The 111,038-nt window shown below is 40.8% G+C and overlaps 2 protein-coding genes and 1 pseudogene across 3 annotated transcripts; 2 read left to right on the forward strand and 1 right to left on the reverse strand.

Annotated features, from left to right (window-relative positions):
• The first annotated feature begins 50,347 nt into the window (after positions 1-50,347).
• On the forward strand, positions 50,348-81,887 carry LOC121979400 (annotated as a pseudogene).
• LOC121979398 (SKP1-like protein 1) lies at positions 50,523-51,397 on the forward strand. Its single transcript, XM_042531391.1, has 2 exons — positions 50,523-50,756; positions 51,290-51,397. The coding sequence occupies exons 1-2, from the start codon at positions 50,523-50,525 to the stop codon at positions 51,395-51,397; spliced, it is 342 nt and encodes a 113-aa protein (XP_042387325.1).
• Positions 81,888-82,896: 1,009 nt separating the features above from the next.
• On the reverse strand, positions 82,897-84,535 carry LOC121979826 (probable auxin efflux carrier component 9). 2 transcript variants are annotated; one of them, XM_042531818.1, is made up of 5 exons: positions 83,808-84,518; positions 83,654-83,739; positions 83,393-83,550; positions 83,242-83,318; positions 82,897-83,146 (listed from the first exon to the last, which is right to left on the reverse strand). In XM_042531818.1, exons 1-5 carry the CDS (start codon positions 84,455-84,457, stop codon positions 83,080-83,082), a joined length of 1,038 nt encoding a protein of 345 aa, XP_042387752.1. In that variant the 5' UTR covers positions 84,458-84,518; the 3' UTR covers positions 82,897-83,079. The 2 variants fall into 2 exon arrangements, with proteins under 2 accessions (XP_042387752.1, XP_042387751.1); XM_042531817.1 differs by having other exon boundaries at positions 82,897-83,318; positions 83,808-84,535.
• Positions 84,536-111,038: the final 26,503 nt, after the last annotated feature.

The following is a 111,038-nucleotide window of genomic DNA, read 5'->3' on the forward strand; positions in this document are numbered from 1 at the left end:
GCTTAATTTAAACCAGAAATCTTATACCGACAACAATGGATGAAAAAGTGAAGCTCCGGGTCGTCGGTGTCAAGTCACAGCACTTTCGGGTCGTTGATTTAGCAACACGCAGCAAGAGGATCACTTGGAATATGTTGTTTGGAACTGCTGCTCGAACTCCCCTTATAAAGGGTATCCAAGGTGCCTCTAAGTCCTTCGAAGGCGCCTCCATCCCTTCCGAATCACTCGTGCAGATCAGCGCTGAATAGTCGTCGCTTATCGCCTTGAAGGCGCCTTCATTCATCTTTAAGGCGCCTCCAATGGGGCATCCAAGGTGCCTTCGCGCACCATGAAGGCGCCTCCAGCGGGTCTGCGCAGCCACGTCACTTTAGCACCCGAGGCGCCTCCAAGCTCCATGGAGGCGCCTCGGACACTGTTTATCCGAGGCTTAACCTTATTCTTTCGTACCTGCAAGACATGTTAGATCCAAAACACAAACATATCCTGCAAAACAAAAGTTAGCACATATAATATCATAAATATGAAGTTTGACAGTCATCGGATTGTCCGGGTCTGACTTCGGATTTCCTACCGGAAACCCTAGGTCGACCCGACGCCTATTGTTCCCTCTACGGGGAACGCGTCCTCACCTACTCCACTTAGGAGATTTACCTGTTGCCAGCGCGATCCTCCAGATCAACTAGACTTTTGCTCGGTGCTCGATGCTTCCGGACTTTCTGCTGGACTTCCGCTTCTCGGCTGGTCCAGGTTTTCACCTGGTTCGCGACACTAGGACTTTCCACCTAGGGTTACCCCCCCCCCCTAGGACTTTTGCCTGAAGCACTCATCCCACCAAGACTTTCCGCATAGGGTTACCACCCCCTATGACCTAGGGTTACCATCCCCTAGGGTTTTTACCTTGCCTAACCACAGTTAGGTCTTTTCCTGAAACACTTAACAGACTTGTTAGATCACAACACACCTTAACTTTGAATCCTTTGCCATTATCAAAACTCAGGTTTGATCGTCGGATGCTTCCCGCACCAACAATCTCCCCCTTTTTGATTATGACAACCCAAATTCAAAGTTAAGTAAAACAAATGCATAAATATTAAAAGGTTTTAAGTGAGCAAGCTTAAGTATATAAATTCAAATAAAAGCATAACTTAAGCTAACACTTTAAACTTTGTGAGGCTCCCCCTTAATACAGGGCTTTCTTTTTAAATTAGACTTTCTTTTACTTTTGAATTTCCCTACTCTCCCCCTTTGCCATTTATCAAAAATAAGTCAATTTTAAGCAATTTTTAATTTTTCTTATTGAAAAACAGATTAGGCTTGAAAGACTGGATAAAAGCTAAATTGACTTCGGAAAAATTTTCACCTAAGTTTAAAAGGCTAATATATAGTAGACTGTGAAGGACGATTTTAGCCACTTTTGAAACTTAGTTGTTTTTAAAATATACTTAGCTAAATTTTAAAAATCTTAAAGAAAATTGAAGTCTCTTTTTACTTAGCAAAAAAATATTTTGAAAACAATGATTTTTAATACTTTTAGGTAAGTAAAAATAACTTAGCAAGAATTTATAAAAAGTTAGATTTGAAGGTTGGGCTAAGTTTGAAAATGTTTGAAGGTTTCTATATGAACTACTTAGCTTAGTCTTTTGCAAACATTGAATTTTGAAAATAGAGCTTAAGTTAAAAAGACACTTAGCTTAATTTGAATAAAGCAATACTTATTGTTGAAAACATAGGAGTAAGAACTTTTTAATTTTTAGGACGAAGAGGGAGAAACTAAATATTTAATTTAGTTTATTTAATCAAATTGGTTGGTCCTTAAGTCCAAGCATGAGTCAAGTTAGATAGTATTCAAAAATATCTAATTTGTTTTGATCAGGTATCAGAGCCCTAAAATACAAGCATGCTTAATCTTAATATTTCCTTCACCAACTGTCTAACATTTAACTACTTGCTGATTGCCTAGAGGGCAGCAGCTTTCACTTGGTTAGTCGAGTTAAGTCATTTAGTCTAGTTAGATTTGACTAGAGCTGGAAGACTTGACTTGATTATTGTTAATAAAGTATTTAACACCCAGACTCATATTGATGCACAGAAATAAGCATTCTTGAGTCCAGGCTGTACCCTATGCATCTCACACCATTTTATGTTTTTCAAACACAAGCAAGGTATACCTAAATGTTTGTGAGATGCACTGGCTTAAATATAGGGAAACAGGATTTCTAGGGTAGAGGCTAAACTAAGTCCATTTTTTGAAAATTCTAAGAAAAGGGGATTTTAAAATCATTATTTTTCCTAGATTTTTAAAAGAATAAGAGAATGAGTTTTGAAATAAGATAATGAATTTTGAAAATTAACATCTATTCTACCCAGCACATTCCTATTTGTCTTCTAAGTGCACTGAACTCAAGTTCAGGTAAGAGTTTTGTGAAAATGTCAGATAGGTTTGATTTAGACTCAACATAGTTGAGTGCAAGTTCACCTTTAGCTACGTGATCCCTTACAAAGTGGTGCTTTACCTCTATGTGTTTAGTTCTAGAGTGGTGAATTGGATTTTTTATTAGATTAATTGAGCTTATATTATCAATTAATATTTTTGTATTTTTGTATTCTAATTGATAGTTTTTTAAGGTATGCATCATCCACAAAAGTTGAGAGGCACACTCTCCTAGGGCTATGTATTCAGCTTCAGTGGTGGATAGAGCAACACAATGTTGCTTTCTGCTTGACCTAGGATTTGGCAGCTACCACTTGTACTTTTTCTGTCTAATTTGCACCCGGCATAGTCTGAGTCAGAATAGCCAATCAGGTCAAAAGTACTAGTTCTAGGGTACCAAAGTCCTATATTGAGGGTGCCTTTTATATATCTAAGTATTTTTTTGACATATATTAGATGTGATTCTTTTGCACAAGACTGGTATCTTGCGCACATACCAACTGCAAATATTATATCTGGTCGACTTGCAGTTAGGTAGAGTAGGCTTCCTATTATACTTCTATAGTACTTTAGGTCTACTGATTTTCCTTCTGAGACAGAATCAATGTTGATGTTAGTGGCCATTGGGGTATTTATAATTTTTGAGTTTTTCATGCCAAATTTTTTAATTAATTCTTTAGCATATTTAGTTTGGTAAATGTAGATTCCATCTTTCGTTTGTTTAATTTGTAAACCTAAGGAGAAATTTAGTTCTCCAACCATACTAATTTCAAACTCATTTTCCATTAATTTAACGAATTCTTTTAGAAATTTGGAGTTAGTTGAGCCGAAAATTATATCATCAACATAAATTTGGGCTATGAAGATGTCTTTTTCTATAGTTTTTACAAATAAGGTCGGATCTATGTGACCTTGGTTAAAACCTTTAGATGTTAAGTAATTGGATAATCGTTCATACCATGCTCTAGGAGCTTGTTTAAGTCCATATAAGGCCTTTGTCAGTTTAAATACATGATTAGGGTAGTCTAGGTCCTCAAATCCTGGGGGTTGGTTTACATAGACCTCTTCCTTAATGAACCCATTTAGGAACGCAGATTTTACATCCATTTGGTATAACTTAAACCCTTTATGTGCTGCATAGGCTAGCAACATCCTAATGGATTCGAGCCTAGCTAGCCTAGCTACTGGTGCATAGGTTTCGTCATAGTCTAAACCCTCAACCTGACTGAATCATTTGGCTACTAGTCTGACCTTGTTTCTAACTATTTCACCCTGATTATCCAATTTGTTCATAAATATCCATTTGGTGTCAATTATGGACTTATCTATGGGTTTAGGTACAAGTTCCTAGACTTGGTTTCTTTCGAATTGTGCTAGCTCTTCCTGCATAGCAATGATCCAGTCTGGGTCGGGTAGGGCTTCTTCTATAGTCTTAGGCTCAATCTTTGAAATAAGGGCAATCTGACTCAGGTTCCTATACGAGGATCTAGTTTTGACTCCTAGGTTTGGATCACCCAAAATTTGGTCAGGTGGGTGAGAGGTACTTGCTCTAGTTGGTCTTATATTTGGGTCAGAAATTGGTTCCTCTGGTTTATTAGTGTTGGGATGAATTTCATCGTCTTCAATATTTCTTGGATTAATGTCAACATTTTTATTTAAGTTAGGTAGATTATTTTCTTCATCAAATATTATATTAGTTGTTTCTTCAACTTTTAGGGTATTTTGGTTATAAACTCTATAGGCCCTACTGGTTGTTGAGTACCCTAAAAAGATTCCTTCGTTTGATTTGGGTGTAAATTTTTCTAAGTAATCTTTAGTATTTAAAATATGGACTTTACATCCAAAAACTTTTAAATAGTTTAGGTTTGGAATTTTATTATAATACATTTCATAAGGAGTTTTATTGTGAAGTTTGTTAAAAAAAAATTCTATTTTGAATAAATTTGCTGTATTTATGGCTTCGGCCCAAAATTGATGATTTAAGTTATATTCATTTAGCATGGTTCTAGCGGCTTCTTGTAGAGTTCGATTTTTACGTTCCACTAGACCGTTTTGTTGGGGGGGTTCTAGGACATGAAAATTCATGTTGGTATCCATTTATTTTACAGAATTGGGTAAACCTATGATTTTCAAATTCCCCCTCATGATCACTTCTTATTCTTTTAATTTTAGTATATTTTTCATTTTCTATTAACTTGCAAAAATTAATAAATTCTTCAAAGGTTTCATCTTTTGTTTTTAGAAATTGTACCCAGGAGAACCTAAAGTAGTCATCAATTATAACTAGGCAATACTGGTTCTTGCTTAGTGACTTGGCTCCATGTGGATCAAGTAGGTCAAGGTGAAGGAGCTCAAGTAAGGAGTTAGCTCTTTCTAGATTAGTTGATTTGTGGGTTGACTTGGTTTGTTTTCCTTGTTGACAAGCATTACAGATTGAGTTTTCAATAAATTTTAATTTGGGCAAACCTTTAACTAGACCATTTTGACTCATTTTTGAAATGAGTCTAGTGTGAGTGTGACCCAATCTTCTGTGCCACAACTCAGTTTCCTCTTCTTATGTTAGAAAACATTTTATTGAGGAAGTGGGTAGATTAATTGAGTACATGTTATTTTTCCTATGCCCTTTAAGTGTGATTTCCGAGTTTTCAATATTTTTAACTAAACAACTAGATTTGTCAAAGGTAACTAAGTATCCACTATCACACAATTGACTTATACTTAGAAGATTAAAATTGAAGTTTTCAACTAGTAGAACTTTTCGAATAATAAAGTCGGAACTAAGTTCGATGTTACCTCTTCCGATTACCTTAAGTTTGTCGTCGTTGTCGAATGCAACAGACCCTAAATTCTTTAGTTTGAGCTTTGTGAACTTTAATTTATCTCCAGTCATGTATCTGGAGCATCCACTATCTAACATCCACTGATCCAATTCTTTATGTTCCTACACGTAAATTATTAGAATTAGAGTCTATTTGATGAAAAGAAAGTAAAATGATTAAGTTTGAGTTTGAATTTGATTGAAACATAAGTGTAACACTAGGTTAATTTTGGATAAAAACTTTAGATTAGTTAGATTTTGAATATTTATTTTAAGTTAAAAATGATTTTTAATTTGAAAGATAATTTTAAGTTAGTTAATTTGAAAAAAAATGACTTTTTCAGATTAAGTTTTAAAACATTTTTAAAATGATTTTTAAAAGATTTTTCAAATAATTAAGTTTTAAAATATTTTTAAAATAATTTTTAAAAGATTTTTCAAAATGTTTTTTAAAAGATTTTTAAAATAATTTTTTAAAAGATTTTTCAAATAATTTTTAAAAGATTTTTCAAAATGTTTTTTAAAAGATATTTAAAATAATTTTTAAAATATTTTTCAAATAATTAAGTTTTAAAAGATTTTTCAAAATGTTTTTTAAAAGATTTTTAAAATAATTTTTTAAAAGATTTTTCAAATAATTTTTAAAAGATTTTTAAAATAATTTTTAAAAGATTTTTCAAAATGTTTTTTAAAAGATTTTTAAAATAATTTTTTAAAAGATTTTTCAAATAATTTTTAAAAGATTTTTCAAAATATTTTTTTTTAAAAAAAATTAAAATAATTTTTAAAAGATTTTTCGAATAATTTTGAAATTAAGTTTTAAAAGATTTTTAAAATGATTTTTAAAATTTTGAAATTAAGTTTTATTTGAAAAAATAATATTAATTATGAATCTAATTTTGAATTTGAATTAATTATAGTTACGAGTTTAATTTTGAATTTGAATTTTAAATTTCTTAATCATCTCACCTGATCTAAGTTTTCAATCAGGTACTCCTATAATTATTGTGAGATGATTTATGGTTCAATTTTAGGATTTGGTTTAACTTTATGTTAGATTTAGGTTTAGTTTTGGATTCAACAAGTAGGCATTCTTTGGATAAACTTCTGGGCTATGGTGAATCACAAGGACACCATTAAAGTAACCATGCCTTCGAGGTTTTCCAAATAGTCCTACCCATTGAACTTAATATAAAACCTTGGTCTAACTGGTTAGGATCCATAAAGGGTAGCTTCGGTCAGTTCCACTTAGCCAAATGCACTAGGTCGAAGGCATATCTTCCTACACATGCGATGACTAAGCTTCCCTAACGTACTATCATCCAATACTTCACCAGTATCGTAGGTCAAGTTAAACCTAACTCCTTTTAATCTAACCTTAATTACCCTGCCGGGTAGTCTACTCTTGTTTACCCATTTTGGGTAGATTAAGTTGGGTTACCCAGTCGGGTAGTTTAGTTGGGGGTGGCAACTATTCTGGATCCTCCTTCTAATTTTTATTTGATTTAAGTTGAATTTTGAATTAATTTCGAATTAAATTTTAAATTTTGAGTTTAATTTAATTCCGATTTTTTAAATTTTAATTTAATTTTGAATTTTAATTTAATTTTGAATTTTGAATTTTAATTTAATTTTGAATTTTAATTTAATTTTGAATTTTAATTTAATTTTGAATTTTAATTTAATTTTGAATTTTGAATTAATTTTGAATTTTAAATTAAGAATTTTGAATTTTAATTTTATTTTGAATTTTAATTTAATTTTGAATTTTGAATTTTGAATTATGTTCGTTTTATTAATATCGCTTTTCTTTTTGCTCCCCCTGGATCATAGCCTCGATATGGTCTATCGAAGTAGTGTATTTGATCCTTCGGGATCCAATATTGACCAAGTCCAACTTGATTAACCAATTTGGACTTGGGGACCCATGCTTGGACTGTTTTTCTATTTGTTCTTTCTACAAGAGATAAGTAGGATTTATATTTTCTTTTTGGTTTAAATCCTAGACCAGTTCTATTGTAAACGGCTCTTTGTGTTCCAAGAATTAGGTCAAGATTCTTGGGACCTAAAGAAAACTGTTCTAGTGTTTTCTCCAGATCCTTGACTTGAGTTTTCAGACTGGAGTTCTCTTCTTCAAGTTTTTGAACTTGAGTTGAGTTTCTAGTCTGAGCTGGTTCAGTCAAAGATTTGGAGTCAGTCACTTCTTTAAGAACATCTACTTCCTTTAGAAGTGACTTAATTCTAAGATTCGACTTAGCTAATTTTCGTAATAAATAATTGACTAAGTTATTGAGTCGAGAGATACTTACAGAGGGATCGGGTCTTTCGGAAACGGATACGGATCTGTGGCTTCGCTCAGACTCGGCCTCCGACTCGATCTCGCTCTCGGATTCGTCGATCTGGTCCCGGGCCATCAGCGCAAGTAAACTCGTCTGATCGAGTTCGTCGTCGTCGTCTTCTGAGGAAGATGCGTCCCATGTCGCCTTTAAGGCCTTCTTCCTTCTTTGCTTCTTTGCATCCTTTTGATTAGGGCAGTTGGCCTTGATGTGCCCCTTCTGGTTGCACCCGTAGTAGATCACTTCGAACTTTACCTTAGAACTTGGTTGGGCCTCCTTGGATTGGACTGCCTTCTTTAGGTCCTTCTTGTTGAAGCCTTTCTTCTTCTTGTAGAGTCTCTTCACAAGGTTCATGAGCTCGGTTGTTAGTTCTTCATCTTCATCATCTGAGTCGGGTTCTTCTTCTGACTCTGGTTCAGTTCTTCGTCGTGATCTCGGTTGGCGCGTTCGACTGGTACATGCAACCAAAGCAACCCTCTTCTCGGTTGGCTGTGCATTAGTCTGCTCATGTAATTCAAACTCACAGAATAATTCATCTAACTTTATTGAGGATAAATCCTTGGAGACTTTGTAGGCATCTACCATTTATGCCCATAATGTGCTCCTCGGAAACGAGTTTAGTGCGTACCTTATGACGTCCCGATTCTCTACCTTTTGCCCGATTCCGTGGAGAGAATTGAGGATGTCTTGAATTCTTGCGTGCAGCTGGCTTGCCGTCTCATTTTCCTGCATTTTTAAGTTATACAATTTATTGACTAATAAATCACGCTTACTTACTTTGGTATCAGAGGTCCCTTCGTGAAGCTCGATCAGCTTCTCCCATAGCTCCTTGGCGCTTGAGAATGGACCGACGTGGTTTAGCTCCTCCTTTGTTAGTCCACACTGGAGGGTACAAGTTGCTCTGGCATTTGCCTCCACCTTCTTGATTAATGCAGGTTCCCAGTCCTCGCAGGGTGTAGGATTGTCATTTTTATCCGTTGGCAGATCCAAACCAGTCTTGACGATCATCCACGTCTCGAACTAGATCTTCAGGAAGTTCTCCATTCTGCCCTTCCAGTAACCAAAGTCCTCTCCGGTGAAGAGCAGGGGACGAACAGTGCTATAACCCTTGTGTTGGGCCATTTTAGATCAACTATGAAGAAAATGAATGACAAGAAAATTTCAGGACTTGGTCCTGGATTAGTAGTGCAGGAAGTATTTAAAAGAAAGCAATCTCGAGTGGTGTTACACCAACTTCGAGCAAAAGACGATTCGAGAAAAGAATTAGAATATAGCTATAAAGCTAAATTCTAATTGACTCCGAAAATCTGAAACTACCACGAAAAATTATTTTGAATGGTGGTTGCACCAATTCAAAACGATCTCACTCTGATACCAATTGTTGGATCGAGAAGCGCTAGAGGGGGGGGTGAATAGCGCTCGTGGCTATTTCGTTTGATTCGTAAAACTATCGGAGTTAAAACACGCAGCGGAATAAAGAAAAACAAACAGAAAGAACACGAGGATTTACTTCGTTCGGAGCCTAGATCGACTCCTACCCGAAGGCTCGCGATCCTTGATCGCTTTCCATGGACAACAATTATAAGCTCGATAAGGTTTACAAGTATAACAATTTATAGATTAATTTAAACCAGAAATCTTATACTGATAACAATGGATGAAAAAACGAAGCTCCGGGTCGTCGGTGTCAAGTCGCAGCACTTCCGGGTCGTTGATTTAGTAGCACGCAGCAAGAGGATCACTTGGAATATGTTGTTTGGAACTGCTGCTCGAACTCCCCTTATAAAGGGTATCCAAGGCGCCTCTAAGTCCTCTGAAGGCGCCTCCATCCCTTCGGAATCGCTCGTGCAAATCAGCGCTGAACAGTCGTCGCTTATCGCCTTGAAGGCGCCTTCATTCATCTTTAAGGCGCCTCCAATGGGGCATCCAAGGCGCCTTCGCGCACCATGAAGGCGCCTCCAGCGGGTCTGCGCAGCCACGTCACTTTAGCACCCGAGGCGCCTCCAAGCTCCATGGAGGCACCTCGGACACTGTTTATCCGAGGCTTAACCTTGTTCTTTCGTACCTGCAAGACATGTTAGATCCAAAACACAAACATATCTGCAAAACAAAAGTTAGCACATATAATATCATAAATATGAAGTTTGACAGTCATCGGACTGTCCGGGTCTGACTTCGGATTTCCTACCGGAAACCCTAGGTCGACCCGACGCCTACTGTTCCCTCTACGGGGAACGCGTCCTCACCTACTCCACTTAGGAGATTTACCTGTTGCCAGCGCGATCCTCCAGATCGACTGGACTTTTGCTCGGTGCTCGATGCTTCCGGACTTTCTGCTGGACTTCCGCTTCCCAACTGGTCCAGTCTTTCACCTGGTTCGCGACACTAGGACTTTCCACCTAGGGTTACCTCCCCTAGGACTTTTGCCTGAAGCACTCGACCCACCAAGACTTTCCGCATAGGGTTACCACCCCATATGACCTAGGGTTACCACCCCCTAGGGTTTTTACCTTACCTAACCACAGTTAGTCTTTTCCTAAAACACTTAACAGACTTGTTAGATCACAACACACCTTAACTTTGAATCCTTTGCCATTATCAAAACTCAGGTTTGATCGTCGGATGCTTCTCGCACCAACACCTTGGTTTATTTTCTGGCATGTGTACCTAAATCATTGTTTTGGACTTGGTTTCTTTTTGGTACACATTATGAGGAGGTTGGTTTTTTCAGGATTTATATGCTTAGTGTCATATACCATTTTGCATGATTGCATGCTGAGCGATTGTCAACACTATTATTGTTGAGCACATCGCCAGTTACATGGATCTGCACACACAACCACTCATAGGTTAGTGGTATATCCGGCAGGGTGTGTTGCAGCAGGTTGCTCTGTCAAGGGCTCCGCTGGTCCACTCATGGGTAGTGGTGACGCAGCGTGGTAGCAGGACAGGGATCCCTCCTCTGGACTGACTCAGGGAGATGAGAGCATTGAGCTCCCCTACTCTATTTGGGGTAGAAGGATAGGTGTACTCCAACAGCATCCTGTCCACTCGGTCACTCAGGAGTAACGATGACAGAGTATACAGTTGTCATAGCCCTACCCACTCGGTCTCACCATCGCGTGTGAGATGGCTGACTGACGTCAAGGGTGACCATGTTATTTGCATCATATGCATGGATTGCATTTATTGCTTGCGATTGCTGCATTTTGGATGTTGTATTTTTGTGGATGCATATAATTGACATGCATACAGGAGACATGATGTATTTGGTGTAATGACCCTGCATCTGTCGGTGTGGTTCCCACCCTTATGTTAGGATAGAAGGCCCTAGTGAGTACAGTTCTTCTTCTGTTATTCAGTTTGGTATTCCCTCTTATTGATCAAGAGACTGTACTCCATGATTATTACTGGTAACTATATCTTACTATGCAGGTTAGTTCGATACCCGCTGGTTTGTTGAACTCACTACCCCCTTATTTTTCCTGTTGTTTTTAGGTTAGCACATAGATATGTCGTGTCGCTTGGAGTATCCTGTCTGCCGATCCCATATCACATCAGAAGACGGTTTACCTCGCTCTTGATTTCTTTTTATATATTCTTTATTAATTTAGCATTGTATTGGTGTTTAGTCATGTGACTATTTTGTTGATTTTGGTGTTGTATTTGTGTTTAATCCATGCTGACACACATTGTGTTGTTTTGGTTTGTATGAGCTTTCCTTTTATTTTTCCGTTGTGTTTTTAGTACAGCCGAGTGAGCTGTTTAATATATAACTGCATGGTTGTGATTATTTTGTTCCGGTCGAGTGGGTTGTGTATATAACTGTGTGGTTGTATATATATATATATATTCTAGCTGTGTGGGCTAATGTATTCTTGTGGTTGTATTCATGCTTCAGATTGTCACCGATACAGGGGAGATGATATCAAATTTTCCTCTAGTAGGGACTCCTCTGGGGCGTGACATTGGAGGAGCCTTTAAACTACGGATAGGATTTCCAAAAGCTATAAAATGACCCCTGGAGCTAGGAAATTAAGTAACAACTGCTGTAATAATTTCTTAGATTTTTTTTGAGCTTTTTAAAAAGTGTAAAAGGCTTCTCCGCCTTCATCAAAGGAAATATTCTTAGTGGAGCTTTGCAATATCTTTGGATTAAGAACCACCTAGGTTGTAACTAAATTAACTCATAGTCTGTTACTTATTTTCCATTTCAGTTGTTATTTATTTTGTGCTTAATTAGAACTGTGCTACTAAATCAAGTCCAAAGGATAGAAAGGTTTTATGTTTGCTTTTTATAGTTCAACCCCCTCTTACAGGCCTCGCTGGACCAACATCATCATCCATAGGAATGCTTAAAATGTCCCCACCATCTTTAGAAGATTAAGAATGAAAATATTCACTGCTTCGTGCCTCATTACTGCTCCGTGCCTCACCATCCAACTACACCTCTAGTGGCAATGGAAAAGGAATCATGGTATCATACAATGGAGATTCTACATGAGGAAGCTCAACAAAATCTTGAGATGGTAATGGAGGACCCATATTGGTGTTTTCACCTACAGTCATCTGAATAACAGATTCAGATATCAAACTTGGTACATAATTCAGTTCAATAGATCCATTAGAAAATCCAACATGAGACATTGATCCCATAAAGTCATTAAGAAGCGCAACCATGCTCGTGTGTTCGGTAGGCAATAATGCTTCCTGTTGGATCGAACTTCACGAAATTTCTTCCATCTTAACATAGATGTCAGCCCAAAAATATGTAACTGTCTGGACCAAATAAAATATAATTTGTAATGAGTTATCATTCATAATAAGGGTGAATTTGGATTTCCCATTTTGTTCATAATCCAAGATAATATTCAGCTTAAAATGTTTTTTTATCCACACCAACTTCTTGACAAATCTCATCTATCAGCTCATCATAACTCAATTTATATTCAATCACTATGGTAGCATTAGAGATAGAGTGACCATGCTTAATTGAATCATTCTCATATTCAATCTTAGCTCCCTAAAACAAGCTCACAGGAATTGGACGTTTTAAAGCCATACTTATAAGCCAAACAACCCTAATTACATGGTATATTCAATACATCAAAATATTACCTTATGAACTATTATTTTTTTTAAAAAAGGAAGGTTTTTAAAGCCATAAAACTCACTATCTGGAGTACAATTCGATGTCGACGAATTTGACGAGAATTGGGTCTTAATATTCGCAGTTGGGGCTTGCCTTGTAATCCTTCACAATAAGCCAGACTTGCCTTCTAATCCTTCGCAATGAGGTGCTCCGGCGTGGCTTGATCGGACAGCTCATGGGGCGGGCGACCATGAGATCACGAGAAGAAAAAGAAGCCGACGACGACAGTTTAGGGTTTGAGCAAGCACCGTGAGAAGAAGAAGGAGGAGGAAGTGGTGGCGACGGTTTAGAATTTAGGCACTCCAGCATGGCATGATCGGACAACTCATGGAGCGACCCGGTACGAGATCGCGAGAAGAAGAAGGTGGCGGCGACAGTTTAGGGTTTATTAGGCAAGTGCATGAGACGTGAGAGAAATAAGAATTTAGATTTTAATAAATAAAATTCATTTTCTAAAAATATAATCATTTTAAAATATAATATAATAAAATCAAAATTCATTTAAAATCTTTAAAAATATATATTCATAGAAATTTGTTTTCTTAATACATATTAATTATATTATTATTATTTTCCAAAATAACTTTAATTAAATTAAATTTTAAATAGTTGTAATTATTATCATCCAATATATATAATTTATTATTTATTCTTTTTATAATGTTGTTTAGTATTTTAGGCATATCCTTAAATAGTTATCATTAAATACTTAATGTAGGTTATTGTCATAATTCTTAAATCACTGTAAATATAAATTATAAAAAAATCATTAAATCAAAATTTAAAATATATTTTTTATTATTTTTTAATAATTATATTATGATTTTTTAATATATCTGTATCGTGATCATTTTATAAAATGATATTGGAACTGGAACGGTAGAGTCTGCAACTATTCCATCGATCCATGATTAAAGCAGAGCATTCATATTTGGGATTTTTTGAGAGATATCCTAGAACAACTTCTACGTTTTTTTAGGGATTTCCTATATTTTGACTTTGTTTTTTAGTCCAATGTGGTTTCACATTTTGTAATTACCACGATATAGCTTCTTTTTCATGCGCCTTCTCAAGCAGCCAGACTTTTCGGCCAACTGGCAGCTTAAAGTGGCGCCTCAACCTCCCTTGAAACGGTACAAAAGCCGATCGGACTACCTCAACATAACTTCAATGTTAGCCAGTTAGAAGTATGACATCCACAAGTTGCTGTTGGAGGGTGTCCTCTACATCTTCGGCTTAAGTCCGATCCGCACCCGGCTATCGACCAGCCTAGGTATGAAACTACTTCACCTTTTCCTTTGATTCCAACTGATTTCTCTTCCTCTTTTGCAGCCAAAGTCATGTTGCACGCACGTCTGTACGGCAAGGCGAAGCTCACAGATGCGTTGATCAATACGGCGCCTGTTGAATAATTGGAGAGTCGCGGCCTGCAGCTGGTAGGCTCTCAAGAAGATCTGCTCGGCGAGAGCGAGGAAACTCCCGCCGTGGTGGGAGAAGGGATGGCCAGTCGGACTCCCGGTGTTGGAGTGGCTGGAGGTTCGTAACAGTCACCCGCCCCGCTGAAGGCGGTTCAGGTTGAGGGAGCATCCGACTCAGCTTCCTCGGGATAGCCATTGCTCAGGCGCAAGAGGTGCCAGGCGGAGACTTCGTCGTGTTCCACTTCATCGGCAATCAGGACCATCGAGCGGGTCGAAACTTCGACCCCTACTCCCATTCCAGGAGTTGCGACCACTACATCATCCGATCGAACACCCTCACTGTCAGTTATGCCATAGGGGACTCTTGCCGCACCGCCTGTGGGCTTCATGTCGCCTCCATCAAGGCCCAAAAATTTTCCATCCGCCCGACGTCTTCATCTCGGCCGACCGGTCGAGCGACTTTGGCTTAGTCAGCCCCGAGGGCCAGCGCCACATAACAGTGATCCTCCATCTGCCGACCGAGGAGTGGCGCGGGTCTAGCACCAAGTCCCGAGCCCCCGAGCATCAAATTCATATTCAAGGGCCGCTCGCCAAGATATGAGCTGACGCCCGAGCCCGCGCGGCGATGATGCCTCTAGGAGCGCACGCGGACAACCACACCCAGATGCCCACTAGGGTTAGTGTTCCCTTTATTGTACTTTCTTACTTTACCTCTGATCGACACTTACCTTTTCTTGCTTGTCCGCAGTATCGGGTAGAGAGCCTGGCCATGTGCCAAAGGCTGGCATTTTTGGAGGAGGTCAAGAAGCTGAAGTCTTCGAGTGGCCAATCGCCCCCTGAGCTGCTCGAGGTGGCTAAACTGAGGGCCGATCTGGAGAAGAGTACCAAGCTGCTCGAGGCCACTCTGCAGGCTCGGCTAAACAAGCAAGTCAGTACTTTCGACTCCAAGATCGAGTTAGAGAACGCGAGGAAGCTCCGGGCCATCGAAGACCTGGACTTGAAGAATAAAGAGGCCCGAGACCTCGCCAAGAAACTCAAGGAAGTCGAACACTTCCTAGTAGCAGAACGGAAGAGCTGGTCGGCCGAAGAGACTGCCATATGAGGCCAACTCTCTACCAAGGATAATGAGCTGGCCCTCTCCAAGGCTAAGCTGGAGGCCTTCCAAGCGACTCTGAAGACTTATCAAGATGCCAAGCCCAACCGATTTGAGGCTATAAAGAAAAACTATATTTGCTCGGATGCTTTTTAACGACAACGTCACCGATCGAGCACTTCGCCTCTTTGACTTGGCCATCGAAGGGACGTTCGGCTATCTCTAGGCAGGTGACTACGTCTCTGCCTCTTTGTTAAGAAAGGTCATCAGTCGGGATAAGCTGACCGAGTGACTGCCCAATGACGCCTTAGATTATCTAGAGTGACCTTAGCTTGAGTGATTTTATTCCCCCTTTTTTGTAATCCTCCAAGTGTTAATGCATGATCGCCCGTTCAATGATAGTTTTATATTCGTTTCTCTTGATACCACTCGCCCATTCGACGATATTCTTGTAGTCATCCTTTTGTCATCACTCACCCGTTCAGCGATATTCTCGTGGTCATTCATCCTTTGGTCACTACTTGACCACTTTTGCTTTTAATTCGCACTTTAGTTCATGCTTCCATACTAACCCCTGAGGGGTATCCTTCTGATCGGTGATGAAAAGCCATAGTAGAATAGCCCCGATAGGTCAACGTATTTTGAAGACTTACTCTTTTGGGTTGTTGAAGACTTGGGTTTAACGTCGCCACTCGACGGTTTGCGAAGACTTGGAGTTTAACGTCGCCGCTCAACAGTTTGCATAGACTAGGGTTTAACATTGCCACTCGACGACTGATGTCGACTAGGGTTTAAGGTCACCACTTAACCGCTGATGACGAATAGGGTTTAAGGTCATCGCTCGACTGTGTTGGTGTAGGAAGCATCCGACGATCGAACCTGTGTTTTGTTATGTTAAAGGGTTCAAAGTTAGGTTGTATTATGATCTAATAAGATTGAATGAGTTTACAGGAAAGTCCTAAGTGTACTTAGGCAAAAGTCCTAGTGGATTCTAGGTAGGTGAAAACCTCTAGGGGGTGGTAACCCTAGGTCCTAGGGGGAGGTAACCCTAGGTGGTGGAAACCCCTAAGGGAAGGTAATCTTAGGTTCTAGGGGGTGGTAACCCTAGGTAGTAGAAAACCCTAAGGGGCGATAACCTTAGGTCATAGGAGGGTGGTGATCCTAGGTAGTGGAAAATCCTAAGGGGTGGTAACCTTAGGTCGTAGGGGGTGATAACCCTAGGTGACAGAAAATCGTAGGGGGTGGTAACCCTAGGTCATAGGGGTGGTAACCCTAAGTGGTGGAAAATCCTAGGGGGTGGTAACCCTAGGGGGTGGTAACCCTAGGTCATAGGGGGTGATAATCCTAGGTCCTACGGGATGGTAACCCTAGGCAGAAAGTCCAGTTGGTATGGAGGACCGATCTGACAACAGGTATACTCTCCTGAGTGGAGTAGGTGAGGACGCGTTCCCCAGTAAGGGAACATTAAGCGTCGGTTTGACCTAGAGTTTCGATGAAACTCAAAGTCAGAACCGGCCAGTCAGAAGCTATAGAAAAAAATCTAATATTAAATATATTATTTTTGCCTGGACTAACTTTGTTTTGCAGAAAATAAGGCTGCTGGAGAAAGCAGGTCTGGGCGCCCGGAGTCCAGGCTCCCGGAAGGCTCCGGGCGCCCCGAGCTGGTCTAGGCGCCCGGAGTCAATCTAGGCGCCCGGATCCCAAATCTTATCGCAAAGCTGATGTGGCGCGCGCAGAGTGGCCAAGCCATGTAGCTCAGGCGCCTGAAGGGGTTCCGGGCGCCCGGAACAGGTTATATAAGCAGCCTCAACCAGAAGCTTCAACACAACACAACAATCAACTCTCGCTTCTTCGAGCTGCTCAAAAAACGTCTCTACGATACCAAAAAGCTCCGAAGACGACTCTCCTAAAAGATTTTCTCATACAGAACTTTTGGTATTGTTTCATTTAAAGAATTCTTTATATTACAACTGTAATTTTTGTAATTCTGGATTGATTAGTGATTGCCCATCGAAAACACTCTTACGTGCGGGCCTTGGAGTAGAAGTAGTCACAGGCTCCGAACCAAGTAAAAATTCTTGGTGTCTCTGTTCTATTTGTCTTTGTCTTATTTCCGCTGCGTATTTGCTTTAAGATTTCTGAAATGAACGAAATAGTCACGAGCGTTATTAACTCCCCTCTAGCGCTTTTGATCCAACAGACCGTTGATGACGACCAGAGTTTAACGTCGACATTCGAGGATTTGACGTAGACCAGGGTTAAAGGTCACCGCTCGACCGTTGATGACGACCAGAGTTTAATGTCACCGCTCCACGATTTGATGTAGACTAGGGTTTAAGGTCGCTGCTCGACCGTTGATGACAACCAGGGTTTAACATCGCCGCTCGATGATTTGACGTAGACCAGGATTTAAGGTCGTTGCTTGACCGTTGATGGCGACCAGAGTTTAACATTGCCGCTCGACGATTTGACATAGACCAGGGTTTAAGGTCACCGTTCAACCACTGATGACGACCAAGGTTTAACGTCATCGCTTGATAGTTGACGACGACTAGGGTTTAAGGTCATCGTTCAACCGTTGATGACGATCAGGGTTTAACGTCGCCGCTCAACGATTTGACGTGGACTAGGATTTAATATCGCCGCTCGACCGTTGATGACGACCAGAGTTTAACGTCGCTACTAAAAGATTTGACATAGACCAGGGTTTAAGGTCGTCGCTCAACCGTTGATGACGACCAGAGTCTACCATCGTCGCTCGATGATTTGACGTAGACCAGGGTTTAAGGTCACCGCTCAATTGTTGATGACGGTCGGGGTTTAACGTCGCAGCTCGACGATTTGACGTAGATCAGGGTTTAAGGTCATCGCTCGACCGTTGATGACGACTAGGGTTTAACGTCGTCGCTCGATGATTTGACGTGTCGTTCGACTCAAAGTCTAGAAACCTTGTTTTTATTCTTTTATCCTGCATTCAAAGAGGACGTACAAATATATTGTTATTTACTCGCGCGCCTTATCCTGCATTTAAAGATGATTGGCATTCCATGGTCGTTTGAGCTACCTTCCTTCCTCATCCTCTAGGTCGGTGGCTACAGTGGTTGCCTCCGTTTAGCTGGGATGTACCTGAACTTCCTTTTTTTCTTTGTATACTAGAGTGGGAGGCTTCTCAGTGATAGCTTTTACCTCCAGACGCGGATTCTTCAAATCGACTTTTGCTTCAGACTCGACCATCTCGACGTAGCATCGTCGAGCGACCAGCTGGTCGCTTTTGACTTCTCCCACCCGGTCGTCGGCCAGGAATTTAATCTTTTGGCAGTAGGTAGATACTGTTCGATCGAGACCGCGCTAGAGGAGGGTGAATAACGCTCATGACTTTCATGCATTTCGGATTCGTAAAACGATCGAGAATTAAGCACAGCGGAATAAAACAAAATACAAAAGCACACCAAGATTTTACTTGGTTCGAAGCCTTGGGCAATTCCTACTCCAAGGTCCACGCTCGTTGAACGTTTACTCTGGGCAATCACTATAATCGCATAAAAAGATTTACAAGATGGATTACAAGAAATGTAAAAGAAATTATACCGACGACACAATATTAATGAAAATGGAGTGCCGGGTCGTTGGGAACTTGCTGTAGCTTTGTTGGAACTCTCGTTAGCAGCTGGATGCAGAAAGGTTGCTTGTGAATTCTTGAAATGAAGTGCTGCTCAAGACTGCTTAAATAAGCTGCTTAAGGTGCCTCCAATGCCTCATGGAGGCGCCTCAAACATGAGGTTTTATCCCGAATCGAGCGCTGCGATAAACCTCTGCTGCCTGCTCATTATCTGCCTTAAGGCGCCTCAATCACTCCTCCAAGGTGCCTCCAAGCCAACTTCCAGGGCGCCTCTGTTGGTTGCTACTCGGAAAACCTATAGGTTCCACTGTACAAAAATTTTGTACAAATGTCTGAACCTTTTCCTAGCTACCATGTGTTCTTTTAAATTAAATTTTGGATCGCCTGCGGAACTTAACACGTTTGATCCAAAACTTAATCTATTTGTTCTTTTAGGTTTTGACTTGGATCTCCTGCGGAACTTTACACGTTCGACCCAAATCTCCTTAAGTTATTAATTCCATTAAATATTAATTTCCATAATTGGTTCCCAGTACTGACGTGGCGAGGCACATGACCTTCTTGGATATGGGAGCAACCACCACCGACTAGACAAAACCTTTTATAGAAAGCTAATATTTAATTTCCTAAAATAACTTTAGGTTAACCAAAGAGAACAATCAAATCACAAGGAAAAGAAAAAACAAAAGAACACAGCATCGAAAAAACATATTCGAAATTCTAGAACGTAAGCCTCTTGTATTTGGTATTATTTCCATAAATAACTAGCATGATGCGGAAATAAAAATTACTAGTTATACCTTGTAGAAAAACCTCTTGATCTTCTACCGTATTCCTCTTCTAACCTCGGACGTTGTGTGGGCAACGATCTACCGAGATGAGAAATCACCAACCACCTTCAAGCTCCAAGAGATGCTAGCTTTCTCTCCTTCTTCTTCTTCTTCTCCAAGTAGTATCCGGCCACCACAAGAGCTCCAAGGAAGGGAGAGAGGTTCGGCCACCACAAGAGGAAGAGAGGGAGAGGATGGCCGACCACACCAAGGAACAAAAGAGGGAGAGAAAATAATAGAGGTTGTATATCATGAAGGCACCCTCACCCCTTCTTTTATATTCCTTGGCCTAGGCAAATTAGGAAATTTAATTACAATAAAATTTCCTTAATTTTCCTTGACATGAATTAATTGAGAAAAATAAAATAAAATTTCCCAATCAACTTGTGATGGCCGGCCACAATCAAAAGAGCAAATTAGGAGAGTTTCAATCAACAAATTAAAACTTCCTAATTTGTTTCCGGAAATTTAAAAAAAAAAAAAATTTCTCTTTAAAAATCTCTTCATGGTTAATAAAAGGAAATTTCTATAATTTTAATTTTATTATCATGTGAATAATTTTAAAGAGAAAATAAAATATCTCACCAATCTACAAATAAGGAAAGAGATCTAATCTCTTTCTTTAATCTTTTGTAGATCTTTTATAAGAGATATTTTAATTTAAATTCTCTTTAATAAATTATTTCTTCCACATAATAAAATTAAAATTAAAATTCCTTTTTAATTTAATTTGGCCCCCCACTAGCTTGGGTTCAAGCCCGACCACCCAATATTATACCTAGGCCGGCCCTAGCTTGTTCCCAAGCTAGCTTGGTCGGCCCCAATTAGGTGGGTATAGAAGGTGGGTATAGGTGGGTATAGAACTCTATAAATAAGAGGCTACGATAGGGACCGAGAGGAGGAATTGGTTTGGTCTCCCGATAAAATTAAGCATCCGTGTTCGCCCTGAACACACAACTTAATTTTATCGATAATAATTCATTCCACTAGAGAACTATTATTGAACTACCGCACCAATCCCAAATTATATTTTGGGCTCCTTCTTATTATGAGCATGTTAGTCTCCCTGTGTTTAAGATATCGAATGTCCACTAATTAAGTGAGTTACTGACAACTCATTTAATTAATATCTAAGTCCAAGAGTAGTACCACTCAACCTTATCATCATGTCGGACTAAGTCCACCTGCAGGGTTTAACATGACAATCCTTATGAGCTCCTCTTGAGGACATTATCAACCTAGTATCTCTAGGACACAGTTTCCTTCTATAATCAACAACACACACTATAAGTGATATCATTTCCCAATTTATCGGGCTTATTGATTCATCGAACTAAACCTCACCCATTGATAAATTAAAGAAATAAATATCAAATATATGTGCTTGTTATTATATTAGGATTAAGAGCACATACTTCCATAATAACCGAGGTCTTTGTTTCTTTATAAAGTCAGTACAAAAGAAACGACCTCAAATGGTCCTACTCAATACACTCTGAGTGTACTAGTGTAATTATACAGTCAAGATAAACTGATACCTAATTACACTACGACCTACTAATGGTTTGTTCCTTTCCATTTTGGTCGTGAGCTACTGTTTATAATTTATAAGGTACTGATAACATTATCTTCTGCATATGACACCACATGCTATGTTATCTACAATATAAATTAATTGAACAACTACAAACAAATGTAGACAATTTGACCAAATGTGATTCTTTATTCATAATGAATGTTTACAAAGCTTAGGCTTTCAGTATACACTCCAACAGCCTCCAAGTCCCATGGAGGCGCCTCTAGCTTCTCTGCGCAACCAACTTTGCCTTGCACCCGAGGCGCCTCCAATCTCCATGGAGGGTGCCTCGGGTACTGTTCATCTGAGGCAAACCTTATTCTTTTGACCTTGCAAGTAGGGTTGGAAAAATTCCCGAAAATCCCGACCCTTCCCGAATCCCATCCCATTTCCGACCCGAAAATATCCCGACCCGACATTTTCCCGACCCGAAGGTTCGGGATTTTTCCCGTCCCGATCCGATTATATTATAATATTATTTTTTATATTAAAAATATTATTTTTTTATATTAAAAATATTATTTTTTTTATATTTTAAGCATCTAACTATTATGTTTATTTTTTTTCTCTTCATTTTTCTCATACTTCATCATAATTTTGTTTCTAAATAATTTATTGGCAATGTGTGAAGAAGATAATCAATTAGTTTATTTTAGCATATGAAAACTGATAAAATGATATAAAGAATAATTTTTATGATTTTTTTTCTGTAAGTTGAATCCAAGCATTTCTAAGACTAAGGTCACCATATCATCAATTCATTATTGATACAATGGTTGACATGACAATTTTTATTTTTGGATTTTCTTGTATTAGGTATAAATTATAAACTAAGTAGTAGTTTTAGTTTTTTTTATTAGTTTTAATATATTTATGATGTCCTAGGAAGATATTTTAGCTTTTAATGGTTAAGTACCACGAAATCGTTTTAATTTATTTGTATTGTACTAAAAAATTGTTTGAGTCTCTATAGATTTTTTTTTAAAAAAAAATATTTTTCGGGATATTCTTACGGGTCCCTACCCGATCCCGAATATTCGGGATCCCGAACATTCGGGTCCCGACACTTTTCGGGTACGGGATCGGGAGAAAAAAAATTCCCAATTCTTATCGGGACGGGTATTGGGTAAGGGGGTTACGGGACGGGTCCCGACCCTATCCCACCCCTACTTGCAAGACATGTTTGTCCCAAAAACAGACACATATCCTGCAAAACAAAGCTAGCACATAATAATAGCATAATTACAAATATTTGACAGTCACCGAACTGTCTGGTTCTAACTTCGAATTTCCGACCGGAAATCCTAGGTCGAACCGACGCCTACTGTTCCTTCTTCCAACGAACGCGTCCTCACCTACTCCACTCAGGAGAGCATATCTAATGCCAGTCTAGTCCTCCAGATCGACTGGACTTTTCGCCTAGGGTTACCACCCACTAGGACCTAGGGTTACCACCCCTTAGGATTTTTCTCCACCTAGGGTTACCTCCCCCTAGGACCTAAGGTTACCCCTCCCCTTAGGATTTCTCTACCACCTAGGGTTACCACCCTCTAGGACCTAAGATTGCCGCCCCTTAGGGTTTTCCTCTTTCTAAGGTTACCACCCCCTAGAATCTAAGGTTATCGCCCCTTAGGATTTTTCACCTGCCTAACCGTAGTTAGGACGTTCCTGAAAACTCATTTAAGCATGTTAGATAATAACTAACCTTAACTTTGAATCCCTTTGCTATAATCAAAACTTGGGTTCGATCGTCGGATGCTTCCCGTACCAACAGATACTACTACCCGGAACTCATTGAGGGTCGGTCGACCTAGGATGACGTTGTAGGCCGACGGTGTTAGAATGTATACTAAAAGCCTAGCTTTTGGTATAAAACATTTATCTAGAAATAAGAATCACATTGGTCAAATGTCTACTGATCCGGTAGTAAGAGCGGGCCCTCCCCCCCCTCTTGCAAAGCCAACGCCAAGTGGAAGTCATCGGAGCAGCCGTCCATCCGGGTAGAGTGTGGTCCGACCGGACTGCCGGCAGGCCGATGGAATCGAATACCCGGATGGGTCCGGCCGGCTCGCACTTATGGTGGGGAGGCACCCTGTCAAATCGGGGTTCCGACGCTCAGTTAAAAAGGTCATTGACCGAGCTGACCTTTTGATCGACCACAGTCATAAAGCACCCCTGTTTATTAGTCTCCACAAAGCACAAGTAAACCACCGCGGATGTCCGGTCGGATGTTGAGGGATCTGTCCGCTCGGACGACAAGTTTGGAGCAAAGGAAAAGCCCAGAGGATTTCTTTCTCTGACAACCGGTAGGTTTCACGTGCGTGCCATGCTCCAAATCTTGTGACAGGGGATTCAACTGTCCCATCGAGGGCATGCTTTGACTGTAGCGATATGGGTCAGGTAAGCTTTCTGACAGCCGCATACCTAGGAAAGGACAGGTAAGCTTTCTGACAGTCGCATACCTAGGAAAGGACAGAGGACACGTATGCACATCGGTACGCGTGCCCAAACCCTTCACAACTCTATATAAAAAACCTCAGGTTTCGCCGGAGGTAAGAGGGGCTACGTATTCTTAGACTTTGGGGAGCCACCTTGTTCATCGTAATTTACCTGACTTGAGCGTCGGAGGGTCACCGCCGGGAACCCCCTTCCCGGCTCGACTGTGAGTTAGCCGAGCATCGCGCCACCCGTGGGAGATCTACATCAGCGGCCGGAGGCGCCACGTGCCAGTGACGGTTGGACAGGGATCAATTTGGCGCGTCTGGGAACGCCCCGCATTCGAACAAAAACAATGGGCGAGGCTGACAACAGTGGCGCTTTCAACAGAAGAACTCGATGCTCTAGTCGAGATGAGGCCACCAAACTTATGGAGCAAAACAAAAAGCATCGGCAACATCTGCATCAGGTGGCCGAGCGGAAGCACCTCAAGCCACCGTCGCATTCCATCAGGCCTTATCCCTGAAGCCGTACCAGCCCGAAGAGATAGAGGATCTTCTTGAGAAGTGCCCAGACGGGATAGCGAAGGAAAGCTCCCGAGCGGACTCATCTCCCGAGCGGATTAATCGCCAATTTTCGGAGGCTATTCTGCGAGACCCTCCGCCCAAGCACTACGTGCCTCGAGCGATCGGCGAGTACAATGGAACAAGACCGGATGATCATCCGGTAAGTTCGATAACACACTCGCTCCATCGATCTGAGATGGAGTAAAGTGCCGAGTCTTTCTTACCACTCTCTCGGGATCGGCTCAGCGGTGGTTTCGGAGGTTGGACGGATCCATCACTAGCTTCAAGGATTTCCGAACGGCCTTCCTCCCAGCACTTCGGCGTTATCAGAAGACAAGTGTCAGCTTGTTTGCCATCAAGCAAGAGCCAAGAGAATCGCTTTGAGCTAACATCCAGCGATTCAACCAAGTGGCGATGGATATCCCAACGGCCACATCGGAGACGATGATGAATGCCTTCACACAAGGCCTTGTGGATGGGGACTTCTTCCGGTCGCTCATCCGAAAGCCGCCCCGAGATTATGATCACATGCTACATCGGGCCAACGAATACATAAACGTGGAAGAAGCGCAAGCCGCCCGGAAAAAGGAAACTCCAACCGAGCGGGCACCTATTCATGCCGAACGGAAACATCACGCCGCTCAGCAGCCGCCCATAGGACCGAGGGCCGAAGCAATCCGATCCCCCCACGCCAGATCACACGTACAAGAGGTGGCGACCGCTCAGCCCAAGCCAAAGAAGAGGTGGACCCCTATGTTCTGCTCCTTCCACCAGACGGATACGCACAACACGAGGGATTGTTGAAGTCTTCCCTTCGTGGCCCATCCTGTTCCCAGGAAAGCCGAACGACGGTCTCCTCCCATCGACAGGAGACAAAGGACCCATGAAGCTGACCGGACCCGCACCGAAAGGAGACATCAACAGACACTCGATCGGCGCCGATCTCCGAGACAGGAGAATCGCCGGGCGTCCAGAGAACGGTCACGACCGTCCACTCGGGAAGAGGAAAATAGGAGCAATACTTCCCGGGGCGAGATCAACGTTATTGTTGGCGGGCCGACCGGAGGAGACTCCAACCGAGCCAGAAAGGCGGGCGTCCGGCAGCTGCAGATCCATGCAGTCGGCTGTAGCCAAGAGCGGACAAGTGGACCGGAAATCACTTTCGGGCCCGGAGACCTAGAAGGAGTAGAAGTGCCCCACGACGACGCTCTGCTCATTAAAGCGGTAATAGCAAATTATACTATTCACCGCATATTTGTTGACACAGGGAGCTCGGTTAACATCATATTCAAGAAGGCGTTCGATCAGCTGTAAATTGATCGAGTCGAGCTGCTGCCCATGACGACCCCGCTCTACGGGTTTACGGGCAACGAAGTTCAGCCGGTCGGACAGATCCGGCTGGCTACCTCGCTGGGAGGACAATAAACTTCGTGGTGGTCGACTCTCCCTCGTCCTACAACGTCATTTTGGGACGACCGGCGCTCGGGGAATTCCGAGCGGTTGTCTCAACCTTCCACCAAAAGATAAAGTTCCCCGTGGAGGACAAAGTAGGAGAAGTACGTGGAGATCAGCTAGCAGCTCGGCGGTGCTATATAGAGATGGTCCGAGCAGAAGCGTGTTCCGCTCGGAAGGCGAGGTACACGCCATAACCGAGAAACCTCCTGCTTTAATTTATGATGAAAAGGAGGAGGTTCAGATCCATCCGACCCGATCGGAGGCCACGACTTTTATCGCCTCTGATCTGGAGGAGGAGCAGAAGGAGGAGTTGATCCAATGCCTCCAACGAAATCATGATGTCTTCGTCTGGTCGACACATGAGTTGCCCGAAATTTCGCCGAGCTTAGCGCAGCATGAGTTGCATGTCCGACCGGACGCTCAACCAGTGAAGCAGAGAAAAAGGGATTTCAGTGCTGAGCAGAATGCCATCATCCGGGCTGAAGTGGAGAAACTTCTGGAGGCCGGCCACATACGCGAGGTGCAGTTCCCGAGCTGGCTGGCTAACGTAGTATTAGTCTCCAAGCCGGGCAACAGGTTTGCATTGACTTCGGGACTTGAACAAAGCATGCCCCAAAGATTTTTATCCCTTGCCCGGATAGATCAACGGTGGACTCTACTACGGTTGAATTGATTTGCATACTCGGCGATACCAAGGCTATCATCGTGTGAAGATCAAGAAAAGGTTAGCTTGGTGACGGCACATATTGCTACAAGGTGATGCTGTTCGGATTGAAGAATGCGGGGCCACCTATCAACGCTTGATGAACAAAGTGTTCGGGGAGCAGATTGGGCAATCTCGAAGTCTATGTGGGCGACATTCTTATCAAATCCGTCCGAGCGGTCGATCTCTTCAAGGACATAGAAGAAACCTTCGAACGCTACGCAAATATGGAGTCAAGTTAAATCCCCGAAATGCTTGTTCGGAGCAAAGCGTTCTTAATATATAGTGACCGGGATCTGAAGCCATATCAGAAGGTGAAAGCTCGCAAGAGGAAGTAGTGGCAGCTTCTTGAGAGTTTGATGTCTTCCCTTCATCTTCAATCCCCCACCAGATACTTAGCTCCAGTGTGATTAGAAGTATGGCCACCTTGAGATTATGTCTGATCTTGAAAGCATTCTCAACATTGACAACTTCATCAAGTAATTGTTGTGCTGCCTTGAGATATTTGTAATTTGGGATCATGTTGTAAGAACTGGGTGCTCATAGGCCAAGGAACTACCATGCATATGTTTGTTTTGAATCGTTACCGGGCTTAGAAGTTGGCCTTTGCTTTAGTTCTAGCCGCTCGGCACCTTCGACCATATTTCTTGGCTCACACCATCATCGTCCGGACGAGCAGTCCACTAGGAAGAGTCTGTTGAATCCAAAAGCGTCCGGACGGCTCATCAAGTGGACGACAGAACTAAGTGAATTTGACATCCAATATCAACCCCGCTCGGCGATCAAAGCGCAATCCTTGGCTGATTTTGTGACCGAAGTGCAGAGGCCAGAGCCGGAAGCTCTGTGGAGAATATGTGGATGGGTCTTCCACTCGGCTCGGAAGTGGGATTGGAATATTGCTGCTCTCACCTCAAGAAGAAAAGATGCACCTATCCGTCCGATTGGATTACAAAGCCACCAACAATGAAGCAGTATGAGGCTCTCATAGCCGGATTGCAGGCAGCACGGCATGTGGGAGCAGTTGGCCGCTCAGCAACTTTCTGGTACCTTTGAAATCAACAGCGTTCGGCTTAAGCTCTAGCTGAAGCCTTTGAAAACTCAAAGCCACTTTCCGAGAGGTCCTTATTCAAAAGATTCCCCGAACGGAGAACCAGGCAGCCGATGAGTTGGCCAAACTAGCAAGTTCTATAACGCCGGTCGCCATTCAGCAACCAATTGAAAAAGTACTGCTGGTGGCGCACGTCGACCGGATGGAAGGCCTCACATTTCCAAGCGACTGGAGGACACCCATCATAGAGTTCCTCCGCTCGGGAGCCACACCGACCGATCGGGATGAAGCCCAGCTGCTCAGGAGGAGGGCCGGTCGGTTCACACTAATCGGCGATCAGCTCTACAAGAAGGCTTTCTCTCGCCCGTTGTTGAAGTGTGTAAGCTCGGAAGATTCGGCTTACATCCTCTAGGAGGTACATCAAGGATCGTGCGGAGGACATCCGGGCGGACGATCACTAGCCAAGAAGATTTTCCTAACTGGATACTTTTGGCCAACCTTACAAATAGACGCCGCTCGGACAGTATCTACATGCCTTTCATGTCAGAAGTGTCACAACTTCTCGCACCGACCGGCAGAGGAGATGAAAGCATCAACCGTTTCATGTCCGTTCGATCAATGGGGAATGGATATTGTGGGTCCATTTCCGATGGCGACCGGGCAGAGGAAATTTTTGCTGGTGGCGGTCGATTATTTCTCCAAGTGGGTGGAGGCCGAGCCACTAGCCAGGATCACCGAGCAGATGGTCAAGAAATTCATCTGGCAACACATCATATGTAGGTTCGGTATACCTCGCCGATTGGTTTCCGATAACGGGCGGCAATTCACAGGGAAAGTGCTGGAAGATTGGTGCAAAAGCTACGGCATCGAGCAACACTTCACGTCCGTGGCTTACCCCCAAAGCAACGGTCAAGCCGAAGTAGCCAACCGGGAAATTCTCCGTATTCTGCGCGCTCGGCTCGACTACGTGGGAGGAAGTTGGCCGGATGAAGTGCCGGGCGTTTTATGGGCCATCCGAACAACTCCTAAGGAAGGAACGGGCGTTACACCTTTTCATCTGGTATACGGCGGTGAAGCGGTCATTCCGGTTGAAGTCGGCGTCGAGTCCGTCCGGGTCCAGTGTTATGATGAAGGCAACGCCGAGCGGAGGAATATGGAGCTGGATTTGGTTGACGAAGAGCGTGCCAAGGCATCCATTCGGCTGTTGGCGTACCGTCAACGGATGAAGCAAAACTACAACCGACGCGTCATTCCCCGATCATTCCAGGTCGGCGACCTTGTCTGGAAGAAAGTCAAGCCGGTCGGCGACGTCGGCAAGCTTGAAGCTCCGTGGGCAGGTCCCTTTAAAATCATCAGGATGAGGACGGTCGGCAGCTAGATAGGCCGTGGAGCGCGAACCACCTCCAGCCTTACCGGGCGGGATGAAAGGTGTATCACTGTAAATCATCCTGTGTATTTTTTTTCTACTGAATACTTGAAATGCAGAAATGAAAAATCAAAAGAACAAATATAAGGCATCGTCATCAAGGAACGAAGGCCCCGCGTCGCTCGGCCGGTGGTAAATGGGTCGAGCCAAGCGCTCGAGGAACGAAGGCCCCGTACCGTCCGGTCGGAGGTAAATTATCCGAGCCAAAATGCCCGACGAAGCAAACCCTGAGCCGTTCGGCCAGGAGTACGTTCTCCAAGTTGGGTGAAAGGTGCGCTAAACATAAATTTATATACTTTTTGGTCGCCTATGTACTTGCGATGCAGGAAGTAGAAAGATGAAAGCACATTGAGTATTCTCTGCTGAAAGGAAGGCCAAGGTCGCTCGACCTGGTAAGGAGTTAGCCTTAAAGGCCGTCTAGCCCAGACGTTAAACCGTAGAGCCGCGCCGACCGGCTATAAATAACCGCGCCGTCGAGCACCGACGTTAAAAATCGAGAGACGAGCCGGCGTCTATAAATCCCCGAGCGGAAGATCGACGAGCACCGTCGTTAAACATCGAGAGCCGCGCCGACCGGCTATAAATAACCGCGCCGTCGAGCTCCGACGTTAAACATCGAGAGACGAGCCGGCGTCTATAAATCCCCGAGCGGAAGATCGACGAGCACCGTCGTTAAACATCGAGAGCCGCGCCGACCATAACCGTCGCAAGCACCAGACGATTAAGGACGATCGGCCGTCCCCGTGCCAAGATCGCGAGCACCATCGTTAAACATCGAGAGCCGCGCTATAAAACCGTCGAGCACCGACGTTAAAAATCGAGAGACGAGCCGGCATCTATAAATCCCCGAGCGGAAGATCGACGAGCACCGTCGTTAAACATCGAGAGCCGCGCCGACCGGCTATAAATAACCGCGCCGTCGAGCACCGACGTTAAACATCTAGAGACGCCTCGGCGTCTATAACTAATCCGAGCGGAATATCGTCGACACTACAATTATCCGTATTCTCCGCCGATAGTTAGACCGGAGCTAAGTTCCGCTCAGATTCGAGGTACAAAAGTTCTGATCGGCTTATAACGAGCGATTCTTGGCAACATTGAATGATATTCGGCCGAACGGAAGGGCTGGGGAAAACACTTGCGAGAATGCACCTCGAAGGTCAAAGGTGTGATAGTAGACGAGCGGGCAGCACAAGTATTAGCGAGGGGACAGTGCAAAAAGAGGGGGTGCACAAAAGGAAAGCATTTCATTGAAATTAAAACCTTAGGCCGAGTGGCCTAAGTACAAAAAGATTCATGTTCAGCCGAGCGGCGAAATTACAAGAACTACTCGATGTAGTCGTAAAGGTCCCTCGGAATGTTGTTCAGGAGCTCCACCTGATCGCCGGCTGGAATATTGGTGGACTCCGGAAGAAGGCCCTTCGACTTCAGATAAGTCATAGTGGCTGTAATGGCCAAGTCGAAAGCTGAGTACATCCGCTCGCAAATTTTCTCCGAGAACTCGGGCGATCGGATATGGCTTTGTCGTGAAGCGGCAACTTGGCTCGGCTCGGCATCCTGGTATTCTTTGAAGGTTGCTTGGGAGCTTGATCTTTTCTCCTTGCTGCATCTTCCCTCCATTTAAAAAATCCACTCGGATGATTTTCCAAATACTGTGCGCCGTTATCGTCTTCGGAACATATCAGTATTCACCGGCTCAACACAGAAATAATCATTGACAAGTCGAGTGTGTCCAGCTACACGATCTTTGTTAATTGTTCTTCTTCTTTGTGTACTGCCTTGATAATCTTGCACGAATTCAGCTACTCTAAATTGATTGCGTACTACCATCATAAATAACGCCTCACCCATCTCAACAGAAGGCCGCGTTGTGTCGGCGGAAATATTATGACAAACTTGACAAGCTTACTTCACTAGAATTTTCGTCGTTACTTGGAGAGTTGATCGATCCATTTCTCTCTAAAGTATTGGTAGACAATGAGTATGAAAATAATGTAATAGATGAAAGAAAGGATCGTATATATAGAGAGAAATTGATCGTTACCCAACGTTAAATGGTCGAACGTTGAGTGGGCTGAACGTTGTGTTGTCGAACGTTACCTTTGATCAGACGGAGTCCGGTCGGACGAAATGGTCTCGGGCACAGGCGCCTTGCCTTTAGCAGCCACGGCGGCCCGGTCGGAGGGTCGGACCGCGGAGGTAGCCGATCGCAGCGGAGTCTCTACCCGACGCCTCTTTTGCAGTGGTTGTTCTTCCCGAACGGACCCTTCCTCGGGCCCCGTTGGTTCCCTGGAGGGGGTTGCTCCGCTCGCCACCTGCTGTTGAGAGGCCCGAGCGTCCGATTCGGCCTGGGTGTCGCTCTCTCCTTCGTGAGAACCAACCGGCTGAATACCCAGCGCCTCCATTTCCTTGGTCGCCGCGGCCTCCAGCGCCGCTGCTTTTCTCTTTAGAACGCCGGCCATCACCGAGTCCATAACGATGTGAAGCTGGTCGGAAGAGGAGTCCGTATAGGACTCAGCCCAAAAATGTACATCACTCCCTCGTGAAGAAGTTTGTTGATGTCGAGCCGCAGACCGGCTAGTACATTTACGGCGTGAAGATAATCCGGTCGGGTCTTGAATTTCTTTAACTCGGGAGTAGGAGGTAGACTGACCTGCCACTGGGTCGGAAAGTTTGGCTGACTGGGCATGCGGATGTAGAAATAATAGTCCTTCCAATGTTTATTGGAAGTGGGTAGTTTATTGAAGAAGACCAGACCGGGCCGAGCTTGGAACATAAAGGTGCCCGGCTCGGCTTGCTTAGGGTAATAGAAGTAAAAGAAGACCTCCGGTCGGAGGGGAATGTTATGAATCTTAAACAAAACGACAACACCGCAGAGGAGACGGAAGGTATTTGGTACTAAACTTCCGAGCGGCACGCCAAAATAATTACAAACGTCTACTATAAAAGGATGCACGGGGAACCGTAGACCGGCGGTAAATTGGTCGCGGAAGACACAGAAACCGCCGCGCGGCGGTCGGTGTGGCCGAGCGGCGGGACCAGCTAGGCGAACTTCGAAATCCTCGTGAATTTCAAAATTGTCAGCCAAAATATCAAAATTCCGTTGTTCGAAACGGGACCGCATGGTGGTATACCATGGGCCTAGGGATTGTTCTTCGGGATGAGAAGAACTGGCCATGATCCGGACAGAAGAAAGCAAAAAGGAAGTTTCAAAGACGAAGAAAAGGAGTTTTAAAGTCTGGAACTAGGGGAAGAAATGCGAATTAGATACCGAAAAGGAAGAAGGAAAGATCTAAAAGCTTACTGAGATGAGAGGGATCGAAGAAAGGCGCCGAAGAGCGCCAAAGGGCAGAAACAAGATTGTCGGAACTCCGAAGCGCAGAGGGCAACAGTAGAGGTAATGGAGGCAAGTGAAGGTGAGAAGGAAGTGTTAAGAATTTATAGGGTGAGGGCCGGGCGGCCTCCACCGTCGGATCCAGGTTACAGGAATCGAAGCATGCATCTAGCCGTTTATTTCGAATTGCTTCGATCACATCAAAACATCATGCCACCGCCTCCGTACTCTGATGGCGTTGCTCCACGTGGCAGTCAATCATTCGGAGCATTTAATGAAGGTATGATCAACCTTGATGTCGAAGATTGGCGCAGAACGTGAGGAGATCCGGTGAAGGCCATCCTTGATTCATTCAAGGATATCTCTACGGCGGAGTATTAGCATGGAGGAGCGGTTCGGCTAGACTCATAGTCCATCGGTCGGACTATTCGCCTCCTTCGACTAGACTTGAAGGGGAGGCAAGTGATCCGGTAGTAAGAGCGGGCCCCCCCTCTTGCAAAGCCAACGCCAAGTGGAAGTCATCAGAGCAGCCGTCCATCCGGGTAGAGTGTGGTCCGACCGGACGGACGACCGTAGACGGCCGGTCCGACTGGACTACCGGTCAGCCGATGGAATCGAATACCCGGATGGGTCCGCCGGCTCGCACTTATGGTGGGAGGCACCCTGTCAAATCGGGGTTCCGACGCTCGTTAAAAGGTCATGGACCGAGCTGACCTTTTTAAAGCACCCCTGTTTATTAGTCTCCACAAAGCACAAGTAAACCACCGCGGATGTCCGGTCGGATGTTGAGGGATCTGTCCGCTTGGACGACAAGTTTGGAGTAAAGGAAAAGGCCAGAGGATTTCTTTCTCTGACAACCGGTAGGTTTCACGTGCGTGCCATGCTCCAAATCTTGTGACAGGGGATTCAACTGTCCCATCGAGGGCATGCTTTGACTGTAGCGATATGAGTCAGGTAAGCTTTCTGACAGTCGCATACCTAGGAAAGGACAGAGGACACGTATGCACATCGGTACGCGTGCCCAAACCCTTCACAGCTCTATATAAAGAACCTCAGGTTTCGCCGGAGGTAAGAGGGGCTACGTATTCTGAGACTTTGGGGAGCCACCTTGTTCATCGTAATTTACCTGACTTGAGCGTCGGAGGGTCGCCGCCGGGAACCCCCTTCCCGGCTCGACTTCTGTGCAGGTTAGCCGGAGCATCGCGCCACCCGTGGGAGATCTACATCAGCGAGCCGGAGAGCGCCACGTGCCCAGCGTCTGTTGACTTCTAGTTCGGACAGGATCATCTACATTTGTGATAAATGTAGTTGTTCAATTAATTTATACTGTAGATAACATAGTATGTGGTGCCACATGCAGAAGATGATGTTATCAGTACCTTATAAATTATAAACAGTAGCTCACGACCAAAATGGAAAGGAACAAACCATTAGAAGGTCGTAGTGTAATTAGGTATCAGTTTATCTTGACTGTATAATTACACTAGTACACTTAGAGTGTATTGAGTAGGACCATTTGAGGTCGTTTCTTTTATACTGACTTTATAAAGAAACAAAGACCTCGGTTATTATGGAAGTGTGTGCTCTTAATCCTAATATAATAACAAGCACATATATTTGATATTTATTTCTTTAATTTATCAATGGGTGAGATTTAGTTCGATGAATCAATAAGCCCGATAAGTTGGGAAATGACATCACTTATAGTGTGTGTTGTTGATTATAGAAGGAAACTGTGTCCTAGAGATACTAGGTTGATAATGTCCTCAAGAGGAGCTCATAAGGATTGTCATGTTAAACCCTGCAGGTGGACCTAGTCTGACATGATGATAAGGTTGAGTGGTACTACTCTTGGACTAAGATATTAATTAAATGAGTTGTCAGTAACTCACTTAATTAGTGGACATTCGATATCTTAAACACAGGGAGACTAACACACTCATAATAAGAAGGAGCCCAAAAATGTAATTTGGGATTGGTGCGGTAGTTCAATAATAGTTCTCTAGTGGAATGAATTATTATTGATAAAATTAAGTTGTGTGTTCGGGGCAAACACGGGATGCTTAATTTTATCGGGAGACCAAAACCAATTCCTCCTCTCGGTCCCTATCGTAGACTCTTATTTATAGAGTACTATACCCACCTATACCCACCTTCTATACCCACCTAAAGGGGGTCGGCCAAGCTAGCTTGGCCTAAGCATGGTTTAAGGTGGCGGCCCTAGCTTGAACCCAAGCTAGAGGGGCCGGCCAAATTAAATTAAAAAAGAATTTTTATTTTTATTATGTGGAAGATATAATTTATTAAAGAGAATTAAAATTAAATTATCTCTCTTGTAAAAGATCTACAAAAGATTAAAGAAAGAGATTATATCTCTTTCCTTATTTGTAGATTGGTGAGATATTTTATTTTCTCTTTAAAAATTATTCACATGTTGTAAAATTAAAATTATGGAAATTTCTTTTTATCAACCATGAAGAGATTTTGAAGAGAAATTTTAATTTTAAAATTTCCGGAAACAAATTAGGAAGTTTTAATTGTTGATTGAAACTTGTCTAATTTGATTTCATGATGTGGTCGAATTTAATTGGGGAAATTTTATTTTATTTTTCTCAATTAAATCATGTCAAGGAAATTAAGGAAATTTTATTGTAATTAAATTTCCTAATTTGCTTAGGTCAAGGAATATAAAAGAAGGGGTGAGGGTGCCTTCATGAGACACAACCTCTATTATTTCTCTCCCTCTTTTGTTCCTTGGTGTGACCGGCCATCATCCTCTCCCTCTCTTCCTCTTGTGGTGGCCGAACCTCTCTCTCCCCTTGGAGCTCTTGTGGTGGCCGGATACTACTTGGAGAAGAAGAAGAAGAAGGAGAGAAAGCTAGCATCTCTTGGAGCTTGGTTGGTGTTTTGATCTTCTTCCTTGGTGAAGCTTCCTTATTGTTGGCCGAACCTAGCTAGGAGGAGAAGAAGGTGGTTGGTGGTTTCTCATCTCGGAAGATCGTTGTCCACACAACGTCCGAGGTTAGAAGAGGAATACGATAGAAGATCAAGAGGTTTTTCTAGAAGGTATAACTAGTAATTTTTTCCTTTCCGCATCATGCTAGTTATTTATGGAAATAATACCAAATACAAGAGGCTTACGTTCTAGTATTTCGAATATGTTTTTCGAAGTTGTGTTCTTTTATTTTTTTCCCCTTGTGATTTGATTATTCTTTTTGGTTAACCTAAAGTTATTTTAGGAAATTAAATATTAGATTTCTATAAAAGGTTTTGTCTAGTCGGTGGTGGTTGCTCCCATATCCAAGAAGGCCATGTGCCTTGCCACGTCAGTACTGGGAACCAATTATGGAAATTAATATTTAATGGAATTAATAACTTAAGGTGACTTGGGTCGAATGTGTTAAGTTCCGCAGGAGATCCAAGTCAAAACCTAAAAGAACAAATAGATTAAGTTTTGGATCAAACGTGTTAAGTTCCGCAGGTGATCCAAAATTTAATTTAAAAGAACACATGGTAGCTAGGAAAAGGTTCGGACCTTTGTACAAAATATTTGTACAGTGGAACCTCTAGGTTTTCCGAGTAGCAACCAACAGACGGTGCATCCACCACTATGAAGTTGGTGGTCCTGGTTCTTCTCAACGGCTCTTCTCCCAACGAGATGGCCAATCGGACCTGTCCGAGCGACAATACTTCGTTGTCCGTGAACCCGCAGAGCGAGGTTGTCATGGGCAGCAACTCCTCTCGATCAATTTACAACTGATCGAACGCCTTCTTAAAAATGATGTTCACTGAACTCCCTGTATCAACAAAAGTTCAGTGAATAGTATAGTTAGCGATTACCGCTCGAATGATCAGCATATCATCGTGAGGGATCTCCACTCTCTCCGAGTTTTTGGGGTCGAAGTTGATCTCAGGCCCTTCGACCTTCTCCATGTTGCATCCCACGGTGTGGATTTTCAGCCGTCGAGCGTGCAACTTCCTGGCTCTGTTAGAGTCGCCGTTGGTTGACCCACCGAAGATCATGCTCATTTCTCCTTGGGTGGCGTTGTTTCTGTTTTCTTCCTCCCGAACGGAAGGTCTATTTCGCTCAGCCGAGCTTCGGGAAGGATCAATGTTATCCTTCTGCCGGTGCTGATGGTGCCGCTCGGGCAGCCTTCTCTCATCTCATAGCCCGATAGATCACTGTCCCTGCCACCAATCGAGAGTTGGGGATCGGCGCCGGTATCCTCTTGGCGTCGGTCAGTTGTCGATCGACGTCAGATTATAACAGTCGTGCGTGTTATGCGTCGCCGACTAGTGAAAGGAGCAGAACATTGACGTCTATATCTTGCCCTTTGTCATCTTCTGCCGACTGAAGGCCACATTCTGCACGGCATGTGTCCTGACCTCTTAGTGTGGACGCGCTCCCTCCGCTCTCGATCCCTTGGGCGGTTGGTGGCTGTTCGATTGTCACCGCTCGGGTGTTGGCGCTGGCTCGACTGACGCTTCTTTCTTTCTTGCTACTTGGGCTTCTTTCACGTTTATGTATTCATTGGCCTTCCTGAGCAGGTGGTCGAAGTCCCTGGACCGTTTTCTGATGACCGAGAGGAAGAATTCTCCCTCGATGAGCTCCTGTGTGAAGGTGTTCATCATCGTCTCAGATGAGACCGAAGGGATGTCCATGGCCACTCGATTGAAGCGTTGGATGTAGACTCGGAGTGCTTCCTTCAAGCCTTGCTTCAAAGAGAAAAGGCTTACGCTCGTCTTCTGATAGCGTCGACTGCTGGCAAAATAATGCAGAAATGCAGCCCGAAAGTCCTTAGCTTGAAGCTGCGTATGGATCCGTTCGACAGTCTTCTGAACCATCGTTGCGTCGATCTGGAGAAGGTAGTGAGAAAGACTTGGCACTTTACCCCGTCGGTGTACTGATGCAAGGTGGCTTCGTTATTAAACTTGTTCAGATGATCATCAATCGGTCGTTCCGTAGTATTCCCTGATCGCCAATGGAATATAGTGTCTGGGTAGAGGAGCACTCAAGATCTCCTGAGAGAATTGTAGGTTGATCCGTTCAGATGAAGAGTGGCTTCTGGGTGTCTTGCATTTTTGCACCTCCCGAACGGGAGCGTCATTCGAGGATGACCCGCACTCCTAGTTCACCTGAGCTATCTCTAAGGGGGTTTGGAATAGAGTATGATGGAAGGGGATGGGCGCGGGTGGAGCTTCCCCATGCGTGCCGATCGGGCCTCTGTTCTACTCCCAGATGGAAATTTGCTCTGGTCGGTCCATATAGGTCGCTCGGCCTCCTGCTGCCGACGTCGCCAGCTACTGTGCTTGCCGGTCGGCTAAAGCCTGCTGTTGTTGCTGCTCGACCATCTTCGCCGCTCGGGCTTGCACAAGCATATCGAGCTCATCCTTAGTGAGCATCATAGTAGTGAGTCGTCCAACATCCTCCATCTCCTCAGCTCGGATGCAGGTTATGATCCCACAAATGGCGCCAAATATGATCCTGTCCGAAAGTCGAAGGACAGAATGCTGGAGATGTGACGCTCCTGCTGACAGCTTGTAGACTTCGCTTCGACCTACAACACAGATTACGTCAGTGCCGAGGCAGGGAAGGGGTCCCCGGCGTTGGCCCTCCGGCACTCAAGTTAGTCACCGGTGATGTAGAAAGTGGAGCAATAAGAAGAATGAACAGTAGCAACAACAGTGTATTGCGCATACCTTTGTCGATGCTTGGATCCCCTTTTATATAGAGCTCTTGTAGCACGCGTGCACACTTCCCAAGGAATGCACGCTTCTCAAATCTTTCCTTGAAAAGACTTGTCGGGTAAAGTGTCCCTGACATAGTACCTTAACAGGTCGAGCATATCTCTGAAGTGACAGTGGAAGCTTCCGCCTTACGATCTTCTGTTTGACCATGCCGCCTGTCAGCGACACTAACTCCCAAAAGGATGTCGAGAGATTGCACTGTGGATCCGTCATCAATCTGAGCAGGCATGCCGCTCAGCCTGTACTTAACAGACCAGGTACACCCGTCTACTCGGCTAGCACTCCACCGCACTTGTGTCTTATCCGCTCGACCGATATCCCCGTTGTGCATATCCCAAATCTTGCCGCTCGACACGGGTTCTGCATATCTCTGACGCCCCTCTTTATTGAGCGTCGGTTGTTCGGCGTATTGCCGAGTCAGAGGTGATGTCGGATCTGGCGCACTTTCTCCTAGTCGGATAACATGATGGTCCGACCGGCCTATGACATCTGAGCGTTAATTACCTTGATCTTGACCTCCACCGTTACATAATATCCTCAGCAAGGTGGGCCTCTCCTTATCACCGCATCATATACCTTTCTTTTTCTCCTTTTTTTTTTGTCTGCTCGGCTTATATACTGCTATCGTCTGTAGGACTGGGTGGAAAGCCTGGTCATGTGCCATAGGCTTGCTTATCTGGAGCATGCAATCCAGCAGCTTCGCGCTCCAAGCGGCCAGTCATATGCTTTTCAGGCACAACTGGAGCAGATGAACGCTGAGATGGCTTAGTTAAGAGTCGATCTAAATAAGAGCTCTGAGCAGCTTGAAGCGGAGAAGGGCAAGAGCACCGAGCAAGAAACACAACAAGCTCGGCTTAATAAACGAGCCACCTCCTTTAAAGCATGGATCCACTTGGCCAACATCAGGAAGCTCCGAGCTATAGAAGACGTGGAAATAAAACATAAGGAGTTTTGGGTATTGGCTTAGAACATGAAGGACGTGGAAACCTCGCTGAATGCCGAGTGAGAGGGCAGGTTGGCCGATCAGTCTACAACGAAGGCCCAACTTGATGCCAAGGATAAGGAGCTGGCTTAGTTGAAGGTGTAGCTGTAGGCATCTCGAATGACCCTCGAAACTTATCAAGACGGGGAGTCTGAGCGATTTGAGGTCATGAAACGGGCATATCTCCGATCAGACACTTTCAACGACAAGGTCACCGATCGGGAACTCCTGCGATACTGTGAAGCTTCTCCGACAACTTGCGGCTCAAGTTCTTTTCAATTGTTGTCGGTATTTCTTTTAAGAGTTCTTGTATTTACCTTTGTAATCCTTTTTGCGAACTACTAGTGAATTGCCCAACGAAAGCACTCGACGAGTGCAGGCCTTGGAGTAGGAGTCGACAAGGCTCCAAACCAAGTAAAATTGGTATTGTTAGCATTGTGCCTTTTATTTTTTTCCACTGCGTACTCAACTTGATTTTGCTATGAATTTTCGTTCGCTATTCACCCCCCCCTCTAGCGAATTCTACAATCCAACAGCTACCTCTCGCGTGGTCAAGCCAGGCCCATAATCCTCTAAGGATTTCCTAGTTTGTGACTTCCGCCTATCCGTTGCTTTGAGGGTAGGCCACAGAGGTGAAGACCTGTTGAATGTCGTAACCTTCGCACCATTCCCTAAGCCTCCGACCGGCAATCTGCCTCCCGTTGTCCGAGACGAGTCGGCGGGGGATGCCGAATCGACATAGGATATTTTGCCAGATAAATTTGATTACCATCTGTTCACTTATTTTAGCCAGCGGCTCGACCCCCACCCGCTTTGAGAAGTAATCCACCGCGACGAGTAGGAATCTTCGCTGAGCGATCGCCATGGGGAACGACCTAATGATACCCATGCCCCATTAGTCGAACGGGCAAGACACCGTGGACGCCTTCAGCTCCTCGGTCGACCAATGCAAGATGTTGTGATACTTTTGGCAAGACATACAGGTGACTACTATCCGAGCGGCATCCTCTTGGAGGGTGGGCCAAAAATATCCAGCCAGGAGAATCTTTCGAGCTAGTGAACGACAGCCCGGATGACCTCCACAGGAGCCTTGGTGCACTTCTTGAAAGATGTACTCTGAGTCCTCTGGGCTCACGCATTTGAATAGGGCCTGGAGAATGCTCTCTTATATAGCCGATTCCCGACCAAGGTGAACCGTCTGACCCTCTTTCTCAATAACCGTGTGTCTTCCTAATCAGCAGGTACAACACTCGATCAAAGGAATTCCACCAATGTCATCCTCTTGTCGCTCGGGAAAGCTATCCCTTCCATCCTGTCGATATGCACTGCTAATGAAACTTGCTCGATCGGCTGCTCTATCACGATCAGTGACAATGAACTTGCTAACTTCGCCAACTCATCTGCCGCTTGATTTTTCGATCAGGAGATCTTTTGTATAATAACCTCCTAGAAGTTTACTCTTAGCTTCTCGAAAACTTCTGTATACAATTTGAGTCGAGAGTTGGTTATCTCAAATGCCCCCAATAGCTGCTGAGCGGCCAATTGAGAGTCTAAGTGAATGAGGACTTTTGTAGTTCCAACGTGCCACATGGCTTGTAGGCTGGTTATCAAGGTTTCATATTCGGCTTCATTGTTTGTGGCCCGATAATCAAGCTAAACGAAAATTTGCATCCGATCCTCTCGCGGTGAAATTAATAATATGTCGATCCCGCTGCCTTGCCGGATGGATGAACCATTGACATATATTCTCCAAGATGCTTCCGGCTCGGCGCTCTACACCTTAGTGACAAAATCTACCAAGGCCTGAGCTTTGATCGCTGTTTGGGGCTGATATTGAATATCGAACTCGGTTAGTTCGGTTGTCTATTCGATTAGCCGTCTGAACACCTCTGGGTTGAGGAGGACTCTTCCCAGGGTGCTGTTGGTCATCACGATGATCGAATGTATGAGGAAGTATGGGCGGAGTCTCTGAGCAGCAAGTACCAAAGCGTAAGCTAACTTTTCAAGACTAGTGTAGTGGGACTCTACATCTTTTAATATATGACTTAGAAAATGTTAGGATCGTTAGCTGGTTAGAGGGAGGGGTGAATAGCCCCTGTACAAAACAATTCAAAAATACTTTCCTCGCCTTATAACCTAAACAAACACTTGCATGCATAATAATAAAAGATAAACTGAAAAGAAGAGGCTAACAGATTTACTTGGTTACAATTGGGGAGGTTGTTAATCCAAGAAAGTTAAATCGCACTAAGTATCTCCTTTAGGCGGAGAAGCCTCTTACAGCAATAAACGCTTAGAAAAATGAAGCTAAACAAAACAAAAAGTGTCTACAAGTGTTGTTGTACTATTTCTTGTTGTTGTAAATCTTCTAGACCAAGACAGCATTTATAGTCTTGGTCGGGACGCCTAGAAAGGTTCTAAGGGCTTAAAAGAGGATAAAATTTTATCCCCTTTTCAACGGATCATGGTCAAATGCGATTCGGATAAAACTCCATTCCGGGTGCCTGGACCCTTAAAGTCAATAGCGTTGACTTTTTCGGTCCGGGCCATCTACTCGCCTCGGTCTGGGTCTTCCGCTCCAGCTCTGCTTATTTAGGTGATCTCGACCATCCGGAATATGACCCACCCGAATCCAACTTCTAGCCTTCTCGAGCAGGCTTCCACTCCGACTTCTCGTCCCTAGAAATCGTCGTGTGCTTCCTTCTCGTCCGCCGACGTACTCATCAGCAGCTCTTCGTCCCTCGGACTCACCGAGCCCGTCGGCTCTCTCTTGTGTCGACCTTCTCGCTAGCTGCATCTCTTGCTCCTCAAGAAATCTTCCACTCCAGCTTCTAGTCCCTCGGAAACCCCGCACGCTCTCTTCTCGTCAGCTGGTGTACTCTTCCGCAACGCCTCGTCCCTCAGACGCACCGAGCCCGTTGTCTCTCTCCCGTGTCATCTTTCTCGCTAGCTGCGTCTTCCGCTCGACTTCCTGTGCTCCTAAGCTCCTGCACACTTAGACACAGGGTTAAACACAACAGGACTTAACTTAACTTGTTTGATCACATCAAAACAACCTTTTTGATGTGAGCAACCCAAGTTAAGTTAGGGTAAACTAACATAAAGTAATATAAAGTAAAAACATTAAATTTTACAATAAAGTGTAAAAAATATTAAAGCTACCTAAAGCTACCTCCCTCTAGACTTAATATTCCCTTCTTCCCATTTGATCACATAAAAAATGGGGTATCACAACAAGTCTAAGGGTAAAATTTATAAAAATTTGGTAAAGCGAAGTATATTCATTTGAAAGACTTAAGATAGAAACCACTTTTATAAAAAAAAAAAAATCTAGTTTTGGCAACTTTAAAAAAAAAATTCTAGACAAAGCCTTTTAGAGAAATTAAATATTTAATTTTTTCTCTGAAAGCCCTAAGTCTAAAATTTTATTAAAGAAAAATTAAGTTATGCATGATTTTGAAATCCAAAATAGATTCCTTCCTATAGGATCAACCAAGGATTTCTTAGCAATATATTTCTTTGAAATTCTTCTTATTTGTCCCTTATGGTATTTAAAATACCAATTTAATCCACAAAATTTTTTAATATATTGATTATCTGAGCATGCATGATTTTTTAAAATATTTACTTGTATTTTCAAATTATCATTTTCCAATATCAATTTGTCATTTCCTATTTTGAATTTATCAAAATCTTTTAATTGAGAGACTGTAGTTAGAGTACCTTTTAATTCCTTATTCTTTGTTAATAACTTTTTATGTTCAATTTCTAATTTGCAAAAAGCTTTCAGCAATGTTTTTATAAATTTAAACAATTAGTCAGGAGGTAGAAACCGTACCTGACTTACCTTGTCGATTTCTGATACTCCCCCTGTAGAGCTGCTTTCCTCCGACATTGCTCCCCCTTCATCGATACTCTCGATGCTCATTGAGGAAGAGCTAATTTTGTCTTCTAGTAGGTACTCGGCTACGAGAGTTGTTCCAGTAATTTTCTCATTTTTAGCTTCTGATGACGACTTGGTGTCCATCGAGGAGTTAGAATCAACTTCAATTGGTTCTTCGTAGAGCTTCAAGAACTTTTCCCAAAGTTCTTTTACACTTTTGTATTTTTTGACTCTATCAAGGTCCTGGGCAGGTAGAATGATCAAAAGGCGAAACTCAGCTTTACCATTTGCCATAAAATCATTACGTTGCTCCTCAGTCCATTGATGCTCCTCAAGTTTTTCTCCTTCTTTGTTTTTGGACATATTAAAACCATACTTAATTATTAGATAAACATTAAAATCGGTTTTAAAATAAACCTCCATTCGACGTCTCCAAAACGTGAACTCCCCCTCGAATATTGGAGGATAGATATTAGCTCTAGCCATCTCATTGCTTAAATCGACGGTTAGTCCTTTTGAGACGTCCTAGCTCTGGTACCACTTGTTGGGATTGTTGGTCGGTTAGAGGGGGGTGAATAACCCCTATATAAAACAAAGCAAAAATACCTTCCTCGCCTTATAACTTAAACAAACACTTGCATAATAATAAAAGATAAACTAAAAAGAAGAGGCTCACAGATTTACTTGGTTACAACTGAGGGAGGTTGTTAATTCAAGGAAGTTGAATTGCACTAAGTATCTTCTTCAGGCGGAGAAGTCTCTTACAATAATGAACACTCAGAAAAAGAAAGCTAAACAAAACAGAAAGTGTCTATAAGTGTTGTTGTACTATTTCTTGTTGTTGTGAAGCTTCTGAACTAAGGCTGTATTTATAGCCTTGATCGAGACGCTTGGAAGGGTTCCAGGCGCTTGGAGGGGGATAAAATTTTATTCCCTTCTAGCCGACCAACGATCCCAATAGAAAATACACGGGTTGTTGTTCGTAGTCGTTCTACTTTACTAATGCTGAGCTAACCACATATTCGATGGTCGAATAGATCCAGAGCGGCTCTCCAATGCTCGGGTTAGCTAATGCAGGCAGGAAGTTGAGGTATTCCTCGAGCTCTTCTAACGTCCGGTCACACTCTGCATCCCATTGAAATTTTGTCACTTGGCACAACACTTTGAAGAACGACATGCTCTGGTCGGATGACTTGGATATGAACATGGATAACACGATAATCTGCCCGGTCAGCTGTTGGACCTCCTTCAGACTGCACGACAGTGGCATGTCTTGTAGGGCCTTTACCTTGCTTGGATTCGTCTCGATCCCCCGCTCGGTGATGATGTACCCCAAGAATTGACCACTCTTAGCGCCGAACAGGCACTTGCTCGGGTTCAACTTTATTCCATAGGCCCTCAGGGTTTGGTACGTCTCCTTAATGTCTACACAAAGATCAATAGCTCAGAAAGATTTTATTAATATGTCATTGACATATACCTCCATGTTACAGCTGATCTACCGCTGGAACACCTTGTTTATAAGCCTCTAGTAGGTGGTGCCGATGTTCTTTAGTCCGAATGACATGACGTTGTAGCAGAACGTTCAGTCGACCATGATAAAGCTGCCCTTTTCTTGATCCTTTCAAGCGAGCGATACTTGGTGGTAGTCCTGATACACGTCGAGCATGCAGATCAGCTCGTAGTCCATCATAGAGTTCACCATCTGGTCTATCCTGGGTAGTGGATAGAAATCTTTTGGGCACGCCTTATTCAAGTCATGGAAGTTGATGAAACCCACCATTTGTTGCTTGACTTGGAGACTAACATGATGTTAGTAAGTCAGCTCGGGAATTGGACCCCCATATATGGCCGACCTCTAGCAGTTTCTCTATCTCCGCCCGAATAATTAAGTTTTACTCCACGCTAAAGTCCATTTTCTTTTGCTTTACTGGTCGAGCGTCCGGTTGGACGTGGAGCTCGTGCTGAGCCACACTCGGCGAGATACCGGGAAGCTCGTGCGTTGACCAAGTGAACACATCATAATTGTATCTAAGGAAGATGACCAGCTCTGCCTTCTTTGCTCTTTCTTGATCGACGGCTACGAAGGTGGTCGCCTCTGACAGGTTGGGGTGGATCTGAACCTCCTCCTTTTCTTCATAAACTATCATAAGAGGCTTCTCCGTGATAGCGTTCACCTCCAAGCGCGGCTTTTTTCGAGTGACCCTCGCTTTCTGATTTGGCCATCTCAACATACCATCGTCGAACGACCAACTGGTCACCTTTGACTTCACCCACTTGTCATCCATTGGGAACTTGATCTTCTAGCAATAGGTGGATACGACCGCCCGAAACTCGTTGAGGGTCGATCGACCCAATATAACATTGTAAGTCGATGGTGTATCGACCACAATGAAGTTGGTGGTCCTTGTCCTCTTCAGCGACTCCTCCCCGAGCGAGACAACTAACCTTGCTTGGCTGAGCGGCAACACTTCGTTGCCTGTGAAGCCGTAGAGCGGCGTCGTCATGGGCAACAGCTCGCTCCGGTCCATTTGCAGCTGATCGAATGTCTTCTTGAATATGATATTCACCGAGCTCCCTGTATCAACGAAGATTCGATGAATACTATAATTAGCGATTACCGCTCGGATAATCAACGCGTTGTCATGAGGGATCTCGACTCCCTCTAAGTTTCTCGGGCCGAAGCTGATTTCAGGTCCTTCGGCCCGCTCCTTGCTGCAGCCAACAACATGGATTTTAAGTCGCTGAGCGTGTGATCGACTTCCTCGCTCAGTTGGAATCATCGCCGGTCGGCCCACCGATGATCATTCTTATCTCTCCCCGAGCAGTGTTGCTCCTGTTCTCCTCTTCCCAAGACGAATGCTTGTTCCGCTCATCGGATACTCTAGCGGGGCTTTGATTATTTCTTTGTTGGGGCTGATGGTGGCGTAGCTCGATCGTCCTTCTTTCTTCCCTTTGACCAGCTAATCGGCGCTTATATAGCTGATCGGGAGATGGGAATCGGTGGCGGTATCCCCGTGGGGCTGGCCTTCTTGCTGCCAAATTGTAGCAGTCCCGAGTGTTGTGTGTTGCCGATTGGTGGAAGGAGCTGAACATCGGCGTCCATACCTTGTCTTTGACAGCATTTGGGCGAACGATCGACACATGCTGCACGACATGTGTCCTAGGCTCATGTGGCACGACTCCTCCAGACAGAGGCCCCTTGGGAGGTTGATGACTGCTCGGGTGCCGCCATTCTGACGCTCCTGTAGGCTTAGCGGTCGTCTCCTTCTTTCTCACTTACTAGGCTTCTTCTACATTGATGTATTCGTTTGCCTTCTTTTGCAGGTAGTCGAAGTCCCTTGGTGGCTTCCGAATAAATGATCAGAAGAACTCTCCTTCGATGAGCCCATGGGTAAAGGCGTTCACCAGCACGTCTGAGGAGATCGCCGGGATGTCTATCGCTACCTAATTAAAGCGCTGGATGTAGGCCCTCAAGGCCTCCCTTGGCCCTTGCTTGAGTAAGAACAAGTTCACGCTTGTCTTCTGGTGGCGGCGGCTGTTGGCGAAGTGGTGAAGGAATGCTGCCCAGAAGTCCTTGAAGCCATGGATTGACCCTTCCGACGATCTTTTGAACCAGAGTTGCGTCGATTCGATGAGAGTAGTGAGGAAAGCCCAACATTTAACTTCATCCGTGTACTGATGAAGTGTGACCACATTGTCGAATTTGGCCAAGTGATCGTCCAGGTCGGTGGTTCCGTTGTACTCTCCGATCGCCAGCGGAGTGTAATATTTTGGCAGAGGGTCATTCAGAATCCCCTTTAAAAATTACCGATTGACCCGCTCGGGCGAATCATCCTCTCTAGGAGCCTTCCCATTCCCTGCGTCTTAAACGGGTGCGTCATTTAAGGAAGACCTCTGGTTCTTGTTCGCTTAGCCCCTTTCCTCAGATGGGGTCCGGAACAACGCTCGATAGAAGGGGATAGGCGTATTGGGCTCGTCCCCGTACGTGTCGGCTGGTTTCTTGCTATTACCCCGAGTGGATACTCAGTCCGCTTGGTCACACTACTCAGCTGGGCGACCTACGGTTGAGGTCGAATGCTCCTGCGCTTGGCGTTCGACCATTGCCTGTTGGCGCTCGGCCAACGCCTGTTGTTGTTGCTCCACCATCTTTGTCGCACGGGATTGTACCAGGATGTCGAGCTCCTCTTGCGTCAGCATCACCGTCATAAATCGTCCAACATCTTCCATCTTCCCGAAACCGTGAAGCTAGAAAGCTGGGAGGTGGCGGCTTCACTGACCGAATGTGCACTTCACTTCACTCTGCAAAACAAACAACATCAGTGTTGGGCCAGGGAAGGGATCTCCGACGTTAGTCCTCCGACGCTCAAGCCAGTCACCGGAAATTGGAGAAGCAGAGTAACAGTAATAATAGTATAATTCAATAATAACGTGTGTTGGTCCCCTTCGGAGGTCGGCAAGAGGGGAGGGGTGAATTGCCTTGAAAAATTAACACAACTTTTCTTGGATTTTCAACTAATAATAAAACTTGTAGTCGAAAACAAAACGAGACTAATAAAAAGAAATTAGACACAGAGGGTTTACTTGGTTTGCAATCAGAGGATTGTTAATTCAAGGAAAAGATGACGCATTATCTGATGATCTCCTCTGGGCGGAGTAGCCTCTTACAGCATTGACAGTACAAAAGAAAAAACATAATTGAAAGAACTGGATTACAAGTTGTTGTTCTAAACTGTGGAAATCAGTGTTATATTTATAGCACTGTTCGGGGCGCCCGGAAGGGTTCGGGGCACCCTGGAGGGGATAAAATTTTATCCCTAACGTTCAGATCTTGTTTGACACGATCTTGGTGAATTATCAACTTCCGGGGGGCCCGGAATGGTTTTGGGCGCCCGGACTTCTGAGCGCCCGGAATGGATCCGGGCGCCCGGACCTCTAAGTCAACTCTGGTTGACTTTTTGTGGTATGGTTCCTCTGCTCCGGTTTAGCTCATCTCGATCCGGGTCTTCTACTCCGGCTCCACTAGCTTAGGTGATCTTGATCATCCGGAATAGAGCTCACCCGAACCCAAGTTCCGGCCTTCTCCTCGAGCAGCCTTCCTCCTCGGTTTCTCGTTGCGTACGTTCTTCTCGTCCGCTGGTGTACTCTTCCGGGACACCTCGTCCCTCAGACGCACCGAGTCTGTCAGCTTTCTCCCCGTGCCGTCCTTCTCGCTAGTCGCGTCTTCCGCTCGATTTCCTGTGCTCCTGAGCTTTTGCACACTTAGACACTAGGGTTAAACCAAATAGGACCTAGCTTAACTTGTTTGATCACATCAAAACACCTTGGGGTTCCAACAACGCGTACCTCCGCCGGTGAAGTACCCCCTTTATATAGAGCCCTCGTGGGCGGCGTGCACGCTTCTTGAGGCATAACCACGCTCTCCCAAATGTCCTATGAAAGGGTCTTGTTAGAAAAATACCTCTGACACGATATCTTAACAGGGCATGCATATCCCTGACACGATTATAGAAGCTTCGCCCATATGATCCGCCTGTCGACCATGTCTCGCGTCAGTGACACTATCTCCTAAAAGGATGTCGCGAGATATTACAATGGTCCCGCTGCTTGGTCAAGCGGAGTAGCCACTTGTTCGGAACTCTGCTCCGTCCATGACTAGGGCCCGTTGCTGGGCCAAGCAGGGTAGCCGCTCGTTCGAAACTTCGCCGCGTCCTTGGCCAGGTCCCCGTTGCTTGGTCGAGGGAGGTAGCCGCTCGGTCGGGACTCCGCTGCATCCTTGGCCAGGTCCCGTGAGACGTCCTGCCACTCCGTATCGAGCGTTGACTGTCTTGCGTATCATCCTGAGCCTGAGTGAGAGTCAGCTCGGATATATATCCTTCCGGTTAGTGCTCGACCGTCCCGATCGACCGTTGTAATTATTCTCCGTTCGACCATTTGATGCTTGAGCATTGACCATTTTAACTTTGACCTTTATCATAGCAGTTGACTCCGTGCCAGATATGCCTCCTTCCGTAGCCGCAAGAGTTGCATTTCATTTCATTTAGCCCCACGGGGTTATCCAGAGTGGTTAGTGCGTAGAAGATTGCCCAATGAGATCGTGGGTTTGAATCGCGGGGTAGTCAGGGCGTAAATCCCTGGTCCCCGTGTCCCTCTTCCCACTGTGCACTAGCTTCTCCGGTTACCGTGATTAACCTCCCTCGTGATGGCCTTGGGCAAGGTACGACGAGGGTGCTGGGGGCGAGCGTTATCGCCTTTTTTTGCCTAAAGAGTTGCATTTCATTTGTGGAATGCAAATTTAGCAGATGTGTCATTTTAATATTTTCTTAATATAGAGAAAATATAAATAATAATTTACAAATTCAAATTAAGAGTTTTAAAAGGTTCCTTAAGAAAATTTGGACTGTTAAAACAAATTTTAAGTTTATATGGTATTATAACATGAGTAAAGTAGAGAAAAATCTCCAATCAGAATTTTAATTTTATATACAATCCCTATTCATAAAAAACTTTGTTTCCACTCCCTGCATGTAAAGTTTTATTTGCTTCAACTTCCTCATGCAAATATTGTTACCTAATTGCCCTTCAAATTTTTTAGGTATAAAAGGTCCAAAAATGAGTATAATTCCTCTTAAAGTCAGCATTTTACACTAGAATCGAGTATATTTTCTATTAAATTGAGCACAATTGTTTTCCTATTTTAATATAATTCCTCCTAAATTCAATACTATTTAAAAAAAATCTAGTATATTTTCTATCTAATTAAATATCATTTAAAGAAAATCTAGTATATTTTCTATCAAATTGAGTATCATTTAAAGAAAATCTAGTATATTTGAGTATATTTTCTATTAAAATGGTCCTTCATATTTTTAGGTATAAATAGTCTAAAAATGAGTATAATTCCTATTAAATTCAGTACTTTAAACTAGAATCGAGTATATTTTCTATTAAATTGAATACGACTTTTTTCCTACTTAATATAATTCCTCATAAATTTAGCACCATTTAAAGAAAATCTAGTATATTTTCCATCCTATTGAGTATCATTTAAAAAAAATCTAGTATATTTTCCATCCAATTAAGTTGGAAAAAAATCGTGCTCTATTTGATAGAAAATATACTAGATTCTAGTTTAATGTATGTACTAAATTTAAGAGAAATTATACTCATTTTTAGATTTTTTATACTTAAAATATCAAGGATAATTAGGTAAGTATATTTGACTAGGGAGTGTAAACGAAGATTTATTCATTGGAGACTGCATGTAAAATTATATTTGTTAATGGAGGCTGTATGCAAATTTTCCCTTATAACATCAGCTATGCTTAACAAAACTAATTATTATTATTATTTTTTATTATTTCTCTAAATTTGATTCTAAATGATAAAATAATTATTTTACCAGCTCAAGCTACGAATGTAATTACGAGAGGCTTAACCATTATCGTAGTTTTGGTCGTGTCTCTTGTCGTCCCCTCATGCCTATGTAAAGCAGCTCGGCCAAGGGTTTCCGTGGATTCGTTCGAACACCCGTCGCTAGGGTTTCCGTCTCCTTCTCCAACGACGATCGCTTCCTCCTTCGATTCGAGCGTTTTCCGTTGGACATGGACAAGAAGATCATCCTTAAGCTCCGAGGGCGACGTGTTTGAGGTGGACGCCGCAGTGGCCATGGCATCGCAGACCATCAAGTTCATGATCGAGGGCAACTGCGGATACGGAGGGATCCCCATCACCAACGTCTCCTCTATGATCCTTGCCAAGGTCATCCAGTACTGCGAGAAGAACGTCAACGTCCACGCCATGTCTTCCGATGACGTCACCAAGCCCGCCATCGAAGAACTCATTCGTTGGGATGAAGAATTCGTTAAGGTCGAAGAGTCCACCCTATTACATCTTGTCTTGGTAAGATTCGACACTTCTCTGATCCCTTTCTCCTTTCAAATTTATTAGATCCCCAATTATCTTTTTGCTTGGTTAAGATTTTGTTGTGGACTAACTTTTTTTTCACATTTTTTTATAATTCTGGAAAACAATTTAACCCTTTTGATTTAGTTTTTGGGCAAAGGTTGTTGAATTTAGTTCTGGGACGAAACCTTTTCATTTACTACATCAAGAATGATATAGAAATCACCTTCATACTTAGATTATATTCTTGCTGTAATTATATTTATTTCTTGGTAACGAGGGCGAGAACTTGAGAGCAGTCTTTAAGTAGTGGAATTTCAAATTGTTGTGAAATTATGTATCATGGATTTAAGGAAAGGGGAGACAGAGTAGAACAATGGGAAGCAGAAGTAGGAAAAGTAGCGGGACTATGCTCTTTAGTTAAAATTATTCATAAAGTTTCTTGCCAAGGTCAAACGTATTTATGTAGATTTAGTTTTGATAACGTGCCATCAATCTTCTTTGATAGGTTACTCTGGTCTTATCAACAGATGCATGAAATGATTGATTTTGTTTCTATGATTGATCAACTACTTCTAATGTATTCATATGTAGAACAACATTTACCTTATTCTGCTAATCATAATTGGCACTGTTAATGTTTTTTTTTTAAAACCAGAAATCTTCCAATTAATCATTTTTCATATGAAAATTTTCTTTCATAGTACGAGTTTCTGTGCTTTTCCATCTAAGAGTTGATATAAGCATGAGTTTCTTCGGTAGCATGAAATGGATGAACTCTGTAAGCAAAGACTAGTTAGTTCATTCATCGCTCTTATTGTGGCTGTATTTCTTATGATTTCCGATGATTTGGTACATTTAGGCTCAGGGCTGGGGGTCCTTGGGCGAAAAGAGAAAAGAGATCTCTGTAGGAAAAAAAAGAAATACTAACGTACAATTTGAATATGGTTTAATAGAAAAACTTGAAAATCAATATATTTTATTTAAAATATGGTAAACTCCATACAAAATATATTTCTCAATATTCTTCAAAAAGTGCAACACCATACAAAATATGTTTCCTAAGTTTCTCCAAAAAGTGTAATACCTACAAATACAGAAAAAAAGTATAAATAATCATTGAAAAAATCTATATCTTCTAGCATTTTGAGCAGCAAAATCATCAATAAGGTCTTCAAAATTAAGTTTCTCTAACCCCTCATTTTTATACATAAAATTGTCAAGCCATTTACATTCAAATCATTATCATCATTTTCTCTCAATTCTTCTTGCTCATTTGTTATATGATTGTAATCATCATTTTCTCTCAATTCTTTCCGAGAAAATTCTTTTCGCTCATTGATTGCATGATCATTTAATTCTTCTTGATCACTCGATTGCTGTTCATTTGCTGCATGATCATTTAGTTCTTCTTAACTTTCTTCTTATAATTCATCAACTGAATCTTTAATTGAAGAGCTAGCTTTAAAAAACTTACGAAGAACACCTTTGTCAGTTTTAATAATATGTTCCACTCTTTTTTTTTTAATTTTTTTCTGACTCCAAGATTGATATTTTTTTTGGAAATATGTTTGTACTATAAATTTTAAGTGTAAAAATAAAACACACAAAACCAGCAACAAAACTGACAATGAAACAAATACAAGTAGTGAAAATAATAGTCAAAGAACAATAAAGTCTGGTTTGTGCGTGAAACAATCAATATAATCTATTCTATGATAATTAAATTGGGATAATTTATTTAAACTCTTTCAAATCTATAAGAAAAATTATAAAATATTAACTCCAATGCAATATTAAAAATCAATATTGAATATTTACAATAAGAAAAAATATAGATAAGTAGGTAACTTAAATTGTAAGTTTATATATTGATGAATGATTATATTGATGAAACTAAAATTTTAATTGGGAAATAAACTTTTTTAATTTAACTAGAAGAGATTCAAAGGAGAAGAAGGGAGGAAATTAACTTCTAGATTCATACTTTACTCTTTAAGGTCTTATGACTTATGTAAATAAATTAATGAAGAAAGAGTAGTACAAGAAATAAAATCTTGGAAAGAGAAAAAAGGATCGTTTACCTTCCTTCATTTTTTTTTCTTTTCTTTTTTAGAATTCTTCTAAATTATATATATATATATATATATACACACACACACATATGTCAAATTTGGGCTCCTAAAAATCAGGGGCCCTTGGCCGTCGCCCCGGTGACATGCCTCAGGGCCGACCCTGTTCAGGCTGCAGACTAGCACATACAGGGGCTGCTGGATCTGACATGCCAAGTTGTAGCTAACGTAATGAAGCACAAGAGTCCTGAAGAGATCCTCATGATATTCAACATCAAGAATGACTTTGCCCTTGGGGAAGAAGGGGGGGGGGGGGGTGTGGGTGGAAGAGAAAGGGGAAGAGGAAGTTGAAGAGGGATGAGGAAGGGAAGAGGAATGAGTGGGACTACTAGTAACTCTCTGTCGAAGCATCTGCTTTGCCCTTTAAACTTTGACTATCGCAGAGATCTGCTTGTGAAACATTTTGTTGATTGGATATATGTTTTTCTCAAAATGTAGATTTTACTACCTTTTGTATATCTTTTAATAGCAATAAAACTCGATATATTCTTTGCTTTAGAAGCACCAAGTATGATGAGCTTTGTGCTTGGGCTCTTTTTCGTTCACATGCTGAAAACAAATGACATCCCTACGAGCTTCTGTCAATATGGGATTTCGAAATAGAATTTGATCCCTATTGAGTCTATTATAGTTAACCGTATCATATATTATAAGTTGAATCTAATATTTAGAAGATAAAAAGGGACAATCCGGTAGATAAAGTTTAGGACAATCCGGTCCGGTAGATGAAGTTTTGGGATTTTAGGAAAAGATTTAGTATATATATTATGTTTTGGAAGATGCTATTTTCATAATTCTAATTAATTAATTCTGTGCTCTCCTTGTTAATATTTAGGAAGAGGTTTTTTGGAGCCCTTTCTTTTGTTATACGTTGACTATTAATGCCCTATACTGTTGACCTATACTCTGAGGTACATTGCTCGATTACATTACATACTATATATATATATATATATATATATATATATATATATATATATATATAATTTTGTTTCCCTATAGACCTTATATCTGATTTGTTTTTAATTTTAATTTTTTTCCAACCCTAAAGATAAAATCTTATTAACATAACTGGGAGCTAAATTTTTTTTTTTTTAAAAATGAAAAATGCTGTAGTCGTGCATGACGTCTTCAACAACGAGTCCACAGTATAAAATCTTCATGCACGAGTATATATATATATATATATATATATATATATACACACGCGTGTGCGAGTCACCCATGTGTGACTGTTTGCATGGGAGGCGTCTGCCATTATATGGAAGGTGCCTCGTGTATACAATCATCCATGGGGTGATTGTTTGCATGGGGGGCACCTCCCATTCCATGAAAGGTGCCTCATACAGACAGTCACCCATGGGCGACGCACATGCACGTTGACCAGACTAACAAATCTCATATATGAATTTGACAGGTTGCGGACTGCCTGTTTGAGACATGCATTGCCCCAACTCAAAGCACCTCCAATGCATTGAAGACACCTTTGTCAAAATTTATTTTTTTTACAGCGTTAAGGTGCTGGTTGCGTCTCAATTCAATCCAATATATATATTTTTATTTTTTATTCCGGAATTAAGCCAATTAAAATTTATCTTTAGGGTTTAAGGTTTGTGAAACATCCTTTTTTTTTTAGGATAAATCATTGAATAAATAAATATCAAGTTTTGGGACAAAATAGTCAAAACTTGAAATGAATGCTATAAATTTTGTAAGATAACTCCTCGAATCGATAAAGACCAAGTTTAGGGACGGAATAGTCAAAAACTCGAAACAAATGCTACAACCCATAAACAAAATATTTTCCATCATCCCAAACAATTGAAAGTATCTTCCTGCAACCAGAATAGGTTCGATATTATTATTATTATTATTATTATTATTATTCCTCCCTTATCACCTCTCTATAAATCATGTAGAAACGTAACGGTTGTTGGGTTGAGTGCCTTTTTCTGTAATGCAGTCCGCTCATAAATCCTGCCTCTTAGCCTCTGACTCATGCTCACTTGCACATAATAACCATAGTGAGTCTAAACACTCAACAAGTACAAAATTCGTAATTAACTAGTACTAAATATGCAAACACATGCAGTTTTAATCTGAGTGCACTTGATTAAATGTTCTTAAGCAAAGAAAAATAGAATTGGACTTGCTCAAATAATCTTCAAATGGGCGACCAAAGGTTCTAGGGTTTGCTCCTTCTCTCCTTTTGTTTTTTTTTCCAATGGAATGATTTTGTGTACTCCTTTTTTACCGCCGATCAATTAGAGGTATATAAGAGGAGACTAAGTGGTTTTAGGGTTTGCTGTTGTTTGTTTTTTTATAAAGTTGCTAAATGATAGTTATAAGAGTGCTAGTAAAAAAAAAACTAGCCATTAACCCCCTTCTAAGCACTAATTTGTGAAATTAACTAAAAAAAAATCTCTTAAATTTAACCCCTCTACTTTTAAAATTCCCCAAGGCAAGAAAAGTAAGCTCAAGAATACATTTTATAAAATAGCCTTTACCTCTGTGTTCCCGTCCTCTCTTTTCGAGTCTCATATAATCAAAACTAAACTTCTAAAAGAACTCATTATTAAACAATTTAAATAATTCAAATAATATGATAATGAAATAAAATTCGTAATACTACTACTACTAACAATAATACTAGAGCATGCGATTTAGTAGTTAAATTTTTGAACGCTACAATACTCTCCCCCTAAAAAAAATTTCGTCCTCGAAATTTGTAGACTTACCGAAAAGCTTGGGGTAGCGCTTCCTGATATCCGCCTCCACTTCCCAAGTAGCTTCCTCTTTTGAATGATTCAGCCACTTGACTTTTACCATTGGGATTGTTCGGTTCCGTAGATTCCGATCCCATCTGCCCAAAATCTGTGTAGCACTCTCCTCAAAAGTCAAATGCGGTGAGAGCTATAGAGGTTCATAGTGCAACACGTGGGAGGGGTTCGACACGTATTTCCGGAGCATTGAGATGTGGAAGACGTTGTGTACTACTGCTAGGCTCGGAGGTAGAGCTATACGATAAGCTAAAGTCCCACCTCGGTTAAGGATCTCGAAAGGTCCTATGTATCTGGGCGCTATCTTCCTCTTTTTCCTAAATTTCATCACGCCCTTCATAGGAGTACCCGACTGCAAACTCAAGTCCCTTCTTCTCAAATCTGCATAACTCTTTTGTCGACTCTGAGCAGTCCTCATTCTATCTTTGATCCTCCTCACTGTATCTGCCGTCCGCTGAACAATTTTTGAACCCAACTCCGCCCTCTCACCTACCTCATCCCAGTGAATAGGTGACCTACACTTCCTCCTATAGAGCGCTTCATACGGTGCCATTCCGATGGAGGCCTGAAAACTGTTATTATAGGTGAACTCTACTAGGGGTAGCTTGGCTTCCCAACTCCCTTGGAAATCAATAGCACAAGATCGCAGAAGATCCTCTAGTATTTGGTTCACTCTCTCTGTCTGACCATAAGTCTGGGGATGAAAAGCGGTGCTGAACTATAGCTTCATCCCCAATGAAGCGTGAAGACTCCTCCAGAAGGTGGATGTAAAGCGGGTATCTCGATCAGATATGATTGACACTGGAATCCAATGCAATCTGACAATCTCCTGAATATATAACTCTGTATACTGCGTCATGGTGAATGTAGTCTTAACTAGTAAGAAGTGTGCTGATTTGGTGAGACGATCCACAATTACCCAAATAGAATTCGAGCCTCTAGCTGTCCTTGGTAATCCTACGATGAAATCCATCGTAATATTCTCCCGCTTCCACTCAGGAATAGGGAGTGGTCTTAGAAACCCAGTTGGTCGCTGATGCTTGCCCTTGACTTGCTACCATGTCAAACATTCGGACACAAAACAATGGATATCACGCTTCATGCCCACCAATACAATTGCTGAAGATCCTTGTACATCTTTGTGCTCCCTGGGTGAACGGAATATGGTGATGTATGAGCCTCTGTCATGATCTGCTCTCTCAGTGCATCCCCTGTAGGGATCTAAAATCGACCCTTGTACTTCATAATCCCATCACTCACGGTGTATAACCCACTTCCCTTTTCCTCATCTCTCAGTCTCCACCTTGGACGGATCAACCTCCACTCCCCTACTAGAAATGATGTGCCCAAGAAAAGTAACCCTTTCTAGCCAGAACTTACACTTGTTGAACTTCGCATAGAGCCTACGCTCTCTCAGAACCCTTTGTATTGTCCTCAAGTGCTGACCATGCTCTTCTCTGCTTCGAGAATAAATGAGTATGTCATCAATGAAGACGATGACAAACTAGTCAAGATACGGCTGAAATCATGGTTCATGAGGTCCATGAAGATAGCTGGAGCATTGGTTAGCCCGAATGTAATCACCAAGAACTCATAGTGGCAATATCGAGTCTTGAACATTGTCTTATGCACATCCGATTCCCTCACCTTCAATTGATGGTAACCTGAACGAAGATCTATCTTTGAGAATATCGAAGCTCCTTGCAACTGATCAAAGAGATCCTCCACTCTGGGCAATGGATACTTATTCTTGACGGTCACCGAGTTTAGCCCCTTTAGTCGATGCATTGCCTCATGCTGCCGTCCTTCTTCACAAATAAGACAGGCGCACCCTAGGGAGAAACCCTAGGGCGAATGAACCCCTTGTCCTCCACTCTGGGCAATGGATACTTATTCTTGACGGTCACCGAGTTTAGCCCCTTTAGTCGATGCATTGCCTCATGCTGCCGTCCTTCTTCACAAATAAGACAGGCGCGCCCTAGGGAGAAACCCTAGGGCGAATGAACCCCTTGTCTAGCAACTCCTGGATCTGCTCCTTCAGCTCTTTCATCTTAGTAGGAGCAAGACGATATGGTGTCTTAGAGATTGGCAGTGTGTCTGGCAGCAACTCAATAAAAAACTCTACCTCTCGATCCGATGGATTCCCTATAACGTAAGGAAAGATGTCTGCATAATCCCTAACAACTTCCACATCAGGAATAGAAGGACCATCATATGCCGTAGTCACTGTAATGTTGGCTAAGAATGACAGGCAACCTCTGTCAATGAGCTTCCTTGCCTGTAAGAATGATATAAGCTGAGGCTTCCTCGAATTCTTCGCTGTCACGAAAGTGAAAGGTTCTCCTCCCGAAGGACGCAGTTGGATTGCCTGCACGGAAAGTCGATTACTGCCTGCTTCTCTGACAACTAGTCCATTCCTAGAATGATGTTGAATTCTGGTTTCGGAAGTACTATCAAATCGGTATACAAAGTATGGCCTTACAGCACCATCTCGAGATTCCGGACGATGCTAGCCGTACTCAGCTCCTCTCCAGAAGGAATCGTCACTAGTAGACTTTCTGTCAGACCCTCCGAAGTAATCCCCTTACGATGCACAAACGCATGCGAAATAAAAGAATAAGTAGCCCCTGAATCGAACAGAGCTTTGGTGGCTACTCCTACAACCAATATTCTGCTTGCACTCGAGTATTAAGCATACATATAGGTCGATATTCACATAAAGCGTAAAAAGAGCTAAGGTTCAAGTAATAAAGTAACATAGATTACTGTCCTGAATATTTGAAAGCCTAAAATAAAGCGCGTAAAGTTACCTGTAATCAAGGTAGTGTCTGGGTCAGCCTCCTCGGCTTGCATCACATAAACTCTCCCGGTCGTAGGCCTCCTCAGCTGTGGGCAATCAAAGGACAGGCGGCCCGGTTGCTTACACTTGTAGTAGACTCCGGCTTCTAGCAGACACTTCCCCGCATGCTGGCGTCCACAAGTCTGACAAGTAGGTTTCTCTAGCTGCATCGCAGGCGTCGAAGCCTGCTGACCTTGTGGCTTCCTTGAACCGGAAGGTTTTACTGCTGGCTTTGCTGTCCCGGTTCAGTAAACTGTCTCTTCGCCTACGACTGCTGCTGAGGCTGTGAATAAAATGACCTCTTCCTCTGTGCCTCTACCTGTAAATCCCTCATGGTCTGCTCTGACCTGAAAGCCTTCCTTAGTGCTATGGCATAATCTGCAGGATCCGACATCAACAATCTCGGCGAATAGCGGGACTCAAGCCATCTAGGAAATGTTGTAGTTTCTCCGTGGGGTTATCAGCAATGAGGGGCGTAAAGTGGCAGCCCCTATCAAACTTCTTGACGTACTTTGCCACAGACATATCCCCCTGTCGGAGGTTCCTAAACTCCCTCTTCAGTTGCGCCTGGACATCGGGTGTAAAGTATTTGCCGTAGAAAATTTTTTTAAACTCCTCCCAAGTCGGAGTCTCTATATTCACAGTCTTTTCAACCCCTTATCACCAAGGGCAGCATCATCCTTCAGCTGGAAGATGGCGCAACTAACTCTGGCTGCATCCTCCAGTCCCATGTAATGGAAAATCGTCTCCAAGGATCTGACCCATCCCTCAGCAACGAATGGATTGGTGGAATTTGTGAACTCCGGGGGTCCCATCTTAAGAAATTTCTCGTACGACATCTCAGTCCTCGCCACCTAAATTTCTCGTACGACATCTCAATCCTCGCAGCCACCTGAGAGGTGTCGACATTTTGACGTAGTAAATGAACTAGGCTAACTAACACCTGCTCGTTGGCGTTCAACGGCGGCGATGGGGGCGGTGTAATCTGGCGTCTAGGAGGTATCTGGGGATACACCACAACCACTACTTAGTCACAACATGCTCATATAAAATGAATGTGCACATATATCCTCATATCATTAACAAATATCAAATAATAAAGTAATCGACATAATCAACATCATAAAATGCTCAACATCAGGAAATCATTTAGTATAGCTCAACCATCAGATAGAAATATAAAGTGCTAAAACTCACAGACTTTGGGGTATGACTCCTTGAGCTTCTTGCAACCAGTTGTAGGCACAACTCAAACCAAGACTTTTGCTCTGATACCAACTGTGAAACACCCATTTTTTTTTTTTAGTATAAATCATCGAATCAATAAATACCAAGTTTCGGGACGAAATAGTCAAAACTTGAAATGAATGCTATAAATTTTGTAAGATAACTCCTCGAATCGATAAAGACCAAGTTTAGGGACGGAATAGTCAAAACTCGAAATAAATACTACAACCCATAAAAAAATTATTTTCCATCATTCAAAACAATTAAAAGTATCTTCCTGCAACTAGAATAGTTTCAATATTATTATTATTATTATTATTATTATTATTCTTTGTCCTCCCTTATCACCTCCCTATAAATTATGCAGAAACGTAACGGTCGTTGGGTCGAGTGCCTTTTTCTGTAATGCAGTCCGCTCACGAATCCTGCCCCTCAGCCTTTGACTCATGCTCACCTGCACATAATAACCATAGTGAGTCTAAAGACTCAACAAGTACAAAATTTGTAATTAACTTGTACTAAATATGCAAACACATGTAGTTTTAATCTGAGTGTACTTGATTAAATGTTTTTAAGCAAAGAAAAATAGAAATTGACTTGCTCAAATAATCTTTTTTTTTTCTTTTCCTTAGGAAGTTAGCTACCGAGCTGTGGCTACTCAATCTCAAGTCGTTTGATCAAGCTTCGTCCAACCATAGGCTAGTATGACATCCCAGTCCTTATCTGGAATCCATACCCGTCAAGTGTAGGGCACCCCGGTACTTTTCCGAAGTCCACTACGCATCAATTTGATATGGCCAAACGAAACGTCTCTCGACCCCATATCCGTCAAAGAGCAGTCAAGTCACCTCATTCAAAATTCCTCGCCTCAAATTTCAAAACCTTTTTCTTACTTCAAACTAAAATTTTGAAATAACTGCTGGAACATCATAAAATATGCTTAACAAAAAAAAAAAATCAAATGATCATTCCGAGTCAACCCAAAAACTTGACTTGCTCAATTCTACCCTGACAAGATGCAGTTTGAGTGGTTTCACCATAAAATTCTTAACTTATTCATTTCTAAACCAAATCGCTCCCTGTTTGAACCCACACGATCCTAACTTGAAGGGTTATCACCTGGATTTGATTCGGACGACCAAGACATAACATGTATGACTCAAACTAACTCACCGCTGGTCATGCATAGGCAGCAACCCAGCGCATGTTCTGACCATAAAATTCATAACTAATTCATTTCTAATCCAAATTGCTCCCCGTTTGAACCCACACGATCCTAACTCAAAGGGCTATCATCTAGATTTGATCCTAACCGTGCAGACCCAAGAAATAGAATGTATGACTCAAACAAACTCACTAGTTGCGTATAGGCAGCAAACCAACGCATGTTCTGACCATAAAATTCATAACTAATTCATTTCTAACCCAAATTGCTCCCCGTTTGAACCCACACGCCCCTAGACAGCCTTGACATGTAAGGAATATCATAAATCATCAACTTGAACATCATGTTATGACTGAAACGAAGAATGAAAGCATATATTATGACATGCAATACATATGGGTGAATGGTGCATCAAGAAAACTTTGTACTTGCCTTCACGTGAATAACTTACAACCACGACATCACGAAGCGGCGAAGGAGGCTAGGGAACACATGAACACCCTTGAATTCTCTAAATTCGAAGCTTGAAAATTGAAGGAGAAAGCCGAGGCAGCTAAAGGTTCTAGGGTTGGCTCCTCCTCTTCTTTTTTTTTTTTCCAATGGAATGATTTTATGTACTCCCCCTTCTATGTATAAGAGGAGACTAAGTGGTTTTAGGGTTTGTTGTTGTTTTTTTTTATGAAGTTGCTAAATGATAGTTATAAGAGTGCTAGTAAAAAAAACTAGCCATTAACCCCCTTCTGAGCACTAATTTGTGAAATTAACTCAAAAAAAAGTATCTTAAATTTACCCCCTCTACTTTTAAAATTCCGCAAGGCAAGAAAAGTAAGCTCAAGAATACATTTTATAAAATAGCCTTTACCTCGGTATTCCCGTCCTCTCCTTTCGAGTCTCGTATTATCAAAACTAAACTTCTAAAAGAACTCATTATTAAACAATTTAAATAATTCAAATAATATGATAATGGAATAAAATTCGTAATACTACTACTAACAATAATACTAGAGCATGCGATTTAGTAGTGAAATTTTCGAACGCTACAATGGTTGAGTTATAGTGTTTAAGCTAAAAAAAAAATTAAAACTAAAAAAATTTCAGGTACTCACGGGATATATGTTTAGGGTGTCTAATAATATTTTTTTATTTTTTATTTTTTTAGCTCTTGGTTTAAGCCAATTAGATTTTTCCTCTAGAGTTTAGGGGTTGAATTATAGTGTTTAAATTAAGAAAATTTTGGTACTCATAGGGTATAATATATGTATTTAGGATTTAAGTTTTAGAAAATGTTGATTTTAAAAAATAAAAAATATTGAATTAAGGCATCTATGTTTGATTCGGGCGCCTCAACACTGTAAAAAAAAAATTCTAACGAAGGTGCCTCTAATACATTGAAGGCGCCTCGCATTAGGATGTGTGCAATAGACGGTCCGCAACATATTAATTATATATATAGTTTTGATATATTAATTATATATATAATTTTGATATCTTAACCATTTTACCCTGTATATGTGCGCACTTAAAATTTTTTTATAAAAGCTTATCAACATCTAAAAAAATCAACATTTCACTAATATTTTATATATATAAAAGATGTTTTTTCTCTAAAATATACTAATTATTAGTTTTTGAATATTAGAAGTAAGTTATATAAATATTTATTTATTATATAGGAATATTCAGTTTATGAGTATATGGATAGATAATTTGATATATAAAAACACTTCCGATCCCTTGTTTCTTGCTTCTGATCGCTGTTCGCCATTCTTTCCACAGGATTGCTGTTCGCCTTTCTTTCTTGAGATTAGGGTTTCAATTCCCGTGGTATCCAATGACTGTGCAAGAGATCTGTATTAGGGTTCCGATTCTCACGGGATCTAGTGACTGCGATGAAGCGGATCCCTTTGACGAAGGGTGGAAGTTTCTCGAGGAAGGCATCACCAAGCTGAAAAGGATGATCGTGAAAGAGTTCTCCGAGTCGCCGATCACATCAACAGAATACATTCTGCTCCACACGTAAGTTTCTATGTGATTTTTGAAATTTATCCTGCTCTTTTTTTTTTCTGTAATTAATTATTGTAAGAGATAGAGCAATTTACAAAATATGTATCCAATCGACTGATCATAATCACGAGAAACAATTGTATAATAAATATAAGTGAGTGTTCATGGAATTCATAACTTTCGAGGTGAGTATGTTTTTTGTGTCATTCATTTTTACTTTTCCACCTAAGGTTCTCAGGTCTGATTCAACATATATATTAAGTGTCTTTTGAAAAGCAGTATATGATTTTTTAAATTTTGTCACGTTAGAATTTTGTTTAAAAAGTTAATAAAATTCATATAATTCTTTTGAATAATAATTAATTTTTAAAAATTATATTAATTAGATTTAGATAATTACTAACATTTCTTGTCATACAATTAATTTTTTCTCCACTCAACGGTTGTTTCAAATTGGAGGGAAATGACTATAATGCTTAAGGATCGATTGCTAAGAATTATAAAAACCTTTTATTCGTTTAGAACAGTGAGAGGTTGGTTTTAAATGACTACTAGTAGGTGGAATGTTAAAAAGAAATCCATTAAAAAGCATAAGATTATTAGAATAACTTATGTTGATAGGTTTTAAAATTTGAAAGCTCCAGTGAACTGGGGATACACTACTTTCCATATTCTAAATATTTAGGATTGACCAGATACAATTTATTTTTCAATGAACACACAACTTTTTATATTCCAAATAACTAAGATGAAACTTGAAGCAATTTGAATAATATTTTTCTAATAAAAATTAGGAAGTTATTTCATGTAAAAAATTATGAAAATATGCAAAGAAAATAGATAATACATGAGTTTGTCATGTAAATTATTCATCTAATAAAATTAGGTTACTTTTTTTCAGATTAACTTGACTTGATGAACCTAAAAAAAGTGCTTCATGTACATAGTGATTCCTAGACTTTTAATGTTCACTCCTTGTAACAATAAAATAGTTAGGGTGCCACTTGAGAAAAAAAAAAACCTTACATCGCATTCACATAATTTCATCGGACTATTAGGAAACCATCAACTGTGTAAACAGTGATAGATTACCTTATTGCTGCTCGTGGCAATATTAAATCAAATGCAAAAATTAAGTTGTGAGAATAAGTTGTGAATGTGGTATAACTGAAAAGATAGATCAGAAATAATGATCGAAAACATGAATTGTAAAACATTTGCACTGTATACTTCATTGCATGTTATCAAATTCTTTGTTATGGTATCTCTTTTACTATTTGTTTAAGATAAAATATGCTAGAAATGTAAACTATAAATATTTATGCTTTTCTTCAGAAAGAGAAGAAGATTTTAAATATAAGGAGAGACCTTCACATCTAAAGTTCATTGTCTGTATTTTTTTTTAACTCTAGATCTACAAAATAAGAAAAAGGCCATTGTATGTTGTAATTTGATAATTTTAATTGTTAATTATTCATGCATGCACAATCATGAATTTAGATAATATTCATGATAAGAAAGTAGCTAGAATATTAATTAACGACAATGCTAGATTAATTATATATAGACAATTTCGCACTTCCTTTTGTATAGTATGGAATTGAAAATATAATATTTTTTTTGTAACCTAATAGTATTATCTCCTTTTATTCAGGTGTTACCATCTTTGAAGGAGAAATACAATGAGTTTATGCTAAGAGATCTGAATAAAAAATAGTTAAATCATAAAGATATAACCAGATGACTTTAAGATATTTTTGATTATCTTAGTCGCTTCTTTATCAAGCGGAGATCTTTGTCATCACCTTATGAAATTATGCTTTCATGTTTCCAAGACTAGATGGATTGTCATCCTCCTTATTCATTTTTCTCCTCTAAATAACATGATTTAAATCTTTGTTCAAATATTTTTCTCCATGTTTTTAATTTCATGGTACAGTTGTTATTGAGATCCATGCTTTCCCTTCTGTCGTAGGTTTACTAGGAAATTAAAGGAAAAGTTAAAGATGTTGTCATTGATTTGGTAACTTGTTGTTATTTCTGTCATCAATTTTCCATATTCAATATATATTAGCTAATTGTTATTAAATTATTATTATTCTAGGTTTTTCAAATAGATTGGTCAAGAGTATCGAGGTGAACAAATTGATAGGGTTTTACTGAAGAATGTTATTGACATTTTTATTGAAATTGGGTCAGATAAGATGGATTATTATGAAATTGATTTCGAAGCGGAAATGCTTAAAGACAAAAACATATTACTCTACGTATGCTTCAAATTTGATTCTAGTTGAATCATGCAGAAAGTATATGTTAAAGGCGCTTTCTCTACATATCTTCATGAATATTATTTTTTCTAATTCAATATTTGATCCTTGTTTTTTTTTAGATTGAGCCATGCATTAAGAGGGAGAAGGATAGAGTTGATCATTACTTGCATGCTTCTAGTGAACTAAAAGTGGTAGAGGTATATTAGGTTCTATCACAAGATTTAATGAGATAAAAATGATATTAATTTCTATTATTTTTAGTTCATATTTTTTATGATTGAAAATTTTCATTACTTGTAGAAAGTGCAAGATGAGATGCTACTTGTGCAATCAAGACAACTTTTGGAAAAAGAAAATTTTGGTTGTCGTATCTTACTTCAAGATAATAATATACTTTTTCTTAGTTGATGAATTTTTTTATGTGACATCTAATCATGTTATAACATCCTTGTGTCTAATTGGCACTCACGTGAATGCTCTTTCACTAATGTATACGTTTTTTAGCAAGATAGAGAATGACCTCGATCTCGTCTCTCAATTATATAAAGAGGTCATAAAAGTAATAGTTGCAAAATCATTAATTTTCTACCGTAAAATTAACTTGAATAATTTAGTTTCTAGTTGTTAATATATTTCTCAACTATCATTTTTGCACAACATTTGATTGTTGAGGGTACAACATTAATCAACTAAGCAAATACAAGCAACAAGAAGGTAAGTATCCATTATCCCCTTAGATAATATCCCTATTCACTTGTTAGCACTCTTTGATCACTCAAGGTGTTAGGTTAGTTATATATTAACCTAACACCTTGAGTGATAAAAGAGTACTAACAAGTGAATAGGGGTATTATCTAAGGGGATAATGGATACTTACCTTCTTGTTGTTTGCATCTGCTTGGTTGACTAATGTTGTACTCTCAGCAATCACATGCTGTCCAAAAATGATACTTCAGAAATATATTAACAACTAGAAACTAAACTATTTAAGTTAATTTTGTGGTAGAAAATTAATGATGTTGCAACTATTAATTTTATGACCTCCTTTTATATTTGAGAGATGAGATCTAGGTCATTCTCTATCTTGTTAAAAAGTGTATACATTAGTGAGAGAGCATTCACCTGAGTGCCAATTAGACATAAAAATGTAATAACATGATTAGATGTTAGAAAAAAATTCATCAACTATGAAAAAGTTCATTGTTATCTTGAAGTAAGATACGACAATCAAAATCTTCCTTCTCCAAAAGTTGTCTTGAATGCACAAGTAGCATCTCATCTTGCATTTTCTACCAGTAATGAAAATGAGCAAGCATAAACAATATGAACTAAAAGTAATGAAGATTAGTATTATTTATATCTCATTGAATCTTGTGAGAGAATCTAATATACCTCTACCATTTTTATTTCACTAGAAGCATGTAAGTAATGAGCGACCTTATCCGTCTCCCTCTTAATACATGCCTTAACCTAATAAAAAAAATAAGGATCAAGTATTGAATTGGAAAAATTAATGTTCATGAAGATATGTAGAGAAAGCACCTCTAACATATAATTTATGCATGATTCAACTAGAATCAAATTTGAAACATACGTAGAGTAATATACTTTTGTCTTTAAGCATTTCCGCTTCGAAATCATTTTCATAATAATCCATCTTATCTGACCCAATTTCAATAAAATATCAATAACATTCTTCAGTAAAATCCTATCAATTTGTTCACCTCGATACTCTTGACCAATCTATTTGAAAAACCTAGAATAATAATAATTTAATAACAATTAGCTAATAAATATTGAATATGGAAAATTGATGACAGAAATGACAACAAGTTACCAAATCAATGACAACATCTTTAACTTTTCCTTTAATTTCCTAGTAAACCTACAACAGAAGGGAAAACATGGATCTCAATAACAGCTGTACCATGAAATTAAAAACATGGAGAAAAATATTTGAACAAAGATTTAAATCATGTTATTTAGAGGAGGAAAATAAATAAGGAGGATGACAATCTATCTAGTCTTGGAAACATGAAAGCGTAATTTTATAAAGTGATGACAAAGATCTCCGCTTGATAAAGAATCGTCTAAGGTAATCAAAAATATCTGAAAGCCATCTGGTTATATCTTTATGATTTAATCATTTTTTAGTCAGTTCTCTTAGCATAAACTCATTGTGTTTCTCCTTCAAAGATGGTAACATCCGAGTAAAAAAAGGTAATACTATTAGGTTACAAAAAAAATATTATATTTTCAATTTCATATTATACAAAAGGAAGTGCGAAATTGTGTATATATAATTAATCTAGCATTGTCGTTAATTAATTTTCTAATTTCTTTCTTATCATGAATATTATCTAAATTCATGATTGTGCATGCATGAATAATTAATAATTGAAACTATCAAATTGCAGCATACAATGACTTTTTTCTTATTTTGTAGATTTCGAGTTAAAAAAAAAATACAGGACAATGAACTTTAGATGTGAAGGATTCTCTTTATATTTAAAATTTTCTTCTCTTTCCGAAGAAAAGCATAAATATTTATAGTTTACATTTCTAGCGTATTTTATCTTAAACAAATAGTAAAAGGGATACCATAGCAAAGAATTGATAACATGCAATGAAGTATACAGTGCAAATGTTTTACAATCCATGTTTTCAGTCATTATTTCTGATTTATCTTTTCAGTTATACCACATTCACAACTTATTTTCACAACTTAACTTTTATATTTGATTTAATATTGCCACGAGCATCAATGAGGTAATCTATCACTGTTTAGACAGTTGATGGTTTCCTAATAGTCCGATGGAATTATGTGAATGTAGTGTGAGCTTTTTTTCCTCAAGTGACCCCCTAACTATTTTATTGTTATAAAGAGTGGATATTAAGGGTCTAGGAATCACTATGTATACGAAACACTTTTTAGGTTCATCAAGTCATGTTAACTGAAAAAAGTGACCTGGTTTTATTAGTTGAATAATTTACATGACAAACTCATGTATTGTCCATTTTCTTTGAATATTTTCATAGCTTTTTGCATGAAATAACTTCCTAATTTTTATTAGTAAAATATTATTCAGATTGCTTTAGGTTTCATCTTAGTTATTTGGAAGATAGAAAGTTGTGTCCATTGAGAAATAAGTTGTATCTGGTCAATTCTAAATATTTGGAATATAGAAAGTAGTGTGCCCCCAGTTCACTGGAGCTTTCAAATTTTAAAATTTATCAACATAAGTTATTATAATAATCCTATGCTTTTTAATGGACTTCTTTTTAACATTCCACCTACTAATAGTCATTTAAAACTAACCTCACACTGTTCTGAATGGATAAAAGATTTTTATAGTTTTTAGTAATCGATCCTTAAATATCATAGCCATTTCACTCAAATTTGGAACATCCGTTGAGTGGAGAAAAGATTAATTATGTGACAAGGAATGTTAGTAATTGTCTCAATCTAATTAATGTAATTTTTTAAAATTAATCATTATTCAAAAGGACATTATGAATTTTACTAACTTTTTTAACAAAATTCTAACGTGATAAAATTTGAAAAATCATATACTGGTTTTTTAAAAGGCATTTAATATATATGTTGAATCGGATCTGAGAACCTTAGGTGGAAAAGCAAAAATGGATGACACAAAAAAACATGCTCACCTCAAAAGTCATGAGCTCCTTGAACACTTCCTTGTATTTATTATACAATTGCTCCTTGTGATTATGATCAGCCGATTGGGTACACATTTTGTAAATTCCTCTATCTCTCACAATAGTTAATTACAAAAAAAAGAGCAGGATAAATTTCAAAAATCACATAGAAACTTACGTGTGGAGTAGAATGTATTCTGTTGATGTGACCGGCGACTCGTAGAGCCCTTCCACGATCATCCACCAGGCACAACATCACGGAGAGAAGATTCCAGGCCTCTCGGTGTATCTTCTTTTTAGGTATGCATTCTTTTGAGCTATTCTTGTGAAGACACGTTTCATTCTAATTTCTAAATATTTAGAGCATTATGAAAGTTCCTGTATGAGCATTTATAAAGGAATCATGGAATGATGAATTGATCTGTTTATGGCATGACAGTATACCTTAAGCACTACCTTTTAACACCAAGATTGTTAAATTTAACAGTGTAACCAGCTTGGCTTATGATACTTGTCCCCACCACCTCTAGTTTGGTACCTTTCAACATGTGGCTAGTAGGTGGGTTCTTCTTGGTATCACTTACACTGGATGATACTTCCAATATACTACCATATTGATTGTATTTGGAACTTGTCTTCATCACAATATACTCTCCATTTTTGTCTTGTTTGGATTTTCATTATTCTTTTGTGCCGGTATAAATCCTTGTTATCTCTCAGCTTATCACACATTTCCTTATAAATCTCTCCATTTCTCTAAGGGTTCTATTCTCTTAAACTCTGTACATCTCTCTTTTAAAAAAAAGAAAGGTAAATCCGCTACCTTAGCGGCCCCCCTAGTGCCGGCCTCACGGATATGGGGGGAGGTAAATGCAGGTATATAGGCCATAGACACATGGTAGGATAAATCATAGGGCGTCGGTTCTTAAGAATCGACCCATGACTATTACGCCAGACATACCATGCACCTACCATCTGCGCTACGCCCTGGGCGCTCTAGCCCCGTACATCTCTCTTAAACTTTTATATTCCATAGCTTCTTCTGTTCTCTTAATTCTAACGCTTGTATGATGCTGGAGCTGGTTCTTAAATCTGGTCTCAGCAACAAGTGGAAAATGTCAACATTTGCAATAGGCTGACTATTGCTATTTATTTCTGTGCAGCGCATTTGAATACACAGTGAAATTATTTTGCTGTTGCCAAATTCAATAATGTAAACAAGAAATCTTACATCTTTTAGATGAGTAGTTGGACAATTGAAAACCATGAAGCATCCAAACTACATTATGAGGCTACAGGCAGTATTGATCTACATTTTTTTAGGTCACACCAAAGTTTGTAGTTTCTATTATTTTAGAAAAAAAAGCTTGCTCACACTATAATATACCCTTATGATTCTCAGTCTTTTAAGAGGCAACTCATAAACAAGTTCATTTATTATGACTTTCAGCATGATGAGAAAGATGGAATAGTGGTCCCTATCTAACAGCATAGTTACTAATTTTCTAGGTAGACCATCCACCATGACTTTTATGTAGTTCAACTAACTCATTGAATTGATGAAGAAGCCACACCACTCACGAGGAAGAGGTTGATAGTAGAATTGGAGGGAAGATGCCAACCTGCCTTATGTATTTGCACCTCTTAGCTACTATAATAAGTTTGTTTGTACCTTATAAACCAATTCCACATGGTATGTAATCTCAATATTTGCCACCCAATCCATCAATTTATGATTTAATCCATTCTACTCGAGACAAGTGTCACATTTTAATTTGTGCATGTTGATATATAACCTTGTCGAAGCAGCTTCATTGGGTCAGAGATGAAACATTGGACTTAGATTACCAACAATCTCATGGTTGAGCTTGAATTTTCTAACAGTATCCAAATGGTAGATGAACATGTTCTTCAATAAAATTGGAAGTCCGACATGGTTAAAGGCTTCAATGAGCGAATATGCCATTTGCACCATGGTTGTGAAAATTCCAACTAAGATCTTTGGACCATGGTATGAAATATTGTGGTTTTTACCATTCCGCTTGGGGAGCGAAACCGACACAGGAAGCTTTCCAATTTCGTGTGCGTCCGTCCGTCACACGATCGCGTTGCGCGACAGAAGCATCTTGGAGGCATTGCCGGAAGCAACACGGGAAGCTTTTGGCAGCGCCTGAAGCATAGCGGGACGCTTCTGGCAGTGTCGGAAGTGTCACTGAACGTTTCTTCCGTCGCTAGATGTGTCGCCGGAAGCTGGCGGCGCTGTCAGAAACGTCGCCGGACGCTTCTGACGCTGTCGGAGGCGTCCTGCGATGCTTCCTGTGTATGCGGGTAATTGTCACGGTGATTTCACGGTGCAAAATGATTTATTTAATTTAAACAATTCCTAAGTGTGATATTTTGAAGAGGCTTCTATAGACCATAAATAAATTATTCTCATAAAATATATAAAAAATATTTAATATTTTTAAAAAATTATTAATTTTATTAATTGATAATATGAAATTATTTTTACTTTTTAAATTTAATTTAAAAATTATAGAAAAATCACATTTATATTTTGATATATTTTTTAATATTTTATATTTTTTAATAATTTATATAGTTATTATATATAAAATAGTATTTTTGTATTAATTTATATATGATTATTTAATTTGAGTTTTGGAGAACTATAGAGTTGACCTAAGCAGAATATTACGAGAATTAATACTTCCGATTCACACCACTCCTTTTGGTATTATTAAGGTAATATAGTATGATGTATCAATTTTAATTTGAGTCATTGATTCAATTTTCTTTAAAAAAACTATATTTAAATTTTTTTTTAAAACTTATATAAACTCAATATGCAATTTATTTTTAAATTATATACATTAAACAAAAAAATACTAAAATTGTATCGGCACGACACGATACTAAAACCGTATCGTTCTAGTCTGGGATTGAAACTTCGGCACGGGTCGAGATTTTAAACCTTATTTTGGACTTTGTGGTCCTACAACCTGAATTGATCTAGTTGATCCAAATTCTATGCATGATCTAAATTGGGTTGTATATTGCCTTCTTCAGTTATTTACTATATGTTAATTTTATCTTTGTTTGATGCTTGATACATTCATGATCCCAAATCTATAAAAGTTAATACAATGATAAATTTTAGATGTCAAATACCTTTTTCAAAAAGTTGTTATTTTTAAATATCTAAGATCTGACAATCCTACACCAATCCTATGCTCCGATGTTGGGTACCTTTCACTATTCCTAGTGAATTTTGATCCTGACTACATTGCTGATATAGTGTTACAACATATAGGTATGCTACATCTCATATAGATACTTCTAATTAGTCTTGAGTCGTTTAGATAAAAATTAACTAAGTTGTATGCTCTTGCCAAAAAAAATGATTCTGAACTTTAGCACTAAGATGAACTTGGTTTATTTTACTTCTGGAAACATTAGGGTTAAAATGTTAAATAAGTCAATAAGGACAAGAATAAAGTTTGCTTTGGATGAGAAAACTGAGTGTCCTTTTTGTTTGTGACGAGATGGAATTAGTATATTTTATCATAATGTTGTATGTAAATCATCAAGAAGTTTTTCTTCTATCTGATATATTTTGTTTCCATTTTGGCTTATGGAATTTTATGATGGATAATTTGTGTGCATCGAATATTGTGCATCTTCTTTCTTTATAGTGATTTATGGAAGTTGTTATTGCATCATTTCTATGACATTTATTTTGTTATGCTATTAGGAAGCTGCTATACCATATAACGTGAACAAGACTTGGGAAGCTGCTACTCCTGTGATGCAGACCCCTCTTGTTAATCAGCAGTCATATTTCAACAGTCCATTGAAACCAACCCCCTCTTCCAAATGAGAACTATGTTAATCAACAAAAGGTTATTTATTCACAAGCTCCCAACTTTCAACATTCTACTTCTAATCATGTCTCAGATATTTTTCAGACAAAACCCCAAACAACCCCGACTATGGAGGTACGCCAGTTTCCTAAAGTGCAGCTACCTACAAATCCTAGGATTGCTCCAAATGTGGGACTTAATGCGCTGAAGACGCAGAAGGATAGTTTTGGTATAAATGCATCAATAGACTTAATGTGGGACTTAATGTGCTTATGTTAGTGTCTCGATACCAAAACCTAGTACTAAATCTCCAGCCGAAGATCATGGGAAGATCAAGGTGATTGTTTCCTTTATTTCTCATACTTGCCCATGGTTTTATTTGGCACAAGGTGGCTTTCTCATGTTTCAAAAGACTTGCATTATTTCTGTTTATTTTCTATAATTTATGTTACCTATAGATTCTGGCTGGCTTTCTAGATGGCATGAAATCTTTATTGCATTATTTATTTAAACCAAACATATTTCTTCCCTATCTTTGTGTGATTTTGATGGATTTATTAGGAAACGTTCCCACCATCATTATGTGCTTATCTGGATAGGTCTTTTGCCCATTGCAAGGATGATTCTCAAAGGTCAGCAAACGAAAACATATTGAAACAGGTTAACCTTTCATCAAGACCAAGTTATTTTTACTTTTGCTTTGATATGGATACCATTATTCTATTTGAATCTTTCATATTTCTTTTTAAAAAATGAGGCAGTTAGTCTTCATTTTATTGATTTTCTGTTCTGACAGAGGTTAAGTTTTGTTTGGTGGTGAGGACAATTATGAAACAAGATTTCCATCGAAAATAATCATAGATCAGTATGTGTAGAAAAATTGGGAAATAATTTTTTTTGAATTAAAAAATTCTTAATTGAATTCCTCTGCTATATTTGATTGAGTTTTTGGTGGATTTACCATTGGTTTTTTAAAACAAATATTGAACATCTCCTAATGTTTTCTTCATATCCTTGCTATTTTCCTACCAAATAGAAGGTGGTGAAATCTGTAAGGAAACTCTTTCTGTAGGATTTTCCATGCAATAGAGATCAATTTGGTTATAGGCTTTACAATTTTAGATAACATTGCCGTGATGATAAGCAAGTGTACTCTCAACAGTTAAGAGTTTTGAATAAACACTTGATCATTTGGCATCATTCGATGATATGACAATTGTAATTTTGCAAAATTGAAATTCTACAAGTCAAATGATAAGTAGGAACATATTTAACTATAAATAATTAAAAAAATTACTGCTACTTGGTATTTTCAAATACTGCGATCTTAAATAGGACAAGTCAGAATAATAAGTAAGATAATAATTTGAAATCCACTAAAATTTTCTAGTTAACTTTGTCTTTCCAAGATTTTGATTTTATATGTTGTGATATTTTTTTAGCTAGGCAACTTTCTAATTCAGGTGTTCTAATCAATCCTGATACAAACCCAAGCCGTAAAATTTAACCATTTTTGGTGATGATTGATATAGTGATTGCACGCTAATCATTCATTTCACCTGTGGTTTGTTCAGTGACATGAATATATCATATTGTTTATAGGTGATAGCCAAAGCAACTGCCAATGGAACACTTTTTACTAAAGAATGGGACATTGAACCACTTTTCACATTGCCAATTGAGCAAAGGTATCCCACATCTAATGGAGATGAGATATTGTCACAATTCTTCAAACATTTTAAATTTAGCTTCATAATTTTTTTGCTGTAGGGCTCTATAACTCATGGAACCTAGATAACAATTTAATGGGATGATGAGTTTTAGTGTCATCTCTGTTGCTTCAATTTTCAGAGCTTTACATAATTTTGATAGCTTCTTGATGGTTTCACTTAATGCAGTGATCAACAGAGTGGCGCTCCAACACTAGTTTCACTTAATGACTAAATTTTGTAGCAACCAAATTTGCTTGTCTGATGTTGTGGAATGCTTTACATCACTGTCATGTATTATGAGATATACACTATTGGCATACTTGTTTTAGTATTTCTTTGACTATAGTTTGATTGCATCACTTCTAAATCCTGATGAAAATTGTCATTTTCATGTATATGCATACTGATTTTCATAAAGATTATACTGCTGCACCAATCCTTGCTTGTTAAACTCTCATGTCTGCACTCTCATGTGTGCACCAACTCTAAGGGGGCGTTTGGTTCTTTCCTAGGAATAAGAATCGGAATGAGAGTCATTGTATTGTGAAATGGGAATGAGTATGAGCATGGATATCACTCTTAAAAGCAATGTTTGGTTAGTTGCATATTTTCTATCAGAATAAATCAAAATTTCCTTTTTTACTCTTAAAGGAAAATAAGAGAAAAAATTAGATGTGAGAGAAAGATGAATATGAGAGAAAAATATGATGAAAGAGAATGATGAAAGAGAAAGTATGATGAGAGAGAAAGTGTGATGAGAAAGAATGAAGAGAAAGAAAGTGTTATGAGAGAAAATGAGAAAAGAGAGTATGATAGGAGAGAGCATGATGAGAGAAGATGAGAGAGAAAATATGATGTGAGAGAAAGTATGATAGGAGAGGATGAAGAGAGAGAAAATGTAATGGAAAAAAATGAGAGTGCGATGAGAGAGATTGAGGAGAGAGAAAGTATGGTGAGAGAGAAAGTATGATGAGAGAGAAAGTGTGATGAGAAAAAAAGAGAACAGTGAGTGTGATGGGAGAGATTGAGGAGAGAGAAAGTATGATGAGGGAGAAAATATAATGAGAAAGATGAAGAGAGAGAAAATATAATGGAAAAAAAGGAGGAGAGAGAATGTGATGAGAGAGATTGAGGAGAGAGAAAGTATGGTGAGAGAGAGTATGATGAGAGAGAAAGTGATGAGAAAAAAAAGAGAATAGTGAGTGTGATGGGAGAGATTGAGGAGAGAGAAAGTATGATGAGAGAAAGTGTGTTGAGGAAAAAAAGGAGGGAGTGTGACAAGAGAAATTGAGGAGAGAGAAAGTGTGCTGAGGGAGAAAGTATGATGAGAGAGAAAGTGTGTTGAGGAAAAAGGAGGGAGTGTGACAAGAGAGATTGAGGAGAGAGAAAGTGTGATTGGAAAAAAAGAAGGAAGAGAGTGTGATTGGAGAGATTGAGGAGAGAGAAAGTATGATGAGAAAGTATGATGAGAGAGAAAGTGTAAGAGAAAAAAAGAGGAAAGAGAGTGTGATAGGAGAGATTAAAGAGAGAAAAAGTGTGATAAAATGATGAGAGAGAACAAAGAAAGAAAAGTGATATGAAAGAAAAAATATATAAATATATTTTGATATTTGATATTAAAGGAGAAAATTTTAGTTTTAGGTCAAGAGTATTTTTGGAATAAGAGAATATTTTAATTGATGAAAATAGGGTAATGGCTAATTGAAGGGGAGGTACATGGGAATGATTCATTCCCTTATTTGTATTCCTATTCCTATAATCCAAACATTAACAATGACAATCAATGATTCTCATTCCCATTTCCCATTCCTATTCCCCTAAACCAAACACCCCCTTATTTGATTAGACCTCGCTTGTCAAATAAACCAAAAAAAAAAGAATATTGTATGTTTTTCAAAATCTGATGCTAAGTTTCTTTTGTCACATATTACTTTAAAATATTAACTTCATAGTTATATGTTGTATGTTTGTGCTATATGATGTGTTTTATGTTGCATGTACTGGGTCACTTCCATGGTCTTTTTGAATTCAATTGATGAGATGCTAAATCTAATTTAGGTTAAAATTAAATTTCAAATCAATACATTTTCTGTGGATTCTTTTCAGAACCTATCATCACCTATATTTTATACAGTTTTTGTAATATATGTCAGATACTATGAGTATTTATATTTCTATATTATATACTATTTTTTTTGTGTTATATGTTTCAATTTAATTGCTTTTCTTGCTTTAATTTGGGTATTTGATTGGCCATTTCACAGCTTGATACAAAAAACTCTGAGAGCAAGTCAGTTAATTGTTGGGTTGGTTTCAAGTTTCCTCCCTCTCAACAGCAATCTACTTTACCTAAATTTGTTCAGCGAGCAATGAAGGCACGTTTTTCTGACACTTCAAATGCAGCTGAAAATGTTGATCATTCAAGTGATAGTGACAAAGAACAAAACCTGACAAAATATTATGCTAGTGCAATTGCTCTATCCAATTCACCTGAGGAAATGAAAAAGCGTGAAAACCGGGTTAAGCGTTTGAAAAAGGACAAGGAAACCAAACTGACTCTAAGACATACAGGTCTAAAATTGCTGCTGGAGGAGGGATGCACACAAAAAGAGCTAACTCTTTGCTAACATCTAGAAGTTATGGAAATGGCCGAAGTAAGGCTGTGGAGGATATTGACTGGGATTCTTTCACAGTCAAGGGGACTTGACAAGAAATTGAGAAGCGTTATCTTCGGCTTACATCAGCACCTGACCCTTCCACTGTAATAATCATTCCATATGATTTGCATGTGCTTGATGTAGTAATAGTTTTCTTAATCTCACAATGTTGTTTTCAGTGTTTGTCATTTCACTCCTCTTTTTTTGCTTTAATTTGAGGTAGACATTCTTTTCCAGGTAAGGCCAGAGGAAATATTGGAAAAGGCTCTACATATGGTTCAGACATCTCAAAAGAATTATCTTTACAAATGTGATCAATTAAAATCCATCCGCCAAGACATTACTGTACAAAGGATTCGGAATACACTTGCTGTCAAGGTTTGTGTGAAGCTTTGATTGGGTGAACTGAGTGTATCTTTTGAAATTATTACATTATTATTTTGGAACGGGTAGAATAGTTAACAACTTTTATTTTGTTCATGACCAGGAGTTTACTTGTCTTACATTCTATCAGCCCAATGTCACATAATCTTCTTTTTAAAATTTTTGTTATAAGTGTATGAAACTCATGCTAGATTGGCTTTGGAAGCTGGTGATTTGCCTGAGTTCAATCAGGTTGTTTCCTTGCTATTTTGATGCCATAGCAATTATTTTTGTTCGCATCAGTTGAGTTTTAGCTCCTTGTCTTTTTATATTTTATCTTATATGAGCCAATAGCTGGCATGCCTAATTTATAGCTGGAGTGTTGAATGGCATTTTTTTTACTATAGTCAATATGGATTTTGTTGCTAATGGATTCAATTGTTAATCAATTGTATTAATTTGCAGGCCTCTCTTGCGTCTGACAAAACCTATAAAGATCTTTTTTCCCCCCTCTTCTTCTTATATACAGCGAGAAACATGTTTATTAGACAAAATTGGTACATTGTTAATATCTCCACTTCTAAGCTGTTAATAATAACCGTTAGTTCTTTTTGATGTTTCTTTGCAAATCATAGGCAGAAGCATTGTGCTTGGGTTGAATTTTTTTAGTTATTTTTCAATATTATTCAATTAAACAAATCTAAATATTACTTATTTCATATCTGTAATTATGTTAGCACATTATACATTTTAATATGTGCATAAGTCTGGCAACATGCATACACACATATTCCCCAATATGTTTTCTAGTATTGATGTTGATGTTGCTATGGTAATTGATTTTAAAAATGCGATGCATTTTGTTACCAGATAAGTATTCATGTTAATTTAAGCAATTCTGTTTAATATAATATGAATTTGTGCAACTTGCAGTGCCAATCACAGTTGAAAAGTCTTTATGCTGAAGGTATTGAGGGACGTTATATGGAATTTTCTGCTTACAATTTGCTTTCAATTATTTCACACTCCAATAACAAAAGAGAGCTATTATCGTCAATGGCAAGGTAATTATGACAAAAGAGAACTATTTTAGTTGTTTTTGCAATGTTTTGCACGACTACCATGTTTCTAAGTTGTGTACATAGTCAACCTTGTGTCGATCTACCATGATTATTAAATCTAATAGCATTCATCTTCTTAACCTAGTGAGCATGCACTCTTTTGTTTAGATTTACTTCAACTTCTTATGATGCATCAAACTCTTGTGCAAGGAAATTATGTTAAATCATATACTATTAAGTGTCCACTTGTTGGAACTCCATTCTGATGCAAGGGTCTAAATTTAGTCCAATTTGTAAGTTGTGAGTCCAATTTCAAATGCTATGTTGACTCCACTTTAGTCCTTTATTGTAAGTTGTGGGTCAATAAAGGAACTTTATAGGCTTAGACGGGCCAATTACTATTAATTAGGACGTAATCATTTTGGGTCGATGATTGAGTTATATGGACTTCACTTTAGTCCAATATTGTGAGTTGTGGATTGATAAAGAGCTTATAGGCTTAGACAATGACTCTACTTTAGTCCAATTTGTAAGTTGCGAGTTGTGGGTTAATAAAAGAGCTTTATAGGCTTAGATGTCAATTACTATTAATTTGGGCCTAAGCAATTTTATCCAGTGTGAGTTGTGATTTAATACAGAAACTTTATAAGCTTTTAGATAAGTGAGCTACTATAGGCTTGAGCTTTTCTGGCCCAGTGGTGGATGGGTCGACAAATTAATAGCCCAGTTCTTTCATATAGGTGGGATATGACGCCTTTTTCTTTAGCTCATATGTAACATAAATAAATTAAAAAATCCTAGGCGATGAATCTTTCGTGTGACCTTTTTTTTTTTTGTGGCAATTCCAATGACATGGAATAGAAGAAAGGGGAGAGACAAAGCTCTTGAGGACCTAGAGTTGATAAATCATAGTAGCACATGAAAATAAGAGTGGGAAAGGAGAAAAGAAGAAATTAAAGATTGATGTGAAGAAATTAGAAAATTGGTTTTCTTCAAAGAAGAGAAAATTAAGAAGAGTCCGTGAAACTCAAAATAGAAGAAGGCCCTAGGGTAATATGAAAATACTTTACGAAATGCAGTGTTGGGCAGCTATGAAATAATACCTATCAAAATTTATGGTAGCTATACTTTAGGGAATGTAGTCTTGTATGGATATGAAATAACACATACAAAAAAGTTAACCTGTAGAGATGAAAAATGCTAAGATGAATATATAGGGTTTCATAAAAGTTAAAGAATCAAAATATTAATATTAGAAGGTAATTAGGTGAATTATAAAAAATGATAAAATAGTAGAAAATTTTGAATTAAGCACGTTTAAAGATGATTAAGAGATTCTATAAATAAAGAAGTTGAATCAATAGAGTTGAAGGTGTGAGGGATAAAGGGGAGATCAAACAATTATCACATAAATAAAAGTGATTAAAAAAATCTGAATGTGAGAAGTGATATAGTGTTGCATAGATTTCAACGGAGAGAAAATATTCATGTAGCGGATCCATAGTTTGGAACTAGCATGTTTTAGTTGATGTAGATGATCCTACAATTTTTGATGGTGATGATGTTCATATGCTGCAAGCAATTGCCCAATTTCTTTGTTAAATATTCTACTGGACTCAGGACTATGATGCAATGGCTAGTGCATATTTATTTTTTTCATGCTTCTTTTATTCATTATTTTCTCTCTCTCTCTGATTTCCTGATCTATTTGTCCTCAGGCTATCAGCTGAAGCAAAAGGCGATGAAGCCGTGAGACATGCCCTTGCAGTTCACTCTGCTGTTTCATCTGGGAATTATATTCTTTTTTTTCAGACTCTACAAGGAAGCACCCAATTTAAACTTTCTTCATGGGTACTTGCTACTTTAAGTCCAATGTCATTGTTATTTTTTGTTTTGGCAATCAATTAAGGCAATGTATTGAATATATAAATCTCTATACGGAGAAGATGAGATTTGAGGCTCTGAAATGTTTGTGCAAGTCATACCGTCCAGTCCCTGTTTCATCTATTACTTGAGTCTTGGGCTTCTCAAAATTTACACATGGAGAAGACAGTCACAATGCGCCGATAGATGGAATTGAAGAATGTGAGGAATGGTTAAGGGCACATGGCGCAGTGCTCACTGATAATAATGCAGAGTTTCAGCTGGACACAAAGGTACTCTATTGATTTCTAGTTTTCTTTCTTTAAAACTGTTATCACGGTTGACATGCTATGGAGTAATTGAAAATGAGGTTGGATGTGATTATTCATCTAGGTTAAATAAAAAGCTCTTAGTCATTCGCAGGATATCCAAATTCTCTGGCTTGTGACCTGGAGATGGAATTTCCACTCAATATAGGATATAATCTTTGACCTAATATTTCTGGGGTTTCTTATACCATCCACTTGAAACCTTAGCAAGACTAAGTAATTTTTAGTAGATGGTAATATTGACAGTTTATTATTGACAAAAAGTAGAATTATTTTTTGTGTTTACAACTGGAATTAGATAAAGTTGTAACTCTAACTTAAACAAGAGTTGAACTATTCTTCCTTTCTGACCTGTCAGTAAGAGTTCCTTGTGTTTCCCATTCTTTTTCTCTATTATTTGAGATATGCAAATTTGTTTAAGCATCCTTTTCCCTTGAACCTCTCCTCTGACATTTGTACCCTATGGATTTTAGAACGTTTAGAAAACTAGATTACATTTCCTTGTCATATTTATGCAAATGATAGTAACTCAAAGTTGTTTCAGAATGAATTGGGAAAGAAGTGCAGACCAAATTTTAATTTGAGAACAAGTTGGAACAGAGTTTTACAATAGTCAGATTCTGGAATGGACTTTGTTGTATCCTTAGTTGAGAGTAGCCACTTCCTCAAATGCTTGACTTACCACAATGTCTTCCTCATCCACAATCTACATGCCGGAGCAAGAGGATGTTGTTGCTCATGGAGATGCAAGCCTCGCAGTTGATGATTTTCTTACTAGGACAGTATGATCGTACCTGTATACCACCATGTTCAACCATGACTTGGGAGAATTTGATTGATCATGCTCATCTCTGGTTGCTATGAATAATAAATGAAGGTGGACATGAAGCCAAGCAGTGTTTGCCTGTTTTTTATACTGTGACATTAGTTAACAAATTGGGTGGGATCTTTCGACATAATCTCGCAACGAGATGAACTGTTCATTGGGGGAATGCTGATCCGGTAGGTGACTATTCTGAGTAACGCTAGTTATGAAGTGTGATCAGCACACACAATAAAGATTTTCTTGGACTAACAGATTGATTGATGGCGATGATAAAAGATCATATCAGTGTCATTCAAGCTTTGTAAACGTGTAAGATGACTTCTATGTAAATCTAAAAATAAGTATCAAATGAAAAAAAAATCAATTCAATTCTTACACATGCTTTGTTATTAAATATTAATTTGTATATTATTTGATACATTGCAGATTCAAGTAAATTTATCATGCAAGTTAATTTTTAAATTATTTAGGGTTATACATAGTACGGTAAATTAAAGAAAAATATATAATTACAACTTTAACTTTGGATGTAATCCCCAATCATAAAAAGTTTTATTTTCACTCTCTGCATGTAAAGTTTCATTTGCTTCAATTTTCTTGTGCAAATATTGTTACCTAATTATCCCTCAAATTTTTAGGTACAAAAAATCTAAAAATACGTATAATTCTTTTTAAAGTTAGCATGAGTATGAGTTTTTTCTTGTTTTAATATAATTTATCCTAAATTCAGCATCTTTTAAAGAAAATGTAGTATATTTTTTTATCTAATTGAGTACCATTTAAAGAAAATCTAGTATATTTTTCATCCAATTGAGGTGGAAAAAGAATCGTGTTCAATTTGATAGAAAATATATTAAAATGAGTATAATTTTTTTTAAAGTCAACATTTTATACTTGAGTCGAGTATATTTTCTATCAAAATTGATCTAATATTTTTTAGGTACAAATAGTCTAAAAACGAGTATTATTCCTATTAAATTCAACATTTTAAAATATAATCGAGTATATTTTTTATTAAATTAAGCATAATTTTTTTTTTGCTTAATATGATTCTTCCTAAATTTGATATTTTTTAAAGAAAATTTATAATATTTTTAATCTAATTGAGTATTATTTAAAGAAAATTTAGTATATTTTACCTTTAATTGAGGTTGAAAAAAAATCATACTCAATTTGATATAAAGATAATAGATTCTATTTTAATGTATTAAATTTAAGAGAAATTATATTCATTTTTAGATTTTTTATATTGAAAAATATTAGATATAATTAAATAAATATATTTAAATATAGAGTGAAAATAAAATTTTTATTCTATATATAAAATTTTATTTATTAATGGTGACTGCATTAAATTTTCTCTAAAGCTATTGACTATTAATGGCATCTTGTAAAAAATTATATGTGCAAGATATTTCAATTTAACCAAATATTAATTATTATAAATGTGACTTAAAACATAACTACAGACTACTACTACAATTTATTACGCAGGCCTGGATTCCAGGCATTTATTGCGGCAATAAATGCCTCTGCTGCACGCTGAGATTTATCAGATTCAATTACCCTTCACAGGCTTAACACAACGTAGTAGAAGAGTGTAATAGGAACTGATAGCAAAATGCCCACAATGACCCTGCACTTATTAATGATTGATTCGTAGAAGTAATGCAGAATTTTATAGATATATAAAAAATTAATTGACAAGGGAAAAGGGTATTGAAGTCAAACCCCGTGCTCATGATGTCTGCATGGACATTGTATTCCTCTGCATAAACAAACGAAAGCACGGCGAGAGGAAGAGCAGCCTGCGGCGATACATGTCTTCAATTTCTTGATTTATTTATTTCTGAAAAAAAACATACATTAATCAGTTAGTTACCTGTACAATGCCTACGCGCAAAAATACCCCGCGAAGGCCGACAGCGAGCGACGTCGCGGCCATGACCGCGGGGCCTACCACGAATCTGGCGATCATGGCTAAAAGGGCGAGCTTGTAGCCACATAAAATGAATCTTTTCCGACGAGCCATGAAAGTGCCTGCGCGTAATTAATCGATCGAGCCATTTAGCCCGAATATATATTCTCGCTTTGAAAGATAGATGAGAATCTAATAAGAAAAATTCTTGACTGACTGACTGACCCACACTGAACATGGCTAGCCCAACGGCTGACACTGAAATGATCGACAGTGAATTGTCGATGATCGGAGGCAATTTGAGATGAAGTCTGCGAGAGAGAATAAAAATAAAAATTAGAAAATGATTCGGAAGTTCACTGATCGTTAATGGCCAAACCTGAAAGCGATGAGCGACCAGGAAAAGCCGAGCATGCTGCTGTAGGTGTTGGGGAGCTTAAGAATCTTCTTGGCCGCCACCGCCAGGATCCGCAAGGCCGACGGCCACCCCTCTTCTTCGTCAGCGTCGAGCTGCGCTTCGGCATCCGCTAGCTGGGAGCGCGAGGCCACGGCGCTCTTCGCCGCCATGTACTCGAGCAAGAACACGACGACGATGAACCACAATGCAAACTGGAGGACCACGGTCTGCGCCATCAGGCTGTCGGAGACGGCGCCGTACATGCCTTCGAGCACCGGCACGCCCATGATGATGGTGTTGGGCAGGGTGACGAGGGAGAAGATCGTGACGGCCCAGGCGAGGGCGTTCTCTTTCTTGGCGAGGCGGGCCCAGGCCGCGAAGCCGGCGAGCGCGGTGAGCTTCTGGAGGGAGTCGGCGGCGAGGAAACGGAGGTTCATCGCATAGGGGTCGTTGGAGGAGATCATGCGGAAGGTTAGCAGGGGGATGGCGAAGACGGCGACGAAGTGGTTGATCCCGGCGCACTGCTCGGGGCTGAAGGCTTTGGCCTTGGCGGAGGCGTAGCCGAGCGCCATGGCGGCGTACAGGGGCACCATGGCCTCCACCACGTGGTAAAGGTTGGACAAAGAAATCATGGCAACCGAATCTCTCTTGGAAAAGAATCGACTAGGTTTGGCAGTAATTTAGCGTCCATATATACATAAATAAATAAACATTAATAATGTAGATGCACTAGTAATTGCATGCGTAGAGTGAGAGGTGACGATCGAGCATATCATTGGAAAATATTGGCGTCCAGCGGAGACGTCACCTGGCCTGGAACGACGGCGACGGATGGATGGAAGCTATTGGAGTTGGCCACTTCCGGTTCCACCTGAGAAAATTCAAACATACAAATCTTCAAACCAATTAATTTCACCCGATTGGATAGCCCAACCGTTGGTGGAATATATGAATAAGCAAATTGGAATCCTAGAAAATCTGAAAACAAAGAACAATGAAGATGGAATGTATCGAAATGTTTGAGCTGAGGAGTATGTAAATATTTTCCTTTTAAGGTTTTTATTTATCTTCATTATTCAAACTTTACTAATGAGTTTTATTAGCAAACTACGCCAAGATATAATAATCCTTTCAACACGATATCTAGTAAAAATTTTGATAATACAGGGTGATCTTGATCGAAATCTGAGTTAGATGAAGGCCGGTTGGGATGACGTCGGTGTTGACGGAGAGGCGACTTGGACACACCTAGCGTATATGCACCGAAAAGACGGACCCCCACGTGGAGCTCAAGGACAGTGGTGACGAGACCGGCGGTACTGAGGCTCTGAGGTTCTGTGCACACTCAGACAAAAACACAGAACGTTAGAGACCAGAAACCAGGAAAAAAGTCCCCGGCGCATACCCTCCGATGCTCAAGTCAAGTATTTTTTCCCAGAAAACAGTATACGAAAGAAAAAAGAACTGTAGAAAACGAGTGCGAATATGCGTATACTTGCTCAAGGGAGAGGGCCTCCCTTTTTATATGACAAGGCGTACCTCTGGAGACTGATCAATGTCAGAGAATGTCGGGTGTCAGGGCCTGTCGGGTGATGGAGGACACGTGGTGCCCTTTCATTGCTTGAAAGAATGTTCCATTCGCAGATGATTGAAGACCATTGGAATATTCCCCGACGTATGACAATTATTCCCTGACAGGAGGTTACGATTCCTTGACATTGTTGTCGCCTAGTGCTTTCTGTCCCACCCAAGTTTAACTAAGGACAACTCGGGTTGACAGTTCGGGTGTGACACCTGGCTCGAGTCTTGATGAGGGAGAGGAGCTGTGGCGAGGGTCTGATCTTTCATGCTTGGATCACTGAAGGGCCGACCGGAATTTATCTTACTGAAAGTACCAGGCCTGACTATGCGGACCGGACTTAGGAAACTCTACCAGTCGAGGCAGGTCAGACATTACTCCAGGCTACATCTTATGTCTCAGATCCGGGACCCTGATCTGCTGTTCCCGACCAGGAATTATACGGCTGATGATATGAGGCGGTCTAGATCCCTCTTTCTCTTGACCGTTGACTGTCAAGTCCCCTTAAATTCTGACTGTCATGCCCCCTTGACTTCTGACTGCCACACCACCTTAACTTTGGACTGTCCTTGACTGCCATGCCCCCCGACTTTTGACTGCCTGGCCTTATCGGGCTCCACCTTTATGCACCATATCACAAGCCTCCCCTCCAAGTCTAGTCGAAGAAGGCCAAAGTCCGACTGACTAGACCCAAACTCGAGTTTCATTTACTTCGCTATTATGACTATAAATACTGCTTCTTTTCCCAGACCATCGGTATTGTAACATGTTTAATTGCTCAATCAACCTTGGGAGAAGGGCCACGTAAATCTCTGCAGAAGTTGACTTCTTCTCTCTTCCTCTTGAAAAGAGGCTGACCTCCACCCACAGAGACATATTTCCCTTAACTGACGCCTCTTAATCATGGTTTTGAACTCCGAGTTGGATAAACTGCAACACCTTCGCCAGTAACTGACTCTATGACCCAACTGCTTGCCCAGAAGGATATGACCTTAGCCGAGATGATGCAAGAGAGGGATCTTCAGTCTTCCCTTCGTAGGTAAATTGAAGAACTCTGGTTAGCTGCTAAATCTCGGGCCCGTGCTAAAGTAGCGCTGAAACAGAAAGCTTATTCATATTTGGAGGGCCAAGCTCAATTCATGATCTATTTGAAAGAGAAACATGCCTCTTCCGTTGAGCGCTCTGGAAATAAATTGTCGAGTGCGAATGATCCTGAGTAGGCGACACCCCTCATCTTCCAATCCGAGTGCTCCCGGGATGACCGCGAATAGTACTTCATCTCGTCCTATCACCCCTCCCGCGACACATCCTGGTAGCTCTATTCTTGAACCCGCTCAACAAACTTCTCGTGTTCCTCTCGCTCGTCGCCCTCTTCCTTCGGAAGAGGGGTTAGACTCAGATGATCAACCGCTTTCACGTCGGCCAAGGCGCAAGCTGGCTGAGGTTAGCCTTGGGACCAGGGCCTCCACTGTGAGCCGAGTGCCCCGGTCAGTGGCAGCCTCTGTTCCCGAACCATAATCCCAGGGCAACCCTTCCGTTCCTTCAGATGCTCGACCGAGGCTTAACCGGGGGAAAATCCCTGTCGTTAAGGAAGAGATCAATTCGGAGGGGGGGATCCATACCAACTGCATCTGTCGGGCCTTCCTCTCCTCAACCGTTCACCTCCACTCGTCCTATCCCCAGTGGGACCGCTCCCGGACTTTCCAAGTCCCAAGTGTTCCGCTTTCATGCCAATGTACCTTCCGAGTGGGGGATACGCCATGATCCTTCTTCTCATGCTGGTACCGCCCTGCTATGGGGGAAACTGGCAATAACCTAGCAAGACTCCATGGATCAGACAGATTCTATACCAATTCACGGCCTGACAGACATGTTCACTGAAGATGCTATTGCGATAAGTCCTTGACTTCTTTTATCGTTCCTCCCTTCCAATTCTGATTATCCTCTTTTATGGCTAGCTCTATGCCATGATGTTGTGTTTGAATCAGATAGTCATGGACATGTATCAGCAGAATAAGATCTTGAAGGAGCACATTAAAGACTTGGAGTCTTCTCCTTTTGACCCCCCTCCAGAGCTGCATCAAATATAGGCGGAGGTGGCGTCTTTAAGAAAGCTGAATGCTTCCTAGGAACAACTCCTCGGTGAGGCCTTACTAGAGGCCCAATAGTTAAGGGATGACAAGAAGAAGCTTGAGACCCTCCATCAATCAGCTGATGCTAAGTATCAGGAGGAGCTGACCCTTAAGGAAAAGGCCCAGTCAAAGCTGGCTCAAAAAATTGTAGCCCTAGAGAGCTTCAAGCTCATGCACAAACAAAAGATGGACCACTTGACCAAGAAACTTAACTCCAAGGACGTATTGCTCATAGACCATAGAAAGGATCTGGAATCTCAAGTTGCAGAACTAGGCTCCTTTCAGATAGAGCAGTCTCAAGCCTAATCTACCTTGTCTCACTCAACCCATGCCTTGGAAACTTATAAGGCTTGGGAGAACGAGTGCCGCTTGGCTGATCGGGAAGAGTACCTGTGCTCTCCGGAGTTTGGCTCTTAAGAAGGAGATCGTTTCGTCCGATCACTGGCCTATGGAGTAGTAGGAGCAGTCCAACAACTCCAAGAGGAAGGGTACATACCGTCCAACCTTCCTAAAGATTTCCTAGACCATCATCGGATTATTAAAGAAATGCCCGATAATATTTTTCAGAGTTTAAGTGGCTCGGTCCATGTATTGCTTCATTTTTCTATTACTTCCCTTATTTATAAGAGCTTTTCCATAGTCTTTCAGTTCCTGTGCCATTGGGATTTTCCTACTGTCCTTAGGCTAGCTTCGTGTGTGCAAGTGAGGCGGAGCTCTTTAGGCCAAGAGCCAAAAGAACTTATTATGAGAGATCGTTTAGATCTTTTCCCATCTTGGTTGGGACAACCAACCGGGGATTAGAAGAGCTTTGTTCGAGACCTGCACAAGGAGTGTAGTAGGACTTAACTAAGTCACGCGTCTATGACTTGAGGGCTTCTGAAGTGCCTCGTTGAAAGAATTAAGCTTAATCCAGGTCAGGGTTGCCCGACCGGGGTTTTTGTGCATATGCCTGTGTGCTCATTCCCTGGTGATCCGGCAGTAAACCCAGGGTAGGCTAACTAAGCGAGCCGAGCAGCTGGGGTAGGTCCGAGCGGAGCTAGAGTTAACCCATCCAAGGGCTTGGGTTTCCGACGTCAAGGCTGGGAGATCGAAGGGCCGAGCGGTAGTCCGCTCGGCAGAAGCATAAGGGCCGAGCGGGAGTTCGCTCGGCAGAAATATGGGCGAGGGTAAAAGGTAGCCGAGCGGCTCATCCGCTCGGCCCTGGATCTGGGATGTTAGCAGGAGCATGTCTGATGATTAGGCCGTACACAAAATCGCACGATGGAGGATCTCGCCGTCACATCGTGAAATGGTCGGTACAGTAGCAGTATGGTCTCATGAACATCTTCCTGATAGATCCATATTTGGGCATGGCCCTTCTGACAGACCCATACTTGAGCATGGTCAAAGGCATGTTGTTGATTTGACCGGGGCATTCGGGTCTCCTCCAAAGGTCTATATAAGGCCTCCATTTCTTCACCGGAGGTATGAGAAAAAAATCTTGATTTGGGAACCACCTTTTTGTTATTCCTCGCCTGACTTGAGCGTCGGAGGGCCGTCGCCGGGACACCCCTCCCGGCCCGGTTTTGTTGCAGGTTCACCGGAGCATTCGAGGATTCCGCAGGAAACGCCACGTGCCCAGCGTCCCTTGACTCCTGATTCGGACAGGATCACCTGGCCTTAGATCTTTTCTCTTAAACAACTACTGTTACAAAGAATAACACCCTCAGACACGGTAAGGCTAGAGGTAATTAGTACTCCATGGGCGGTCCAACCTTCTACCTCGAGCGCCCTGTAGGTAATAGGCACCAGACGCTAGTTTCTTAATGACCTTATAAGGGTTATTCCACTGAGGTGCTAACTTAGTTACTTTTCCTACTGGTCTGATCCTTTTCCAAACTAGGTCCCCTTCTCCGAAGAAGCGGGGAATCACCTTCTTATTATAGTTCTGCCACATCCTTTGTCAGTAGGCGTTTAACCAGGCGGTCGTCCTCTCACAAGTTTCACTGATAAGATCTAACTCTAGAAGCCACCACTTAGCATTTCAGGATCATACAATAAACACCGGATGGATGGAACCCCAACCTTGATCGACACGACTGCCTCATTGCCGTAGATGAGATGAAAGGGAGTGAGCCCCATACTTTCCCGAGGAGTCGTCCGATATGCCCATAGGATGTTGAGAAGCTCTTCAACCCAATTGTCGTCCACATGGTCCAGCTTGACCTTCTACCCGCGCACTATCTCCCTGTTAGTTACTTCAGTCTGCCCATTACTTTGCGGATACGCCATGGAGGTGAAGGCCTAAGTGATGCCAAACTCTCAACACTATTCTTGGATCCTGCACCCTTGGAACTGTTGACAATTATCTGAGACTAACTTGTGAGGAATTCTGAATTGGCACAAGATGTTCTTCTATAGGAACTAAATGACAGCATCTTCCGTTATTCTGGTTAGGGCTTCTGCCTCTACCCACTTAGAGAAGTAATCAACTGCCACGAGTAAAAAGTGCCTCTGCCCAGGAGCCATGGGGAAAGGTTCCACGATATCCATACCCCATTGGTCAAAGGGACAAGAGAATATTGAGGTCTTCAAAATGTTGGTCGGTTGGTGGGTCAGTTTTTAATGCTTTTGGTAAGAGAGGAAAGTGTCCACCAACCGTTGAGCATCTCTCTGTAGAGTAGGACAAAATTTCCAACCAGGAGTACTTTTCAGGCTAGCATCCTTCCTCCGACATGGCTACCACAACATCCTTGGTGAACTTCTTGCAGGGCATACTTCGCGTCGTCCAGACCTAGGCATTTGAGCAGTGGTCGAGAGAATGCCCTCTTGTTCAATTGATCCCCGATCAGTGTATATGCCTGAGCTCTCTTCCTAATTGATCTGATTTCTTCAGTATCGGTAGGTAAGATTCCTTGTTGAAGATAAATGATCATTGAGGCTCTCCAGTCGATTGATTCCTCCAAGTTGTTCTGTAGGTCAATTTGAGCTATCAGGAAGCTCTGGGCTATCGACTTATCCAACACCCAAGTGTTCAAAGAGCTGGCCATTTTAACTAGTTCATCTGCTCTCTGGTTGTCTGCTCGAGGAATCTTGGTCGCTGTAACTTCCTTGAAGCTCTCCTTCATTTTTTTCATATGCTTCTCTATATAGTTGTAGCTTCTCATTGTTGACTTCAAAGTTACCGACCACTTGCTGAGCTACCAGCTGAGAATTTAAGTAAATGATCACCCAGGTTGCCCCTACATGCTGAGTTGCCTGTAATCCAGCCAGTAGTGCCTCATATTCTACCTCATTGTTGGTAGCTCTGAAGTTCAGCCTAACGACTAGTTGCATGATGTCTTCTTGAGGGGATATAAGGGGTATCCCTACACCGCTTCCTTGCTGAGTGGACAATTCATCCACATATATCTTCCATGTTTCCTCAGCATCACATGATGGATCTCTATTAGGAAGTCAACCATAGCTTGTGCTTTGATTGCTGTTCGGGGCTGATACTGTATATCATATTCTCCCAACTCGATTACCCATTTGATGAGGCGACCGACTATCTCCATATTAGTAAGGGCCTTCCCCATGGTACTATTGGTCAGGACGATAATTGGGTATGCCAAGAAGTAAGGTTTTAAGCGACGAGCCATGGGAACCAATCCGTAAACCAACTTTTCCAGGAGCATGTATCGAGACTCGACTATTTTTAATAAGTGGATGAAGAAGTACACTGGCCACTATACATCGTCCTATTCTTTTACCAACACTACCCCCACGACCTCAGGGGTAGCTGATAGATATACCCAAAGCGGTTCTCCAGCAATAGGCTTAAACAATGAAGGCAAGGTCTCCAGGTGTTGCTTTAGTTCCTCATAGGCTCTGCCGCACTCTTCATTCCACTGAAACTTAGAGCCCTTCTGAGTATCTTGAAGAAGGGGAGCGCCCGATCTGCAGACCGAAATATGAACCTGGAGAGCATCGTAATCCTGCACATAAGCTCCTGTACTTCTTTTAGATTCCTAGGTGCTTGCATGTCTCGGAGGGCCTGAACCTTCTCCAGGTTGTCTTCAATTCCCCGCTCAGTAACGAGGTACCCCAGGAATTTTTCCCCTCGGGCTCCAAACAAGTACTTTAGTGGATTTAACTTTAGCCCATACTACTGCAGTGTGCTATAGGTCTCCTCCACATCAGAAATAATATTTGTTGCTGCAGCAGACTTGATGAGGATGTCATTCACAAAGATTTCTATTTTTCGCCCGATTTGCTTCCGGAAGATCTTGTCCATCATCCGTTGATAAGTAGCTCTGACATTCTGCAGTCCAAATGACATAACCGTATAACAGAAAGTGTTGTCGGCTGTGATGAAGCTAACTTTCTCCTGATCTTCTTGGGCGAGAGGGATCTGGTGATACCCCTGGTAAGCATCGAACATGCAGATCCTCTAGCAGCCCGAGGTTGAGTCTACTATCTAGTCGATCCTTGGTAGCGGGTAGCAATCCTTAGGGCTAGCTCGGTTGAGGTCTCGGAAGTCGATACAGACCCTTCACTTATTATTAGGTTTAGACACTAGAACTATGTTAGAGAGCCAGGGCGGAAATTGTACTTCCCTAATATGTCTTGCTTTTAAGAGCTGATCAACTTCAGCTCGGATGATCTTATTTTGTTCGTCTGAGAAGTTTCGCTTCTTCTGCTACAGACCGAGAATCATGCAGAAGGTGTAGCTTATGCTTAGCTACCTCAGACTTGACCCCTGGTAGCTTCTCAGGGGACCAAGCGAAGACGTCCTTGTTCATACAATCGTCCAAATCCGTCTTGATTTTGATCGATTCAGGTCACTGGATATGCGAGTGATGCTCTCCAGACGTTCGGAATAGAGCTGGACCTTTTCCCAAGGGATGGGCTCTTCAGCCATAGGAAGGGGTTCCTCTTGGATGACGTGGATCCTCCCATCCTAGGTTCTTTGAGCTTTGCGATCCTCGACCTTCACCATGTTAATGTAACACCTGTGAGAGACCAGTTGCTCACCCTTGACTTCCCCGACCTAGTTGCCCACAGTGGATTTCATCTTCTGATGGAAGGTAGAGATTGCCGCTCGGAACTCGTGTAGTGTGGGTCTTCCTAGGATGACGTTGTAGGAGGATGGAGAATCCACGACGATGAAAGTGCTCCTCTGGGACCTAAGGTTACCACCCCTTAGGATTTTCACCTGCCTAACCACAGTTAGGACTTTCCTGAAACACTCAATCAAGCACGTTAGATCACAACAAGACTTAACTTTGAACCCTATGCCATTATCAAAACTTGGGTCCGATCGTCGGATGTTTCCCGCTCCAACAATCTCCCCCTTTTTTATTATGACAACCTAAATTCAAAGTTAAGTAAAAATAGGCATAAAGAAAGACAATGATAGCAAAAGCTTAAATAAATTTAGCATGAAAAGCTTAAATTTAGCATTATAATAGATCCCTTTTTAAATTTCCGAATTTTTAATTTTGCTTTGAATTTCCTTACTCTCCCCCTTTGTCATTTATCAAAAAATAAGCCAGTTGAAAGCAAGTTTTAAGTTTTTAGAAAAAACATATTTAATCTTTGAAAAAAAAAAATGCTTGTGTATTACTTAGCGTATAATTAAATTTTACTGAAAAAAATTGTTAGTTAAGGGAGAAAGAGGACTTAAAAAGGAATATTTTTCTCCTAAGTTAAAAAGGCTAATATATGGATGACTTTGAAGGATGACTTTAGCCTCTTTTTAAACTTAGTTGTTCTTAGAAAAAAAATACTTAATTAAATTTTAAAAAAAATTAGCTAGATTTTAAAGAATTTTTGAAGCCAAACTATGTTTAAAGAGATTTGAAGTCTCATTATCTTTTGAAAGCCATGAGTTAAATTTTGCAAGTAAAGAAGTATGCTTTTAATACTTTTAGCTAAGTATAGAATGAATCTAAGAGGTAACTTAGAAAAGTGTTTTAGCAAAAAATTTATAAAGGTGGCTAAGTTTGAGAAAGTTAGAAAGTTGATATATGAATTACTTAGCTAAGCCTTTTGCAAACATTGAATTTTGAAAATGGAGTTTTAGTTTAAAAAGGTACTTAGCTTAATTTGAATAAAATAATACTTATTTTTGAAAAAATAGGAGTAAGAACTTGTTAATTTTTAGGATGAAGAGAGAGAGTAGCCAAAAATTTAATTTAGGTTATTTATTCAGTTGGTCCTTAAGTCCAAGCATGAGTCAAGTTAAATAGCAATCAATTTATCTAATTGGTTTTGATCAGGTATCAGAGCCCTAAAGTACAAACATGCTTAATCTTAATATTTCCATTTCCTTCACCAACTGTCTAACCTTTAGCTACTTGTTTATTGCCTAATTTTCCATCTCACCCATTCTAGGTTTTCAGGCATGTTTAGCTTATGAGTAAGTGTTAGATAAAGTTAACTTTGTTAATAAAACTATTGAAAATATAAGTTTGAATGTCAAATTAGTAAATATTAAACTTTGAGACTATAGTAAAAATTAATTGGAGTTAACATTTGCAATCATAATTTTATAATATGATTTGAGAATTAAAGATTTTTAAACCCTTTTAAATTAATTAATATTTTGAAATTAATTGAATAATATTCTGAAATTAATTGAATAATATTTTGAAATTATTTTCAAAAAACTTTTAAATCATTTTGAAATGAATTTTCAAAATATTTTTGAAATGAATTTTCAAAAGATTTTTGAAATGAATTTTAGTTTTTCAAAGGATTTTTAAATAAGTTTTTCAAATAATTTTGAAATTGATTTTGAAAAGAATTTTAAATAATTTTGAAAAGATTTTTAAATAATTTTGAAATTGATTTTGAAAAGATTTTTAAATAATTTTGAAATTGATTTTGAAAAAAAATTTAAATAATTTTGAAATTAATTTTGAAAAGATTTTTAAATAATTTTGAAATTGATTTAGAAAAGATTTTTAAATAATTTTGAAATTAAGTTTTAAAAGATTTTTAAAATAATTTTTAAAAGATTTTTCAAATAATTTTGAAATTAAGTTTTAAAAGATTTTTAAATAAGATTTTTTAAAAGATTTTGAAAATGATTTTTAAAAGATTTTTCAAATGATTTTGAAATTAAGTTTTAAAAGATTTTTCAAAATGATTTTTAAAAGATTTTTCAAATAATTTTGAAATTAAGTTTTAAAAGATTTTTAAAATAATTTTTAAAATATTTTTCAAAAAAGTTTTAAATAATTTTTAAAAGATTTTTCAAATGATTTTGAAATTAAGTTTTAAAAGATTTTTAAAATAATTTTTAAAATATTTTTCAAAAAAGTTTTAAATAATTTTTAAAAGATTTTTCAAATGATTTTGAAATTAAGTTTTAAAAGATTTTTCAAAATGATTTTTAAAAGATTTTTCAAATAATTTTGAAATTAAGTTTTAAAAGATTTTTAAATAAGATTTTTTAAAAGATTTTGAAATTAATTTCATTTAAAATAATATTAATTACGAATTTAATTTGAATTAATTATAGTTACGAATTTAATTTTGAATGTGAATTTCAAATTTGATTCTCTTTTAAATTCCTTAGTCATCTCACCCGATCTAAATTTTCAATCAGGTACTCCTATAATTGTTGTGAGATGAATTGAGGTTCAATTTAAAGGTTTGGTTTAACTTTGTGTTAGATTCAGGTTTAGCTTTGGGTTCAACAAGTAGACGTTCTTTGGATAAACTTCTGGATTATGGTGAGTCACAAGGATATCATTAAAGTAACCATGCCTTCGAGGTTTTCCAAATAGTCCTGCCCATTGAACTTAGTACAAAATCTTGGTCTAACTGGTTAGGATCCATAAAGGGTAGCTTCAGTCAGTTCCACTTAGCCAAATGCACCAGGTCGAAGCCATATCTTCCTAGACATGCGATGACTAAGTTTCCCCAACATACTATCATCCAATACTTCACCAGTACCATGGGTCAAGTTAAACCTAGCCCCTTTTAATCTAACCTTAATTACCCTGCCGGGTAGTCTACTCTTGTTTACCTATTTCGGGTAGATTAAGTTTGGTTACCCAGTCGGGTCATTTAGTTAGGGGTGCCAGCTATTCTGGATCCTCCTTCTAATTTTTATTTGACTTAAATTGAATTTTGAATTTTAATTTAATTTCAAATTTTTTAATTGAATTTTTATTTAATTTCGAATTTTTAATTTAATTTTGAATTTTGAATTTTAATTTAATTTTGAATTTTCAATTTAATTTCAAATTTTTTATTTAATTTTAAATTTTGAATTTTAATTTAATTTTGAATTTTTAATTTAATTTCGAATTTTTAATTTAATTTTGAATTTTAATTTAATTTTGAATTTTTAATTTAATTTCAAATTTTGAATTTTAATTTAATTTCGAATTTTTAATTTAATTTTAAATTTTTAATTTAATTTTAAATTTTTAATTTAATTTTGAATTTTAAATTTTTAATTAAGTTCGTTTTATTAGTATCGTTTTTCTTTTTGCTCCCCTTGGATCATAACCTCGATATGGTCTATCGAGGAAGTGTATTTGATCATTCGGGATCCAATATTGACCAAGTCCAACTTGATTAATCAATTTGGACTTGGGGACCCATGCTTGGGCTGTTTTTCTATTTGTTCTTTCTACAAGAGATAAGTAGGATTTATATTTTCTCTTTAGTTTAAATCCTAGACCATTTCTATTGTAAACGGCTCTTTGTGTCCCAAGAATTAGGTCAAGATTCTTGGAATCTAAAGAACCGTTCTAGAGTTTTCTCCAGATCCTTAACTTGAGTTTTCAGACTGGAGTTCTCTTTTTCAAGTTTTTGAACTTGAATTGAGTTTCCAGTCTGAACTGGTTCAGTAAAGGATTTGGAGTCAGTCACTTCTTTAAGGACAGCTACTTCCTTTAGAAGTGACTTAACTCTAATATTCGACTTAGCTAATTTTCACAATAAGTAATTTACTAGATTATTAAGGCGAGGGATACTTACAGAGGGATCAGGCCCTTCGGAAACGGATACGGATCCGTGGCTTCGCTCGGACTCGACCTCGGACTCGGTCTCGCTCTCGGATTCGTCGATATGGTCCCGGGCCATCAGCGCAAGTAAACTCGTCTGATCGAGTTCGTCGTCATCGTCTTCTGAGGAAGATTCGTCCCATGTTGCCTTTAAGGCCTTCTTCCTTCTCTGCTTCTTTGCATCCTTTTGATTCGGGCAGTTGGCCTTGATGTGCCCCTTCTGGTTGCACCCATAGCAAATCACTTCGAACTTTACCTTAGAACTTGGTTGGGCTTCCTTGGATTGGACTGCCTTCTTTAGGCCCTTCTTGTTGAAGTCTTTCTTCTTCTTGTAAAGTCTCTTCACAAGATTCATGAGTTCCGTTGTTAGTTCTTCATCTTCATCATCTGAGTCGGGTTCTTCTTCTGACTCTGGTTCAGTTCTTCTTCGTGATCTCGGTTCGCGCGTTCGACTGGTACCTGTAACCAAAGCAACCCCCTTCTTGGTTGGCTGTGCATTAGTCTGCTCATGTAATTCAAATTCACAGAATAATTCATCTAATTTTATTGAAGATAAATCCTTGGAGACTTTGTAGGCATCTACCATTGATGCCCACAATGTGCTCCTCGGAAACGAATTTAATGCGTACCTTATGACGTCCCGATTCTCTACCTTTTGACTTATTCCGTGGAGAGAGTTGAGGATGTCTTGAATTCTTGCGTGTAGAGAGCTTGCCGTCTCACCTTCCTGCATTTTCAGATTATATAGTTTATTAAGTAAAAGATCTCTTTTACTTACCTTGGTGTCGGAGGTGCCCTCGTGGAGTTCTATCAGTTTCTCCCACAGTTCTTTTGCGGTTGAAAATGGACCGACTCTGTTGAGCTCCTCCTTGGTAAGACCACACTGGAGGGTGCAGGTAGCTTTGGCGTCGGCTTCCACCTTCTTGATTAGGGATGGCTCCCAGTCCTCGCAGGGTGTAGGCTTGCCGTCTTTATCCGTTGGCAGATCCAGACCAGTCTTGATTATCATCCAGGTTTCGAATTGGATTTTCAGGTAGGTTTCCATTCGTCCCTTCCAGTACCTGAAATCTTCTCCGGAGAAGAGGGGGGACGAACGGTGCTGAAACCCTCTTGTTGGGCCATTGAGAGAATATGCAAAGAAAAAATAAAAAATATGTCCCAAGACTAAGTCTTGGATTAGTAGTGCGGGAGTAAAGAATTGAAAAAGAACTAACTCGAGTGGTGTTGCACCAACCTCGAGCGAGATCGATACGAACGAAAAAAAAAAACTGGAATATAGTAAGAATACTAATTTCAGTTGACTCCGAAAAATTTAAAACACCGTGAAAAAAATTTATGTGATTGGTGGTTGCACCAAATCAACGCGACCCCGCTCTGATACCAATTGTTGGATTGAGACGCGCTAGAGGGGGGGTGAATAGCGCTCGTGGCTATTTCATTCGATTCGTAAAACTATCGGAGTTAAAACACACAGCGGAATAAAGAAACAAACACAGAGACACAGGGGAATTTACTTCGTTCGAAGCCTAGATCGACTCCTACTCGAAGGCCCGCGATCCTTGATCGCTTTCCGTGGGCAACAACTATAAGCTCGAATAGAATTACAAGTGAAGTACAATAATCAATAGGAAATAATTAAATTATACTGACGACAATATGAATAACTGAAGATTCGGAGCTCCGGGTCGTCGGGGGGTCGTTGCAGCACTTCGGGATCGTGTCGTTAACAGCTAGTCACAGAAGGATTGCTTGGAGTGAGTTGTTCTGAGCTGCTAGTCGAAACCCTCATTTATACTGTGTTCAAGGCGCCTCCAGCTCGCCGAGTCGCACGAGTGGATCAGCACAGACCTGGTCAAACTCTATCTGGTTCAAGGCGTCTTTAGCCTCTCCAAGGCACCTTCAACCTTCGGTCTAAGGCGCCTTGAGCTTCATTCAAGGCGCCTCCAGTCTGCTGCGCTGGCTTTTCCTGGCTCGCACCCGAGGCGCCTCAGACACTGTTCATCCGAGGTTAACTTGTGCTCCTTTGGTCCTGCAAAAGTGTTAGTCCCAAACACATACCCTGCAAAACAAAGTTAGCACAAAACAACAGTAAATATGATAACAGAATATTATGACAATCTTCGGGCTGTCCGAGTCTGACATCGGATTTTCTATCGGAAACCCTAGGTCGACCCGACGCCTACTGTTCCCTCTACGGGGAACGCGTCCTCACCTACTCCACTCAGGAGATTTACTTGATTCCAGTGCGATCCTCCAGATCGACTGGACTTTTTCTCGGCGCTCAATGCTTCCGGACTTTCTGCTAGACTTCCGCTTCCCGGCTGGTCCAGTCTTTCACTTGGTTCGCGACACCAGGACTTTCCACCTAGAGTTACCCCCCTAGGACTTTTGCCTGAAGCACTCGACCCACCAAGACTTTCCGCATAGGGTTACCGCCCGCTATGACCTAGGGTTACCACCTCCTAGGGTTTTCATCCACCTAGGGTCACCGCCCCCTAGGACCTAAGGTTACCATCCCTTAGGATTTTCACCTGCCTAACCACAGTTAGGACTTTCCTGAAACACTCAATCAAGCACGTTAGATCACAACAAGACTTAACTTTGAACCCTTTGCCATTATCAAAACTTGGGTTCGATCGTCGAATACTTCCTGCACCAACAGAGGCTCTCATCTAACGATTGGATGAATTCAGATCTGGATCATAAGCTTCATATCCTGATCAATGGCCATGATCTACTTCCCATTGGCTTGTATGGAACGGATCTTCAACGGATGACTCAGATCTGCTATGATCTTGGATGAACGGTCCAAATCACTCCAAGGCTTGATGTCTTGTTTATCCCTAGATTTGCACCCAAATGTGGTCTGATCTGATCGGGTCCATGACCCTTTTGATGCCTACAAAGAATATATCGAATATTAGCATCTAATACCATGATTATAAGCCAATTTATAATTAAATTCAAGATTAAATGTAATTAATGAAATATGATGTAAATATAAATTCAATCTATGAGAAGATTAAAAACATGCATTATGAATCAAAAGATTGTAGCAAAATCATGGTTATCAAATCCCCCATACTTAGTCTTGGACGTCCCGTTCAAGTCAAGAAAAAACCTAAAAATCATCTCCACAAAAAATTCCCTAGCAATACCTAGAAGATAGTAAAAGGTAATTTAACTAAGACCATCTAAAAATCACAAGCAATCATGAATACAATTCAAACAATAGTCAGTAGGTATGGTGGTTTCAATCCAATTGAAAAATTAAGTAAGATGCAATCTCACAAAGTATTTACCTATTCTAACTTTCACACTCAAACATGTGTATAAGTGGAGCTCACTCAATGTCACTCACAACATTTCACTACCATAAGCTTGCTTATTTTCTACTTGTCCGCCACTATAAAACATATCATACATGAATCAAAAGGATTTTATCATCAAGAATTGAGATGAAATCAAGAAGAACAATTAAAGTGAATGAAATAGGCAAAAGAAAAGAATTCAATGAAGAAAATGAGAAGATAAGAGTATTGGAGGAATATACTTGATGAGTTGACCAATTTGATGTGAAAAGAGATGAATACCATTTGTCGTTACCAATTCAAAAGATCAAGCTAACCTCTCTTTCAATTTGATAGTCATTCACAATTCTTGATACTCTATCTTCACACTTGATACTCTTTTGATTGTCATTTTTTTTACTATTTTTACACTTCAATTCCAGCACCAACAGCAACACCAAATCAAGATTCTCTGAACACCAACAACAACCCTCCAAGCAACTCTGATTTTTGGTCTTCTCACTTATCAGAAATTTGCAGCCTAAATATTTAGTTTCCCTTAGAATTTCATTGTTACTTCAGCTCAATTCATTAAAGCTTCAACTTAGAAGAAAGAATCATTAGGCACTGTGATAATAGGACAATGAATTCATATTAGCACTGATAAGAAGCTAGAATCAACATCTTGGTTCAGACTTGATGAAATTGATACATCACTTGCAAATTCCATTTCTGCAGGTTTTTGGTTTTACTGGACTGGACTGGTTTCTGCATACAAAATACCTAGAGATGTTGCAGAATTCAATATCTAGAGAATTCAATACTGGATTGGACTGGACTGGTTTTTGCAGTCAATCTTCACCTTCACTCTTCATCTTCATACTTAGTTTCATTTCTTCAGATGTTGCAAAATTTAATACCTAGAGAATTCAGCTATAATCAGCATAACTCCAACAACTTCAAGCTATAATCAAAATTCTGTTTTCTGATTTATGCAGATTTTTCCATTCCTCATCTTTAAATTCCAACACTAGAAATTAAAATAATCTTGAATCAACCTTATGAGGAAAAGTTCCCCGTTACCAGGGACCTTTGATAACATTTTTTTTTATTGAAAATTACAAAATTAACTTTTAAACTTTTATTCCATTTAAAATTCAAATTTATTTTTTTATTATTCCCCTAGATACTTTATCATTCACCATCTCTCCGAAAGACGACCATTTATATTTAATTTGTTTGATATTTTCTCAAAAAACTCTATTTCGGTTTCAAAATTTTTAAAAATCATATCATATTTTCAATATGTTTTTTTTCAAATACATTTTTATTACAAATTATTAAATGATAAATTAAAAATAAAAATCTTCCGCCGTATTGCTTCTATAGTTGAGTGACCTGGTTGCATGGCAACTAGAGCAGGGCAACCTAGCGATGGCCTTGGCTAAGGTGGTTGTGTGATTTGATTGTTGGACTAAGGTGCTTATATAATTTGGCCACTCGGCTATGCCCTTTGGCTTCCCTGGCCAAGCGGTCAGGGATGCCACGAGAGATGGCCCCATGGTCATCCTAAGCGGTCACACAACGCATTGAGGCTGAGCGACCAAATCATCAGACTAAGGTCACAGTGCGACCAAGGCCGCCACACGGCTAGGCTAAACGACCAGGTCGCCCAATTAGAACCACCCATGATTGGGTAGCTAGGCTAAGATTCTCATCACGGAATGATTTTTTTAAAAAAAAATTTATTTTTTCAATGAAAAATGTTAATTTAGAATAGAAATACACTTTTTGATAAATATAAAAGTACAATATGTTGAATTGTAGGATTGTAAATAAAATCTTATATTAAAAATATATTGGAAAGATCACCGTGAGCATGGGCAAGTAGACAAATCTATAGAGGACTAGGAGTTAGAGGGGTTAGTGGAAATGGACAGAGAACACCGCGAGCATCAACTAAGACTAAGCTAGTTTCCGGGGAAAAAAAGTAGACCGACTGAGAAGATGAAAGAAGTGGAGATAAATCAAGGGTTAGATTATAGCTGACGGATAAATTAACTAGGAGATGGGAAAGATTTTTTTTCTAATAACATGCTTCCATAAAAATGGATCCCTTATCACATTATAATAAATCTATCATCTTCAAATTAAGTGGGTATCCCTATATAAAAGATAATAATTTTCATCCAAAAATTGAGAACCGTTTGTTTAGAATAAAAAAATAATAAATTTAATTAATCTTATTGACTAGTTTAAGAATAATTGATTTCATCTTATAAAATTTTTCTATATTAATTATCAAGGATAAATTAAAAAACGGACAAGACGGACACAAGACGGACAATCCAACTGTCTGTTTAGAAGGAAGATTAATCACAGCGATTTTACCTTTCTACCCTTTTATTTATTTATTATTATTAAAAAGCGCTATCAGAATACACGTTATCAAAGCACTTTTCAGTATATGGATCTGTAATAGGACGGCCAGTATAGGCTTATTATAGTGAAGACAAGATACGTGATGGATCTTTTTGTTTTTTAATTTTTTAATAACTTTCCTTCCAGATTAATTAGATGAAATTTAAACATATAAATTATTTTATATATATATATATTTATTTATTTATTTATTTATTTTGAGATTGTAATAATTATAAAGGATGTTTATCAAACATGAAATTAATATTATTTATTTATTTTAGTTGGTATAATATTTAACTTTTACACTGATTAATTCTAAATGTATCTGGTGTAATCTTGCAAAAAATTTTCATTATTATAGATAAATCAAAAAGCTCTCCCAATGAATGTCCATTAGCCCAACATTCATATATTAATCGTTCATTGACTTTGCGAGACGGTCTAATAGTTAACACATGAGATATTATCATCATGAGATCTAGGGTTCAAATCTCGATAAAATCGAAATAAATGTCTCATTTATGTGTTAGTTACTATTTCAAATGATAGTAATCGTTTGTGATTTATCTCTTTCGTATTGGTCCTGAAATAGATTGACACAGGGACGAATATATTCATCTTTTACCATCGTAAATTAATCGTTCATTAAAAAAAAATTATGTATTGATTCATTTAAATTAAAACTCAATCCTTATATATCCTTAGATAATTAAGAAAGTACTCTCTCCGTAGGCCACTGGTGAGTCACTAAAAACTGAAATAACTTTTCTGAAACTTAAACGTCAGTACTTTAAGTATGCTGATACTTGCTACAGTCTGTTTTTTTTTAAAATAATATTAGTGGTGCAAGAAATATGAATAAATTAGTTAATGACGAAAAAAAGACAAAGTCTAAAGCCTCATAAAAGAATAGAAATAGTGTATGCAATGAAGTGGTTCTGCCTGTCAATCAACTCCTCACTAAAGACCCACTATATGTGTTACGTTAGTGGAAGAGGCCGGCTCTTTAGACTTCAGAAGGCCGCCCAAGGTCTCGGTAACCAATCCATGTTTATGCTCGATTTGCATGTGTTACGTTAGTGGAAGAGGCCGGCTCTTTAGACTTCAGAAGGCCGCCCAAGGTCTCGGTAACCAATCCATGTTTGTGCTCGATTTGCATGTGTTACGTTAGTGGAAGAGGCCGGCTCTTTAGACTTCAGAAGGCCGCCCAAGGTCTCGGTAACCAATCCATGTTTGTGCTCGATTTGCATGTGTTACGTTAGTGGAAGAGGCCGGCTCTTTAGACTTCAGAAGGCCGCCCAAGGTCTCGGTAACCAATCCATGTTTGTGCTCGATTTGCTTTGTTTGTTCTTATCGATTCCACTATGCGTTCGGGTACTTTGTATTTCGTCAAGATCATCGGTGATGTAATCGTGATGTGGGGGCAATAGCCATGGGAGGTGGACTTCGAAAATGATCGTTGTGTGTGTGTGTGTGTGTGTGTGGGGTGTAATGTTGAGGTGGAGCAATAGCAATGAGAAGTAGACATGGACAAAGATCGCTGTAGCATGTGGTGTAATGGTCATTTGGAGCAATAGCTATGAGAGGTAGACGTTTGAAATGAGTGTGATTTCTCACATTAAACTTAGCACAGGGAAAGAAGTGTTGAGGCTGGTCCAAACACTTGAAAAAAAAGAGAGGATATTTAGGAGCTACTAGTGCTATAGAATGTTAGTTGATCCTGTCCGAACGATGAGTCAACGGACGCTGGGGACGTGACGCTCTCCTCTATCTCTAACCAGCCGTACAAATCTCCGACGAACCTGCAAGGAAGTCGGGCCGGGAGGAGTTTCCCGGCGACGACCCTCCGATGCTCAAGTCAAGCAAGAGGAAAACGATGAAGTGACTTCAAGAATCAGAGATCGCATACCTCCGGTGAAGTCTGTGGGCTCTTATATAGAGCTGTGGGGAGGCTTATGCACACCAACCGAGGTGTACACGTGTCTTTTACAATACCTTAGAATGGGCTTGCCAGAGGAACATGTCTGACGTCATACTGCTACAGTCTGAGCACCTCTCTGATGGGACAACGGAACCTTCCGTTGTAGGATTCTGCGTATGGCCTGGTCGTCGAACATGCCTGTTGTCAGAAGATGTTCCTCAATGTCCCCTTGTCCTTGTCTCCTTTTTCCCCGAGCCGAGCGTCCATCCGCTCGGCAAGCATTGGTCCGACCGGGCGTAAGTATCGGTCCGACCGGGAAGATTCCACTCCCTCGCGTGCTCGGCTGAGACTGTTCCTTCACAGCATTGCTGCTTTACGCCTAGGCCGAGCGGGCTACCCGCTCGGCCAGGCGACCTTGTTCACCATGAGCATCGGAAACCCGACTCCCCGTCGGGCTGTCTTTGATTCCGCTCGGTCCCGTTCGGCCGATCGACCCACCCCTTCTCCGATCGGCCGGAACTCATGCTGACCCTTTTGACTTTTGACCTCCACGTGGCGTTGACTCCCCTCCAGAGGGGGTCCCCCGACCTTACTGTCGGATCACTTGCCTCCCCTTCAAGTCTAGTCGAAGGAGGCGATTAGTCCGACTGACTGGACCGCCAGTCACGCCGAGCGGCGTCTCTGTGCAATTATCCTCTGCTCGGCCCCCACGGGGGTAGCTATAACGTCAGTCAACGCCTACATTCCTCGGATCTCTTCGAAATTTGCACCAATCTTCGACATTAAGGTCGGGCATGCGCTCATTAAATGCACTCTAGTGACCGAATGTCACGTGGCGTTGTTGCCGTCATCGTACAGCGGCGGTGTCGCGGGTGACGAGACCGAGGCGGTTTAAAATGGACGGCCCGATGCGTGCTCCGGTTCCCATGACCTGCATCCGACGGTGGAGGTCGCTCGAGCTCAACCCTATAAAGCCTTCGCCTTCTTCCTTCGCCGCATTTCTGCTTTCGCGTGCCCAGAAGCTTCCTTTGGCGTTTCAGTGCTCCGGCAGCTTCGGTTCTCCTTTTTCCGGCGATTCCGTGTTCCTCGTCGATCCTCATTCTTCTCTGTAAGGTTCTTCTTCTTTTCTATCTTTGGTTCTTGTGTTTTCTTTGCGTTTCTTTCCCGAGTTTTGGTCCTCTGGGCACTGTTTCGTTTGTCATCCTCTTCCTTCTATCATTTGCTTTTCTTCGCCTTTTGTGGTTTCGTCCGTTCGGACAATGACCAGTTCCTCTCAGCCTCAAGACCCAGCCCTCGGCCCGTGGTATACCACCATCGCGCTTCGATCGACGCGACGCCGATATTCTGATGGACAGTTTTGACATCCCCTCTGATTTTGAACTTATCTTACCCTCCCCCTCCGCTCGGCCACACAAACCGCCACGCGGAGCTTTCTGTGTTTTCCGCGACCAGTTCATAGCCGGTCTACGCTTTCCAATCCATCCCTTTATCATAGAAGTTTGTAATTTTTTCGGCATTCCACTTGGAAGCTTAGTCCCTGACACTTTCCGCCTTCTATGCGGCGTCGTCGTCTTGTTCAAAATCCACAACATTCCCCTCCGACCGGAGGTCTTCTATTATTTTTATTATCCTAAACAGTCCGAGCTGGGTACTTACATGTTCCAGGCTCGGCCCAGTTTAGTCTTCTTTAATAAACTGCCCTCTTCCAATAAACATTGGAAAGAGTACTACTTCTATCTTTGTCTCCCCGAGTGGGCCTCTTTCCGAACCTAGTGGCAAGTCGGACCGCCAATCTCCCCTGAGCTGAAGAGGTTCAAGACCCGACCGGACTATCTTCACGCTGCCAACATGCTAGCCGGTCTGAAGTTCGACATCAACAAGTTCTTACCCGAAGGGGTGATGTACATATTTGGCCTGAGTCCGATCCGGACTCCGCTCCCGAGCGGCTTCGGTAAGAATTTCACTTGTGCATTTGCCTTGATTGCTAACTGATTTTCTCCATTTTCCTTTGCAGCGGACATTGTCATGGAGTCCGTGATGGCCGACATTTTGAAGAGGAAAGCGGCGACGCTCGAGGCCGCAGCTGCCAAGGAGATGGAGGCGCTTGGCATTGAGCCGGTCGGCTCACACGAAGGGGAGAGCGGGACTCACGAGGAGTCGGCCGCTCAAGCATCTCCCCAGGATGTGGCGAGAGGCGCCACCCCCAGCAAGGGACCAACTGTCCAAGAGGAAGGCTCCGCTCAGGAGAAAGAGCGCCCTCTTTGACAAAAGAGACGCCGAACGGAGACACCACTTCGTTCGGCCACTTCCGCGGTCCAGCCGCCCGAACGGGCCACCGCCGATTCTCGCGGCAAAACCCCAGCGGTTGAGGCGATTTCGTCCGATCGGACCCCATCCCAGCTGGATGCGTCCGTGGACCCCCTCGAGGCCATTCCTATCAGCGCTCTTCCGCCCACTCTACGCCAAGTCCAACGTTCGGCCATTTTGTCCCAGTTTTCTGCACCGGCCTCCGATCCTTCTCCAGCTTCCGCTCAGACGATTCCCGGTCGGCACCGTACCATCAGGGTCTCCCTGCATCTCCCCACCGAAGAGTTGATGCCCGAGTCCGATCGGTCAACCGCGCCCGAGCACATTATCACAATGAAGGGGCCTCTAGCCGAAATGTGGGCCGACACTCGGGCACGCGTCGCTATGATTCCACTAAGCAATTTGGCCAACAGCCACATGCAGCAAGCCACTGGGGTAAGCGTATTTTCTCAAGTCCTTTACGCATTCTTTCTGATCGGCCATTAACAATCTTGCTTATGCCAGAGATGGGTGGAGGAGATCGTTGTCTCCAACCGCCTGGCCATGGTGGACGAGGAGCTAAAGAGGCTCAGGAGTTTGGGCGGCGCGCCTTCCCAGGGTCCATCATATGCCAAGCTGCAGAAAGAGCACAAGAAGACCCAAGACCTATTGGCGGCTGAGCAAAAGAAGACGGCCGGCCAGGCCCATACTCTGGCCGAACTTGAACGACAGGTCAAATCACTGGACCGCAAAATAAGCCTGGCAACCGAGCGGAAGAAAACGGCTATCTCCGATCTGGAGAAGAAAAACGTCGAGGCTCGGGGCCTGGAGCAACGAGTCAAAGAGCTGATGGAGCAGTTGGACGGTGAGAAGGCGAGCCGCTCGGCCGAGGCAACTAAACATAAAGATGAACTGAAGACGTTGTAGGAGTCTCTCGAAGCTTCCCAAGTCGCCTTCAAGGAATATCAAGACGCGGAACCTGGCCGAGTCGCAACCCTGAGGCTGAATCACATCCGCTCGACCGAATTTTCTGAAAAAGTGTGCGAGGGGATATATAATGCCTTTGAGCTTGCCATCACCGCCACAATGGACTACCTAAAGTCCAAGGCTCAGCTCCCCGACTCCACAACTATCCCGGCCGAAGACTATGTGGCGCTTCTCTCCTCCATCCCGAAGACCATTTATGATTTTCTCGAGTAGTGCTCCTTGTAACCCTTTCGATCGGTCATAAGGGCCTAAATTGTAATGAAGATATGTCGTATTTTTAGCAACTTAATCTCTTTATTTTTCTTCTTATTTTTTTTCAATGCTTGTGTCTTCCGATCGGCTTGCAAATTACTGCCGTTCACGTCTCCCCCTTCTTTCTTCTTCGTTAATCGTTTCACGAAGTATTCTACATAACCGAGCCGCTTGTCTGAACGCTCCCCACTTCTTTAAATGGGATTCCCGATAAATATTCACGAAGTACCTTTGGTTACTTGGCCAATCGGCCAAACGACTCACAAGCCGACCTCTTTATTGTCTTCGTCTGGCCGGAAGGTTTATAGTCGTCGGTACGACTCTAGCGCTTAACGTCGCCGCTCGACAGTCTTCTGTCCGAAGGGTTTATAGTCGTCAGTTCGACTCTCGATATTTAACGTCGGAGCTCGACGGTCTTCCGTCCGGAGGGTTTATAGTCGCCGGTTCGACTCTCGATATTTAACGTCGGAGTTCGACGGTCTTCCGGCCGGAGGGTTTATAGTCGCCGGTTCGACTCTCGATATTTAACGTCGGAGCTCGACGATCTTCCGACAGGAGGGTTTATAGTCGCCGGTTCGACTCTCGATTTTTAACGTCGGAGCTCGACGGTCTTCCGACCGTAGGGTTTATAGTCGCCGGTCCGACTCTCGATTTTTAACGTCGGAGCTTGACGGTCTTCCGACCGGAGGGTTTATAGTCGCCGGTTCGACTCTCGATATTTAACGTCGGAGCTCGACGGTCTTCCGGCCGGAGGGTTTATAGTCGCCAGTTCGACTCTCGATATTTAACATCGGAGCTCGACGGTCTTCCATCCGGAGGGTTTATAGTCACCGGTTCGACTCTCGATATTTAACGTCGGAGCTCGACGGTCTTCCGACCGGAGGGTTTATAGTCGCCGGTTCGACTCTCGATTTTTAACGTCAGAGCTCGATGATCTTCCGATCGGAGGGTTTATAGTCACCGGTTCGACTCTCGATATTTAACGTCGGAGCTCGACAGTCTTCCGATTCGGCTGACGATGCCCTATACTTGCGCTAATTTTTCGATTTTTTATTCCTGCATTTCAAGTATACAGTCGAATGGAAATTATAAAGCATATATTACATTGGCGCACCTTTCACCCTGCCCTGTATGGCTGGAGATGATTTGCACTCCATGGTCGCTCCAACTGCCGTCCGTCTTCATCCTCCAAATAATAGGCACTTGAGCGGAGCTTTTCGATGACTTTGAAGGGGCCTGCCCAAGGAGCCTCCAGCTTGCCAACGTCCCCGACCGGCTTTACTTTCTTCCACACTAGGTCGCCGACCTGGAACGCTCTAGGGATCACACGCCGGTTGTAGTTCTGCTTCATTCTCTGCCGGTACGCCATCAGCCGGACGGACGCCTTGGCTCGCTCTTCGTCGATCAAGTCCAATTCCATCTGCCTCCGCTTAGCGTTGTCATCATCATAGTTCTGGATCCGGACGGACTCTATGCCGACTTCAACTGGGATAACTGCTTCGCCGCCGTACACTAAATGGAATGGCGTGACGCCCGTTCCCTCCTTTGGGGTCGTGTGGATAGCCCATAGAACGCTCGGCAGCTCGTCCACCCAGCTTCCTCCCATATGGTCGAGCCGAGCCCGAAGAATGCGAAGAATCTCCCGGTTCGCTACTTCGGCTTGACCATTGCTCTGGGGATACGCCACGGAAGTAAAATGTTGTTCAATGCCATAACTTTTGCACCATTCTTCGAGCTGCTTCCCGACGAACTGACGCCCGTTATCAGATATGAGCCGGCGAGAGATGCCGAACCGACAGATTATATGCTGCCAGATAAACCTTTTGACCATCTGCTCGGTGATCTCGGCCAGTGGCTCGGCCTCCACCCATTTGGAAAAGTAGTCGACCGCCACTAAAAGAAACTTCCGCTGACCGGTCACCATAGGGAACGGACCTACGATATCCATTCCCCACTAATCGAACGGACAGGACACTGTAGATGTTTTCATCTCCTCCGCGGGGTCGGTGGGAGACGTTGTGGTACTTCTGGCAGGAGAGGCACGTCGCGACGGTCCGGGTAGCGTCTGCTTGCAGGGTTGGCCAGAAGTATCCGGCCAGCAGGATCTTCCTAGCCAACGATCGTCCGCCCGGATGTCCTCCGCACGATCCTTGGTGCACTTCCTGGAGGATGTACTCTGCGTCCTCCGAGCTCACACACTTCAAAAGTGGGCGGGAGAAAGCCTTCTTGTAGAGTTGGTCTCCAACGAGTGTGAACCGACCGGCTCTCCTCCTCAATAGCTGGGCTTCCTCCCGATCGGACGGTGTTGCACCCGAGCGCAGAAACTCCATGATGTCTGTCCTCCAATCGCTCGGGAATGCGAGGCCCTCCATCCGGTCAATGTGCGCCACCAAGGATACTTACTCAATTGGCTGCTGGATGATGACCGGTGATATTGAACTTGCGAGCTTAGCTAACTCATCTGCCGCCTGGTTCTCTGCTCGGGGTATCTTCTAGATAATGACTTCTCTGAAGTGGGTCTTGAGCTTTTCGAAGGCCTCAGCGTAGAGCTTGAGCCGAGCGTTGTTAATCTCAAAAGTGCCCAAGAGCTGCTGGGCGGCCAACTGAGAGTCTGAATGGATTGTCACCCGACCGGCTCCTACATGTCAGGCTACCTGCAAGCCGGCTATGAGGGCCTCATACTCCGCTTCATTATTTGTGCCCTTGTAGTCCAGCCTTGTAGCACACCAATCCCGCTCCCGAGCCGAGTGGACGATCCATCCACAAATATTTTCCACATTACTTCGGGCTCGGGATTCTGTACTTCGGTAACAAAATCTGCTAAGGACTGTGCCTTTATCGCCGAACAGGGTTGATACTGAATGTCAAATTCACTCAACTCCGTTGTTCATTTGATGAGCCGTCCGGACGCTTCTGGATTCAGCAGCACTCTTCCCAATGGGCTATTTGTCCAGACGACGATTGTATGTGTCAGGAAATAATGACGAAGTCGCCGAGCGGCGAGGACCAAAGCAAAAGCCAGCTTCTCGAGCCCAGTGTAGCGAGATTCAGCATCTTTTAGAATATGACTCAAGAAGTACACGGGTTGTTCTTCACCGCTCATCCTCACTAATGCCGAGCCTACTGCCCGCTCGGTTGAGGATAAATAAATACAGAGCGGCTCACCTATAGCTGCCTTGGCTAACACGGGCAAGGAGTTCAGGTATGTCTTCAGCTCCTCAAACGCTCGATCGCATTTTTCGTCCCAATGAAACTTAGTAGCTTTGCGTAGGATCTTGAAAAAAAGGAGACTCCGGTCGGCAGTCTTAGAGATGAATCTTGACAATGCAGTTATCCGACCGGTCAGACGTTGTAC

The sequence above is a fragment of the Zingiber officinale genome, chromosome 5A (assembly GCF_018446385.1).
Source record: "Zingiber officinale cultivar Zhangliang chromosome 5A, Zo_v1.1, whole genome shotgun sequence".
In the NCBI taxonomy this organism is placed as follows: Eukaryota; Viridiplantae; Streptophyta; class Magnoliopsida; order Zingiberales; family Zingiberaceae; genus Zingiber; species Zingiber officinale.

Bases quoted from the DNA above. Each gene is read 5' to 3' on its own strand.
- LOC121979398 (XM_042531391.1), top strand. From the start codon at position 50,523: ATGGCATCGCAGACCATCAAGTTCATGATCGAGGGCAACTGCGGATAC. The intron at 50,757-51,289 runs GTAAGATTCGAC...TCTTATCAACAG, and splicing joins CCCTATTACATCTTGTCTTG to ATGCATGAAATGATTGATTT.
- LOC121979826 (XM_042531817.1), bottom strand. From the start codon at position 84,457: ATGATTTCTTTGTCCAACCTTTACCACGTGGTGGAGGCCATGGTGCCC. The intron at 83,551-83,653 runs GTCAGTCAGTCA...AATTACGCGCAG, and splicing joins GCTAGCCATGTTCAGTGTGG to GCACTTTCATGGCTCGTCGG. The intron at 83,319-83,392 runs GTAACTAACTGA...GTATCGCCGCAG, and splicing joins TGCGCGTAGGCATTGTACAG to GCTGCTCTTCCTCTCGCCGT.